This window comes from Lissotriton vulgaris, chromosome 10 (genome assembly GCF_964263255.1).
Source record: "Lissotriton vulgaris chromosome 10, aLisVul1.2, whole genome shotgun sequence".
Lineage (NCBI taxonomy): Eukaryota > Metazoa > Chordata > Amphibia > Caudata > Salamandridae > Lissotriton > Lissotriton vulgaris.
In genome coordinates, this window is record NC_141698.1 from 5,053,923 (window position 1) to 5,198,101 (window position 144,179).

The following is a 144,179-nucleotide window of genomic DNA, read 5'->3' on the forward strand; positions in this document are numbered from 1 at the left end:
GCAGCAGTGCAGTCCTCTGAAGAACAAGGCAGGCCTTAAGCAGCAGGGCAGTCCCCTGAAGAACAAGGCAGGCCTCAGCAGCAGGGCAGTCCTCTGGAGCACCAGGGCAGGCCTCAGCAGCAGGGCAGTCCTCTGAAGAACAAGGCAGGCCTCAAGCAGCAGGGCAGTACTATGAATAACAAGGCAGGCCTCAGCAGCAGGGCAGTCCTCTGGAGCACCAGGGCAGGCCTCAGTAGCAGGGCAGTCCTCTGAAGAACAAGGCAGGCCTCAAGCAGCAGGGCAGTCCTCTGAGAAACAAGGCAGGCCTCAGCAACAGGGCAGTCTTCTGAAGAACAAGGCAGGCTTCAGCAGCAGGGCAGTCCTCTGAAGAACAAGGCAGGCTTCAGCAGCAGGGCAGTCCTCTGAAGAACAAGGCAGGCCTCAGCAGCAGGGCAGTCCTCTGGAGTACAAGGCAGGCCTCAGCAGCAGGGCAGTCCTCTGGAGTACAAGGAAGCCCCAGCAGCAGGGCAGTCCTCTAAAGGACCAGGCAGGCCTCAAGCAGCAGGGCAGCCCTCTGAAGAACAAGGCAGGCCTCAAGCAGCAGGGCAGTCCTATGAAGAACAAGGCAGGCCTCAGCAGCAGGGCAGTCCTCTGGAGTACAAGGCAGGCCTCAAGCAGTAGGGCAGTCCTCTGAAGAACAAGGCAGGCCTCAAGCAGCAGGGCAGCCCTCTGAAGAACAAGGCAGGCCTCAAGCAGCAGGCAGTCCTCTAAAACAAGGCGGGCCTCAAGCAGCAGGGCAGTCCTCTGGAGAACAAGGCAGGCCTCACGCAGCAGGGCAGTCCACTGGAGAACAAGGCAGACCTCAAGCAGCAGGGCAGTCCTCTGAAGAACAAGGCAGGCCTCAAGCAGCAGGGCAGTCCTATGAAGAACAAGGCCGGCCTCAAACAGCAGGGCCGTCCTCTGAAGAACAATGCAGGCCTCAAGCAGCAGGCAGTCCTTTGAGAAACAAGGCAGGCCTCAAGCAGCAGGGCAGTACTATGAATAACAAGGCAGGCCTCAGCAGCAGGGCAGTCCTCTGGAGCACCAGGGCAGGCCTCAAGCAGCAGGGCAGTCCTCTGAAGAACAAGGCAGGCCTCAAGCAGCAGGGCAGTCCTATGAAGAACAAGGCCGGCCTCAAGCAGCAGGGCCGTCCTCTGAAGAACAATGCAGACCTCAGCAGCAGGGCAGTCCTTTGAGAAACAAGGCAAGCCTCAAGCAGCAGGGCAGTCCTCTGCAGAACAAGGCAGGCCTCAAGCAGCAGGGCAGTGCTCTGGAGAACAAGGCAGGCCTCAAGCAGCAGGGCAGTGCTCTGGAGAACAAGGCAGGCCTCAGCACCAGGGCAGTCCTCTGGAGAACAAGGCAGGCCTCAAGGAGCAGGGCAGTCCCCTGACGAACACGGCAGGCCTCAGCAGCAGGGCAGTCCTCTGGAGCACCAGGGCAGGCCTCAGCAGCAGGGCAGTCCTCTGAAGAACAAGGCAGGCCTCAAGCAGCATGGCAGTCCTCTGAAGAACACGGCAGGCCTCAAGCAGCAGGGCAGTCCTCTGAAGAACAAGGCAGGCCTCAAGCAGCAGGGCAGCCCTCTGAAGAACAAGGCAGGCCTCAAGCAGCAGGCAGTCCTCTAAAACAAGGCAGGCCTCAAGCAGCAGGGCAGTCCTCTGGAGAACAAGGCAGGCCTCACGCAGCAGGGCAGTCCACTGGAGAACAATGCAGACCTCAAGCAGCAGGGCAGTCCTCTGAAGAACAAGGCAGGCCTCAAGCAGCAGGGCAGTCCTATGAAGAACAAGGCCGGCCTCAAGCAGCAGGACCGTCCTCTGAAGAACAATGCAGGCCTCAAGCAGCAGGCAGTCCTTTGAGAAACAAGGCAGGCCTCAAGCAGCAGGGCAGTACTATGAATAACAAGGCAGGCCTCAGCAGCAGGGCAGTCCTCTGGAGCACCAGGGCAGGCCTCAAGCAGCAGGGCAGTCCTCTGAAGAACAAGGCAGGCCTCAAGCAGCAGGGCAGTCCTATGAAGAACTAGGCCGGCCTCAAGCAGCAGGGCCGTCCTCTGAAGAACAATGCAGACCTCAGCAGCAGGGCAGTCCTTTGAGAAACAAGGCAAGCCTCAAGCAGCAGGGCAGTCCTCTGCAGAACAAGGCAGGCCTCAAGCAGCAGGGCAGTGCTCTGGAGAACAAGGCAGGCCTCAAGCAGCAGGGCAGTGCTCTGGAGAACAAGGCAGGCCTCAGCACCAGGGCAGTCCTCTGGAGAACAAGGCAGGCCTCAAGCAGCAGGGCAGTCCTATGAAGAACAAGGCCGGCCTCAAGCAGCAGGGCCGTCCTCTGGAGAACAAGGCAGGCCTCAAGGAGCAGGGCAGTCCCCTGACGAACACGGCAGGCCTCAGCAGCAGGGCAGTCCTCTGGAGCACCAGGGCAGGCCTCAGCAGCAGGGCAGTCCTCTGAAGAACAAGGCAGGCCTCAAGCAGCATGGCAGTCCTCTGAAGAACACGGCAGGCCTCAAGCAGCAGGGCACTCCTCTGGAGAACAAGGCAGGCCTCAAGCAGCAGGGCAGTCCTCTGGAGAACAAGGCAGGCCTCAAGCAGCAGGGCAGTCCTCTGGAGAACAAGGCAGGCCTCAAGCAGCAGGGCAGTCCTTTGAGAAACAAGGCAGGCCTCAAGCAGCAGGGCAGTCCTCTAGAGAACAAGGCAGGCCTCAGCAGCAGGGCAGTCCTCTGGAGAACAAGGCAGGCCTCAGCACCAGGGCAGTCCTATGAAGAACAAGGCAGGCCTCAAGCAGCAGGGCAGTCCTCTGAAGAACAAGGCAGGCCTCAGCACCAGGGCAGTCCTATGAAGAACTAGGCAGGCCTCAAGCAGCAGGGCAGTGCTCTGGAGAACAAGGCAGGCCTCGAGCAGCAGGGCAGTCCTCTGGAGAACAAGGCAGGCCTCAAGCAGCAGGGCAGTCCTCTGGAGTACAAGGCAGGCCTCAGCAGCAGGGCAGTCCTATGAAGAACAAGGCAGGCCTCAAGCAGCAGGGCAGTCCTCTGGAGAACAAGGCAGGCCTCACGCAGCAGGGCAGTCCTCTGGAGAACAAGGCAGGCCTCGAGCAGCAGGGCAGTCCTCTGGAGAACAAGGCAGGCCTCAAGCAGCAGGGCAGCCCTCTGAAGAACAAGGCAGGCCTCAAGCAGCAGGGCAGTCCTCTGGAGTACAAGGCAGGCCTCAGCAGCAGGGCAGTCCTATGAAGAACAAGGCAGGCCTCAGCAGCAGGGCAGTCCTATGAAGAACAAGGCAGGCCTCAAGCAGCAGGGCAGTCCTCTGGAGAACAAGGCAGGCCTCACGCAGCAGGGCAGTCCTCTGGAGAACAAGGCAGGCCTCGAGCAGCAGGGCAGTCCTCTGGAGAACAAGGCAGGCCTCACGCAGCAGGGCAGTCCTCTGGAGAACAAGGCAGGCCTCGAGCAGCAGGGCAGTCCTCTGGAGAACAAGGCAGGCCTCAAGGAGCAGGGCAGTCCTCTGAAGAACAAGACAGGCCTCAAGCAGCAGGGCAGTCCTCTGAAGAACAAGGCAGGCCTCAAGCAGCAGGGCAGTCCTCTGGAGAACAAGGCAGGCCTCAAGCAGCAGGGCAGTCCTCTGGAGTACAAGGCAGGCCTCAAGCAGCAGGGCAGTCCTCTGAAGAACAAGACAGGCCTCAGCAGCAGGGCAGTCCTCTGAAGAACAAGGCAGGCCTCAAGCAGCAGGGCAGTCCTCTGGAGTACAAGGCAGGCCTCAGCAGCAGGGCAGTCCTCTGAAGAACAAGACAGGCCTCAGCAGCAGGGCAGTCCTCTGGAGAACAAGGCAGGCCTCGAGCAGCAGGGCAGTCCTCTGGAGAACAAGGCAGGCCTCAGCAGCAGGGGCAGTCCTCTGGAGTACAAGGCAGGCCTCAAGCAGCAGGGCAGTCCTCTGAAGAACAAGGCAGGCCTCAGCAGCAGGGCAGTCCTCTGGAGCACCAGGGCAGGCCTCAGCAGCAGGGCAGTCCTCTGAAGAACAAGGCAGGCCTCAGCAGCAGGGCAGTCCTCTGAAGAACAAGGCAGGCCTCAGCAGCAGGGCAGTCCTCTGAAGAACAAGGCAGGCCTCAGCAGCAGGGCAGTCCTCTGAAGAACAAGGCAGGCCTCAGCAGCAGGGCAGTCCTCTGAAGAACAAGGCAGGCCTCAGCAGCAGGGCAGTCCTGTGAAGAACAAGGCAGGCCTCAGCAGCAGGGCAGTCTTAATGATAAACCATGCAGGCCTCAAGCATCAGGAAAGTTCTCTGGAGTAAAAGGCAGTCCTGTAGTCTTCGCAGGTCCAGCGCCCTCTTTGAAATGTAAGTGGTGCAGGGAACAGCTCTGTCTTTCTCCCGGGTACACCTTGGTCTAGTGTTCACTCTCTGGGCTCAATACTCATTCCTGCCGAAAACACCAAGTTGGCCTCAAAGTTTAGGGGAGTGAAATGCCAACTTTCTAAAAACCGATCATAAAGAAAGCAGGGGTTGCGCCCATGACAGTCAGTAAGGCTGCCCCCCCCCCCCCCAAATTATATTAAAGAAGGGGATGCCACTGCTGACGATCATTTGTTCTACCAATGAGTTTTGATTTTGTGACCGCACAATTTAATTACTTCGGCCACCGTTTAATTCCTATTAAATTTTTTAAGAAATCAATGAATTATTTATGTATACCGAAAACATACAAGGAAGTCAGACAATCATTTGAAGATAATCAATAGATATTTTTGGGAAAAATCAAAAACCCCAACACATTTCACAATACATCACATGTAACAAAAACATAATACAATGTCAATTTGCGTATGTGTAAACATATAACCGTGTTTGTATCCTGGTTCTGAATTGATCTAACCTACAGGAGCTGTAATAATTGCAACCATTTCATAGACAAGTACAGGTCACGCTCTGCTGATGCGAAGGGTTGGAAGGAAGCGATGGGATGGGATGAATGTGGCCCCCACTGCTAGTTTATGCTGCGGTGCCTGGATCAGTTTTCCCCCGGGGTGGCTTCATTGAGTACTTACCCGGATGTCCGCTGTGCAGTCGAGGTCTTTTGTGCTGTCCGGGGTAATGTCCAGGGTGTGACGTCTGCTGTTAAGGAGGGATCCGGCGTTGATGGGTGATCCAGTGCTGGTCTTGGAGGGATCCCTGTGGAGTGAGCGGTGGGCCCGATGAGCAGAAAGAGTGACAGTCTGTATCTGGAGGTCACCAACAGGAAAACAAGTACCCCCACACCCCGGGAGTAAAGACCTGGGGACCTATTTATGAAAAAGTCACACAGTACAACGCACCAAGCCGCCTCGCTGCGTTGCGTGACAGGTAAAGGACAGGAATGTGCAGCATTTAAGGCAATACAGCACATTCCTGTCATTTCCTGTGCGCTGGCGTCCCAATGGTGGCCCAGCGCCAGCACAGACACCCTCGCACCATGACGCAAGGATGCCTGCGGGATTGTTTTTGTGCAGGAAGGGACACCTTAACAGGAAGCAACAGTGACGGCTCCACCACTACGGAGCATTTAAAAACAGAAAAATGAAATGATAACTTAACGTTATCATTTCATTTAAACGTACTGGCACAGTCCCTGGGGAGCGGCCGTTTAGAGGTTGGGGAGGAGTGATCGGCTCTTATCAGTGCAATGACATTTTGACTGGCCGTCTCATGCTGGCCAAAGTGTCATGCGCACTTTGAATGTTCTCCACCCAGGCTGCATTACAGCCTGGCTGGATACCATTCCCAGGGTCCCATTCCCTGTTTGAGACCAATCACAATGCTGCATTGCAATGTTGTGATTGGCTCAGGGGAGACTGGGTGCTTCCTGCTTCCACAGAAGCCAGGAAGAGAACGGCGCGCACAGAGGAAAGGCGGTGGCCAGATGCACCCAGGTGTTTTCTTAAATGTATTTTTAATTCCTTCCACTTCCCCCGCGACCCGGCTGTGAGAAGTTGGCCTGGCATATGACGTCCACTATTCTAGTGGGCCCCTTGCACCAGTCCAAACGACCCTTATTGATGGTAGGTTTAAAGTCAACCTTATAGAAAGCTATTCTAGTGGTAGCTGTGGAGAGCAGCCTTCAGGCTAAGTCTTGAAGGAATGTAAAGCAGCTTGTTTTACTAGTCTATAACCTCATGAATGATCAAATGAAAGGAGCACCACACCAGGTATATATATAAAATATTTGTATTTATTCTAAACACATCCCTCTAGTCTCTTTATGAGGCTAGAGGCAAAAGTACAATACAGGAACTTAAATAGCACACAGTAAAGTAGCACAGTATACGTTTTGACCTAGGGGCCTCACAAACCATATACTAAGAAAGTGGTATAAGTACCGCTGTGAACATAGAGACAAGGCCTAGGGCCTGTAGAACTGCTGGGGCAACCAGGAACCACCCAAGGTAGGGACGCAGGAGACCCACGGGGGACGTGTGCAGTATCTAAACACAGCCGCGAATCACAATAGACTTCTATGGAGAAAGTTACAGTTAGTATTTTAAAGAATAAGGACACTTAGTAGTGGACGGCGAACAAACCCCTTCAGTACTGGACACTCCAAGAGTCAAGACCCACGGGAGCACCGAAGTACTCGTATTACTTCACCCAGGGAGGCCGGGTGCATAGGTGTCTTTTCGTGTCGGGTTTAGTTGTCGTTTCCTATGAAGAGCTGCAAAGAAGTGCTGCAAGCGACCAGGTGAAAGGTGTCTGGGTGGATCGAAGATCTGAAGAACCTGAAAGCAGAGGGGACAGAGTCTGGTTCAATTGTCAGTGACCAGGATGACGGCAGGAAGATGCCAGCCGATGTTGGGTGATTTCAGGTGATGTAGGTGAAGCTTGACTCTTCAGACACGAGGACCAGGAGGTGTTGACGACAACCAGGAGCTGGATTCGAGCTGTCCCACGAAGGATGTCGAGTGCTGCAGCATCGGTATCCGGATTGTACCCAACAAGCCTTGGCAACCGCAACCCACGCAGAATGCACAGATTGGCTTCGGTGCAGACCAGCAAGGTCTGAGGGACTCACCCTTTGGAGGGGAGTCAGTGCACGTCTGGAGCAACCAGGAAAGCCCAAGAAACAAAGGATTTACCTTCATGGGGACCCACCAGTCAACGGAACAGGGATCGCGAAGGAGCCTCGAGCAGGAATGCCTAAAGCGGGCCCACAGAACACTCGTGGAGTGTAGGCCCACAATCTTCGATGCCAAAGGTGCACAGGGCTTGGACTACAAGTAGCCCACTGCACAACCTCGGGAAAGCTTGGGAAGTTGATGCACTAGCAAATGTGCTGGATGCCCAGGAGTTCCGGTCTTACGTCTCTCGTGATGGCTACAGGTCTCAGCTTTGCTGGGGACTCCTGTCCGCCTCGGAGATGTCTGGAAGTCTGTGTCCTGTGTCGCAGATTCTTCGGGATCTGCGGGAGCCTCACAAATGCAGACCGGCAAGATGCTTCTTTGGTGCCTGTTTGAACAGGGAGTCACTCCTTGAACCCAAGGGAGATTTCTTCCATCTTTCAGTCTAAATGGAATGTCGAAGGTCAAAGATATATGTTGCAGAGTTTAGTCCAGGGTAATCTAAAGTCCTAAGGCCTGGGTTCCTATACTTATACTAAGTTTTGGAGTAGGATTAACTCTAGGGTTCCACCTAAGGGAGGACCTGGGGCTGGGGAGGGGGTGGTTACACTCCTTCCCCTTTGTCCGCAAGAGCTGGGGCTGAGCGCCTCAGCAATCGGTTTGAACTGGGAAATGAACAAGGATACCTTGTGTGCGCCAGGCACTGTCTGAAAAGCATTCCCTGAATGCACCCACCCAGCCCCAATACACTAAAGCCTGTCTGGGAGGTGGTTACACCTCCCTGTGACAGTAAACATATTGTCCAGACCTCCCCTGCCAGAATTTCGTCCACCAGCAGGAGGCCAGACTCGTGCCTGTGGCTGCAGCATCCATTTTGTGATGCTGGGGCTCATTTAAACTATTACCGGGTAAGTAAAGGTGTACATGTCTCTCCCTCTGGAAGGGTGGAATTCTACCCCCGCTGCCAGGACTGGCGGGGGGGGGGGTTGGATTCAAAGTGTTTGACACCAAACACTACATGTTTTGATGCAGCCATTCCAAAGTTAGCATTTACTGCGAGGTTATAATGCACTTGAGAGTATATGGTATGGCTGTATCACAAAACAGCTATAAGGACGTGTTTCCGAAAGCTGCAGAGGGGCTCAGCTCATGCTAGGGTATCCTCTCACACAAAACCAAGCACTCTACCTTCAGGATTGTCAAGATCTGCCATAGGAGTGACTTACAGGTTAATATGCGCCTGCTTTAAAAGGTAGATATAGGTATACTAAGTAAGGGGTACTTACACCACCTTACCCAGGCTGAAGTAGCAGACCTGTGGTGTTATTTGGGGAGGCTTCCCACGGGTGGCATAATACATGCTTCAGCCCCTGGTAGGCCTCTGGGGTACCTATGCCCTTGGTACCTAAGGTACCATATACAGGGACTCACAAGGGTACCCCAGTAACCAATCTGGAGTGTACCTAATGTAAAGGTAATCAATTTAGAGAGGAAGCAGCTAGGCTGGGGTCCTGATTACCAGGGCCCCAGCCAGACTAAAGTCGAAAAACATTGAAACATCAGCACACAGTGGGGGTAACCATAGTAAGCAGATCCTACTCTCTTATAAGCCCCACCTTGGCTCTCGGGTCCAGTCCCGCCCTTGGATGCCCCCCGGAACACCCACTTCTCCCTCTAGTTTCCAGAGGCAGTGGGAGCTTCGCTGGACCTCTCCTGCCCCCCTCGAGGCTCCCTCAGGCGGCTCAGCCCTGTCGTGGCTTCCAGACCTCCCTTTTAATGTTAGTTATAAAGACATCGCACAGAAAACATTTGTCCTTATCTGTGCTTAATTAGAACACTGAGAATAACAGGAAGCAAGGCTTCTGATTAGCTGCTTCTGCTGTCAGTAATGCTTCCGGGCCAATGATTGGGCAGATTGATAACAGGAAGCTGTCCTCGCACGTGGCCCGGCTCTGGCGTCATACCAGTCATCTTTGGGTCTGGCTGACAACTCCTTGAACCCTGAGACACAAGACATGCATGATGGGGGGTGGGGGGGGCGTTAAAAGAGTCGACTCAGGGCCAGGGTTTGACCCAATTGTAAATGAGAAAAGGACTGCCTTGAGACGAGGATAGTTTGGGCCCCGTAATAGAGTCCCAGGAGTATCTATCGTTTGATAGATACTCCTGGGACTCTATTTCAGGGCCCAAACCATCCTTGTCTCAAGGCAGTCCTTTTCTCGTTTGTTTTGTGGTAATTCCCCTGTGGTAACTGCCTTGCATCAGAATTCAGGGCTCCCCCTTTTGATTGGTCGTTTGACCCAATTGTGGCAGCTTGCAATCCTATAGAGGTGGCCTATACATACATTTGATTGGGCGTACCAGCTCTACCCAGGATGACTAACAACATTCTCACCCCCATCAATGAGTCTAGTGGGCGGGCCGAGGAGCTGGAACCACTGCAGGTGGGCAGGGAGGTCTTCACCCCCATGAGTCAGTGCGGTGAGTACCGGGGTCAGTCTGAGGAGCGGGCCTGCTGCAGGGGTCAGGCGTCTTCAGTCATGAGTCAGTGCGGTGAGTACCGGGGTCAGTCCGAGGAGCGGGCCTGCTGCAGGGGTCAGGCGTCTTCAGTCATGAGTCAGTGCGGTGAGTACCGGGGTCAGTCTGAGGAGCGGGCACTGCTGCAGGGGTCAGGCGTCTTCAGTCATGAGTCAGTGCGGTGAGTACCGGGGTCAGTCTGAGGAGCGGGCGCTGCTGCAGGGGTCTGGCGTCTTCAGTCATGAGTCAGTGCGGTGAGTACCGGGGTCAGTCTGAGGAGCGGGCGCTGCTGCAGGGGTCTGGCGTCTTCAGTCATGAGTCAGTGCGGTGAGTACCGGGGTCAGTCTGAGGAGCGGGCGCTGCTGCAGGGGTCCGGCGTCTTCAGTCATGAGTCAGTGCGGTGAGTACCGGGGTCAGTCTGAGGAGCGGGCGCTGCTGCAGGGGTCTGGCGTCTTCAGTCATGAGTCAGTGCGGTGAGTACCGGGGTCAGTCTGAGGAGCGGGCGCTGCTGCAGGGGTCAGGCGTCTTCAGTCATGAGTGAGTGCGGTGAGTACCGGGGTCAGTCTGAGGAGCGGGCGCTGCTGCAGGAGTCAGGCGTCTTCAGTCATGAGTCAGTGCGGTGAGTACCGGGGTCAGTCTGAGGAGCGGGCGCTGCTGCAGGGGTCCGGCGTCTTCAGTCATGAGTCAGTGCGGTGAGTACCGGGGTCAGTCCGAGGAGCGGGCGCTGCTGCAGGGGTCAGGCGTCTTCAGTCATGAGTCAGTGCGGTGAGTACCGGGGTCAGTCCGAGGAGCGGGCGCTGCTGCAGGGGTCAGGCGTCTTCAGTCATGAGTGAGTGCGGTGAGTACCGGGGTCAGTCTGAGGAGCGGGCACTGCTGCAGGGGTCAGGCGTCTTCAGTCATGAGTGAGTGCGGTGAGTACCGGGGTCAGTCTGAGGAGCGGGCGCTGCTGCAGGGGTCAGGCGTCTTCAGTCATGAGTGAGTGCGGTGAGTACCGGGGTCAGTCTGAGGAGCGGGCACTGCTGCAGGGGTTAGGCGTCTTCAGTCATGAGTCAGTGCGGTGAGTACCGGGGTCAGTCCGAGGAGCGGGCGCTGCTGCAGGGGTCAGGCGTCTTCAGTCATGAGTCAGTGCGGTGAGTACCGGGGTCAGTCCGAGGAGCTGTGTGCCATGCAGACACTCGTGCCACGCGCACAGATAACGTCAGCTCGGGGCCCGGGTGTCACATGGAAGCACCCCTTTTCCCGAGGGGGCTGGTGGGCCACACTCCTCTGCACCAGAAGGGGGCCTGTTCAAGAGTTATCCCAAACTAGGTGCCCTGCCCCCCTGCTTCATGTCAGCACCCCAGGTCACACCCTACCCCCTGTGGACCAGAGAGCACGCGTGGGGCCCCCATGAGGGCCGCAGAGCAGGGTTGGCCCCCGCTCTCAGCTCACACAATGCATCTGCTGGTCAGTTGAGTCAGAAAAGACAGGATTATAATTTCACATGCACTCACGGCGGGGTACACCCCTGAATACCATGCAGGGGGCATTCCTGTCCCAACACTGGACAGTGGCAAGCGCATTTTTATTGGGACTAAATTGTCATATACAGGCCGCGGTCGGAGATGAATGATTGCACCAGGTAACAGGAGACTCTACCTTGAGGAGGGTGGGTAACTGGTATATCCGAATGTGTTTTGCTGTGCAGGCTTATGACAGTGCTTGTAGCATCTGTGCTTTCAGGGACGGTTCACACAGCAGCCATCTTACTTTGCCTGACCTGTCCCAAACAAGGCCAGGCATTTGCTGATCGAAGGGGCAGCCATCTTACTTTGCCTGACCTGTCCCAAACAAGGCCAGGCATTTGCTGATCGAAGGGGCAGCCATCTTGCATTGCCTGACGTGTCCTAAACAAGGTCAGGCAGTTGCTGATCGAAGTAGCGGCCATCTTGCATTGCCTGACTGTAGGAAACTGAGTTTTTGTTGCAGTAGTCCCCATACGTTTTGCCTGATATTTGATGCAATTTCGATTGAAGTACACTGGGTTCCTGCTAACCAGGTTGGTCCGCATTGGAGTAGAAGGTTGGTGAGGGTTATGTGATGTAGGAGGCAGAATGTTCAGGGGTGACAGTTGCTTGAGGGAGCCGTTGGATACGGGCTGGCATCGCTCTCTGCATAGCAGTACTCTTTTTTTTTCTCAAAACATGAATAAACCTGTACATGAGCCTAATTACCTGCGTGATGATTGCATCTTCTTTTTCAACAATGGCGATGGGATGGGCGAGAGCGATGTCAAGGTAACTGCACTGCTGGAAGTCTTCGCTGGTCGGAAGTACGTATGGTTGGTAGGGAGACCTTGGAGGTAGATATCGATTTTATGGAGGATGTTTTTTCTAGAGAAAGTGTACTAGATATGTTGATAAAGGTGAACAATTCAACATCTGACACATGCAATTGTTCCTTGAAAAGTGTGGAATCAAGCATGTGAGAGCTTCATTTTAGCATCCCGAAATGGTCAAGTTGAGCAGTTCAATAAGCACTTAAGTCTGGGTTGTCATGGAGGAAAGCTCTTCAAAGTATGTTATCATACAGGAATACGCCACACTCTGTAACGGGTAGAACGCCATTAGAAGTATGAAGAGGAAGGAAACGTCTTCAAAACTTGTACCATGGTGGTTGAGACTTATGAAGAGAGAGGAAAATAAATCTGAGGTTAATCTTTGGATGAAATGTAAAGTGGAAAAGTATCAAACTCATGTTAAGGACAAGGTCAACGTAGGCAAGAAAATACCAAGGGGCTTATTTACAAGGCCCTTGCGCCACTTTTGCGTCATTTTTAACATCGGAAAAGTAACGCAAAAGTGGCGCAAGGTGCTTGTAAATCTGCCCCCAATGTTTCTATTGGTCAGTACGTGCGAGTAAGGAAATCAGGCCATGAGGAGAAGGGAACATCTCGTTGGTTGGATCCATTAAAGATTTGTGTTGGAAGGTGATGTAAGACTTAAGGAGGGAAGGGTGCAACATTTTCGTCATATGAGTTTATGTAAGGGGCTAGCGTGCATGGGGGTCAGGAAGGGAACTTTCAGGCGGATGCGAGTGGATATTTGATGGGTGATGGGACAGGGAATGAACCCAATTTGAGGGTGAAAAAGAGGTGTAAAAGTGGCAGAGTTGTGGTAAAAGGTGATGGAGCTCAAAGTGTTCCCGAAGTGTGGGTACTTCTTAGTGTGAGGGAAAAGAAATTGCCAGGACATTTTAAAGAGTTCATGGCGGAGTAGAGAAGTTTAAGTGGTCTAGCGATTTTATAGAACTGTGTTAGTGACGTACATGCCTTGTGCATCAACTGTTGTAAACACTTGTGTATATATTCAATAATCTTTCTGTTTTCCTTTTTGTTGTTCTAATGTGTTGGGGGAAAGGTGTGTGGAACATTGGGGTAGAAGGTAGGTGAGGGTCATGTGATGTGGGAGGCAGAATGTTCGGGGGTGACCGTTGCTTGAGGGGGACGATGGATATGGGCTGGCATTGCTCTCTGTATGGGAGTACTCGTTTTTCTCCGAATATTAATAAACCCGTACATGAACATAATTCCCTGCGTGATGATTGGATCTTCTTTCGCAACCCAGGTCCCCGGTGCCAGTGTTCTTTCCCCCTGCACAAGACAACGGGTCACTTGACCCCAAAGCGACCAGGCTTGTAGCACCTCTGTAAGTCCCTAGCAAGTGGTACCTCAGGACCTAGGTACTAAAGAGGGTCCCTGATCGTTGTAGCATATCATGTGCCACTCTAAGGAGCCCATCACCAAACTCGTACAGTCCGCCACTGCAGGCTGCACGACGAGGGGCTCTAAAAGCGAAAACACGGCATAGCACACACGTGTGTGCCATGTCCCCCTCACACTGCATGCACTATGTCACCCCTACAGCAGGCCTTACAACCCTAAGGCAGGGTGCCTTATATTACATGTGAGGGCATGTCTGCATGAGCAGGCGTGGCCCTGTGCTGATCAGTCCTATTGCTGCCAGAACACGTGACCGGGGAAACCATTTTAAAGCATGTGCCGGACACTGGTGAAAACAAGTTCCCCAGGTATATGAAACCAGGGATGCTTGGTATCAAACATCTCTTATTAATAAACCTCCACTGATTCCAGTGATGGGTTTATTAATACATGCATCCAGAGGGCACCTTAGAGGTGCCCCATAAAACCTACCAACTACTGGTGTGCTGGCTGGTCTTAACCAGCCTGCGACCAGAGACGTGTTTCTGATCGCGAGGGCCTTTGCTCTCGAGAGATCAGGGACAAAGCCTGCTCCAGCGGAGGGTGGTTATATCCCCTCCCATGGGATGACCAGCAGGTTAGCATTCCAAGGCAGGGGAGCTTCAAAGTGCCTACCTCCTTTGGTATGCGAATCTGGCTTCCCTCACATGAGAGAATGTTGCCCCCCCCCCGCCCCCCTTTGTCCAGAGCCCCTTGGCACTTGGGAAAATAAGTAGTCAGAGAGGCATGTAAGCTAACCTAAAGTGGATATGACTTTTCAGTCTCTGCCATCTTTGCAATGGCAAACTTAGGATCTCTCGGACAGGGTTCTGCCACTTCCCACAGAAAGTGGTCATATAAGGGGCGGAATGTCCCTAAGGGTCAAAAGCCCATTAGCTACTACCCTACATGCCCCTAACACCCCTAAATTTAGTATTTAGGGGAGCCCCAGGAAATCGGATCCTGCTGACCTGAAAGAAGAAGACTGGCACGAAGAGTCACAAATATCAAGAATAGAAGATCAGCAACTGACATGCCACAAGCCCTGCTGGCCTGTCTGCTGTCCTTGACAATAGTGCCAAAGATGACTTGTCCTGCAGCTGCTGTGCCTCCAAAAGGCTGGGAGAACTGCCAGCACCTCGCCCAAGAACCAGGATCTCCCGTGGGTTGGCGGAGCTTCTCCTCGGCGTCCTGCAGCACCCAAAAGGACCTAAGAGTGCTCCAGACCAAAAAACCCGACACCGAAAGCACAATGCACCTGTGCCATCTAGCCCGAGCTGAAGTGGGCCAATGGTGCCAGCGCGGTCCCCTGGCCCTCCAGAGACAAAGCCCACCTGGACTTTCCATCACTGCCTGCAGCCTCTGTGTGCAGGCCCCCTCTGCTGCAAGTGTACAGGCGACGAAAACCCCACGCATCAAAGCACCTCTGCACCCGTCACCCCTGGCCTCTGTAGAAGCGGACCAAAGGCGTCACCAAGCACTGTGAGAGCTGAGACCACTTGTTTGTTCAGAGTGACTGGTTTCCCAGTCTAAGCCTGCAGCCTCTTAACGTCTGGACTGAACCCCTTTGACTAACATTGGTCACACAACGCTGAAGAGCACCTCTGCACTCAGCCGCCCCAGTGCCGCCCGAGGTGACCTGTCGGTGCTGCCTTGGCCCTTGCCCCATATTACCTTAAATCCATGGGATTGGTCCCGTGACTTGCTGTGAAGTACCTGTATGTCTTTCCTCCTCAGGATAACCTAACTGAAAAATCAACACTGCAATTTCTGAAGCAAAGTTGTAAAAATTCATAACTCAAAACGTACTTACCTGATTTTGATGCCCAAAAATATATAAAGGTAAGAGTTATTTTAATAAATTGGTGTGGATCTCTTTATTGAGTCGTACGCATCATTTATCAACCATTGTGTGTATTTGTAGATGTCTAACACTCATTTCTGATAAAACTAAGGCCGCTCGACCAAACTACCCCCTAGCGGAGCACCTTGGGCTTGCTAGAGCGAGTTCCGTCCACTCGTAAGGGAACCCCTGGATTCTTTGCACAGTAAAACTCTTTTTGGTATTCTATATAAAGTGCCAGCTTCTTAGACTAACATGTCCCAAACAAGGTCAGGCAAATTTTTCTTTTCATCCGTGCCAACTGTAGCCGCCATTTTGAGTGAAAACCAAGTTGAAGTTCATACGGCGGCCATCTTACGCTAACTGATACATGTTTTACAGCCATTTTAATTTGTCTGACGTGTCCCCAACCAGGTCAGGCAAATAATTGTTATTCTTGACAATTTAATGTGCAACCAACCATCAACACAGCAAAGCACTATTTTACAGTCAACGTGTTTTGACCTGTGAACCTCATCAAAGTTGGATTGTTCTTTGGCGACCACTGTTCATATTTCTTTTTCCTCTTGAAGGAACTAGCAGCTTTTCCTGTACGTTGTGACACTCGTGGAACATGCGAGCTTCCACCCTCCGCCGTTCTTCCAGTCGAGCCAGCCACTGCGTGGAAGGGACGGGTTGGAGCCTTCACTGCATCTCTTGGGGCCATTGAGGCTTCAAATGTGAGCCGGATTGAACCAAGTGGCTACTTGAACACTCTCTGGGCCTTGAGGGACAGGAAATGTTTGCTCGTCTTCCCGTCTTACACCGGAGAAAGATAATGAACTGGACGACTATGAGGAAGTGGTAAAAAGATTAGAAAAGCATTGTTCAACGCCCCCAGACTTGGTCGTGAGGAGACACACATTTCCCCCAAGGAAAGCTTTCTGCATCAGAGTTAATCGACCTGTATATAGCGTCATGGGGGGTTTTGCAACCAAATGTCAATTTGGAAACTTTACAGATCAGTTGATTAGAGACCAATTAGTAACTCAGTGTCACAATAAAAAATACAAGAAAGGCCACTTACCTGCAAAAACCATCCATTTGATGAAGCTACAGAAATAGCAAACAACATTCAGGCTTCAAAAGAGTCTGCCAAAGAACTTAAGGATGACGCAGTTTTACTTGTTAAAGGAAACAAACTCTTTGTGAGCAAACCGGAAAATAAGAGAACCTTCAGCTCTGGCAATATTTGCCATCAATGTGGATCGAAGTGTCACATGGCTTCTTCCAGTGTCCTGCAGTTACTAAGGAATGGGGGGGAGGAGTTTGCCTAACGACTAGGGCGCTCGACCGCAGACCTGGGTTCGAGTCTCGGTAACGACGCTAAACATCCTGTGATTCTGGGCAAATCACTTAATCTCCCTATGCTTGACAAAAAATTAATGTGTCCTTGTGTAACGCAACTGGTGCTATGTAAGTAATCTGATACCCGATTCGGGTCAAGTTTGCGCTATATAAAACTCTGCAAAAAATAAGTGTGGGGGTCACTGGTCACTTTGCTAGGGTGTGTCAAATGAATGCCAAAAGAGGTAGTGTGAACCTGGTGAGTGAAGTAAGTGACCTGACCGGGGTCTCCAACCTCCGAGTAGCTCACCTGTGCGCATCCCAGCTCATCGAATTAGAAAGCTTTTGCTTGGTTGAATTAATATACATATAATAAAAATTGAACTTCTATAACACTAATAATAGTAGCTCTCAATGTGTTTCATTCAACATAAGTAGCTCTCAGTACAGAAAAGGTTGGAGACCCCTGGACCGGGAGTTGACCACCGCCATGCTTCACCGTGGTTTTGACTCCTGACTCCCCGGCTGTGGGCGGGCCGACGTTTGGGCATCCGTTGTGTACAGTAAGAGCTCTGGTTTAGCAGCCCTGATTGTGTAAACTGGCCCTTCACAGGGCACCTTTGCGGCTTTCTTTTATCCAATTCACTTTGGTCACCATCTCCCCAGACAAGAACGCTGCTCCTTTACAGTTTTACATCCTGTGCTTGCATGTTACCTCAAAAAGCCCCTCCCACTAGATCCACAAACCACTGCTTGAAACATTTAACACAGTTCAAAGGGTTGGTTGTCCCCTCTCCTGCATTCCTCCTCTGAGTGAAGCCTAGTTTGAGCAGGATGCCTGTCCTGTCTCTCTCACTTATATTGGATGTCTGCAGACTGCCCACTCCACAGATCACAGCCTCACCTTCCTTCTTGCATACACCGTCACAACTGACCTCCTGGAGCCGGTCCGCTCCTCCCAACCACGGCCACTGGTGAGCCATCAAACGCAGGTCCTATTAATAGAATCTACCACAAAGAACAAGAGTGAATGCGAGGATGGCTTCCTCGAGACCAACCCAAAACCAGCACTGACCACTGGATTAACCACTAACCCTGGGTTCAGGGGCAGCATGCTGCTCGCCATAAAGCTCCTCGTCGCCTTCTCAGGGGTAGTAAGCACTATACAAATGCTATTTCTAAGAAACACAATAGCAGAATTATGAACTGTGTGTGAATCTATGATAGATTCACACTGCAAAATCTGCTCTCTGGTCTCCATGTCTTGATGAACCTTGCCCCACAGCCAGTATTCCTTCTGCCCCAAAGACTGGTTCCCTCCATGTCCAGCTCCACCCACTTACAAATATTGAGGGTAGACACGTTTTGTTTAATACAGTATTTTAATAACAACCACAAGGAGTTTCCAACAGGATATAAAATGTGACTTGTAAAAACAATTCCCTACCCAGCAGCCATTAGCTCTCCAGTGAGCACCCAGGCGCTCGCTAGACAGGTAATGAAAGGAGGGGTTAAGGCCACGCCCACGTCTTGTGGGAGACACACATGTACCCAACCCTACTAGCACCCATGATTATATTGAGACATCTAGGTTCTCTGTCACACATCCAGACACTCATCACACACACTCGGACCTTTCCAGTCACACCTCGCACTGCTGTCGCTCTCAGCACTCCCAAGCCACGCTTTCCTGTCACCGCCGTCACTCTAAGGCACTCCCATGCCACGCTTTCCTGTCACGCCTGGCACTGCTGTCACTCTCAGGCACTCCCAAGCCACGCTTTTCTGTCACGCCTGGCACTGCCGTCACTCTCAAGCACTCCCAAGCCACGCTTTCCTGTCACCGCCGTCACTCTAAGGCACTCCCATGCCACGCTTTCCTGTCACGCCTGGCACTGCAGTCACTCTCAGGCACTCCCACGCCACGCTTTCCTGTCACGCCTGTCACTGCAGTCACTCTCAGGCACTCCCACGCCATGCTTTCCTGTCACGCCTGGCACTGCCGTCACTCTCAGGCACTCCCATCTCATGCTTTCCTGACACACTTCAGCACTTTGTGGCTGACTTGGATGCTCTCTGTCACACTCGGGCACTCTCTGATACACTGGATCGCTGTTTGTCACACGCAGGCACTGCCCGGTCCAAAGTGGCACTCTCCGTCACACATCCTATCACACATTTGCACGATGAGTCACTAAAACTCACTGGCACTCCTGGTCATGCATAGCCCCCTCTGATAGTACTTTGGCACTCCCTGGCACACTCGCATGCGCTCTCAACCATCTGGGCACTCCCTGGCACACACTCATGCTCTTTCAACCACCCAGGCCCTCCCTGGCACACTCAGATGCTCTCTTAACGATCTGGGCCCTCCCTCGCATACTCAAGTGATCCGTGACACGATCTGGTACTCTGTAATTCAGACACATACACGGATACACTTGATCACTCCCAACACACCCTGGAACTACAGGTCACACTCGGGTACTCCGAATTTCCTTGACACACCCTCCGTCTTCATCACACAAGCAGGCACTAACTGCTACACACTCCACCTGTCAGACTTGGGCATTGCCCGTCACTCTCAGATACTCATGCCCCACTCTCCTGACAAGTATGCACTTTCTGACAGACCCTCGTGTTCACTCTGAGGAATTCTTGAAGTCTCTGAGAGCTCCATGACACCCCTGGCAACTCCCTCGTGATCGGGCCCTCTCTGAAACATGCACTCACTCCCAGGCACTCCGCCACTGCCGGTCACACTCTGGCACTTTTCGGGTACAATGAGCTCCCTTTTACGAGACACAAGTAAATAAGGCACCAAGTAGGCCCTGGACTCATGGCACGGAGGAGACCCTGAGACCGCTTTAGCACACCATGGAGCTCCAGGTACCCGGGGCAGGAACAAACACACTGGCGGGAACTCCATGCCACCTGACCACTGGTGCAAGTCCAACGTAAACTTATGCCAGGCCACCCGCTGGTTGTTTGTGGATAATCGCACCTGAGTCTGTGGTTGTGCTCCACTTTGGGTATTAGCGTGGCCTATGACGCGTCCCTGCATGTGGCCGGAGCGCTGGCTGGGCGCACAGTTCATGGCTGCTCTTCACCAGACTGGGCTTTGCCAGTGATTGGTGGTCACACTCATGTGGGTTCTGGCTGATCCTTGGTGCATGCCGTTGGGTGGTGGTTTGGCCCTGGTGTGTGGTTTGCTCTGCCATGGTTGTTGTCTGGGTCCATTGACTCTAGCTGCACTCCACTGGGCTGTTTGCATAGTTTTGGCGCCTTGCTATGCTTTGCCAGGATGTAGACTTGACCAGAGTCCTTGGCTGTTTTCTGCTGGGTGTTGGCTGTCCCAGCAACAGGTGGTTGCTCTCTGCCTGGTTTCGTCTGGCCCTCAGTCCACGGCTGCACGCTGTCGCGTGATGGCTTGACCAGTGCAGTGGTCGGAGGTGTGCTGTGCCTGGATGTTGGCAGAACCACGTCCTTGGCTGCTTTCCTGGTGTGGTTTGCCTCAGTGACTGTGCTTTACTGTGGTTTTTGGCTGGTCCGCAGCCCATGGCTTCAGTCCATTACGTGTTGGCTTGACCTGTGGTCTGTGATATGTTCTGCCTTGTGTGTTGGCTTGACCTGTGGTCTGTGATATGTTCTGCCTTGTGTGTTGGCTTGACCTGTGGTCTGTGATATGTTCTGCCTTGTGTGTTGGCTTGTCCAGTCCTTGGATGTACTCCATAGGGTTGTTGCTTGACCAGCGGTCAGTAGTATGTTGTGCTATAGTTGTGGCCCCAATGTCCATGGCTGCACTCTGCCAGACTGTTGGCTCCCCAGTGATTGGTGGTTTTGCTCTGCCATGGATTTTAGCTGTGCCCGTAGTCTACGGCTACACTCCATTGGGTGCTGGCTTGACCAACGATGTGGTATGCTTTGCCGTGGTTATTGTCTGGGGCCGTAGTCTATCGCTGCACTCTGTCAGAATGTTAGCTGCCCAGTGATTGGTGGTTTTGCTCTGCCATGGATTTTGGCTGTGCCCGGAGTCTACGCCTACACTCCATCGGGTGCTGGCTTGACCAACGATGTGGTATGCTTTGTTAGCTGTCCAGTTATTGGTGGTCTTGCTCAAGTATGGTTTTTGAGTGTGTCCTGAGTCTATAGCTGCACTCCGTCGGGTGCTGGTTTGGCCTGTGATGTGTGGTAGGCTCTACCGTGGTTTTTGTCTAGGCCCTTGGCTGAACTCAACGATTCGTTGACTATCCCAACAATGGATCGTCTCAGTCTGCTGTGGTTTTGGCTGGTTCTCGATCCACAGCTGCTCTCTGGTTGGGTTCTGGTTGAGTTCACGATCACACTTCACTTTTCGTTGGTGGTTGGCTGGAGATCGTACCTGTGCTCTGAACATTGAGCTGGCTAAGACCACAGACGGGGACGGATTAGAGGAATGTGAGGGGACGGCGTGATTGTGGGGAGGACTCCTGTTGAGGGAAAGGGTGGTGGGTCAAAGCGGAGGCGTCCTTATATCCAGTGGATTCGCAGCTCTATTTACAATTTACAGAGGTTACAAAATGGCGGCACTGGTGGTGCAGTCACGTGCTCAGGTCTCTTGATCTCGCCCTCTGGTCCCTGTTCACTCCTTTTTAGGCGTCCGGAGAGTCTGAAAGAAAGAGCAGAAGCTGTGTGAGCTCAGGTGGCAAGGAAGGGTGCTTGGGGTGAGCGCGCTGCATGGCGATGTGGTGCTTGTGGTGTCTGGGTGATGCCTGCACAGTGACAGGTGCAGCAGTGTGGGGGCAGCTGTAGGCATGAGTTCGAGGTCTCTATCCTTGCCTACATGACCCCTTGCTTTAGTCCTGTTTTCACATCATGCCACTACTCGCCCCTAGAATGTGACGAGCAAAGTCCACCTTCCTGAACCTTGCCTCACGCCCATGTACCTGCCAGATGACCCTCTACTCCCTGTACATTTATTCCCACTGCCCCAATGACCGCCCACCCCTTTCTTGTCCTTTCTCTCCACTCAGGCCTTCACTTCACCTATCTCCCATCTGCGTATCCGCCGTATTTGATGAAACCTACAGATTTAAATATAGTTCAAACAAGGTAGAAAGAAAGAGGACTTCTTGATCCTGTGTGTGCACATTCATGTGCTCACACGGGCCCTGTCTGTGGGGAGAAGGTCTTTGTGGCGGAGTCTGATCCTTTAGAAGAGCCGCAAACAGTTAGCTTCTCTTTTTAAGGCCTGGTGTGCATGACACCACTAGGCCTGGTGTTTGTTGGGACCTCTCTCCAGGAGGCCAGAGAGCGGTTTCGTAGAACAGGCTACACATGTGCCCGGGAATGCATCGAAGTGGCAGCTTTGCTAGAGCTGCACACAGCGACAAGCAGCAATAATTTCAACTTGAGATACAAGTCTGGCAGAATGTAACCAGTTGTTTGATACCTTGGATGACCCACTTGAATCGTGCCGTTCAGACGTTAGCACAGCTGAGGGGTCAGAGTGTAACCCTGCACTCGCCAATTGGGTGACCAAGTCTTTCCGCAGTAAAATGGTAGTTATGTATGTTTTACTGCGAGTTCATGTAAAGTACATGTCCTTTCTGTGTCATATGTGGCACACTGCCTTTAAGACTCGGAGGCCTGCCAGAGGGGGGATTACCCAGATGTACAGGGGGAGCGGTGGCTTTGCCATCGCTTGCAAGGGCAAAGTCAGGCTCGCAGTGCATGGGTGCTCTGCCAGTCTGCAGTGGCGGACTGCGGAACGTGCTTTATTTGGGGGGCCTCCAGGGTGGCACAATCAGTGCTGCAAGCCATGGGGTACCCCTCTGTCTACCCTACATGGCCTGGGTACCAGGGTATCATTTGCTAGGGACTTACAAGTAAGTTAGCCATTTCCAATTGGGTGCAGTGAATTTCACATACACTTTAGGGCCAGGGCACTGGCACAGATCTGGCTAGCAAGCCTCAGTGCAATCGGAGTCGAAAAACCAGCAGCAGCAGTCGAAAATTAGGGGGCGACCCTACAAAAAGAGGCGTTTCCTTACAGGTCTTCTTCATGTTCTCCTGATAAGTGCAAAGGGCTCCAAGTTTCTCTTGGGGGGGCTTGCATGTAGCTGATGTAACCATCTTTCGTCACTAGTTTGTGGGGCCAAGTTAAGGAGATCACCATGTATGCTATGTCACATTGGACAACCCGTAAGACGAGTTGCCCTTCCAAATAGGAACTAACCTGGGTATTCTGCCACACTGTATCTTACTTCTTATAACCAACCAGCCCCTATAAGATCCACCTCTACAGTATTGAACTATTCGAGGGGCGCTGAGAGGTTGCGGACACATGATTAGGCCAGGGTGTAGTTCGCGGAGTTCTGCTCTGGAGAACTCCACAAAGTGACCAAAAAAACTCTGCCACGCACAGTTCTGCAAGCCCCAGAGGGCATTAGGTTGTGCCGTCCGTGCTGATTTTTAGTGCTGGGTTTTTGCCCCGCACTGTAAAATCAGTGCAAATGGCACCATGCCCAGCGCAAGAGGGGGCTGCTTCTTTCTGCCGCTAAAGTAGATTTTCTACTCTAGCTGCAGCTTTCTCAACGTAAGCAGTCACAATCAGCAGTAACCGCCCACGTTGAGAAATCTCACTGGGAGGTGGTCTAGCGTTGGATTTTCCTCGCTTTCACTCACCAACTTAACGTTGGCGAGCGGGGAAAAAACTCCACTTCACAGAGCAGATTTTTTCGGAAGCACGAAAAACTCCACAAACGGAGTTCACCGCCCAGGCCTACACATGACAAAGCAGGCACCCACTTCTGCTAATCCTTTCCTTCCGCATAAGCTAGAGTCAGCTTGAGAAAGCCTTTCACATGTCATGCTTCATACGCTGAAGAGCAGATAGGTGAGGTGCTCTCCCACAGCAGACAGAGACCTACAGCATAGCATTAAAACACTCCAAGAACCCATTCGACGTGGGATGGTACTTGGCGCTGATGCAGCAGTTACCCCTTAATGTGCCACTACTCAAGAACTGTTTTACCCAATCAGATTGTTAGAAAGCCTGCTTAAAAGCCATGGTTACTGACGTAGCACAATTGGACCTTGAACCCACCACCTCTGGATACCTGGTAGCATAGTCCACAATCACTCAAAGGCATTGTTTATCGCTGCTGGCTAGACTTTCCCTGACTTGCTCGTTAGTTGATGACTGAAGTATGATTCACTTCTTGGTCTCTGGAGATTGTAATGCAAAGGATGCTCTTGACAGGGCTGATTGCCTTCAAGATGTATCCTGCATTCTGTTCAGGGATGCCCTCGCAAAACGCTGGGAATCAGCAGGGTTTTCAGTTAAAACCGATTCTAACTGGTAAAACACCAGTGAAGGAGATATTTGCTTTTCAGTAGAAACCAAAAACATCAACATTTGCTGTATTTTTACTGCTATGGTGTCCACAGGTCTCAAAGCAAGATACGTCCTCTACCTCTCAGTGATGGATGCTCCAGTTAAGACCCACTCATGGTGAGACACTTAATATATCCATATGCAAGTTCCCTGGACCTATTTCCACTCCTGTGTAGGGTTCATGGCTCACCTCATATGACTTCAGCTCACTGTCCACTGCACGTTGCCGTGTGGTGGCCAGCAAGTTTGCAACTGAACTATGAGCAAGCTTGCTCTGCTGGGTAAAATGCACCACTATGCCATCATCCTCTTTCAGTGACAGTGCAACTGAGCTTTGCTTTCTGAAAGCTAAGCTATCAAGATCACGGTGCGCACTGGTGCCTCTAGAATCTATGTCCTCCCATAACGCACTGCACCCATCACTCCTGCACTTCGGTTTATACTGAGATCAGAGAAGCATGCTTGCGAGAGCGGAGTCTCCTCATACAGAAGGTCAAGACCATATCACAAAGATCTTGAGTTACTATGCGCATCCCCGAAAGAGGTTGGTGTGCCAGCGTTGATGAAACGGCGCGCCCTACAGCACATCCATGAACCTAGTCTGTTTGTTAGTGCATGAGCTGTAGATAGCGCAGCTCGGAAACACAACGAGGCAGCGAGCAGCCCGTTTCCTCACATGTGCTGCAGACCACAGTTTTATCAGAAACAGCACGATAACGCTATGAGGTTGCATCCTAAAGTAGAACAAGTTCATGAGGCAGCCCCAGGACCACAGATCTCAACTTCCATTCCTACAGCTTCCAAGTCCAGATGAAGCTCGGAGCGTGAGAAGGTCAGAGGACTGCCAAGTCACCTGTCCAGGTCACGATGACCGCGTATAATGGAAACCTCTTGAGATGGGCCTTCTTTCCCCCAAGATGGAAAATGCACTTGAACAGCGAACATCTGCCGAGCACAAAGTTGGAGTGCCTTTGGAAACCCTCACACTCGCCCGGCAGGAGCACAGGTCCTGTGCAGCTTTCACATAAACAAAGGTCTAAATGCAAGGTTAAAATCAATGCTTAGAAGTCCGATAACTTTTAAATAAATAGAAAATCCCCTGGGCATGGCCCAGAAATGTAAACTAAGCGCCACTCACTGCGTGAGCTGCACAGGCAGATGGAGCCTGGCATCCCCAGGTCCTACCTCAGCTGCCTCATTGTACAGGGGCGGAGTGTGCTGCCCCCAAGGACCCAGGACTGACAATAGGAATATTAATTCCTTCAGCAGACTTCTCAGCCAGGACCTGGTGCAGCAGGTCAGATTCTAGTTCCAAATGTATGGGGGTACAGCTCGGTTGTTTCTCGGTACCTCGAGTCAGTGCGACACTGACAGAACACCGAGCACCACACAATACAGATCTGATGTTGTGAGGAAAATCTTCATTCAGTCGCTCTTTGTTATGTGTTTGAATAATTGAGCGGGTGGGAGGTGTGTTAAACGCCCCCATCCATGGCTGCCATGGAATCTGAATGAGGTCCAAACTGTCACTATATGTACATCCCGGACATGCGGCGAGACTGGGGCTCCGGAAAGGGGAGTTTGAGAGCTGGGAAAGGAGACGGGCAGCAGGAATAAAGAAATAAGTTATTTATTAGAGCAAATTCCAAAAAAGGGGCATATAGGGAATTAGCAGCAGGAAAGAAGGAAGGAAGAATTGACTGTGGGAGTCAACGAGGGAAGGGACGAAATACGCCGTATTGGTTTTAGACCCCCAAAAACACCACCTGATGATTTTTTATAGAGCAAAGAATAGTAAGCACCGATGTTTACAGTTATTGAAAACACTGGAAAAACACCACTGGAATTCACAACAAATAGAAAAGTCTACTCTACAGGGAGTGGGCAGTAGGCAAGTGTCCCGGCCTATCCAACAGCCACCCAGCCCCACTGGTAACCATGTTTAGAGCAGGGCTTTCTGCCCCTCTGGGTTTGAAGCAGATTGTCAGAAGGCGGAGCATGTGCTGATGAAGTGGTGATGCTGAGGTCTCAAGAGGGCCCATGATGGTGGAACATGCTACCCGTGTCAGCTGTGCACTTATCCAACAGGAGGATGCTGAGGGAGGTGGTGTTGTGGTCAGTGGTGGACCCAGAGTGTAGGAGGATGCTGAGGGAGGTGGTGTTGTGGTCAGTGGTGGACCCAGAGTGTAGGAGGATGCTGAGGGAGGTGGTGTTGTGGTCAGTGGTGGACCCAGAGTGCAGGAGGATGCTGACGGAGGTGGTGTTGTGGTCAGTGGTGGACCCAGAGTGTAGGAGGATGCTGACGGAGGTGGTGTTGTGGTCAGTGGTGGACCCAGAGTGTAGGAGGATGCTGACGGAGGTGGTGTTGTGGTCAGTGGTGGACCCAGAGTGTAGGAGGATGCTGACGGAGGTGGTGTTGTGGTCAGTGGTGGACCCAGAGTGTGGGAGCATGCTGGCGGAGGTGGTGTTGTGGTCAGTGGTGGACCCAGAGTGTGGGAGCATGCTGGCGGAGGTGGTGTTGTGGTCAGTGGTGGACCCAGAGTGTGGGAGGATGCTGACGGAGGTGGTGTTGTGGTCAGTGGTGGACCCAGAGTGTGGGAGGATGCTGACGGAGGTGGTGTTGTGGTCAGTGGTGGACCCAGAGTGTGGGAGGATGCTGACGGAGGTGGTGTTGTGGTCAGTGGTGGACCCAGAGTGTAGGAGGAGGCTGGCGGAGGTGGTGTTGTGGTCAGTGGTGGACCCAGAGTGCAGGAGGATGCTGACGGAGGTGGTGTTGTGGTCAGTGGTGGACCCAGAGTGCAGGAGGATGCTGACTGAGGTGGTGTTGTGGTCAGTGGTGGATCCAGAGTGTAGGAGGATGCTGACGGAGGTGGTGTTGTGGTCAGTGGTGGACCCAGAGTGTAGGAGGATGCTGACAGAGGTGGTGTTGAGGTCAGTGGTGGACCCAGAGTGTAGGAGGATGCTGACGGAGGTGGTGTTGAGGTCAGTGGTGGACCCAGAGTGTAGGAGGATGCTGGCGGAGGTGGTGTTGTGGTCAGTGGTGGACCCAGAGTGTCGGAGGATGCTGGCGGAGGTGGTGTTGTGGTCAGTGGTGTACCCAGAGTGTAGGAGGATGCTGATGGAGGTGGTGTTGTTGTCAGTGGTGGACCCAGAGTGTAGGAGGATGCTGACGGAGGTGGTGTTGTGGTCAGTGGTGGACCCAGAGTGTAGGAGGATGCTGACGGAGGTGGTGTTGTGGTCAGTGGTGGACCCAGAGTGTAGGAGGATGCTGACGGAGGTGGTGTTGTGGTCTGTTGGACAGGCCACATGAAGGGCCCGCTCCCCCTCTGCCCGACCAGGCCCGAGCCCGGTCCCTCAAGTGTTACACACCACCACTTCACGTTTTCCGTCCCCTCCGGGACCCCTGCCTCTGAACATCTCGACCTCTTGGGCCCGATCCACTACTGGCCCGCGCGGCCGACCTGGGCGCCATCTTGGACAATGCACCACGAGGCCGCGTGGCCTCCGATCGACCCTAACCCTGGGCCTGGCCAGGCCTCAGACATCCCGGCACCACCATCCACCCAGGAGGTGAGCGGACTACTTGGCAGGTCAATGGGAGAAAGAGGTGTCGATGGCTCTCCCCCGCCAGGTACCGCTCGCCCCCAGCCTCCCCGGGCGCCGGCTCCACCCCCCTGCTGGGTGTCTGAACTCCCTCATCCTGGACCCCCCGACCTCCGAGTGCGAGGGTCCGGACATCAAAGGGCAACGGCCCTATAACTGAGGCAGCTCCAGAGCAGGAAGGCAGTTGTATCCTGGAGTCGAGAGACGCAGAGAAGAACTCATCCTTGACGGACTACTGGCGCTGCCGTAGCCCTACTTTGTGAACTATCGTCCTACCTGCTGGCGCTGCCGCAACCTTCGTAAACCTTCATCGTCGTCGGGACCTGCTGGCGTGGCCGCGGACCGTTTGTACCTCCATCTCCATCGGGACCTGCTGGCTCCGCCGCGGACCGTCGCTACCTCCAACCATCTCGGGACCTGCTGGCTCCGCCGCGGCCCGACCATCTAGAACGCCGAGCTCGAGGATTGAGAGCTATCCATCCACCCATTTGGTAACAAGACTGTCCCGCTACCCCCTCCCCAAACCAGAGACTAGAACCGAGGGGACCCCTGAGTCCAGACCTCCTTGTATCATTTGGCCGTACTCAAAGAATTGCTGATAAAGTATCGTTTAACCTTATCCTTGTGTGGTGTCCGTCTGTGGGGGGGAAGTTACTTGTCTGTACGATCGCTGGAGACGGCTCTCCCTGGAGACCTCTCCCCTTATACTCGGCCGACCCTCCCGGTCCGTCTAACATTGGTGGCCAGCGGCGCGATCCGAATCACCGCATAATCGTACAGAGAGTAGCTCACCCCACGACGAAATCACGATGACAACCAAAGAAAGCGGATCCACCGAGAAATTTCAGATGGAGAAATTGGAAGAATACAGCCATCGTGAATTAAAACAATTCTGCATCGAACTAGGTATCGCTACCACCGGTCTAAGTACCAAAGATGATTTCAAACAGGCCCTGGAGTCCTGGGCAGAAACCGGGGCCGTCAGACCCCCGGACCAAAATATCGCAGCAGTAGACACCGCGGCTCCCGAGGAGCGAAGAACGGGTCTCTCGCAAGACGAGATCCAGGAACGAGAAAAAACCAGACTACATGAACTAGAAATGACCCGGCTCAAAATGGATGGGGAACTCAAGTTGGCCGAACAGAAACTGAACTTAGAACATCTGAGGCTCCGAGAAGAAAGAGAGGAAAAACAGAGACAAAGAGAGCTCGAGAAAAAAAGACTGGCATATGAACATGAGCGCAAATTAGCTGAGATAGACTTACGCAAGCAGAACAAGGAATCCGGGGTGACCGAGCAACCCCGCACCCCAGGAGCAACAGATAAGAAGGTACACATCCCCAAGGATGTCGTTCGAGAATACTTCCGAGAGGACGACATCCAACAATGGTTCAAGGCCTAGGAGTTCGCGCTATATAAAACTTTCAAATAATAATAATAATAATAGGAAATAGCTATGACCTCCCACCGGATCGATCGAAGCGACTGGGGAGCCGGTCTATGGGGGAGATTCCTCAATGAGGGCCGCGATGCCCTGCTACAGCTCCCGGACCATCTGATGACCTCCTATGACCATATGAAAGCGGCCCTCCTCACCCGCTATGGGCTCACACCCGAGATGTACCGCCAGAGGTTCAGAGACTGCACCCGCATCCCGGGTACAACTTGGGTGGAGTACGTTAACTATTTCAGCAGAGCCTTCGAGGGTTGGATCAAAGGAAGCAATGTCACAACTTACGAACAGCTCTTCAATCTCATGGTGTGGGAGCATCTGTCAAACAATTGCTTCATCGAACTCCGGCAGCACCTCCTCGACAGCAAATTGTCTGATCCACGGCAGCTCGCAGCCGAAGCTGACCGGTGGGAAATCACCAGAGTGGGCCGAAATGGGTCCTATGAACAGAACCGAAACCACCACGGTCAGCACCGTCCCCGAGGAGGAGGAGGGGGGGGCCAAGGAAGAGGAAAAGACAGCACTCCGGCCGCCCCCGCTGCCAGCACCCCTCCCCCGGCCAACCGGGGCAGCACCCCGGCACGACCAGGATATAGGGCCAATGTCACGTGTCACCGATGCCAGCGAGTCGGCCACTACGCAAGCGACCCAAATTGCCCACAGAACCAGAGCCCGAGACCCCGCCAGGTGGCTGCCGCTGCCCTGGGGGAAGAACAGATCTCCGAGGAACAAGAAGAATATGAGCAAGAACATCAAGAATGGCAGCCAGCCGCCATGGCTCTAGCTTGCTTAGGGGGGAAAGACATGGTCCCGCGGGTCCCCCTACCCGCTAACACCCGGAAGTACAGCCAATGGGTGAGCATCAATGGACGCCGGGCCGAAGCCCTCCGTGACACCGGGGCCAGTGTGACAGCCGTCCGCTGTCACCTGGTGACCCCAGAACAGTTCCTACCAAATATTCTCTGCCCTGTCCGTTCAGCCGATAACTCGGAGAGTCTGTGTCGGATGGCCTGCGTCCCTTTCGAATGGGGAGGGGTCTCCGGCATGTTGAAGGTGACGGTCCGAGATGATGCCCCCGTAGACTGCCTCCTGGGGAATGACCTTGAAAGCTCTCCGTGGGCAGCCGTAGAACGAAGGGAACACCTGGGGATGTTAGGCATCCCGGACTGGGCGTGCGTCACCACCCGGTCCATGGCCGCCCGTGCCAATCTCCGACCCGAGGAACCTGAATGGCCGGCGCCTCCTCCCCCGGTCGCTCCAGTCGAAGACGCCGACCGTGCCGTCCCCCCAGAACCAGCTCAACCTCCGGGCCTCTCGGGCCTCGACCAGTGGCATCAAGAGGGGGGGCCCACACAGGAGCAGTTTCGCCAAGAGCAGAAGACCTGTCCCTCCCTCGAGGGACTCCGCCAACAAGCCCTCACCCAGAACGCAGGGGATACCTCCGGAACACACTGGGTCTATTGGGACAATGATCTGCTATACAGTGAACAAAGGATCGCGGAGTTGGGGGCCAGTCGAGTGCTAGTAGTGCCCCTCCGTTTTAGAGACTTCTTGTTAAATCTGGCCCACGATGTCCCCCTGGCTGGACACCTGGGTCAGGATAAAACTTACAGCCGCCTAGTGACCCACTTCTTCTGGCCTAAAATGAGGAATGATGTACTCCAGCATTGCCGATCTTGCCCCACGTGCCAAGCCGGTGGGAAGAGCGGCCGCAAACTAAAAGCCCCCCTGCAACCATTTCCAGTGGTCACCACCCCGTTCGAGAGGGTCGGGATAGACATTGTGGGGCCCCTGGACCCCCGCACCGCACAAGGACATCGGTTCATCCTGGTACTGGTGGACCACGCCACCCGCTACCCCGAGGCTGTTCCCCTGCGAACTGTGACAGCCCCGGTAGTCGGCCGGGCCCTGATGGGGATCTTCTCCCGTGTGGGCTTCCCCCGAGAAGTCGTCAGCGACAGAGGCACGAACTTTATTTCAAAATATATGAAGTCCCTCTGGCAACAGTGTGGAGTCACCTACCGATTCACGACCCCCTATCACCCTCAAGGAAACGGACTCGTTGAGCGGTTCAACCGCACGCTCAAAGGGATGATTGGGGGGTTGGAAGAGCCCCTCCGTCGCCAGTGGGATGTGCTACTGCCGTGCCTCCTCTTCGCATATCGAGAAGTCCCCCAGAAGTCCCTCGGCTTCAGCCCGTTTGAACTGTTGTATGGACACCCCGTACGGGGGCCGCTCAGCCTAGTCAAGGAAGGCTGGGAAATGCCCCCTCTAAAGAACCCTCCAGATGTCTTCAAATACCTCCTAACCCTCCGCAACCAGACCCGACGGTTCAGAGAGCTGGCAAAAGCAAACTTGGAGGCCAGTCAAGAGGACATGAAAAAGTGGTATGACCAAAATGCCTCCTCCATCGAATTTGAACCCGGCCAACAAGTATGGGTGATGTCCCCCACCGAACCGTGCGCCCTGCAAGACAAGTGGACGGGGCCCTTCAAAGTAGTTGAGCGCAAGGGCCCTGTCACCTATCTCATCGACATGGAATCTTCACGGAACCCCCTCCGGGTCCTCCACGCTAATAGACTGAAACCCCATTTCGTGCGTTCAGAACTCAGCCTCCTGATGGCCACAGACAATGGAGCCGAAGAAGACTCCGAACCCCTCCCTGACCTCCTACGGACTCGGGAGAAAGACGGCTCCGTGGACGGGGTCCGACTCTCGGAGGCCCTCACCCTGGGACAACGCCAAGAATGTCGAGACCTCCTGCTGCAGTTCGCCAGCCTGTTCTCCCTCACCCCAGGTGTCACCTCCTGGTGTGTGCACGACGTGGACACGGGGGACAGCCCCCCTATCCGCCACCGGGCCTACCGCGTACCAGATCGGGTACGGGCCTGCATTCAAGAAGAAGTAACCAAGATGCTCACGCTCGGGGTCATTGAGCCCTCAGACAGCCCCTGGGCCAGCCCAGTAGTACTGGTCCCCAAAGCAGCCACCCCCGGCACCACACCGGAACTCCGGTTCTGCGTCGACTACCGGGGCTTGAATGCGGTCACCAGAACAGACGCACATCCCATCCCCCGGGCAGATGAGCTAATCGACCGCATGGGGCTGCCCGCTACCTCAGCATTTTCGACCTGACGGCGGGCTACTGGCAGATCGGCCTCACACCCCGGGCCCAAGAACGATCTGCGTTTTCCACTCCTGACGGCCATTATCATTTCAAAGTCATGCCCTTCGGCATGAAGAATGCCCCAGCAACGTTTCAGCGACTCGTTAATCAGGTCTTGGCCGGACTCGAAGGATTCAGTGCCGCCTACCTAGACGACATCGCTGTATACAGCCACCACTGGTCCGACCACCTCCACCACCTCCGAGAGGTGCTACAGGCCCTTCAGCGAGCTGGCCTCACGATCAAGGCCAGCAAATGCCAGATTGGTCAGGGGTCCGTGACCTACCTCGGACACCAGGTGGGAAGTGGCCTGGTGGCCCCTCTACAGCTCAAGATCGCCGCCATCCAGTCCTGGCAGCCCCCCATCACCCAGACCGAGGTACGCGCCTTTCTGGGACTCACGGGCTATTACCGACGGTTCGTGAAGGACTATGGTAGCATAGTGGGGCCCCTCACAGAACTCACGTCCAAAAATCAACCACAGAAGGTCAACTGGACCCCAGATTGTCAAACAGCCTTCGAACAACTGAAGGCCGCCATGTGCTCCGCCCCTGTGCTCCAGGCCCCTGACTACAGCCGGGAATTCGTCGTCCAGACGGATGCCTCCGACCACGGCATTGGGGCGGTCCTGTCTCAATTGAACCCCGAAGGCCTTGATCAGCCAGTGGCCTTCATCAGCCGGCGACTCCTGCCTCGAGAACAACGCTGGAGCACCATCGAGAGGGAGGCCTTCGCCGTGGTATGGGCCCTCAAAAAGCTCCGGCCCTATCTTTTTGGCACACACTTTCGGGTACAGTCCGACCATCGACCCCTGCAGTGGCTGATGCAGATGCGGGGGGAGAACCCAAAACTACTACGTTGGTCCATCTCCCTACAGGGGATGGACTTCACTGTGGAACATCGACCTGGACAAGACCACGCCAACGCGGATGGCCTGTCACGCTTTTTCCGCCTCGACGAGGAGAGTCCCCAAGAGGATGGGTGACTCTCCCCGCCTTCAGCTGGGGGGGACGCATGTTGGACAGGCCACATGAAGGGCCCGCTCCCCCTCTGCCCGACCAGGCCCGAGCCCGGTCCCTCAAGTGTTACACACCACCACTTCACGTTTTCCGTCCCCTCCGGGACCCCTGCCTCTGAACATCTCGACCTCTTGGGCCCGATCCACTACTGGCCCGCGCGGCCGACCTGGGCGCCATCTTGGACAATGCACCACGAGGCCGCGTGGCCTCCGATCGACCCTAACCCTGGGCCTGGCCAGGCCTCAGACATCCCGGCACCACCATCCACCCAGGAGGTGAGCGGACTACTTGGCAGGTCAATGGGAGAAAGAGGTGTCGATGGCTCTCCCCCGCCAGGTACCGCTCGCCCCCAGCCTCCCCGGGCGCCGGCTCCACCCCCCTGCTGGGTGTCTGAACTCCCTCATCCTGGACCCCCCGACCTCCGAGTGCGAGGGTCCGGACATCAAAGGGCAACGGCCCTATAACTGAGGCAGCTCCAGAGCAGGAAGGCAGTTGTATCCTGGAGTCGAGAGACGCAGAGAAGAACTCATCCTTGACGGACTACTGGCGCTGCCGTAGCCCTACTTTGTGAACTATCGTCCTACCTGCTGGCGCTGCCGCAACCTTCGTAAACCTTCATCGTCGTCGGGACCTGCTGGCTCCGCCGCGGACCGTCGCTACCTCCAACCATCTCGGGACCTGCTGGCTCCGCCGCGGCCCGACCATCTAGAACGCCGAGCTCGAGGATTGAGAGCTATCCATCCACCCATTTGGTAACAAGACTGTCCCGCTACCCCCTCCCCAAACCAGAGACTAGAACCGAGGGGACCCCTGAGTCCAGACCTCCTTGTATCATTTGGCCGTACTCAAAGAATTGCTGATAAAGTATCGTTTAACCTTATCCTTGTGTGGTGTCCGTCTGTGGGGGGGAAGTTACTTGTCTGTACGATCGCTGGAGACGGCTCTCCCTGGAGACCTCTCCCCTTATACTCGGCCGACCCTCCCGGTCCGTCTAACATGGTCAGTGGTGTACCCAGAGTGTAGGAGGATGCTGATGGAGGTGGTGTTGTGGTCAGTGGTGGACCCAGAGTATAGGAGGATGCTGGCGGAGGTGGTGTTGAGGTCAGTGGTGGACCCAGAGTGTAGGAGCATGCTGACAGAAGCAGTGCAGTGTTCACCAGTGGACCCATGGGGTGGAACAATCTGAATAGGTGGACCATTGTCACTAGTGTACCCAGAATGTGTGAGGGTGGTGACAGCGGTGGTGCAGTGGTCACCTATAGGAGGGCTGCACGTGCTGACAGAGGTCATGTACCCAGAGTATCGGATGCTGACAGAGGTGGTACAGGGGTCACTGGTGGTGGACCATGCTGGACAGGTGAACCTCGGTCACTGGTGATGTACTTAGAATGTGTGATGATGCGGACAGACTGCGTGGAGTGGTCCCCTATGGATCTATCCGAGGGCCGCACGTGCTGACCGAGGTGGTGCTGTTGCCATCAGTGTACAGACTGCGGAGAGGCATGTGCTGGTGGTGAAATGAAGCACTTGTGGTTGTCAGCGGTGATCCTGTGTGTACGTGTAGAAGGGGCGTGTGGTGGCCACCTGTGGACACACAGCGGGGTGCTGGTCGATGTCAGCCGTGAGCACTGGTCACCTGAACGGCTTCCGCGACGCGCTGATGGGTACCCCTTACGCAGAAGGGTCAGTTCACCTACCTGAGGCCGACGTGGCCGCCGGCTGGTGCGCCCTCCTGAGGGTTTGGAAGATGGTGAAGGCGTCGTACCCGAATAGTATTCCCGCCAAGAGTCCGAAGACCTGCAAAGAGAAAGACAGGTGAGCAAGGAGAGGGAAGGAGGGGTGTAAGGTATCTGCCGGAGGTCAGCACCCCCTAACTCTGTCCTCGTAGGGGGTCTCAGCACGGATCCACAGTACAGCCATGTCACCGGGGCGGGGGCTTGCAGAATCACCAGGGTACAGGCCTCTCAAGGTCCCTCATCAGACCAGTCAGGACTGGTCTCGGGTCATTGCTCTATGACCCTGCACATCATCTGAGGAGTCTGGGCAGGGGGGCATCTGTACTAGACTGCTGAACGGGGTGGAGCACCCTCGCCAACCAGGGAGCCCTGGGTCACTTTTGCACCGCGGTCACTTTTGCACCGCGTAAAGTGGTACAAGCGTGACCCAGGGCTCTGAGGCTAGCTGCGAGAGCCCTGGGTCACTTTTGCACCGCGTAAAGTGGTACAAGCGTGACCCAGGGCTCTGAGGCTAGCTGCGAGAGCCCTGGGTCACTTTTGCACCGCGTAAAGTGGTACAAGCGCGACCCAGGGCTCTGAGGCTAGCTGTGAGAGCCCTGGGTCACTTTTGCACCGCGTAAAGTGGTACAAGCGCGACCCAGGGCTCTGAGGCTAGCTGCGAGAGCCCTGGGTCACTTTGCACCGCGTAAAGTGGTACAAGCGCGACCCAGGGCTCTGAGGCTAGCTGCGAGAGCCCTGGGTCACTTTTGCACCGCGTAAAGTGGTACAAGCGTGACCCAGGGCTCAGAGGCTAGCTGCGAGAGCCCTGGGTCACTTTTGCACCGCGTAAAGTGGTACAAGCGTGACCCAGGGCTCTGAGGCTAGCTGCGAGAGCCCTGGGTCACTTTTGCACCGCGTAAAGTGGTAGAAGCGTGACCCAGGGCTCTGAGGCTAGCTGCGAGAGCCCTGGGTCACTTTTGCACCGCGTAAAGCGGTACAAGCGTGACCCAGGGCTCTGAGGCTAGCTGCGAGAGCCCTGGGTCACTTTTGCACCGCGTAAAGCGGTACAAGCGTGACCCAGGGCTCTGAGGCTAGCTGCGAGAGCCCTGGGTCACTTTTGCACCGCGTAAAGCGGTAGAAGCGTGACCCAGGGCTCTGAGGCTAGCTGCGAGAGCCCTGGGTCACTTTTGCACCGCGTAAAGCGGTAGAAGCGTGACCCAGGGCTCTGAGGCTAGCTGCGAGAGCCCTGGGTCACTTTTGCACCGCGTAAAGCGGTAGAAGCGTGACCCAGGGCTCTGAGGCTAGCTGCGAGAGCCCTGGGTCACTTTTGCACCGCGTAAAGCGGTAGAAGCGTGACCCAGGGCTCTGAGGCTAGCTGCGAGAGCCCTGGGTCACTTTTGCACCGCGTAAAGCGGTAGAAGCGTGACCCAGGGCTCTGAGGCTAGCTGCGAGAGCCCTGGGTCACTTTTGCACCGCGTAAAGCGGTACAAGCGTGACCCAGGGCTCAGAGGCTAGCTGCGAGAGCCCTGGGTCACTTTTGCACCGCGTAAAGCGGTACAAGCGTGACCCAGGGCTCTGAGGCTAGCTGCGAGAGCCCTGGGTCACTTTTGCACCGCGTAAAGCGGTACAAGCGTGACCCAGGGCTCTGAGGCTAGCTGCGAGAGCCCTGGGTCACTTTTGCACCGCGTAAAGTGGTACAAGCATGACCCAGGGCTCTGAATCAGATTTATTAAGAAACGCAAAGCCCGCCTGCGTGGCTCCGGGTATCCTCATTAATCATGAGTACGGCGACGCAGCACAAATCGCTGCCTGGCCGTACTCTGCGCCCGGGAGGCGTTCCAACCACACCCATGGAACTCGATGCCACCCCAGACTTACAAAATCATGTCAACTTAGGAATGCTCCAAACTCTTAGGCCTCCCGGAGTGAGGAGTAGCAACCAGAACTCTGTGTATTTCTCCTCATTTTTTCCTCTTTCTATGTCTGCTGCACACTTTGAAAGAGGGAAACACCTCTTCGGATTGTTTCCGAGCAGGAAGGGGCCCCTTCCGGCACAAAACCAACCCTGCCTACACCAGAGGCGCCCATGCACCAGGGCGCAACGGGGCAGCGATGGCGCGAGTCTCCGAAACGCCGCCAGCGCAATAAGAAAGGACAGGAATGCACCGTATTGCGCCCCTGTCCCTGGCTCCTGGTCTAGGGGAGGACACACATGGGGGGCATGCTCCTGACTCCTGGTGAGAAGGGGGGGGGGGGGGGGGAGTACAGACATGAGGGGGGGCATGCTCCTGTCTCCTGGTGAGAGGGGGGAGTACACACAAGGGGGGGCATGCTCCTGTCTCCTGGTGAGAGGGGGGAGTACACACAAGGGTGCATGCTCCTGTCTCCTGGTGAGAGGGGGGGTACACACAAGGGGGGCATGCTCCTGTCTCATGGTGAGAGGGGGGGGTACAGACATGGGGGGCATGCTCCTGGCTCCTGGTGAGAGGGGGGGGGGGTACAGACATGGGGGGCATGCTCCTGGCTCCTGGTGAGAGGGGGGGTACAGACATGGGGGGGCATGCTCCTGGCTCCTGGTGAGAGGGGGGGTACAGACATGGGGGGGCATGCTCCTGGCTCCTGGTGAGAAATGGGGGGAGCACAGAAATGGGGGGCCCTGTTCCTGTCTCCTGGTGAGGGGGGGGGGGGTAGTACAGACATGGGGGGGCATGTTCCTGTCTCCTGGTGAGGGAGGATTACAGATATGGGGGGTCCTGTTCTTGTCTCCTCGTGGTGGTGGTTGGGGGGGGGGGGGGGAGTACAGGCATGGGGGCCCTGTTCTTGTCTCCTGGTGAGGGGGGGGTAGTACAGACATGAGGGGGGCATGTTCCTGTCTCCTGGTGAGAAGGGGGGGGGGAGTACAGACATGGGGGGCCCTGTTCTTGTCTTCTGTTGGGGGGGGGGGGGAGTACAGACATGGGGGGCCCTGTTCTTGTCTTCTGTTGGGGAGGGGGGGGGGGGGGAGTACAGACATGGGGGGCCCTGTTCTTGTCTTCTGTTGGGGGGGGCTGTTCCTGTCTCCTGGTGAGGGAGAGTACACACATGGGGGGTGGGGTTGTTCCTGTCTCCTGATGGGGGGAAGCACACACAGGGTAATGGAGGGGAACAGCGGTGTCGCCTGCCCCTGTCTCCTGGTGACTGTCCTCTGTGGGGGTAACAGATACTCACCCCCCCTGCGATGGCTGCGCCGTCTCCATGGCTGCCGATCATGGCTATCAGCGCGGTGATGAGGAAGCACAGCGCACCAATCACAGCTCGGAAGAGATCCTGTGGGAAGAAGAGGAGGCGGGGTCACTGGGAGGGTGGGGGTAGGCAGATACTCACAGCACAGTGAGGCAGGACCTCTCATACTCACAGTGAGAAACAAAGCCTGCCCCAGGTACTCACAGTGCAACCCTGGCTTGTCCCAACCAATGAGCAGTGAAGAATTGGGCAGGTCCCCAGATACTCCCAGTGAGGCCCGGGCAGGTCCCCAGATACTCACAGTGAGGCCCGGGCAGGGCCCCAGACACTCACTGTGAGGCCCGGGCAGGTCCCTTTAGACACTCCTAGCACCAGCCCAGGCAGGTCCCCAGATACTCACAGTGAGGCCCGGGCAGGGCCCCAGATACTCCCGGTGAGGCCCGGGCAGGTCCCCAGATACTCACCGTGCACCACCAGGCCAGTGCCACGCATGTGTCCCACTCAGCCAGGTCCACTGAGAGCTGTATTAAAAATAACGGGGCGACCCGGTGTCCCTCCGAACCGGGGTATTGGTATTACACAAAACAATTGGATCTGTCGGGATGTTTACAACTGCTTAGAGTACGGTTTCTAAATACAGAGAGCAATTACTTATTTACAATGTATAGAACAATAATTCATGAAAGAAAAGGAAAACCCCCACCAAAATAAAATTCAGTGGTATATTCGAAATGCGTACCAGATACTAAGGGCGTCACAATTACAAATGCAATAGCAGCAAGGAACAATAAGTGACTGGTGAAAAAAGTGACATGTAGGGATTAAGTGCTATAGACAGTACACTTTATACAAGACGAATATATGCGAGATAAAAAAAGGGGGGGGATTTTTCGAAAAAGTTTTTTGTCCTGTTTATTTTTGCACATGCGTTGCTAGATCCAATAACGAGTTAAATCGTGATCATGAGGGCTGCGCGGACATATATGGCATGTCGACGTTTCGACCCTGAGAGTAGCGCAAATGTAAAGTGCATCCGAGCGGGTCTTCTTCAGGACGATGGAAGGATGAGTGGAGCCAATGCGCAGAAGTCTCAGTAGATGAAATCAGACTGCGGTGATTGAACTGCACCGATCAGTGATCCTGGTCAGTTTATCAGGAATAGCAACAAGGTCTCCTCCAGCCGGTCGGAGTCTTGTGATTCAGCCTTTCGATTCAGGCTGCTTCGTGTTTCGACAGCGCGTGCGCCTGGCAGCTGCTGTTCCTTGCTTTGCTGCTATTGCATTTGTAATTGTGACGCCATTAGTATCTGATACTCATTTCGAATATACCACTGAATCTTATTTTGGTGTTTGTTTTCCTTTTCTTTCATGAATTATTGTTCTTTATATTGTAAATAAGTAATTGCTCTCTGTATTTAGACACAGTATTCTAAGCAATTGTAAACACCCCAATAGGTCCACTGAGAGCAGCAGGCAGTACCTTCATGGATTAGCTGTAGACCCATCGCCGGTCCCCTCACAACCCTAGGCCAGTCCCTCACACCCTCAGGCCTTCCCCTTACCACCCAAGGCCAGTCCCTCACACCCTCAGGCCTTCCCCTTACCACCCAAGGCCAGTCCTTTCACACCCTCAGGCCTTCCCCTTACCACCCAAGGTCAGTCCCTTCACACCCTCAGGCCTTCCCTTCACCACCCAAGGCCTTCCCCTGCGATACTCACAGTTCATGTCCCCTCACACGCTCAGCCTGTCCCCTCACACCTGTCCCTTCACACCCTCAGGCTTTCCTCTGAGATTCTCATAGTTCATGTCCCCTCACACGCTCAGCCTGTCCCCTCACACCTGTCCCTTAACACCCTCAGGCTTTCCTCTGAGATTCTCATAGTTCATGTCCCCTCACACCCTCAGGCCTGTCCCCTCACACGCTCGGCCTGTCCTCTCACACGCTCAGGCCTGTCCCTTCACAACCTCAGGCTTTCCTCTGAGATTCTCACAGTTCATGTCCCATCACGCCTGTCCCTTCACACCCTCAGGCCTGTCCCCTCTCACTTTCACGCCTGTCCCTTCACACCCTCAGGCCTTCCCCTGTGATACTCACAGTTCATGTCCCCTCAAGCCTGTCCACTCACACGCTCGGCCTGTCCCCTCACACCTGTCCCTTCACACCCTCAGGCTTTCCTCTGAGATTCTCACAGTTCATGTCCCCTTACACCCTCAGTCCTGTCCCCTCATACGCTCGGCCTGTACCCTCACACCTGTTGCTTCACACCCTCAGGCTTTCCTCGGAGATACTCACAGTTCATGTCCCCTCACGCCTGTCTCTTCACACCCTCAGGTCTTCCTCTGAAATACTCACAGTTCATTTCCCCACACGCCTGTCCCTTCACACCCTCAGGCCTGTCCCCTCACACGCTCGGCCTGTCCCCTCACACGCTCAGACCTGTCGCTTCACACCCTCAGGCTTTCCTCTGAGATTCTCACAGTTCATGTCCCCTCAGGCCTGTCCCTTCACACCCTCAGGCCTGTCCCTTCACACCCTCAGGCCTGTCCACTCACACCCTCAGGCCTGTCCACTCACACACTCGGCCTGTCCCCTCACACGCTCAGGCCTGTCGCTTCACACCCTCAGGCTTTCCTCTGAGATTCTCACAGTTCATGTCCTCTCAAGCCTGTCCCCTCACACGCTCAGGCTTTCCTCTGAGATTCTCATAGTTCATGCCCCCTCACACCCCCAGGCCTGTCCCCTCACATGCTCGGCCTGTCCCCTCACACCCTCACGCTTGTCCCTTCACACCCTCAGGCCTTCCCCTGTGATACTCACAGTTCATGTCCCCACATGCCTGTCCCTTCACACCCTCAGGCCTGTCCCCTCAAACGCTCGGCCTGTCCCCTCACACGCTCAGACCTGTTGCTTCACACCCTCAGGCTTTCCTCTGAGATTCTCACAGTTCATGTCCCCTCACGCCTGTCCCTTCACACCTGTCCCTTCACACTCTCAGGCTTTCCTCTGAGATTCTCATAGTTCATGTCCCCTCACACCCTCAGGCCTGTCCCCTCACACCCTCACGCCTGTTGCTTCACACCCTCAGGCTTTCCTCTGAGATTCTCACAGTTCATGTCCCATCACGCCTGTCCCTTCACACCCTCAAGCCTGTCCCCTCACACCCTCACGCCTGTCCCTTCACACCCTCAGGCCTGTCCCCTCACACGCTCACGCCTGTCCCTTCACACCCTCAGGTCTTCCTCTGAGATACTCACAGTTCATGTGCCCTCACGCCTGTCCCTTTACACCCTCAGCCATGTCCCCTCACACGTTCGGCCTGTCTCTCACACGCTCAGGCCTGTCCCTTCACACCCTCAGGCTTTCCTCTGAGATTCTCACAGTTCATGTCCCATCACGCCTGTCCCTTCACACCCTCAAGCCTGTCCCCTCACGCCTGTCCCTTCACACCCTCAGGCCTGTCCCCTCTCACTTTCACGCCTGTCCCTTCACACTCTCAGGCCTTCCCCTGTGATACTCACAGTTCATGTCCCCTCACACGCTCGGCCTGTCCCCTCACACCTGTCCCTTCACACCCTCAGGCCTGTCCCCTCACACGCTCGGCCTGTACCCTCACACCTGTTGCTTCACACCCTCAGGCTTTCCTCATAGATACTCACAGTTCATGTCCCCTCACGCCTGTCTCTTCACACCCTCAGGTCTTCCTCTGAGATACTCACAGTTCATATCCCCACACGCCTGTCCCTTCACGCCCTCAGGCCTGTCTCTTCACGCCCTCAGGCCTGTCCCCTCACACGCTCGGCCTGTCCCCTCACACGCTCAGACCTGTCACTTCACACCCTCAGGCTTTCCTCTGAGATTCTCACAGTTCATGTCCTCTCAGGCCTGTCCCCTCACACACTCAGGTCTTCCTCTGAGATACTCACAGCTCATGGCCCTCAGGCCCTCTGGCCCCGCCCACAGATACTCACAGCTCATGGCCCTCAGGCCCTCTAGCCCCGCCCACAGATACTCACAGCTCATGGCCCTCTAGCCCCGCCCCCAGATACTCACAGTGAAGGGCCAATGGATGAATGAGATGGTGCGGTCCAGGCGCAGCATGAAGATGATGAAGAAGACGATGCAGAAGATCATCTCGACCACGGGCACGGTGGTGTACCCCGCGTACCTGGAGGCGCCGTAGCAGATGAGCACCACGATGCAAAGCAGCTGAGGAGCACACAAGCAGAGGGTCAGGCGCCGGGAGTGGAGGGTGACTGAGGAGCAGGGGGGGCGAATGAGTATCGGAAAGGGTGAGTGAGGAGTGGAGGGGGTGAGGGAGTGAAGGGGGTGACCGAGGAGCAGGGGGGGGGGGGTGTGACTGAGGAACAGGGGGGGGGGTGACTGAGGAGCACACAAGCAGAGGGTCAGGCGCCGGGAGTGGAGGGTGACTGAGGAGCAGGGGGGGCGAATGAGTATCGGAAAGGGTGAGTGAGGAGTGGAGGGGGTGAGGGAGTGAAGGGGGTGACCGAGGAGCAGGGGGGGGGGGTGTGACTGAGGAACAGGGGGGGGGGTGACTGAGGAGAACACAAGCAGAGGGTCAGGCGCCGGGAGTGGAGGGTGACTGAGGAGCAGGGGGGGGCGAATGAGTATCGGAAAGGGTGAGTGAGGAGTGGAGGGGGTGAATGAAGAGCAAACAGAGGGAGGGTTGCACCAGTGAAGGGGCGGCTCAAATCATCAGAAAGACAGTGGCCCAGTGTCAGTCTTAGTCAACAGTCAGAAGCTGTGCACCTTTGTATGTTCATGTTTACACAGCACATGCCTGGCCGGGAGCAACATGGCACTGTAGAGGGTGAGGGAAGGGGTAAGATCGGGGTAGGGGCGTGAGGGAAGGGGTGAGATCAGGGTGGGGCGGGTGTAGGAAGCTGGGTACTTGTTTCAGACCCACCCCCCACACACGTTTTGCCTGGTATTCACGCACCCTTGACTGAAGTGAACGGGATTCCTGCTAACCTGGTCCCCAGTCCCTGTGTTCTTTCCCTAAAACTGTTCAACGATTGACACAACTTTGCCCCCCTGTCAGTCCGTAGTAAATGGCCCCCCTGGTACCCAGGGCATTGGGGCTGCAGCACAAACTGTGCCACCCAGGGACCCCTCACCAAGACCATGCACACTGCCATTACAGGCTGCGTACCTTGGTGCAGAGAACACAGAAGTGTCAGTATGGCCACAGCCCTGTGTGCAACGCCCACACACACTGCATGAGGTACAGGCAAGTCGCCCCTACTGCAGGCCTTCAGCCACTAAGGCAGGCTTCACTATATCCCATGTGTGGACATATCTGCCTAAGATATGACCTGCAATGTCTAAATCCATGCTGAGACATTGTAAGTGCGCTGGGAAGCCATGGCAAGTCCATGAGCTGGACACCTGTCACGACGAGTCCCCAGCTCTGTGACGGCTTCTCTGTACCCCAAGATGTTTGGTACCAAGCGTCTCCTCTTAAACCCACACTGATGCCAGTGCTGGATGTATTAATCAATGCACACAGAGGGCACCGCAGAGGTGCCCCTGATAACCCAGTGACTACTAGTGTGCTTACCGACTGGTCTCAGCCGGCCGGCCTGCCAAATGAGAGAAACAAGGCCCCCTGGGTAGTAGTGTGAACAGACTCCTAGGGCAGGGTGAATAAATTATGTGAAAAAATTCCTAGGCCGTCTAACTGGTAGGCAAACAATTGATCCGACCCAATAGCAAAAGGAACATTCAAGATTGATTTTATAAAACAAACATACTTTTAATTAACATAGTAAAAATCATATAAGGACCTGAACAAAAATCAGACTATTTGATGAGATTTTACAAATATCATGACATTTACATATAATAATCAACACATATGCATTGAATACATAAAAATTTAAAAGAAGGAAAAATGTCAACAGTTTAAAAAGCCACCCTAAATCATAAATGGTGCCTCAGGTACAAGGGCAAAAAAGAACCCGACGCGCGTTTCGGCGAAAAACGCCTTCCTCAGGAGTCGCACTTGATTATATTAGGAAACTGGTGGCAAGCAGGCGAAATCTCCAATCAAGGATGCGAAACAACAACAGGTAAATGATATTCCTGCAGAGCATAGATCTGATGAGGCTAAGATGTGTTCTATCGCTGGTCATCAAGGGTAATCCGGACATAAAGGATCATCGGCTGCGAATCAGGACGCCGCGTTATACACGCATTGCGAGTGTATCCTACCGCGGGACTTTTTATCATCAGACCTATACAAGTCTTCGTATGTCAACCGTCGCTCTGAGGCGATCAAACGTACCGCAGACGATTATCATTTATTTCCGGATTTTCTTGATATCTTGAAAGAAATACCAAGCCTCAAACGCAACTTTATATGCGAAGGTTGTCGTCCTGGGACACATATCCTGGTACAAACATTTATACTGCACGCTGCTATTTTCGACATCTTGAAAATACGTTTTGAATCATTCAGATATATTGTATGTCGGTCTAAGGAACTGATCCATTACCCTTGATGACCAGCGATGGAATACACCTTAGCAGCATCATCATCATCTATGTAGAGCGCCAGCATCCTAGCGGGGTTTCTACAGGGCACTGTAGAGGGTGGGGGCTGGGGTGAGATCGGGGAAGGGGCCGAAGACCCCCCCCCCCCCCCCCCGGTCGGGGTAGGGGCCAGGGACTGCCCCTCCCCTCCCCCACCCTCTTTGCATTACACCCACCAGGAGCCATGCCCGAATATGGAACAAGTTCCAGTCCCTGGCCACCAGGGGGTGATGCTCAACTCCGTTCCCCTGCCCTATGGTTACCCATAGCAAGCATGTGGAAGGGACAACAAAAAATGAAACAAGCACTGGCAATGCCACGCGGCCTCGCTTCCCTTGACCTCCAAGCAGCGCCGCGTGGCATTGCCAGAGTTAGTTTATAGAAGTCTTGGATGTCTGAAGACTTGTGTCGTCCACATTTCTACTGCAGTTCTCCTGATGACCACCAAGTGGCACTGAAGTGCCACAAACGGGTGCTCTGGCGCCAGAGGGGCAGGCAAGGGACAGATCTACAGCAGCCGAACCAACAAGCTCCTGCGAGTGAGTCCAACGCTGAAAGACTGGGAAACAGCAGATAAGAGCAAAGAAACTGCGACCCTCGACAGCCGTCCAATCATGACTAAGGATTGGCTCTGTGAAGTATTGTAAATACAGCGGCCTGCAGCAGACAGCGGGTGCAAGACCGCAAACATGAAGAGATGCAGCGAGGGCACTGGGTGACTTATATGTATTTTAAACCTTCTGTTGGCTCTTTAGGCGCATCAATACCAATATAAGCTACACGAATGGAGATAGGATCCTCTAACTGGCTGACATCTGTCCATCCTCACCCCACACCTCATGGTAACATCTCAGCAGGGCCACCTCTGGCTGACATCTGTCCATCCTCACCCCACACCTCATGATAACATCTCAGCAGGGCCACCTCTGGGTGACATCTGTCCATCCGTGCCTCACGGCTCATGATAACATCTCAGCAGGTCCACCTCTGGCTGACATCTGTCCATCCTCACCCCACACCTCATGATAACAACTCAGCAGGGCCACCTCTGCCTGACATCTGTTCATCCTCACCCCACACCCCATGATAACATCTCAGCAGGGCCACCTCTGGCTGACATCTGTCCATCCTCACCCCACACCTCATGATAACATCTCAGCAGGGCCACCTCTGGCTGACATCTGTCCATCCGTGCCTCACGGCTCATGGTAACAGCTCAGCAGGGCCACCTCTGGCTGACATCTGTCCATCCTCACCTCACACCTCATGGTAACATCTCAGCAGGGCCACTTCTGGCTGACATCTGTCCATCCTCACCCCACACTTCATGATAACATCTCAGCAGGGCCACCTCTGGCTGACATCTGTCCATCCGTGCCTCACGGCTCATGATAACATCTCAGCAGGGCCACCTCTGCCTGACATCTGTTCATCCTCACCTCATGGTAACATCTCAGCAGGGCCACCTCTGCCTGACATCTGTTCATCCGTGCCTCACAGCTCATGGTAACAGCTCAACAGGGCCACCTCTGGCTGACATCTGTCCATCCTTACCCCACACCTCATGATAACAACTCAGCAGGGCCACCTCTGCCTGACATCTGTTCATCCTCACCTCACACCTCATGGTAACATCTCAGCAGGGCCACTTCTGGCTGACATCTGTCCATCCTTACCCCACACCTCATGATAACATCTCAGCAGGGCCACCTCTGGCTGACATCTGTCCATCCTCACCTCACACCTCATGGTAACATCTCAGCAGGGCCACTTCTGGCTGACATCTGTCCATCCTCACCCCACACTTCATGATAACATCTCAGCAGGGCCACTTCTGGCTGACATCTGTCCATCCTCACCCCACACTTCATGATAACATCTCAGCAGGGCCACCTCTGCCTGACATCTGTTCATCCTCACCTCATGGTAACATCTCAGCAGGGCCACCTCTGCCTGACATCTGTTCATCCGTGCCTCACAGCTCATGGTAACAGCTCAACAGGGCCACCTCTGGCTGACATCTGTCCATCCTTACCCCACACCTCATGATAACAACTCAGCAGGGCCACCTCTGCCTGACATCTGTTCATCCTCACCCCATGATAACATCTCAGCAGGGCCACCTCTGGCTGGCATCTGTCCATCCGTGCCTCACGGCTCATGGTAACAGCTCAACAGGGCCACCTCTGGCTGACATCTGTCCATCCTTACCCCACACCTCATGATAACATCTCAGCAGGGCCACCTCTGGCTGACATCTGTCCATCCGTGCCTCACAGCTCATGGTAACAGCTCAACAGGGCCACCTCTGGCTGACATCTGTCCATCCTTACCCCACACCTCATGATAACATCTCAGCAGGGCCACCTCTGGCTGACATCTGTCCATCCGTGCCTCACGGCTCATGGTAACAGCTCAGCAGGGCCACCTCTGGCTGACATCTGTTCATCCTCACCTCATGGTAACATCTCAGCATGGCCACCTCTGCCTGACATCTGTCCATCCGTGCCTCACGGCTCATGGTAACAGCTCAACAGGGCCACCTCTGCCTGACTTCTGTTCATCCTCACCCCATGATAACATCTCAGCAGGGCCACCTTGGAAATGGCCCTTCTTGCAGTGTTATCCCCAAACCTTTTGCTTCTTCCTCCTATTTTTTTCCTGACCTGCGGTTGTTGGTTTTAGGACTCTGTTTCTAAAGACAATTGTCCCTAGACAGTCAGATAAAGTGCAAATTAATGTAGACTCAATCAGTGCTGTATTCTCTGTCCAGCTGGACAGGTTTTAATACAAAGTAAGAGAAAAGATTCCAAGTGGGACACAGCCTGCGTTCTACTGACATAGAGAAACAAACAACATTAAGTGAAGGTTTCAGCAAAGAAAACGTGTCTGCACTTAAGTGTGATATAGATACAACAGACAGAACATTGTGGATACACCATTACATATTCAACATTGCACTATAGTGACTGTATATGGTGTACATTTTGTCTACGACGTTTCGATCCCTTAAATAAATAGTGGGATCATCTTCAGGACATTAAGGTGGCATGCCTGTATACATAAAGTTCAGAACTGGCGAACTAGAGGGTCCAAATCGGTTTGCGTGAGTGATTAGGGTAGCGCCCGGCGAGCCCGATGCATTAAGTGATTTGCCCAGAATCACAGGAAGCCGAGGCTCGAACCTGGTTTCCCAGCTCCAAAGTCAGGAGCTCTGGCCGTTAGGCCACAACCTCTCCCCGCTCACCAGCACAGATCCAACCCTGCTAGGATTGTGCTGGACACAAGCCCAGGGGTCTTCAAACTAGGGGGGAGGACCCCCTAGCAGGGCCTCAAGTGACCCCAGAGGATTGGGGAAGGGGGGAGCCAAAGGGATCATTATGCTGATAGCAGTGCTTGGTTTTAAGAGGCAAAAACATGATTATTGGGCGGGGGGCACGGAAATAACTACAATATTCTCGGAAGAATCAACAACTAACCTTTTTCTGGTTGCAGATTTTAGCTGCATCAAGTGGGACCCCAAAAAAAGAACCATGATCTGGAGGAACAGGTCAGGGCTTGGAAGATTCCCTGCCAGGAGCAGGGAAAAAAGATGAACCAGTCAGCTCTTACCAGGAGCTTCGTACAGGACATGGAGCACCTGAGCCTCGTGGCGCTAAATGCTCGCTCTCTGGGAGAGCAACCGCCCGCGGCAACCACCACAAAGCTGTGGCAACCTACCACAAAGCTGTGGCAACCTACCACAAAGCTGCAGCAACCTACCACAAAGCTGCAGCAACCTACCACAAAGCTGCAGCAACCTACCACAAAGCTGCAGCAACCTACCACAAAGCTGAAGCAACCTACCACAAAGCTGAAGCAACCTACCACAAAGCTGAAGCAACCTACCACAAAGCTACAGCAACCTACCACAAAGCTACGGCAACCTACCACAAAGCTACGGCAACCTACCACAAAGCTGCGGCAACCTACCTCAAAGCTGCAGCAACCTACCACAAAGCTACGGCAACCTACCACAAAGCTACGGCAACCTACCACAAAGCTACAGCAACCTACCACAAAGCTACGGCAACCTACCACAAAGCTGCGGCAACCTACCACAAAGGTGCGGCAACCTACCACAAAGGTGCGGCAACCTACCACAAAGGTGCGGCAACATACCACAAAGCTACGGCAACCTACCACAAAGCTGCGGCAACCTACCACAAAGCTGCGGCAACCTACCACAAAGCTGCGGCAACCTACCACAAAGCTACGGCAACCTACCACAAAGCTGCGGCAACCTCCTACAAAGCTGCGGGAACCTACCACAAAGCTACGGCAACCTACCACAAAGCTGCGGCAACCTACCATAAAACTGCGCAACCTACCACAAAGCTGCGGCAACCTACCACAAAGGTACGGCAACCTACCACAAAGGTGCGGCAACATACCACAAAGGTGCGGCAACATACCACAAAGGTGCGGCAACATACCACAAAGGTACGGCAACCTACCACAAAGGTGCGGCAACATACCACAAAGGTGCGGCAACATACCGCAAAGGTGCGGCAACATACCACAAAGGTGCGGCAACATACCACAAAGGTGCGGCAACATACCACAAAGGTGCGGCAACATACCACAAAGCTGCGGGAACCTACCACAAAGCTACGGGAACCTACCACAAAGCTACAGCAACCTACCACAAAGCTACAGCAACCTACCACAAAGCTGTGGCAACCTACCACAAAGCTACAGCAACCTACCACAAAGCTACAGCAACCTACCACAAAGCTACAGCAACCTACCACAAAGCTACAGCAACCTACCACAAAGCCTCGGCAACCTCCTACAAAGCTGCGGCAACCTACCACAAAACTGCGCAACCTACCACAAGCTGCGGCAACCTACCATAAAGATGCGGCAACCTACCACAAAGCTGCGGCAACCTACCACAAAGCTGCGGCAACCTACCACAAAGCTACAGCAACCTACCACAAAGCTACAGCAACCTACCACAAAGCTACAGCAACCTACCACAAAGCTGCGGCAACCTACTACAAAGGTGTGGCAACCTACCACAAAGCTGCGGCAACCTACCACAAAGGTGCAGCAACCTACCACAAAGGTGCGGCAACCTACCACAAAGGTGCGGCAACATACCACAAAGCTGCGGGAACCTACCACAAAGCTACAGCAACCTACCACAAAGCTACAGCAACCTACCACAAAGCTGCGGCAAGCTCTACAATCGATTACACGTTTGTTACTCTACAACTTTTTAGCAGGAACGAATAGTTTCAGAATCGGAACAAAAGAGCACAGCAGCCCTCTGCCCCAGGAGATTTTGATGAGGATAAAAGGGCGGCCCCTGGATCTCCCAGTGGAGGATCCAGCGACTATTTATACCGTGAACTTAAAAAGGTTAACTTGTAAAACCAGCCAACCGGACAAACTGCAAGCCCTAGCCAAGTCAATCCGGGAAATCAAGCAGAGGCTCCTCGTAAGGTGAGAGTCCGCCGGGAGACTCGGACCAAAGAATGAGGGGGGGGATCAGTACACTAAAAGATCAGGAGGACCCTCTTTCTGTAGGGGAACCACAAAAACCCATCTTGCAAGCTCGGTCAGGGAATCAACTCAGCCACCTCCCTATTTCCAAAATACCGTATTTGAGGGCCCTCAACAAAGATCTCAATAAAACTCTACAAAGGCTCAGACACGGGGGAAAAGAAACTATACGACAGAAAACCCTCGCGCAGCCGAAAGAAACAAGAAAAAAGTTATCTGGGAAGCAGAAGACACATTGTGGGCCAAGCTCTTGTATGACGCAAAGACAGATCAAAGCGCAAGATTTTGGCAAACAATAAACAACCAAGGTAATGCCAACGTGCAGGGTATCAACTCTCACCCAATGGAGGAAACTTGGGCAGGCCACCTCTGGAAGACTCCAACTCAACGGAGGAAAGACTTGCTACAGCAAAGCCGGGGTCGGGTCGGCCCGACAAGTGGGGTCCCACTGGAAACACCATCAGAACACGGTAAGCGTTCCTCACTTCACGACTTTGCAGATTAAAAACCGAATAGCCAAAGGCAAGCGGGAGGGGCACCGGGCCCCTATCGGGATCCCCCCATCGGATTCAAAACTGACCGGACTACTGGGCGGCCGCGCTACTACTGGTGTTTCAACACATTGGAGGCGGAGGCATTACACCAGACTCCTGGAAAGGCTCCATAATATCTCCAATTTATAAGATGGGAGATAAGAATAAAGCAACCAGCTATCGATTCGTAACCTTAATAGACGTCGAGGCAAAATACTATGCCGGTCTCCTCCTGGATGAAGTAACCGCACGGGCGCATGAAGAATCGCTCATCCCCATCAACCAGACAGGCTTCTGGAAAGGCACAGGGGCCACCACAAGTCTACTCGCCCTAGCGCTACTGATGGACGGCGTCAAAGCAGCAAAACTCACCTCTTTCTTTGTTTCATTGAATATTCCACCGCATTTGACAAGAACATATTATGGGCCGAACTACAGAAGATGAAAATCCAGCCGCTCTATTAAAGCAGATCATCCTCCTACACACCAAGACATGGGTTCAAGTAAAGCGAGGAACCGGCGAATGCCTGTCAAGGAAAATACCAGCAACGAGGGGACTGAAACAGGGGTGCGTGCTGCCCCTATGCTTTTTAACTTGTTTATGGCAGACCTTTCTTCGGAATTAAATATCAGTACCTCACACGTGCCCAGGTTAGGGGGGTGCCACCTTCTAACCTACTGTACGCCGACGACGTCGTGTTGATCAGCCGAACTCCAATTGGGCTTCAGCACCTGCTAAACACAACTACCAGTCGCAGCATCGAACGGTCTAACTATCAACGTAGAGAAGTCGAAGGTCATGCGTATCAACCAGAAAAAAAACACAACCGCGTTTCACTGGAACCTGGCAGGCGCACACATGGAAGTTGTGGCCGAATACACGTATCTAGGGTGACAATTGACAACAAGGGTGCCTTTAAACTACAAAAAGAAGCATAAAACGGAGAGGCAACCCAATAGAGGTAGCTTTAAAATCTCTCAAACATAAAACCGCCGGACCAAGCTTCAACCCACTGCTACAGGTTTCACAAGCAAAGCTAATCCCAGCCGTCACCGACGGGAGCGAGTGCCTCAGGGGGAGAGATGGGGACACTCTCGACCGTACCCTCTCGAGATCATTAAGAATAATCTTCAGCCTCCCAAATTACGACTCTCCCGCCCAAATCAGGCTGGAGTTTGGTCTACAATCTCAAAAAATATCTCGAAATGGCGCCTACGTGAAATGTTGGCTTAGGATCAGAAGGCCCGAACAAAGCTCTTTGAATTTTCACCTATGGAAAAAGATAAACACAAGCAAGGCCTGCATAGCAAGGGACTACCTGGCAGCATCTATGAACCGCCGAGGCCTGAAGGAGCCCGGGGCAACTTCGGGAGCGCAAAACAGCTTTAAGCCTTTGAGACAGTGGAAAGCCTGTCAGTGGTAGAGGACAGAGAACCGCTCAGAGGAAGGGCCATGGATGGTGCGCGCTGCAGAGCTACACATGACCCGTCTTGCAAACTTATTTAGGCGCTGGCTTCAACAGTAAAACAAAAGAAATATCTTCGATCCCTAGTGGGTACCCTTCCTGTCCTGCCGCACCTTCCACCGTGGAAGCGAACTTCGGAAATAACTAAGTGCTGTCCATGTGGGGAAACAGAAGAGAGCATCACGCATCTACTATGCGCCTGACAAGAACTGGACCCTGCACGACGACTGCTTCTGAAAACAATCTTCAACACCAGGCGGATAAGATCCTGCAGACAAGCAGCGAAGGCTCGCTTTGGAGGAGGAGATCCGCAGCTGGCGTGCCGGTTCGTACAATTCATGGGGACGGTAGAGGAAAAATTTAAGGGCAATATGGATAAAAAAAAAAGTTTTGCGATTCTCAAATTGAGATTTTTAGCGAATCGCAAGTAGAGAATCGCAAAATCCAATTTATGTAGGATTTGCAAAAAAATGTGCGAATCCTACATATTCCTTATTTGCGAATCGCAAATTGAGATTCGGAAATAAGGAATACCTTCCCATTCATTCCTTTGGGCTAGGAGGCCCATAGGAATGAATGGGAAGACATTCTCAATTTGCGATTACAAATTAGAGAATCGCAAATTGAGAATGCAATTTCAAGGTTGCAAGAGTGCCAAAAGGACATCCTGTTTCACCCCTGAAATATGCATGTGTGCACATACATGCCCTAAGGGCATGTATGTGCGACATATGGCTTTTATATGTGCTTTTTTTTTTAAAGAAAATCGCAAATTATCACCAACTTGAAGTTGGTGGTAATTTGCAATTCCTTATGGCCAAATAGAACATTTCTGGTGCTTCCAGATTTGCATTTAAGGAATCGCAATTTGCAATTCCTTAATTGCATTTGCAAAATAGAGAATCGCTAATTTTGCAATTCTCTATTTTGTAATGGCCTTTTGGGATGATACATCCCAAAAGGCTTTTTCCAAATCGCAAATGGGCTGATTCTGAGAATCTGCCCGTTTGCAAATGGGAAAAGGCTTGATACATATGGCCTTATGAGACCTGGTGCACAATAAGCAGTTTTTGAACGCGGGCTCACCATTTCCCGGAACTGGCACTCCTTGTCAGGATACCCACGATGCAAAAAGCCTTCCCTTTAATACATCAAAATAACCTCTTGTTAAATATTGGGCACCTGACACTTTATGGATCTGCAGCACCCTGATCATAAAATCTAACGACGGGCTGCTATAGGATGTCAATATCCTTTGAAAAAATAGTTTATTTTAAAACATAAGCAACCCAAAGGCACCCTTCACTCAGGTACATTAGTCACAGGGTCCTTACGAGACTGTCGTAAGAGGAAATTAAGGACCGCTCGAAGCATATCGGACGAACTGTTGCTCCGTAGAAGCCCGGCATAAGCCACCTGAACGGAATACGCTGCGAAGTCAACATAAAACGTACCACGGCTCGTTTTTCAATTGTTGGACTCTATAAATGACGTAACGGCGGTTTTTATTTGGATGATCTTTCGCCGTGGAGCGATTTTGTAAAGGTTTTAATTAACATATACAATAACATGACTTACTTACTAGAGAGGAGTAGCGTAGAGTGGAGCGGCTCAGAGGAGAGTGCAGTGTTGTGGCGCAGAGTGGGGTGGGGTAGTATGCATGGTCTGTTAGCGCACTCCATTACTGACGACGCATCTTCAATTGAAAGGACCATTACATTTGCACTCACTACAGTTTTTCTGCTACAAGTATACAGCGCACAAACGATAAAGTGTGCAAATGTCATCACCCAATGTGTTGATTTGATTGTCAGAACAGTTCACTTTAAAGACATTTAAGTGCAAGAAATGAAAAATAACACAGTTCAGCCTTCTCCAGCACATCCCGGTAGCCAGCATGATTGTCGCATAAATCCTCTCACTTTGAAGTCCGAGAAAGAAAAGTAAACACCAAGCTCCCTCACAATATGACATTTGACGTCTGTCTTTCAACACACAGCAAATGTGACAAGACAGGGGCAGGATTTAAAGGCCTGTTCACAGAAAGTGAGCATTCGGAAGGAGACCGTAAAAGGGATTCGGGCAACGGGAGGGACAAACTCGAGCTGGACAGCCTAAAGCAAATAAAGCCAGCAAATGGAAAGCCGGAAAATGTGAGTTACAAACACACAGCCAATGATAAGCAACGGGCGGGATGAGCTCCCAGGTCAACTTTCTGAAAGTCCCCAAGATGTCTTTAGCAAACGAGACAGACGCGCTGTCGTAGGCTTCGACCTACAAATGACACTCCTGGCTGCACCCAGCAACAGCTGCCTCATCTGGCGAGTGAAATCTGGGAGTTCGCAAGGCAGAAATGCCCCGAGACAGATGGCTAGAAAGAGAGAGTAATGGCAAAGGAGGGAACGGGAGAAGGGCGAGAGACAGGGAGATGAAGAGAGCTCAGCATGTCAGGGAGAAGGTGAGAGTGTGAAGGAATGAGACAGAGGGAACTGCGCCATTGGGGCCCTGCCGCTTCTATGCTGCTCTCTCACACCTCAGCAGGTTGTCTCTTTACACAGGTGAGCGCATCTCAGTAAGACCCCTGTCTGTCTCTTTACACAGGCGAGCCCATCTCAATGAGACCCCTGTCTGTCTCTTTACACAGGCAAGCCCATCTCAGTGAGACCCCTGTCTGTCTCTTTACACAGGCGAGCCCATCTCAGTAAGACCCCTGTCTGTCTCTTTACACTGCCTGAACCCATCTCAGTGAGACCCCAGTCTGTCTCTTTACACTACCTGAGCCCATCTCAGTGAGACCCCTGTCTGTCTCTTTACACTGCCTGAACCCATCTCAGTGAGACCCCTGTCTGTCTCTTTACACTGCCTGAGACCATCTCAGTGACACCCCTGTCTGTCTCTTTACTTTGCAACGAGACAACCTCAGTGAGTCCCCAGTCTGTCTCTTTACACTGCCTGAGACCATCTCAGTGACATCCCTGTCTGTCTCTTTACACTGCAACGAGACAACCTCAGTGAGACCCCAGTCTGTCTCTTTACTGCCTGGGCCCTGCTCAGTGACACCCCAGTCTGTCTCTTTACACTGCCTGGGCCGTGGTCAGTGAGACCCTAGTCTGTCCCTTTACACTGCCTGAACCGATCTCAGTGAGACCCCTGTCTGTCCCTTTACACTGCCTGAACCGATCTCAGCGAGACCCCTGTCGGTCTCTTTACACTGCCTGGGCCCTGGTCAGTGAGACCCTAGTCTGTCCCTTTACACTGCCTGAACCGATCTCAGTGAGACCCCTGTCTGTCTCTTTACACTGCCTGGGCCCTGGTCAGTGAGACCCCTGTCTGTCTCTTTACACTGCCTGAACCCATCTCAGTGAGACCCCTGTCTGTCTCTTTACACTGCCTGAGACCATCTCAGTGACACCCCTGCCTGTCTCTTTACTCTGCAACGAGACAACCCCAGTGAGACCCCAGTCTGTCTCTTTACACTGCCTGAGACCATCTCAGTGGCATCCCTGTCTGTCTCTTTACACTGCAACGAGACAACCTCAGTGAGACCCCAGTCTGTCTCTTTACTGCTTGGGCCCTGCTCAGTGACACCCCAGTCTGTCTCTTTACACTGCCTGGGCCCTGGTCAGTGAGACCCTAGTCTGTCCCTTTACACTGCCTGAACCGATCTCAGTGAGACCCCTGTCTGTCTCTTTACACTGCCGGGGCCCATCTCAGTCAGACCCTAGGCTGTCTCTTTTACACTGCCTGAACCCATCTCAGTGAGACCACTGTCTGTCTCTTTACACTGCAACGAGACAACCTCATTGAGACCCCAGTCTGTCTCCTTACTGCCTGGGCCCTGGTCAGTGAGACCCCAGTCTGTCTCTTTACTGCCTGGGCCCTGGTTAGTGAGACCCCAGTCTGTCTCTTTAGAGTGCCGGAGACCAAGTTGACAGGAGGGGTCAGTGTCTTGCAAACTGTTGCTTGACGTCCCATCTCGAGACCCCCTGGGATCCTGCGGTGCTCTCTCTTTGGGACAGGCCGTCTCTCCCTGGGGGTGCGCTCATAGACAGGGCAGTACCCCCCTCCCCGTCTGGACACCTCATCTGAGGGCCTGGTCTCAGGGCCTCTCTCCGAGGCAGCTCAGACTCCACATGTTTGAGTGACGCCGCCGAGGAGCAGAGAGGCCCCCTCCGTCTCACCGGGCCTCTCTGCGGGCGCATTCATGTTCACTCAAAGAGCCGCTGTGTCGGCCGGGCGGGCTCAGACACACCCGGAAACATTCCATCTCCATGAAAGGCCTGAAGTCTGGGCTCTGCTGCTCCCGGGGCACGCACAGCTGCACACATCTGTACAGTACACGGTGTCTGCCTGCTCCTGGGCACGCACTGCACACATATGTACAGTACACTGTGCACAGCACACACCTGTACAGTACACTGTGCACAGCACACATCTGTACAGTACACTGCACAGCACACATCTGCACAGCACACTGTGCACAGCACACATCTGTACAGTACACGGTGCACAGCAGACATCTGTACAGCACACATCTGTACACACCTCTGTACAGCACGCTGTGCACAGCACACATCTGTACAGTACACGGTGCACAGCACACATCTGTACAGTACACGGTGCACAGCACACATCTGTACAGTACACGGTGCACAGCACACATCTGTACAGCACACTGTGCACAGCACACATCTGTACAGCACATCTGTACAGTACACTGTAAAACGCCGCCGCAGGCAGAATAAAAGAGGCGCACCTTTATTATCACATGTGTGCAGACCAAGGTCTGTTCTCTGCCGAGGGTCACACGGCGTGTGCTTTGCTCTAGGTCTCGCATTCACGCGAGTTTGAGCTATTGGCATTGTAAAGGACACTGCCGTTTATTTATGTCTTGGGTTTTAAAACATAAATAAAAGGCATTCTCATTTACAATGCTGATCGCTTAAACTCTCGCAAATGCGAGACCTCTTGCATTGCAATAAAAGACCTACTCGACCACTTGTTAGATTGTAAATATCAGAGGAAGAGACCGGCTGCGACGTCTTCAAAGTAGAGATAAATAGTGCAGTGAATTTGATGTGCATGTGTTGTAAATTTCACAGACAAAGTGTGAAGTGAGAGTTACATATGATCTTCGCTATAACCACTAACAGAGCGCTCCAACACCTTTCGCTCTGTGATTACACTGTCGCGGGAGGAAGAGCGGGGGGCGGGGCTAGTTCCTGCCCTCTCCGTGATTGGAGGGTGCAGCGTGGCTTTGCGTCGCCATTGCTATCTTTGGCCCAATAAGAGACACTCCAGCTGTAGTAGGGCGCTGGCTTCACCGCCAGTGCAGGGCGTCGGTGCTCTATGGCGGCATGGAGGGAGGGAGGGTGGTCTCAGCTGCAGCTCTGGCCTCGTACAGTGTCCCTGCTATTACTAGTGAGCGAGAGGCGCGGAGGTGGTGGAGGTGGTGGTGGTGGTGGTATTGGAAGCGCTGGTGGTTGTACGGGTGTTGATGGTGGTAGTATTGGTGGTATTCATTGTGTTGGTACCCTCCTGTATGACCAAATGAAAGGAGAAACCACACAAGGAATTTATAAAATATATGTATTTATTATTAAACACACTCTACTAACCTTTTTATGAGATTAGAGCACAAAGTACGCAATATTAAATCACTACAACGACAGTAAATAGCACGATACACAGCGGGCTCCAGGGGGAGACCGAACCATACACTAAGAAAGTGCTATAACAACCACGACTTGATTAGACACAGTGCCTAGAGCACGTAGAATCGCTGGGACCCCAAGGAACCACCCACAGGAGTGACACAGGGGACCCACGGGGGACACGTACAGTGTGAGAACACAGGCGCGAGCTCCGTACAACTCTGGGAGAGTCACGGTTGGAATTTTAAAGATAAGGACACTTCGGAGAGGACTTTAAGCAAACCCCTTGGTGCATAGATGGTTCTAAGGCCAGCACTCTTGAGAGTACTGAGATACCTGTGTTACCTATCCCAGAGGAGCCAGGTGCATAGGGGTCAAGTGGTGTCGGAAACCCTCAGAAATTCTGCTACCGGGAAGATGAAAAGTGTCCGGTCTTTGTGGAGAAAGTTCAAAAAATCTATGCAACTTTTTCGCAGAACTCTCCGCTCTCTGAGGAAGGTAAGAACCCAGCCTCCACCCACGCCCCCCTTACCCAAATCCCTGCCATCACAACGACAGAGCTGATTAAGCTTTGTAAGAAGGTGAAATCTGGTTCCCCGGGGGACCCTATGAGCCCCTCTCACTTTCTGGACTCAATTGACTTCTTTCTTCCCCCCATGATGGACATTCTCAATCTCTCCTTCGCCTCCGCTTCTGTACCCATAGCTTGGAAACCAGCGTGGGTATCCCCCATAATCAAAAAGCCCACTCTGGACCCATCAAAGCCAGAAAACTTTTAGCCAATATCCCTCCTCCCCTGGATATCTAAGATAGCAGAAGCCCATGTCAATGGCATTCTCTCTAAACATGTAGACCTAAACGGAATCCTGGACCCATCCCAAAATGGCTTTAGAGCAGGTCATAGCACCGAATCCGCCCTATTGGCCACGACTGAACATCTCCGGACGATTTTGGACTCCGGCCAAAGTGATGCGCTGGTCCTTTTAGATCTCAGCGCAGCCTTTGACACGGTATCTCATGACATCCTTCTGAAACGTCTGGAGATGGCCGGCGTGTCTGGCCTCGCGCTCGCCTGGTTCCACTCCTTTCTTAAGGACAGATCCTTTAAAGTATCAGCTCCCCCATTCCTTTCAAAGTCCCATCCTATAGCACAAGGAGTCCCCCAGGGTTCAGCATTGAGCCCCTCCCTTTTCAACCTGTATGTCCAGCCGCTTGCGGATGTGGCCAAAGAGTGGGGGCTCACGCTGGTGTCATACGCCGACGACACCCAGCTGGTCGTCACCCTCACAGAAAGCCCGTCCACCGCGGCATCCAAGTTCAGAGAGGGTATGGCAGCAGTGGCACAATGGATGACGGATAACTGCCTCCAACTCAACGCCGGAAAAACCGAGGTGCTCCTCCTTGGCAGAAACACCAGCCTATGGAACGAGCACTGGTGGCCGTCATCCCTTGGCAACACCCCACTCCCCAAAAACTGTGTAAAAAACCTGGGAGTCTGGATGGATGCCAGCCTCAGCTTTCAATCACACACTAAAAAGGTGGCTGCCACCTGCATAGGTCTCCTAAGAAACCTTTCATCCTAAGGCTCGACAGCTAATTGTCCAGGCAACCATCCTGTCACGCCTTGACTATGCGAATGTCCTCCTCCTGGGAGCAAAGGAGGCAGAAACGGCTAGGTTCCAACGAATCCAGAATGCGGCAGCTAGAATACTGGTCGGTCTTCCACGCAGATGTTCAGCCAGAGCCACCATCCGCAAACTCCACTGGCTGCCTGTGGAACACCGAGTCAAATTTAAAGCTCTCATTACGATCTTTAAAATTGCAAAACAGGGAACCCCCCCTTTGCTACGAAATCTGGCCTGCCCCCAGGGCCAGCTCTAGGCTCATGGTGGCCCTGGGCAGGGAGCGTAGGTAGGGGCCCGGATGAGGGGGTCCGGGCGGGGCGGAGTGCGCAGGCCAGTAAAGAGGGGAGGGGGTCAGGGAGTTTAGAAGTGGAACAGAGCCAGAGGCCACTTCGCTCCTCCAACCAACTTCTCCTGAAAGTACCCAGAACAAAGCGCTGCCGTACTGGAGGCCGTTCCTTCGGCGTCCTCGGTCCCAAACTTTGGAACGATCTCCCTCTCAGCATACGCTCCATAGATTTTCTCTCTGTCTTCCGTAAGGCAATCAAGACCTTCCTCTTCCCTGCCCCATAGACTACCTCTCAGCCTGCTCTGGAAGTAGTGTTTTTTGTCTCTCAGCGCCGGGACGCCCCTTTGCTGGGGTAGCTGTTGCGCTTCACCAAACTTAGAATAAGCCTGGATCTGAGGTGAGAAGAACCAGAAAGCGGAGGGGACAGAGTCTGGGTCACTTGCCAATGACCAGGGGCTCGGTAGACGAATGCCCACTGATGGTGGGTGCTTCAGGTGAGAAGATAGCATGCTTGACTCTGCAGCCACGGGGACCAGGAGATGTCGACGATGACCAAAGTCTGGAGGTGAACTGTTCCACAAGGAATGTCGAGTGCTGGGGGGGGGGGGGGTCAGTGTCCAGATGGAACACCAACAAGCCTTGGCAACTGCAACCCCTGCGAGCAGAGGATATCCGCTTCGGTGAGGACCAGCAAGGTCCTGGGAACTCTCCAAGCAATGGTGAGTCAGGGCACGTCTGGAGCAACCAGGAAAGCCCAAGCAAAGTCAAAGTTACCTCCACAGGGACCCACAGGCCGACGGACCAGGGATCGCGAAGGGACCTCGAGCTGAATCACGAAATACCAGCCCACGGAGCACTCGTGGAGTGTAGGCCGGGAATCTTCGGTGTACTTACTGCTCGGGGTTGGGACTACATGTAGCCCAAACCACAGCCTCAGGGATTGCAGAAAAGCATATGCTGCTGCAAAAGTTTAGGGTGCACAGGGGTTCAGGTTGCACGCCCCCCCCCCGAGAGATACTGGTCTCTGAGTTGCTGAGAGGTCAGATCAACCTCAAGGATGCTCGGGAATCCGCCTCCTGTGTTGCAGAAATCTTTGGAGTCCTCAGGAGCTTGGGAGATGCAAACCGGTCAGATGCGTTTAGGTGCCGGCTGCTGCAGGGGAGTAACTCCTTTACTCCAAGGGAGATTCTTCAGTCGTCCAGCGAAGTGTAGACCGTCAAAGTACTTGGTTTCTGTAGCAGAGTTTATTCCAGGTAAAATCCAAAGTCCTGTAGCCAGGGGTTCCTACTTTATACCCAAGGAAGGGGTGGGACAAACTCTGGGGACCCACCTATGGGGGGGGGTCAGAACAGAGGGGTAGCTACACCCATGTCCTTTGTCCAGTTTACGGCAGAGCAGGAGCAAATGGCTCCAGCAACTGGTTTGAGATGGACTATGCACAGGGACACCAAATGTGCCCCAGTGCAGACTTCAAAGCACTTTCGGTGCCCCCACCCAGCCCCAATACACTAAAGCCTGTCTGGGAGGTGGTTACACCTCCCTGTGACAGGAAACCTATTGTCCATGCCTTCCTCTGCTCGAGCTTGGCTCAGCAGCAGGGCAGACTCATGTCTGTGGCTGACAGCATCCATTTTGTGATGCCCAGGTCGAGAAGGCTGGTACTGGGTTGCCCGGTGTGTCACATATGTCCTTCTAGAAGGGTGGAATCATACCTCCTCCGCAAGTTATTTATGGGGAGGTATGATTCCAAGGTGTTTGACAACAAACACAACGTGTTTCTAAGCAGCCGTTTTAAAGTTAGCATTTACCGCAAGCTTATAATGCTCTTAAATATATATGGTTGGCTGCATCACAAAGAAACCCGGAAAATAGGCTCCGAAGGCTGCAGAGAAGCTCTGCTCATGCATGGGTACCCTCTCACATAAAACCCAGCACCCTGTCTTCGGGATTGATAAGGCCTGCCATAGGAGTGACTTATAGGTTTATATGCGTCAGTGATATACAGTAGATATAGAGAACCTATATCTCAGTAAGGGGTGCATGCACCACCTTACACAGGCTTCAGTAGCAGACCAGTGGTGCCATTTTGGAAGGCTTCCCAGGGGTGGCATAATACATACTTCAGCCCCTGGTAGACCTTTGGGGTACCTATGCCCTTAGTATCTAAGGTGCCATATACTAGGGACTCACAAGGGTAACCCAGTAACCAATCTGGAGAGTACCTAAGGTACTGGGAATCAATTTAGAGGAGACAGCAGATAGATTGACTTGGGCCCTGCTAACCAGGACACCAGTCTAAGTCGAAAACAGTTATACATCAGCAAAAAGTGGGGGTAACCATAACAAGCCGTTCCTACCACTGGCGTAACAAAAATTGAGGGGGCCTCTCTTTCACGGGAGAAGAGGGGCCCCCTCCAGGTTTAATCAGGAGCTCTCTGGCCAGAGTGCAGTGCTGAGGGGGCCCCTGCTGAGGGGCCCCCTGGAGCTTGGGCCCCCCTGCACCGCTGGGGCTGCAGGGGCCTGTGTTATGCCCCTGGTTCCTACTCTTCTACAGACTCCGTGACCCAGAACCCTAAGATGGACACCGTAACCCTCAGGTGGACCCCGGGACCCCATGACCCTCAGATGCACCTTGTGACCCCAGGTCTCTCAGCTGGTCCACGTGACCCCAACACCCTCAGCTAGGCCTCGTGACCCTCAGCTGGGGCCCGTGACCCACAGCTGGGCCTCGTGACCCTCAGCTGGGCCTCGTGACCCTCAGCTGGGCCTCGTGACCCTCAGCTGGGCCCCGTGACCCTCAGCTGGGCCCCGTGACCCACAGCTGGGCCTCGTGACCCTCAGCTGGGCCTCGTGACCCTCAGCTGGGCCTCGTGACCCTCAGCTGGGCCCCGTGACCCTCAGCTGGGCCCCGTGACCCACAGCTGGGCCCCGTGACCCACAGCTGGGCCCTGTGACCCTCAGCTGGGCTCTGTGACCCTCAGCTGGGCCCCGTGACCCTCAGCTGGGCCCCGTGACCCTCAGCTGGGCCCCGTGACTCATCACACCCTCCGAGTAACCCCCTTACCTCGTGCCTCCCACACACCCTCCCTCATACTGTCGCTTCAGGGCAGACACGGGGCCCTGTGGAGCCTACTGTTTTGTCATTAGGGTGAGTGACGGTTCCTGCCCTGACTGCCTCCGCAGCCTGCTGCCCTTTCCTTACTAGCAACCTGCGCTGGCCAATCAGAAGCCTCCCTGCGCTGTGGCTTTCAGGCTCCGGTGCTGCTTTCTAGGCGGGATCTCACTTCCTGCTGACGACATTCAACCCCATGAAGCCACGCCCCCGGCTGCCAGGATGTGGTAACAACCACGACCCCCTCTACGTCTCACTCATCACTTCCCTTCTTCAAGAGATGTGATGACACGCCTCCAATGCTAGCGCCAAGACACCATTGGTAATCGTGTGCTGCATAAATTTATAACATAACAATGTCCAACAGCACCCAGCTCTACTCGCTACATCTCTCTCATTCGCCCCACGTTCAAAACTCTGAAGACACCCTTCTTCTGACAAACATGGAGTAGTGACCAACAAAACCCAACCCTTCCCCTCACTGCTTCTAAGTCTCATCAGTTCCCAGGTTCAAGACTCCTCCGAAGACACGCCCCCTCCTATGAGGGTTAGCAATGACCAACAACACGCAACCCTTCCTCTCACTACATTGCAATTTCATCGCATGCCACATGCAAAACCCCTCTGAAGATAGACCTTCTCGTACGAGGACGTAGTAATGCCAACGACTCCTTACTAGGTCTCAAACCCATCCTTTTTATATTCAAGACCCCTCTGAAGACGGGGCTCCTCATACGAGGACGTAGTAATGCCAACGACTCCTTACTAGGTCTCAAACCCATCCTTTTTATATTCAAGACCCCTCTGAAGACGGGGCTCCTCATACGAGGACGTAGTAATGCCAACGACTCCTCACTACGTCTTAAACCCATCCTTCTTACATTCAAGACCCCTCTGAAGACGGGGCTCCTCATACGAGGACGTAGTAATGCCAACGACTCCTCACTACGTCTTAAACCCATCCTTCTTACATTCAAGACCCCTCTGAAGACGGGGCTCCTCATACGAGGACCTAGTAATGCCAACAACTCCTCACTACGTCTTAAACCATCCTTCTTACATTCAAGACCCCTCTGAAGACAGGGCTCCTCATACGAGGACGTAGTAATGCCAACAACTCCTCACTACGTCTTAAACCCATCTTTCCTCGCATTCAAGACCCCTCTGAAGACGGCTTCTATGAGGATGTAGTAATGACCAATGATATCTACTCATTTTCCTGGTTCAGTCTCAGTCTCATTGCTTGCCACATGCAAGAGTGCTGCGAAGATGTGCCTTCTCCTACAAGGACATTGTAATGCCGTCTCCTCATTATCACAAACCCACCCATCTCACATTCAAGACAACTCTGAAGATGGACCTTCTATGATGATGTAGTAATGACCAAGGAATCCTTACTAGGGCTTTAACCCATCCGTCTTGAATTCAGAACACTGCAAAAGATGTGCCTTCTTGTACGAGGATGAAGTAATGCCAATAACTCCTTACTATGCCTCAAACCCATCCTTCTTACATTCAAGACCCCGCTGAAGATGAGCCTCTTCATACAAGGACGTAGTAATGCCAACAACTCCTCACTACGTCTCAAAATCATCCTTCTCGCATTCAAGACCGCTCTGAAGATAGGTCTTCTCCTACAAGGATGTAGTAATGTGAATGAATCCTCACTATGTGTCAAGAAATTACACTGGACCTACAAGAACTTCAGGTAGACTTACAACGCCTTATAAGCAGAACCTTCGAGCTGACGAACAATCGATGGTCCGACAAGACTCCTCGGAAAAACAGTCACAACCATGCGCAATCCACTTCCTACCACACTAGACTTGCGTCTAACCCCCAAACCAACTTGATCTCTACAATCCCGACGTGTCCTCACGTGAGATGGAGAACCATACTCTGCCTCGATGACCCCACTCGGCCCTTTAAGTGCAAAGTTCCTCTTTCTGACAGAGGCATTCACTCCCTCCTCCTCTCATAGAATTCCACACCCTCTGGCAACACAGAAATTCTGGAACAAATCCAAACCATTCCTGCGAATCCACACAGAAAACCTCGGCTCAGCTCCAAAGCTGTTAATAACTCCAACCACATGCGAGTTACCGTCACCCAGACTACCTCAGCGGACACCATATCTCACCTGAAATGCACGCTACTCGATTGCAGATGAGCAGCATGGCACGCAGCGGATATCACTGACCTTATCCTTACCCAGGAACTTGACCACTTAATTCTGACTGAAACTTGGGATAAATGATTCCTCCGCCCCTATCCTTGGCTTACAGTTCCTCTCAATCATGACATCATAAGATCCCATAGATCCCATAGGCCAGGGGGAGGTATCGCCTGCATACACCGCAGCTGTCTCTCAGTGAAACCGGCACAAGCCGCTGCTCTGTCCTCATGCAAATACCTATGCTTTGATAAGGCTAGCGACATACAAGGTGTAGGATTATGCAAACTGCATGCGCTCTACCATCCTCCAGGAGAGAACGTCGCGCTCCACCATCCTCCAGGAGAGAACATCGCGCTCCACCATCCTCCAGGAGAGAACGTCGCGCTCCACCATCCTCCAGGAGAGAACGTCGCGCTCTACCATCCTCCAGGAGAGAACGTCGTGCTCCACCATCCTCCAGGAGAGAACGTCACATTCTTCGAACAAACTATGGAAATCATCTCAACCAACGCTGGACAACATGGCAGCCACATCGTCCTTGGAGATTTTACCCTCCACTGGAACGACAGAATGACTCTGCAGTGAGCAGCCTTAAAACCGCCTTAGAGGACCTCAAACTGGTCCAGATTTGCGACAGTCCTACACACAATAAGGGTGCGAGCTTAGATCTAGTCATAGCCAAGGCCAATGACATTCTGCTCTAATCTCTAGTCCACTGTGATCGGACCGACCACCACTAAATCACTTCATCATCACTGACCTGGTGATAACCAACAAGGCTCGACTCAAGAAACCTAAACACTGGAAAAGGAGCTTAAGAAATATCAACTCGACAAATCCGACAGCCATCAGCACCAACCTCTTGCCCCCGCCGGTTGAGACGTGGGACGTCCATGAGCTCACTGACCTTACAACAATACCCTGACGCACATCCTAGACTCAATTGCTCCCCTACAGTTAAAAAGAGTGTCCGCCCGAGACTCTAAGCACAACGGGAGCATAAATACAGAAGGACGCAATCGGAGACTGGCTGAATGTAAGAGGAGACTCGCGCCGTCCCTCGATCACTTGAACCTTTTGAGATCACGTAGGCACACATATAACAAACACATCAGAAGTAAACGTCATCAGAAATCAGCAGGATAATGCCAGAAAACGACCCAAAAATCTATATGAGCTGGTCAAAACAGCAGTTGAATAGTCAATCCTACCCTTCCCTGACAGTTGAAACCAAACCTTCTTCCTGGAAAGGACAAAAAAACAAGCATTTGCAATGCTAAAGGTCTCACCTTTGTGAGAGTTTGAGCTATTGGCATTGTAAATGACAAGGCCTTATATTTATATGATGGTTTTTCAAAACAAATAAATAAAAAAGGCATTGTCATTTACAATGCGGATAGCTTAAACTCTCACAAATGTAAGACCTATTGCATTGCGAATGCTTGTTTGTAAGAGCGTCCCCTGCCTCGCTTTCACTTTAATGGCGGCCTTGCCCTTTCTTAAGCCAAGCCGCGTCTAAAGAAACTGGCGCGGCTGCCACTAAAGGGAAAGCGCGGCATGGGACACTTTTACAATAAAAAACGCATTGGTTTCTCAAGTTGACAAACAAATGTTTTTTTTATGTAAGAGCGCCCCATCCAGCGCTTTCACTTTAATAGCGGCCGCGCACCTTTCTTTGGACGAGCCATGTCTTAATAAAGGGGCACGGCGCCCATTAAAGTGAAAGCATGGAATGGGCCCCTTGTAAAAAAATATATATATATTTGTTTATGAAGGTGAATTTGTCGAGCCGCGTTAAAGAAAGGGGCACCGCTGCCATTAAAGTGAAAGTGCAGCACGGTGCGCGGTAACACAAAAAAGTAAATAAATATAAGAGAAAAAACGCGCGGCTACTTGTGGCGCCGCAAGTAACATACCAAAGACCGACAGCCATTATATCTACTGAGGCGTGCCGAGCCATGAAAGAAAAAAAAAAATCAGTGCGAGAGAGCGTGTCCTGCCTGCAACAGCAGACAGGAGAAAATAATTTAAGAAAATAGTGCTCGTAGGCTGTAATTAAAGCCTACTGAGTAATAACATATGTAACAGGGGGTGTCCTCATAGGAGGTTACAAGATGAGAAAAGGCTATACTAAGGAGGGACTACTAAGCCTATTGACGGATGAATTACTAAGGACAGGGACAGGAGCCAATCAAAAATATGGGCGGAAAGTGGGTGGGGCTTCAAGTCCATACCTGAATAAAGCAGGTCTCGACGAGACAGCGCAAACGGTGCCTAAGCGAGACCTAAAAATTGAACTGAGGACAGCAATCTCGCACCTTCCGGACTCCCCACATCTCAACCTCCCCACCCCTCTTATCGCTGAGCTCGCACCCCTTTCTGGGCATTACCCCAAAAATAACACCTTGTGGTAAAGTCTGGACAGGTTACTTCTATTTTGAAGAAGCCCATGGCAGACCAGGCAGACCCCAAAAACTTCAGACCAACAACTAACATTCCGACCGTGGAGAAGCTCTTGGAGGTGTGTGCACGCTCAACTAGCCAACCACATAGAACAATTTCAACTATCAGACCAGTTCCAATCTGGCTTCCGACAGGGACATGGCACTGAATCGGCTCGCCCGCACATTGGAGACGAGGGCTAAAAGCGCTGGATCTAAAAGAACCCCACCTGCTAGTCCACCTTGACCCATCGTCCGCCTTGACACGGTTAAACAGGGCAGTCTCCTAGAATGACTGGAAAGTTGGATGGGCCTCTCTGGGTCCGTCCTGAATTGGTTCACTGTTGTACTCTAGCCCTGCTGCCTCTAGGTGCTTGTTGTAATGAGGCTCAAGGAAACCAAGTAGAAGTTAGGAGATTTATTCCACAGACAGCTTGTACAACCACCTCCAGCAGGAGCCCAGCATAGAGTGGCTCAAGGTGCATAGAATGTTGCAGAGCAAGTGTACAATAACAATTCCAACTGAGAATGCTGAACGTGAATTACATGGATACTACACACCTTCCCCCTTTGAAAGAAAAAAAAAATAAATAAAAAAAAGGAAGGGCTGGAGGGGAAAGGCAAGGAAAGAGAGGGGAAATAATATTCAACAACAATAGTCAAGCAACTTTACAGGAATTTGTTTAACACGAGAACTTTTCCTGGGACCAGGTTCAGGAAGAACATTCCCATGGGCAGTAGGACCTTGAGGTGCAGGTACATCCGCTTGAACACCGGAATTGTCAACATTGCTAACAATGGGAGAGGGAGCTACATAGCTCTCATTGACGGGTGTGACAGGAACAGATGTGGGAGGAACACACTGAGAGGAAAAGTCGCTCACAGGCACAGGCACACTAGTATTCTGACTCACAGGCACAGACACACTAGTATTCTGACCCACCGGTATGAAAGTGTCAAACATAGGAGAATAAGATGCAGGATCCTCCAAAATGGGATCAATAGGTGGAGGAGAAGACAAGAGATTCGGGTTCTTGCACAGAGAGATTCTCCTGAAATTCCATACTTTCCCCCCTTCAACGCGAACAGCTTTGGAGAAAATTTCAATAACTTTGCAGGGATCAGACCATTTGTTCCACCTGTTCCCAATAGATCTGCCAAACTTGACACGAACAAAATCACCTACACTGATTTTCTTACTGCAATTGCCAGAAGATAAGGCACAACCTTTCATTTTCTGTTGATATCTCAGCACTCTATCCTTAACTACATCACGGTCAAAGGGAGAGCCAATAGGAAGTTTAACTTTCATCCACCAGGGAAGAAGTTTCGAACCAGGTTTCCTACCTCTAAGCATTTCAAAAGGCGAAAGACCTGTAACAGAGTTAGGCGAGGTGCGGTAAGATAAGAGGGTAGCACCTAAGGTCTTCTTCCAGTCAAGGTTACTCTTGACCGCCAACTGGATAGACTCCTTGATAACCCTGTTAAAGCGTTCTGTCTGGCCATTGGCCTGGGGATTATAATTGGACACTCTTTTGTGGACAATGCCACATCTCTGAAGAAAAGACACAAACTCCTTACTGACGAACTGAGGACCATTATCAGACACGATCTCGGCTGGAATACCTTCTCTACAAAAGACTTCGTCTAGAAATTGGACCACCTGTGTAGAGCCAATCTTATCAACAATCTTAAGCTCGGGCCATTTGGAAAAATAATCGATTAGGACTAAAGCAAAAACTTCTTTGTTCGGAGACAAAGAAAGGGGTCCAACGATATCAATGCCCAACTTCTTCCAGGGATAGTCAACAAACTCAATAGGAGAAATATCAGTAGACAAAGGTTTTACAGTTTTGTCACTATTGGCACAAGGAGAGCAGGAGTTTACCCACCTATCAACCATCCGGTCAATGCCCGGCCACCAGTAGAATTCGCGGATACGCCTTTTGGTACTGGACATGCCCATGTGACCCTCATGTGCCATTGAGACAATTTTTTCTCTTAGGGAGGAAGGAGGAACAATTTTGTCACTGCGAGACACAAAACCCTGGTTAAACATGAGTTCGTCTTTAACTTTAAAGAAAGACAGAATGTCACCAGATAAGTACCTTTCTTGAGGCCAACCATACTGTAAATAATCTACAACACCAGATAAACAGGTGTCATTGCACATTGCCTCTCGCCAAGCAAGCTCAGAAATACCAGTAGATAAGCTAGTATTGTTGCATTCATTGACATCACCAATGTTAAAAACCACATCAGAGTCAGAGTCAGAGGAAAGAGGCCAAACAGAATTGACAAGAGGTAACCTAGACATGCAGTCGGCATGTACATTTAAGCGACCAGGGATATATTCTACAATGCACTGGAACTCTTGAAGTTTGGCAGCCAAGCGGGCCAAACGCGCAGTCAAAGTTCTGCCACCACCGGCTGCCAACATATGTATTAAAGGCTTGTGGTCGGTTCTTAATCGAAAACTGGTACCCCAAATGAACTGTCTAAAGTGCTCGCACGCCCAGGTACAAGCCAGAAGTTCCTTTTCTATGGTGGAATAATTGTATTCAGCACCACGCAGTGTCCTGGAGGCATAAGAAACTACACTTTCTGCACCATCATCTTTCTGGATTAGAACAGCACCCAAACCAGTATTGCTAGCATCCACACATACTATGCATTCTTTACCCAGGTTAAAAGGTTTGAGGAAAGGGGCATTAGCTACTTCTTGTTTCATAGTGTCAAAAGCAAACTGCTGGTCCTTGCACCAGTTGAATTTTACATCTTTCTTTAGTAAAGACCTTAAAGAGTGTACTTTTGAAGCATAGTTCTGAACAAACTTGCTATAGAATTCAGTTAAGCCTAAAAATGAGACTAGTTGTTCCTTATTAGACGGTGCAGGAGCTTTTAGAATACTCTGTATATGGTTGAACTTGGGTTTAATGCCTTCCGAAGAAATCTCATGGCCAAGATACTCTACTTTGCACTGTCTGAACTTGCATTTAGATAATTTCAGTGTTAAACCTTTTTCTTGAACAGACTTGAGGACTCTCTCTAGATTAACATCATGCTCCTCGTGATTCTTACCATAAATGAGGATATCATCCTGAAATGCAATTGCACCCAAACAACCCTCTAGCACAGTTTTCATCAGCCTTTGGAACACCGAGGCTGCGCTAGCTAAGCCGAAAGGCATGCGGCAATACTGGAACATGCCTTCCGGCGTGATAAAGGTTGTTAGAAATTTTGATTCTTCGTGTAGCAATACTTGATGGTATGCACTAGTTAAATCCAGAGTGGAGAATACTGATGCTCCAGATAGAGTGGAAATAAGTTCATGGATGTGGGGTAGGGGATGTCTGTCAATCCAAATTTCCTTATTTAAACTCCGTAGGTCGACACACAGGCGGAGTTCGCCATTGCTTTTAAGTGACAAAACCACTGGCGAAACCCATGGAGAGGACTCAACAGGTTCAATAATCTTTTTATCAACTAAGTCAGAAAGAATATCTTTCAGCTTTTCACGATAAGCCAGGGGAACGTTCCTTACTCTATGGCGAACGGGTATAGCTGAGTCCTTAAGAATGATGCGGTGTTTGAAATTCACAAAGGTCCCCAAATTATCTGAAAAAATGGATGAAAACTTGTTTTTTAATTGTGTGGTGAAATCATTTTCAGGGGAGACTACATATACCGGAGGTGAAGCATTGGGGTCAAGTTTTATACCTAGGTCGAACTGATGGGGCCAACATAAGATGGAAGCTCCTTTGGAAGATACATAAACTTTCCCTTTAATGGATCTATCTTTGAATTTGATTTCAGCCCACATGTAACCCTCAATATTAATCTTCTTACCGGTGTACCCACCAGGATTTATGTCTGATGGTAATAACTTGGTAGCATGCCAATGTCGATCAAAAATATTTTTCCCAATGATGGTGTACCAGGCACACGAGTCGATTAACATTGAGATTTCTCTACCATCAATGGTGATGATATCAGTGGGAAAACCTTTACATTCAGAGTCACCTACGCATAACAGAGTGTTAATTTCAGAAGGTTGTTCAGTATCATCGAATTCATCATTGGACAAGAAATTTACCTTTTGAGGGGATCTGCACATTTTGCTAAAGTGGCCGGACTTTTTGCACTTTATGCACACCTTATTCCAAGCTGGACAACCTCTGTAATTACCAACGTGATCATTGGCACCACACCTATAACAAATGATCTGGGATTTTCTAACAGGAAATCTACTTTCTCTGGTAGAGAAATCTTTTCTGGGAGGAAAAGAACTTTTCTTAAAATTGTTAAAATTTTTAACTAAAGAAACTTCAGGGATGACAACTTTAGTTTTGGTGTCCTGGCCTCTGATCTCGTTCACAAAGAGTTCGGACTGTTCAATGCCTTTGGCAATGTTCAGTACAGCACTAAGAGAGGAATCAGTACCCATCCAGAGGCGTTCTTGGATTTTTTTACTTTTGGTACGCATCATGATTTGGTCTCTCAAAACCTGTTCAAAATTGATGGTGTCAAAAGCACAAGAGCCAGCCAGGGTGCGTAAAGCAGCTACGTAATTTTCAATTGACTCATCTTCTTTTTGTATTCTTGAATAAAACTTAAACCTTTCCATTACAATGTTAATTTTTCTGCCAAACCTAGAGCTTAATTGTTTAATAACAATATCAAAAACATTTAGATCCCCAGCACCAGTACTCTCTATGGGAGGTAAACTTTGTAACTCTTTTAGACCAGCACCACCCAGACAATTTTTTAACAGTGCTAGCTTCCTTTTAGGAGAACAACCATCCTCTTCAACGACGTCTACATAAGCCAAAAATGTAGGGAACCAAAGATCCCATTCCACTTTGGGATCACCTGCTGTAGGTAAGAAATGTGGAGGGGAAAGAATGTTGTTAGACATTGTGAATAATTCCAATACTAATTCCACAAAACAAGAAAAAGTCCAAAAGGGATAAAAGGACCAATGACTAAAGACTAATGACTAATTATTGAAAATAAAAAAAGTAGTCACCGTTGTCAGAGAATGTCAGTTGCAGTCTGAATCTTGTTGTCAGAAGTCTTTCTTCAAAATGTCTTTCCTTTTCTTGATAAAATGAAGAAAAGTGTGAAGGAAGCGCTGTAAATGGCTTTAAATGAACTGTAAACGAAGCGAATTATGCAGAAAACGATCGTAAAAGTTGCAAGTAAACGATCGTAGTTGTTACCATGGTTACGCTGGAAACAAAATGGTAGCTGAAACGCAAGCGCATACACGTGATGCGTGCGTGATGACGACGAGGAAGTGACGTGTGAAGAGTCACCGACAGGAACACAGCTTTGCGGAGATCAAAACAATGGAAGGGAGACGCTCGCGTAGGAGCAGCGCTCGTGTAGGTCGATGCCGGTGTAACCAAGAGTGCTCGAGGAAACAGAGAGCGCTCGTTAGGTGAGTTTCGAAAAATGCAGAAGTAAACAGTTGTTTTGAAGTACAAATAAAGTCACAAAACTGTAACGCGTTGGAATATGAAGATCGCGTTAAGGTGAAAAACGAGGTAAATGAATGTCAATAAATTTTTTAAATATATACGTCCGGTTAAACAAGGAGAAAGTCCATAAATATATGAATTAAACCCCCGCTGGTGCAATCAAAACACTTAAGGAAGAAAACAGCCGCTGGTGCAATCTTTTTACACTAAAGTTTCAGAAATACCTTAATCTTCTTTGAACTGCATAGGTGAACGCTGTCAGGAATGTCTTGGCTACTTCTTTAGGAGGAATCCTTGAATGTGGGTTCTTTTCTTTTCTTGAGGAAAAAAAAATAAAAAGAACTGAAATTTTGACAGTTCTTGAGTGTAGAAGAAGATCCCGGTCGTCGCCAAATTTATGTTGTAATGAGGCTCAAGGAAACCAAGTAGAAGTTAGGAGATTTATTCCACAGACAGCTTGTACAACCACCTCCAGCAGGAGCCCAGCATAGAGTGGCTCAAGGTGCATAGAATGTTGCAGAGCAAGTGTACAATAACAATTCCAACTGAGAATGCTGAACGTGAATTACATGGATACTACAGTGCTCAGCCAGAGTATGTCTTAGTGTTAGAATGTTGGTGTGCCTGTGATGCGTGGAATGTTGGTGTGCCTGTGATGCGTGGAATGTTGGTGTGCCTGTGATGCGTGGAATGCACCTCTTTCCTCCAGAACAGAACAAAATAATTCAAGGTTAATCCGTCCCTTTCCAATTCCTCCCCTGTCCCGCTAGGGGTCCCTCGGGGTTCAATGCGCTCTCCCACACTTCACATGTTTGCAAGCGACACCAAACCCTGCTTGAAAATCTCTTCCTCTGAAGATATCCGGCTTCTAACCCCAAGTCTTCAAAACCTTAAAACTGGTTGACACAATACCACTTCAAAGTAAACGCTCAAAAAAAGGAACTCCTCCTACTGGCCCCACCCAATCAGCCCTCGGATATCGGGGAATGGATGAAGCAGCCAACAAGGACCTGGTAATGGCCGACAGCACACTGGTATAAATATACCTTCGAGGTGTTCCCCTTTGCAAGCTGCATCTGTTAATCATTCACCTCTGAATGGCAAATATAGAGCGCATGTTTGTTTAATGCCCCTCCCCTTGCACCGGGATAGCCGAGCCTATATGAACATATATACAGTATTTAGTCTTCGCTCCATTTGGTCTAAAATAATGATTGCCGAGTTGTGGACAAGGTTTCATTACAAGCATCATTGATTTAATTTCTCATTCATTATTATTGACCAAAGAGCACAGATTCACAGAATGAAAATAAGTGAGAGAGCGTCAGGCCACGTTCTGCTAATGGTTTATTGTAAAATATTCAGCAAGGGCCCGATAACGTTATACAAGTTTGGGAGAGTGTGTGACGGCCAGAGGGGGGGGAGGGAGGGGGGCTGAGACGAGGCGGGGCTCGCAGAGTCGCTTCACCCTACCTTCGTTGAGGGCTAAGGGGGGCTCTTTCAGCCTTCACTTGCCGGGGGGTCTTTCACTTGCCGGGGGGTCTTTCACTTGCCGGGGGGTCTTTCACTTGCGGGGGGGTCTTTTTCAGCCTTCACTTGCCGGGAGGGGGGGGGGGCTCTTTCAGCCTTCACTTGCCGGGGGGGGGGCTCTTTCAGCCTTCACTTGCCGGGGGGGGGGGGGGGGGGGGGGGCTCTTTCAGCCTTCACTTGCCGGGGGGGGGGGGGGCTCTTTCAGCCTTCACTTGCCGGGGCCTTTCAGCCTTTCAGCCTTCCTGCCAGCCTGCATGAGAATCGCAGATAATGCGGTTTTATTGAACAGTAGCTTCCTCGTTGGAGGCAGGTACGAGAGTGAACCATCTTTGCGTCTCGAGTGAGGCTGGTCACTGGTGGCAGAGTTAGCTCAGTGAGCCAAAGATACAGGGGTGGAGTTATGACAGCGCTAGAAAGCCAGAAGGATGGGATGCTGACTTATGTTCACACTTCTCGTCATCATGGCAGCTACAAGTCTATTTGATTTTATTATAGTTAATACTCCCATTGTGTGCACTAGGATAGGATTTAAAATAAAGCTTTAAACTAGGTCTATTGTTTCCTAGTGTTCTTGAGTGTGCATCTTTATCTCTGCTCGGTGGGTTGCGCGGTTGTTGCAACCCGATGGGATTTCGGTCTTCTGTTGGCACATCGACAAAGTGCTTACTGCCAGGGGGTCTAGAAGTCTTGCCCTCCCAGGCCGTGCTCCAGAAGATCAAGGTTTTCACATCCTGTTGCGGGCACTTTCCTCTAGACCTTTGAGTAAATTCAGAGGACGCGCTCAAGAAACCAACTCTTACGGCTGGCAGCGACGTGATGTAATAGCGGATGCCTACTTCAGCCTAGGCGGGTGCTTTCTTTCTGCTGTGGTTTTGTCGGGTGGTTATTCCCCATTTTGATTCCAGTTTTAAGTTTCATGTTTTCTGTCGGTTTATTGATAATGCCCTCAGACACTGGAATTACGCTGTTCTGCAGCGCATTTTGCATATTTATAGATTTTCCTCATTTGTCACATAAACCATCATTTGTAGATTTTAACAAAAAAATTATTTCTAGCTCAAAAGGATCAAAAGTTACAAAAAATGTGTCAACGCGTTGCTGTGCAGCGGAAGGCGCTTCTCACACGAGGACTGTTCACTCTTCAGTTGCATATCGCTGTATTTGGGAGTTTAAACTGTGCTAATGAAGTGAAATCTTTATCCAGACAGTGTTAACCTGCAAAAATGACAAAATGACGAACTAATACTGTCACAAATGGTGCTGCGTTATGCCTCATTTGCATTTCCTTGCATTACAAATGAGTCAGCCCAGCCACACAATGTGGCCCTCCCTTGACCACACAGACCCAGTAACCCGGATAACGGCACAAGCGGCACTTTAGACACAGGAACATTTCAGGGGACCAGTCACATCATACGCACCCCCCCCTTTCCTCTCACCACGTCTCAATCTCACCTCTTTCCATCTGCCAGACCCCTCTGGAGATACCCCTCCTCCTACGAAGACATAGTAATGACCCTGGGCGTAGTTCGTGTAGTTGTGCTACACTACGTGCACTTTTAACTACGTCGCGCTACGCGAACTGCGTAGTGGGGTAGGGAAATGCTGTTCTCAATGATTGCACAGTGCGGACAAGCATCCGGCACAGTGCAATCACTGCGACGGCACCATGCACAGTGCAAGCGCTCGTTTTCTGCTGCTCGAGTAGATTTGTACTCGAGCGACAGCTTTCTCAGCGCGGACTGGTAGTTTCTCATTTCGAGCGGTCGCGAGCATACGCGACCACTTGCAATGAGAAACCTGACCTCCCCGCATTGAGAATCTCAACGCGAGGATGTTTATTTTCCACACTCGCGATTGGCAACTTGATGTTACCGATATCGAACGAGGAAAAGTCACACCGGGATGTTGATTTTGCTCGCGCGCGGTCGCCAACTTGCTGTTGAAGACCGCGAGCTAGCAAAAAAATGCCAGCTGTGCTACGCGTTTTTGCACTGTGCTACATTTACAAACGTATATGATTATTGTATATGTAATATGTACGTGTGGTGTAAAGCACTCTGAAACCCTGCATTGGGATGAGTTGCGCTATACAAGAAAGAATAGTGGTACTAAAATCATTTCAACGCTTCCTCAGGTGTAGTAAGCTCTATATAAATACTATTTGTTTTGTTGTAAATTCTGGGAAAGACCAACACACTCTCTCCTCCCCCGGTTCAATCCTGGATGGATCCGATGAAGCTACTTAACAATAAACCCATCATTGTCGACAGCGCAAAATCCCTTGGTGTCATACTCGACACAAAACTCATTCTACTCTCCCACATCAACTCCATTGCAAAGTCTGCTCGATACCAACTGCGCCTTCTTTGGGGGATGTGTCGCTTCTTCCCGGAGCATGACCTTAAAACCCTAGTCCAATCGCTGGTCCTCTCCAGACTGGACTACTGCAACTCTCTTCTTACTGGCCTCCCCAAATCCCATCTGTCCCCCCTTAAATCTGTTTTCCATTCAGCCGTTCATTTCATTTGTGGGGCCAAAAGAAGCGACCAAATCACACCCATGTTATCCACCCTCCGCTGGCTTCCCTTCAAGGCTAGAGCTATCTACAAGACCGCTTGTATCACCCACAAAGCCTTGCACTCCTCCTCTCCGCGCTACCTGTCGAATAAACTTAAACTTTCTGGAGGCTCTAGACCTTCAGGCAATGCGGAGCACCTACTGCTTGAACCCACCACTTTCAAGAAGGAAAGAACGATGGCCCAATCCTTTTCAGGCAGCGCGTTGAGAATCTGGAACTCACTTCCGCCTCAGCTCCGGACCACTGCCTCCTCCCGGGCCTTCAAAACTGACCTCAAAGCTCTCCTTCTCCAAAGACACCTCCAAATTTAATTCATGCCCTCTCTATTCCCTCAAGGAAGATATTTCCCTATAGGAAATTCTATTCTCCATGACTATGGAAGTGCCTTCCATTACTATGGAAGTGTTCTTGTGTTTGCCGTTTATTGCAGTATTACCCTTCTACCTGTGTTTGGTTCTCTTTTGTAACTTGCACACGTCACTTTTCTCTTATAACACACTGTTTGCTCCTCTTACATTTTGTTTGCTTTCGATACTTGCACAAGTGCCACCATTGCCTACATATCGTTTGTTCTTGTGCTGGAGAGTCTGCCATTAATTGCAGTATTTTACCTCTACTTGTACTTTGTTCGCTTTTGTAGCCTGCACACATGTCACTTTCTCCTCCTGTAATGCACCGTTTGCTCCTCGTGTATTTTGTTTGCTCAAAATTGACTTTTACCTCATGTAATTTAATGTTTGTTTCTGTAATTTTCTGACTTGTAATTTTCTCCTCATGTTTCATTACTGTTTCTATTGTGAAGCGCTCTGACGCCTTCGGGTAAAGTCTGCGCTATAGAAAAACGCATAAATGCATAAATAAATAAATAAACAAACATGCCTATCTCCTAAACAGGGACAGAACAAAGTGCACAGCTGCGTCTCTTGAGTGTGTGTGAAGTGCTGACCTTTGGTCCCCCTCGGCTGCATCTGCATCAGGCGTGAGGCTCCTGACTGCCCCCCGCCCAGAGACTCCACCAGGAGGAGGCCCGAGGACGGGGCCTTGTAAAGAAGGTGTTCATGGCGGCAGCTGCAGGCCCGAGGAGCTCTGGCAGGGGGGGGGGGGGGGGGGGGGAGGGTCGCAGTGCAGCCTGAGGGAGAACCGAGGTGCTTTGACAGAGCTGGGGGGGGGGGGCTCTCAGAGGCGCCATCCACATTCATCCAGGGAGCTGTGAAACTCCACAGACAAAACACACACTGCTCCCTCCAGCAGCAGCATGGAAAAATATATTCACATGGATGTATATATAGAAGGAGGGAGGTGGGGGTAGACATGAATCACCAGTGGGGAGGGGGGGGGGGGGGGAGGACGACTTCAGGCTGAGGGGAAGAGGCTGAGTCTAGGCCTGTCACAGGGAGAGGCCAGAGAGGCCAGGCTCTGCAGCCAGTGTCAGGGGAGAGGCCAGAGAGGCCAGGCTCTGCAGCCAGTGTCAGGTGAGAGGCCAGGCTCTGCAGCCAGTGTCAGGTGAGAGGCCAGGCTCTGCAGCCAGTGTCAGGAGAGAGGCCAGAGAGGCCAGGCTCTGCAGCCAGTGTCAGGTGAGAGGCCAGAGAGGCCAGGCTCTACAGCCAGTGTCAGGGGAGAGGCCAGAGAGGCCAGGCTCTGCAGCCAGTGTCAGAGGAGAGGCTCAGAGAGGCCAGGCTCTGCAGCCAGTGTCAGAGGAGAGGCTCAGAGAGGCCAGGCTCTGCAGCCAGTGTCAGGAGAGAGGCCAGAGAGGAGAGGTCAGAGAGGCCAGGCTCTGCAGCCAGTGTCAGGAGAGAGGTCAGAGAGGCCAGGCTCTGCAGCCAGTGTCAGGAGAGAGGCCAGAGAGGCCAGGCTCTGCAGCCAGTGTCAGGAGAGAGGCCAGAGAGGCCAGGCTCTGCAGCCAGTGTCAGGAGAGAGGTCAGAGAGGCCAGGCTCTGCAGCCAGTGTCATGAGAGAGGCCAGGCTCTGCAGCCAGTGTCAGAGGAGAGGCCAGAGAGGCCAGGCTCTGCAGCCAGTGTCAGAAGAGAGGCCAGGCTCTGCAGCCAGTGTCAGGGGAGAGGCCAGAGAGGCCAGGCTCTGCAGCCAGTGTCAGGTGAGAGGCCAGGCTCTGCAGCCAGTGTCAGGTGAGAGGCCAGGCTCTGCAGCCAGTGTCAGGTGAGAGGCCAGGCTCTGCAGCCAGTGTCAGGAGAGAGGCCAGAGAGGCCAGGCTCTGCAGCCAGTGTCAGGTGAGAGGCCAGAGAGGCCAGGCTCTACAGCCAGTGTCAGGGGAGAGGCCAGAGAGGCCAGGCTCTGCAGCCAGTGTCAGGAGAGAGGCCAGGCTCTGCAGCCAGTGTCAGGAGAGAGGCCAGGCTCTGCAGCCAGTGTCAGAGGAGAGAGGCCAGAGAGGCCAGGCTCTGCAGCCAGTGTCAGGTGAGAGGCCAGAGAGGCCAGGCTCTGCAGCCAGTGTCAGAGGAGAGGCTCAGAGAGGCCAGGCTCTGCAGCCAGTGTCAGGAGAGAGGCTAGGCTCTGCAGCCAGTGTCAGGTGAGAGGCCAGGCTCTGCAGCCAGTGTCAGAGAAGAGGCTCAGAGAGGCCAGGCTCTGCAGCCAGTGTCAGAGGAGAGAGGCCAGAGAGGCCAGGCTCTGCAGCCAGTGTCAGAGGAGAGGCCAGAGAGGCCAGGCTCTGCAGCCAGTGTCAGAGGAGAGAGGCCAGGCTCTGCAGCCAGTGTCAGAGGAGAGAGGCCAGGCTCTGCAGCCAGTGTCAGAGGAGAGAGGCCAGGCTCTGCAGCCAGTGTCAGAAGAGAGGCCAGGCTCTGCAGCCAGTGTCAGGAGAGAGGCCAGGCTCTGCAGCCAGTGTCAGAGGAGAGGCTCAGAGAGGCCAGGCTCTGCAGCCAGTGTCAGAGGAGAGAGGCCAAAGAGGCCAGGCTCTGCAGCCAGTGTCAGGAGAGAGGCCAGAGAGGCCAGGCACACTTAGGGCCACCACAGGCACAGAGAGTGGCTCCTGTAAGACATGGAGAGGTGTCAAGACACACGAATGGCACCGCTGCCACAGTGAAAGACCCCGGGAAACACTGAGCAACGCTATTGAGGCACTGAGGGGCACTGCTGGCACAGAGAGAGGCACCCTCTATGAGCTGTCCCCTTGGGGCATGAAGCAACACCTAGGGGTCACTGAAAGAACCTGCTTGAATTGTTCTGCGTCCCTGGTACCCTACGGTACCTCCTGGCCACAAGACCACAAGACCACCTCTGCCCCCCACCGCCACAACCAGCGCTTTCTTTGCCGCTTCTGGCACACCGAGAGGCGAGTCTGGCACATACTGCAGTGCAAGGGAGGGCGGTGAGCTCCGCTCCGCTGGCGGAGTTCACAGAGTTTTCTCCATTCCGCGCTCCGCTTGGAGTGCGGAGTTCAGCAAAACTCCGGCCACCACAGCGGAGAGAGGTTTACCGTTTACAGCAGCGCACAGGCATGACAGGGGAGAGATGTGTGGCGGTCGCAATGGAGGCGCTGGGGCTTCCTTCGCCCTTTGCCTCGCTCACTTCCTGCTCCTCCTCACAGGCGCAGACTGGACGAGGGAGGACAGGAGGAGGAACAATCCCGGCTGGCCGTCACCCATGCCCTGTGTTGCTTTGCCCGGCTCTGGCTGCTGGGCATCGCCTATATACTCGAGGTGGGTCGCAGGGCAACAACAACAACAACGTAAGAGGGCTGGAATGGATATGCATGACCCCGTTTTCTTTTCTGTGTTTCTGTTTTCTTTTCTGAGGCAGGAGGATTTCTCAGTTAATTAGTTGTATTAGGGTTTTGTAAACAGGTTCGCCTGGAACAAGCCTGGATCGGATTTTTTATGATTTGGATGAATATATGGTTCACTGCCCTCCCTCCCTCACGTACCTTCACACTCGCACATTGCGGCACCTTTGCCCTTCCTACCCTCTGGGGCACCTTTTTAGGTCGAGCTATAAGATTCCGCAGGAATCTAATTGTTAGGTCGAGCTATAAGATTCCGCAGGAATCTAATTGCGAGTCTAATGCCGCTGAACCACTGCTTTCACAAGTGGCGGATTCGGCGAATTTTGGACAGTGCACGAGAGTCACGTGACTCCTCGTGGACGAGCATGCCCGGGCCTTCCCACTGCCAGCAGCATTTCTCCACGGCCGACAGGCCACATCAAAGGTTTCCCCAGCACTGCCCCGCCCATCAATCACCCTCCCACGACAGCAGCTCTTTCCGCTCCGCCCCCTGCTCTCCGCCCCCTTCTGCATCAAAGGCTCATACAAGATTCAATGCATCTTTTATCCATGTGTGTTTTTACCAGTTTAGCATGCATACGCTTTCTTCTGTGGTTTTTTACACATCGCGGTTGCTCCCGCTGCCTTTCAAATGACAAATTCTCACTAACAAGACCCTTTGAAGACCCAAACTAATTCTAGCTGTGTCCCAGGGAACGACGGGCAAAGGCTTCTGGAGAAGCTTTGACTTGAAATCCATGTCATGAAATACATGCGCCCCTCACCGCTACTTAGAAATCTACTTTAAAGAGTCGCTGGAGGTTGTTAACACAGTGAGATGTTGCGTGCATTCTTGCGCTGTCCTCAAATATTTCCTGATCCATCGACCGCCAAGCCAACCCCTCTGTGACCAGAGGGTGCCCAGGAACTAAAGAAACTAATTAAATAGCCCCTCAGTGACTCCCTGGATACCACAGGTACCCCTCTTAAGACCGATTGCTTTGCTACCAGACACGTCCGCATCCCCATTAGAGTTACAGCAAAACCCAAGAAACGTAGTTCACAGTCCCACGTTGCAGTTTGAACTTACTGTTAAAATGAGCACACTTTTATTAACACAAGAATTGTTTACCATTCATTCTGCTTCTAGACCATGTGTCTTCTCACTGCCACTCATGAGACCGGCCTGTAAATGCTTGTGTGTTGAACCCGTCTTTCATCACAGAGTCCGACTGGGACCTTCGGGTTAATTACAGACCAAATCCTTTTCCTTAAAGTCATCCCGCAGACTCTGCATACCAGGTTCGTTATTTAGAGAGGCATAAAATATGGTCATTTTCGAAAGGTAATAGAAAGTTCCTCTCAAATCTCTGTGTCAACATAAATTGTGAATGTCCTTGGGGAACGCTTACCAAACCTCAACATTTACAGCCCTTTAGTCCAGGCGTTGTCACCGCTGTGTAGTAAAATTAATCTGTGCTGTTACCAACAAACGGAAAGCGTGTCTGAAGGCCTGCTAGCTAGCTACCTCTGTGAGAGCATTTTATTCTAACAGCTTTTGAAAATAGAATCTGGTTAACACATTTTTGACTTAAGAACATTCAGAATTACCATCCACGTTTCAAAACTCTCAAAAATGTGTTGCACGATGTTTACCATGTGAGAATGGCAGACACTTAAGTTGCAGAATGGGCTAGACCAGTACTTCCCAAACCTTCGATGTTAGTACCCTACCTTTTGTCATGGATAGGACCTCCCCCCCCCCACGCCCTCCCCGCGCGAGAACCCTAGCTCGCCCATGCTTAAACTCATCTTTAGAAGTCCTCTTCAGGCAATAATTATGCAGGCCCAGTTTCCCTGCTGTTGATCTTCAACGCTCTGTGAGAGACAGCATTTCTGGCCTACATGTCCAGCCCCTTGCTTTCACCTCATGCTGTAAACAGGCGGATGTCGGCATCTAGCATGGTCGGCAGTGAAAAGCGAGAGTCACAAGAGCACACGTCTCGAGGATCCTTGTGACATGCGCTGATCGATATTCTATTCATTGCTTGGATGTTTCTGTACCACAGTTCTGTAAATATGTTAGCCTCTAGGCGCTTTAGGGATTGGTTTTCTATCACTCATATATGCCCACCCCGAGCCTTTCATAGAAGGTAATACGTTATACAGTTTTCCAAGAAAAATCTTCAAAAGAACGGATATACATGAAAGACAAACAGCAAATGAATTGAGGTATCCAAAGTGGTATACACCTGTTACAACGCAACTTTTACAACTACCTACCATTACAACGCAACTTTTACAACGCATACAATTACAACGCATTGCGCTGGGGGGCGCTCTAGGATAGGGAATAAGTTTAATTTACTATCCAACACCTTCCCTAGTGTCCACGGGGACTGGAGTTGGAATAGTAAATTATACTTACCACTATCCAGCACCTCTAAGCGCTATGCGTTGTAATGGTATGCGTTGTAATGGTCGCGTTGTAATGGTAGGTAGTTGTAATGGTATGCGTTGTAACGTCATACATCCATCCAAAGTGTACTCAGGTGTAGAATAAGGCTTCTGAAAAAAATCTGACGGGGCAAGTGTGCTTAAAAAAAACAGAGATCAGTAACATGAGTTTACCTTACTAGAAGTTGGCCAAGGTAATCATTATTTAAAATAGTAGTCATGCCTTCACTAACCACGTTGCTTGTTTGAAGGCATGTGTTGTGCCCTGGACTCTGCCTCCCAACAAATCGACTCCCAGCCTCACTATCTCTCTCTTCTCCATCTCCCCTCGCCCTGGTGGAGTCTTAATAAAATCTAGCACATCTTTGAAGAGTTGAGTACAGAAGGCTGTCCCCTTTATCGCATCGCTGGGCCTCCTGACCTGAAACCACGCTAACACGGAACGTCACCGCCCCAGGCACAGAGTAGCTTAGGCAGAGCCAAATGGACTGCGAGGCTTTCCCCCCTCTCCACTCACGATGAACGTGCCTATTTACAGCCTCCGCCGCGTAGCTGGGTTTTTCATAAACTAACCCCGCCAGTGTCAGCCACACTGCTTGCGTTGTATTGCTATTGCAGCAGTTCTGTATATCGCAAACAAACCTGGTCGAAAGGCAGCTGCTGATGCCACAGCTGTTTCTTCACGAGGCAAGCCTCCACGTTCACTTCTCTAAAACGTGCATGCACTGAAACTAAAATCCCAGCTATTTTTGGGCAAAACAATGAACCAACCCGTCTGAATTGAAGAGGTTTCAATGCTTTGCTGCTGCCCGTTTGACTTGCGTGCTTTCTCTTTCCACAAACTCCATGTCTGTGTTCCTTTATTTTGAGATGCCTGTAGTATTACTATCACACACACAACCTCAACCTCCGCACAATCACACACACAACCAACCACACACAACCAACCTCAACCTCACACACACAACACACACACACAACCACACGCCCACACACAACCACACACGCCCACATATGCCCACACACACACAACCACACACATACGACCACACGCCAATACACATGCCCACACACACAACCACAACTTCAGTGCACGCTTTCACCAGGCACAGACACCATCAGTCATCAGTGCACGCTTTCACCAGGCGCACACACCACCAGCCATCAATGCACGCTTTCACCAGGCACACACACACCACCATCTTCAGTGCACGCTTCCAGCAGGCACACACACCACCAGCCGTCAGTGCACGCTTTCACCGGGCACACACACCACCATCTTCAGTGTACGCTTTCACCGGGCACACACACCACCAGCCATCAGTGCACGCTTCCAGCAGGCACACACACCACCAGCCGTCAGTGCACGCTTTCACCGGGCACACACCACCATCTTCAGTGCACGCTTTCACCAGGCACGCACACCACCAGCCATCAGTGCACAATTTCTACAGACACACACACCACCAGCCGTCAGTGCACGCTTTCACCGGGCACACACCATCATCTTCAGTGCACGCTTTCACCAGGCACGCACACCACCAGCCATCAGTGCACAATTTCTACAGACACACACACCACCAGCCATCAGTGCACGCTTTCACCAGGCACACACACACCACCATCTTCAGTGCACGCTTACAGCAGGCACACACACCACCAGCCGTCAGTGCACGCTTTCACCGGGCACACACACCACCATCTTCAGTGCATGCTTTCACCGGGCACACACACCACCAGCCATCAGTGCACGCTTCCAGCAGGCACACACACCACCAGCCGTCAGTGCACGCTTTCACCGGGCACACACCACCATCTTCAGTGCACGCTTTCACCAGGCACGCACACCACCAGCCATCAGTGCACAATTTCTACAGACACACACACCACCAGCCATCAGTGCACACATCAATTGTTAACGCATCCACAATTAACTATTGTATCAATCGCAGTATGGCGCACTTTACTTTTACAATTGGATGAGGTCCGCTGCACGCCAAAGAAATTAAGGTAGACTTGGTGGTAATCGATGGAGTTCAATCATTCAGGGTGCTCAGGGTGAACCCCTTCTGTTCGGGAGGGGCAGAGAATTAATGTGGCAAGGAGGACCGTACGCCTGTAAGGTCCTCCTTGGCACTTTACTGTTCAACATTCACCTAAAGCGCAGCGTGCCACCATTGCTATAAAAATAAACACACATTTTTTTGGGCTACAATTTATAGACTTTTGTTGCAATTAGTGTTGTACTATTTAGCAATGCCAATAGCACAAACTTAATTAATGTGGGACCTATTGCATTGCAAATGCTTGTTCATAATTGTATTCAACAAATGTGATGTTTGAACATGACAATCTAATGTTCAAATATGAAATAAAATGTTTATAATCTGCACATTATCGTTTATAATTGACAACAGATGTTGATGTCTACATTTCATTTTGAGTTTGCGTCCACTGGGACCATTTTTTCATGTACCGGACTTCCCCCAGGTCCTAGTGACGTGTCTGGGATTACCCTTTGTTTTGTAACTCGACACGCAGTGCAGCTCCTGTATCAAATTCAGCAGCACATTGGTTCGATCTGCAGCGCCTCTAGTTTATTCAACAGTGTCCTGGCACACTCTGCAGAGAGCGCCCCGGCACGCTCTGCAGAGAGCGTGAGAGCGCCCCGGCACGCTCTGCAGAGAGAGCCCCGGCACGCTCTGCAGAGAGAGCCCCGGCACGCTCTGCAGAGAGCGCCCCGGCACGCTCTGCAGAGAGCGCCCCGGCACGCTCTGCAGAGAGAGCCCCGGCACGCTCTGCAGAGAGAGCCCCGGCACGCTCTGCAGAGAGAGCCCCGGCACGCTCTGCAGAGAGAGCCCCGGCACGCTCTGCAGAGAGAGCCCCGGCACGCTCTGCAGAGAGAGCCCCGGCACGCTCTGCAGAGAGAGCCCCGGCACACTCTGCAGAGAGCCCCGGCACGCTCTGCAGAGAGAGCCCCGGCACGCTCTGCAGAGAGAGCCCCGGCACACTCTGCAGAGAGCCCCGGCACACTCTGCAGAGAGCCCCGGCACACTCTGCAGAGAGCCCCGGCACAGAGAGCCCCGGCACACTCTGCAGAGAGCCCCGGCACACTCTGCAGAGAGCCCCGGCACACTCTGCAGAGAGCCCCGGCACACTCTGCAGAGAGCCCCGGCACACTCTGCGGAGTCACGGCGAACACTGCGGAGCACCGTGGGCACCTCCCCCACCTCACTATGTGGTGAGCTCTCGCTCCATAAGTCATTTACCCATTCTAAGCCCTCCCTCTGCCCTCCCATGGTTGGGGGTAGGAGGTGGTCCTCCCGGTTTGTCCTCTGCTTCCACTCCCATGCTGGGGGTCCCACTCTGCTCAGTCTAGTGGGTCAATTAACTCAATAATAGTGGAGCTTATAAAGCGCCTAGATACTTGACATGAAGCGTCCAAGCGCTAAGTTCCAGACTCCTGCAGTAGCTATCTCAGAATCAGCCAGATCTAAATAGACATGTTTCACGTTTTTTCCAAAAACCAGATTCCGAAGGGAAAGGGGGCGAGGGTTCCAAAAGCCGCCCCCAGTACCAGCTCGTTTCACTATGGGAGTGCCAGCCAGCATGGCACCCGCGGGTCTGGGGTTCCCAGATGCTGCACAGGGTTTGATAAGGGACTGGAGAGCCCCAGACCTGTGGTGAAGGCCTTATACCAGCGGTCGGGGGCTTTAAAAGAGGGTCCCGACTTCAGGGGAGCCCTGCCGGATAGAGGCGGGCTGTGGGACATTTACAGGGGGCGCCGCCCCCTCCTGCACACCCTGAGGTAGAGAGCATTACAACCGTCCAACCTGACCATAGTCGGGGCCTGGACTGGACTCCAGAAGGAAGCTAAAGGTGTCAGGCTGGACATAGGACCTGGACTGGACTCCAGCAGGGAGCGAAAGGTGTCCGCCTGGACATAGGGCCTGGACTGGACTCCAACAGGAAGCCAAAGGTGTCAGGCTGGACATAGGGCCTGGACTGGACTCCAGCAGGGAGCGAAAGGTGTCAGCCTGGACATAGGGCCTGGACTGGACTCCAGAAGGAAGCGAAAGGTGTCCGCCTGGACATAGGGCCTGGACTGGACTCCAGCAGGAAGCCAAAGGTGTCAGGCTGGACATAGGGCCTGGACTGGACTCCAGCAGGGAGCGAAAGGTGTCAGGCTGGACATAGGGCCTGGACTGGACTCCAGAAGGAAGCTAAAGGTGTCAGCCTGGACATAGGGCCTGGACTGGACTCCAGCAGGAAGCGAAAGGTGTCAGCCTGGACTGGACTCCGGCAGGAAGCGAAGGGTGTCAGCCTGGATATAGGGCCTGGACTGGACTCAAGCAAGGAGCGAAAGGTGTCAGCCTGGACATAGGGCCTGGACTGGACTCCAGCAGGAAGCGAAAGGTGTCAGACTGGACATAGGGCCTGGACTGGACTCCAGCAGGAAGCGAAAGGTGTCAGGCTGGACATAGGACCTGGACTGGACTCCAGCAGGTAGCGAAAGGTGTCAGCCTGGACATAGGGCCTGGACTAGACTCCAGCAGGGAGCGAAAGGTGTCAGCCTGGACATAGGGCCTGGACTGGACTCCAGCAGGAAGCGAAAGGTGTCAGCCTGGACTGGACTCCGGCAGGAAGCGAAGGGTGTCAGCCTGGATATAGGGCCTGGACTGGACTCCAGAAGGAAGCGAAAGGTGTCAGCCTGGACTGGACTCCGGCAGGAAGCGAAGGGTGTCAGCCTGGATATAGGGCCTGGACTGGACTCCAGAAGGAAGCGAAAGGTGTCAGCCTGGACATAGGACCTGGACTGGACTCCAGCAGGGAGCGAAAGGTGTCCGCCTGGACATAGGGCATGGACTGGACTCCAGCAGGAAGCGAAAGGTGTCAGGCTGGACATAGGACCTGGACTAGACTCAAGCAAGGAGCGAAAGGTGTCAGCCTGGACATAGGGCCTGGACTGGACTCCAGCAGGAAGCGAAAGGTGTCAGACTGGACATAGGGCCTGGACTGGACTCCAGCAGGAAGCGAAAGGTGTCAGGCTGGACATAGGACCTGGACTGGACTCCAGCAGGTAGCGAAAGGTGTCAGCCTGGACATAGGGCCTGGACTAGACTCCAGCAGGGAGCGAAAGGTGTCAGCCTGGACATAGGGCCTGGACTGGACTCCAGCAGGAAGCGAAAGGTGTCAGCCTGGACATAGGGCCTGGACTAGACTCCAGCAGGAAGCGAAAGGTGTCAGGCTGGACATAGGACCTGGACTGGACTCCGGCCGGAAGCGAAAGGTGTCAGCCTGGACATAGGGCCTGGACTGGACTCCAGAAGGAAGCCAAAGGTGTCAGCCTGGACATAGGACCTGGACTGGACTCCAGCAGGGAGCGAAAGGTGTCAGCCTGGACATAGGGCCTGGATTGGACTCCAGAAGGAAGCCAAAGGTGTCAGCCTGGACATAGGACCTGGACTGGACTCCAGAAGGAAGCGAAAGGTGTCAGGCTGGACATAGGGCCTGGACTGGACTCAAGCAGGAAGCGAAAGGTGTCAGCCTGGACATAGGGCCTGGACTGGACTCAAGCAGGAAGCGAAAGTTGTCAGCCTGGACATAGGGCCTGGACTGGACTCCAGAAGGAAGCCAAAGGTGTCAGGCTGGACATAGGGCCTGGACTGGACTCCAGCAGGGAGCGAAAGGTGTCCGCCTGGACATAGGGCCTGGACTGGACTCCAGCAGGAAGCCAAAGGTGTCAGGCTGGACATAGGGCCTGGACTGGACTCCAGCAGGGAGCGAAAGGTGTCAGGCTGGACATAGGGCCTGGACTGGACTCCAGCAGGGAGCGAAAGGTGTCAGGCTGGACATAGGGCCTGGACTGGACTCCAGCAGGGAGCGAAAGGTGTCCGCCTGGACATAGGGCCTGGACTAGACTCCAGCAGGGAGCGAAAGGTGTCCGCCTGGACATAGGGCCTGGACTGGACTCCAGAAGGAAGCCAAAGGTGTCAGGCTGGACATAGGGCCTGGACTGGACTCCAGCAGGGAGCGAAAGGTGTCCGCCTGGACATAGGGCCTGGACTGGACTCCAGCAGGAAGCCAAAGGTGTCAGGCTGGACATAGGGCCTGGACTGGACTCCAGCAGGGAGCGAAAGGTGTCAGGCTGGACATAGGGCCTGGACTGGACTCCAGAAGGAAGCGAAAGGTGTCCGCCTGGACATAGGGCCTGGACTGGACTCCAGCAGGAAGCCAAAGGTGTCAGGCTGGACATAGGGCCTGGACTGGACTCCAGCAGGGAGCGAAAGGTGTCAGGCTGGACATAGGGCCTGGACTGGACTCCAGAAGGAAGCTAAAGGTGTCAGCCTGGACATAGGGCCTGGACTGGACTCCAGCAGGAAGCGAAAGGTGTCAGCCTGGACTGGACTCCGGCAGGAAGCGAAGGGTGTCAGCCTGGATATAGGGCCTGGACTGGACTCCAGAAGGAAGCGAAAGGTGTCAGCCTGGACATAGGACCTGGACTGGACTCCAGCAGGGAGCGAAAGGTGTCCGCCTGGACATAGGGCATGGACTGGACTCCAGCAGGAAGCGAAAGGTGTCAGGCTGGACATAGGACCTGGACTAGACTCAAGCAAGGAGCGAAAGGTGTCAGCCTGGACATAGGGCCTGGACTGGACTCCAGCAGGAAGCGAAAGGTGTCAGACTGGACATAGGGCCTGGACTGGACTCCAGCAGGAAGCGAAAGGTGTCAGGCTGGACATAGGACCTGGACTGGACTCCAGCAGGTAGCGAAAGGTGTCAGCCTGGACATAGGGCCTGGACTAGACTCCAGCAGGGAGCGAAAGGTGTCAGCCTGGACATAGGGCCTGGACTGGACTCCAGCAGGAAGCGAAAGGTGTCAGCCTGGACATAGGGCCTGGACTAGACTCCAGCAGGAAGCGAAAGGTGTCAGGCTGGACATAGGACCTGGACTGGACTCCGGCCGGAAGCGAAAGGTGTCAGCCTGGACATAGGGCCTGGACTGGACTCAAGAAGGAAGCCAAAGGTGTCAGCCTGGACATAGGACCTGGACTGGACTCCAGCAGGGAGCGAAAGGTGTCAGCCTGGACATAGGGCCTGGATTGGACTCCAGAAGGAAGCCAAAGGTGTCAGCCTGGACATAGGACCTGGACTGGACTCCAGAAGGAAGCGAAAGGTGTCAGGCTGGACATAGGGCCTGGACTGGACTCAAGCAGGAAGCGAAAGGTGTCAGCCTGGACATAGGGCCTGGACTGGACTCAAGCAGGAAGCGAAAGTTGTCAGCCTGGACATAGGGCCTGGACTGGACTCCAGAAGGAAGCCAAAGGTGTCAGCCTGGACATAGGGCCTGGACTGGACTCAAGCAGGAAGCGAAAGGTGTCAGCCTGGACATAGGGCCTGGACTGGACTCAAGCAGGAAGCGAAAGTTGTCAGCCTGGACATAGGGCCTGGACTGGACTCCAGAAGGAAGCCAAAGGTGTCAGCCTGGACATAGGACCTGGACTGGACTCCAGAAGGAAGCGAAAGGTGTCAGGCTGGACATAGGGCCTGGACTGGACTCAAGCAGGAAGCGAAAGTTGTCAGCCTGGACATAGGGCCTGGACTGGACTCCAGAAGGAAGCGAAAGGTGTCAGCCTGGACATAGGATCTGGACTGGACTCCAGAAAGAAGCCAAAGGTGTCAGGCTGGACATAGGGCCTGGACTGGACTCCAGCAGGGAGCGAAAGGTGTCAGCCTGGACTGGACTCCGGCAGGAAGCGAAGGGTGTCAGCCTGGATATAGGGCCTGGACTGGACTCCAGAAGGAAGCGAAAGGGGTCAGCCTGGACATAGGATCAGGACTGGACTCCAGAAGGAAGCCAAAGGTGTCAGGCTGGACATAGGGCCTGGACTGGACTCCAGAAGGAAGCGAAAGGTGTCAGCCTGGACAGGACTCCAGAAGGAAGCCAAAGGTGTCAGGCTGGACATAGGGCCTGGACTGGACTCCAGAAGGAAGTGAAAGGTGTCAGCCTGGACATAGGACCTGGACTGGACTCCAGCAGGGAGCGAAAGGTGTCAGGCTGGACATAGGGCCTGGACTGGACTCCAGCAGGAAGCCAAAGTTGTCAGCCTGGACATAGGGCCTGGACTGGACTCCAGAAGGAAGAGAAAGGTGTCAGGCTGCACATAGGGCCTGGACTGGACTCCAACAGGAAGCCAAAGGTGTCAGGCTGGACATAGGGCCTGGACTGGACTCCAGCAGGAAGCCAAAGGTGTCAGCCTGGACATAGGGCCTGGACTGGACTCCAGAAGGAAGAGAAAGGTGTCAGGCTGGACATAGGACCTGGACTGGACTCCAGAAGGAAGAGAAAGGTGTCAGGCTGGACATAGGGCCTGGACTGGACTCAAGTAGGAAGCGAAAGTTGTCAGCCTGGACATAGGGCCTGGACTGGACTCCAGAAGGAAGCGAAAGGTGTCAGCCTGGACATAGGATCTGGACTGGACTCCAGAAAGAAGCCAAAGGTGTCAGCCTGGACATAGGGCCTGGACTGGACTCCAGAAGGAAGAGAAAGGTGTCAGGCTGGACATAGGGCCTGGACTGGACTCCAGCAGGAAGCAAAGGGTATTATTTTAGAGTCTTCATGAGCCAGAAACATTTTCCTGTAAGTGCAGTGATTTGGTTTTCAAAAGAGTTTCTCATCAAACCAGATGCCCAGCTTCTTGACCTTAGGCTTAGGAAGGGGAGTGGACCCAGGAGGCCGCCGCTGAGCAGTAGAACAGATGTTAGTTGTTTGCCTGGAACCCACATGGGACCTCTACAGGCAAAGGGAGGAGACCTGTGGGCGAGAGGTGGTGAGCCGAGTGTCATCCGCATAGGAGATGATGGTAAACCCAGGGGCCGGGCCGCCGAGCAGTAGAACAGGTGTTACCTTGTTTGCGTAGTATCCACATGGCGACCTCTACAAGCCTAGAGAGGAGGCCGCGGCGAGGAGCTCTGTGGGCGAGAGGTGGAGAGCCGAGTGTCATCCGTGAGGACACATGGTGGTCTCAGCCCGCTTTCTGGCCCCAAGAATGATAAGGAAATGAGATTCTTCCTGTCTGAAAGCCGCACATCAACCGGCTCCAACTAGCCCAAAGCGCCGCAGCCAGATTGCTGTCTCCGTAAAGAGGAGCGGAGGCACCCGCACTGGCTGCCGGTTAAACAAAGAGTGCGATTCAAGGCACTTCGTACCGTCTTCAAGGCCATTAATGGAGCAGGACCTGAGTTCCTTCGGCGTAAATTCCAACGGTATGTCCCTGGAAGAATGTGACACTCCACAGGAGCGAAACAAGTTCAAGTCCCCGCCTTTAAAAGTCAATTGTGGAGGCCGGAGCTCCATCGCTTGCGCTTCCAGGGCACGGAACGAGCTCCCTTTTCATCCCGTGATCGCCCCGTATCTCCTCTCCTTTAGAAAGGGGCTGAAGACATGGCTTTTCTCCCAGTAGTGCACATCCTTTAGCTCCCTAGCAACCAGTGCTTTTGCCACGACTAGGCCTGGGCGGTAAATTTCGTCCCACTCGCAGGATTTGTGAAATGTAGGTAATATCACGTTCCGCAGAGAACACGGAATTGCCAAAAATTCTGCGGCTTTGCAGAATTTTTTGCTTGTTCGCGCTTTCAAAATGTGTGTTTGCGAGATATTTCTCCCCGAGCAGGCAAACAGCGCCTGCGCGAACAGGAAAAAAAGATCACAAACGGGCGGAAAAAGCAATTCCATGTGTTCGCTGCACGTTTGCGTGCTCGCAGAGATTTTTTACCGTTTCGCTGAGCTTTGCGTAGCGCAACTACGCAAATTCCGCCCACCCCTAGCCAGGACACCCTAGGGTAACCGTGCGCTCGATTAGTGCATTTAACATAACATAACATGCGCATAGGAGATGATGGTAAAGCCAGGGGCCGGGCCGTAGAGCGGATGTTAGATTGTTTGCCCAGTATACACATTGGACCTCTACAAGCCTAGAGGAGGCCATGGAGGGATTCTGTGGATGCATGCAAATATTAAAGAGGGCGGGGCTCGAGGAAGAGGCGGGGGCACTCCCTGCTGCATAGGGCGCACCTTTGACTGAAAAAGGGGGGGGGGGGGGGGGGGGGTAGGCTCCTGTTGATGTTTTCAAGTCCCGTCAATCCGAGTCCGAGGGGGGGGGGGGGGCTTGGAAGGACGGAGTGGTGTTTAAAATACCACTTCCAGAATTAGCGGGCTCTTAAACTGGCGGGGCCTTCCTTTCCAGCCCAGGACTCTCACAGCTGCCCCCCCCCCCCCCCGCTCTCAGGCGGGCACCTCTGCCCCCCCCACTCTCAGACTCCAGACGGTGCCCGCCTGGCACCTCACCCACCCTCCAGATTCCACATCTTTTTGTAAAGTTAACTTACTCCCACAGTGGAGGTGGAGGGTATGAACACTCCAGAGCAGCACGGCTGGCAGCTGTGTGGGCATTAATCCGATGCCAAGCACCCCAAGAACCAGGGCACGGCAGGGGGTCTGCCCCTCCCCCCAAACCTGCGAGGCCCGCAGGGGGCACCCCTGGACCGGGCTAGGCGCCCTCAATGCAACTAGGGGTGACTCACACTCCATGTACCCCCCTCAACCCCTGACTGGGGGTGACTCACACTCCATGTACCCCCCTCAACCCCTGACTGGGGGTGACTCACACTCCATGTACCCCCTTCACCACCCCTAACTGGGGGTGACTCACACTCCATGTACCCCCCTCCACCCCTGACTGGGGGTGACTCACACTCCATGTACCCCCCTCAACCCCTGACTGGGGGTGACTCACACTCCATGTACCCCCTTCACCACCCCTAACTGGGGGTGACTCACACTCCATGTACCCCCCTCCACCCCTGACTGGGGGTGACTCACACTCCATGTACCCCCCTCCACCCCTGACTGGGGGTGACTCACACTCCATGTACCCCCCTCAACCCCTGACTGGGGGCGACTTATACTCAGAGTACCCCCCTCCAGCCTCAACTGGGGCACGTGCCTTCCTTGTACCCACGTCCAGTCCTGAATTGGGGGTCTCTTCCCCCCCCCTTATTACCCGCCCACCCTAACTTGCCACGCACTTGCTGTGCGCCTCCTGGGCCCTCTCAAGTCTTTGACTTGACTTGGGAGTGGGGGGGGGGCACTTACCGTCTCCATGGCCAGGATCATGCCCTTGGTGCTCCGCAGGTAGGAGGTGAAGGCCTCCAGGCCTTGGGGCGCGCCCCCGCCGCGCTCTCCCGAGTCCGACATCCTGGGGGGGCACCGGGGGTCCGCGGAGGATCACACGAGGGTCTGCGGAGGATCACACGAGGGTCCGCGGAGGAGCGGGGATCTCACGAGGGTCCGGGGGAACGAGGGTCCGGCAGTGGCGTGGGTCACACGGCGGCACACACAGGGTGGCACACAGAGGGGTACAGAGGGCACCCCGTCTCCAGAGCTGCAGGCTGGCACAGGCGGGAGCTGGATGGACGCGGCGGGAGGGAGTGCAGAGTGAGGGTGCGGAGGGAGGGCGTGCACGCACAGAGGGGGGAGGGGGGGCTGCTGTCTGACAGGAGCAGGTTTGAACCCGGCCCGCCCCGGGCCCTCCTCTGGGCAGGGCAGCTACACCCACAGCAGGCACACCCTCGCCGCAGTGCACCCTGGGAAGGGAGAGTGGCGGGCTGGCACCGGAGCAGACTGCACCCCTCCTCCTCCCCCCTCGGAGGTTGGCACGGGCTCCCCTGCAGAGCAGGATGCACCCACCCCGGGGCTGGCACAGGGTGGGTGGAACACGCTGTCCCTGCAGGCGGCAGGCGCATTAACCCACTCAGCATCATTATGACTGTCTGGAGATCACCCCGTGGGTTATATGAACATCTCTGCAGCAGGCGCACAATCCGTCGAGCTATCTTAGTACCACCCAAACATGTGATCTGTGGATTTTATGTACAGAGGAAGAGAGAGGCCTCGACGGGAGGCACGGATCAGCCCTGCAGGAGGCGCTTGAACCCACCACGCTGGCCTTCAAGGACCTGCACACAGTACTCTGCGGGGTACAGAGAGATCTCCGCAGCAGAGGCATGAACCGCTGAGCTATCTCACTCAAGGGACTGCAGAGCGAGCGATCAGAGCAGCAGGTGCGTGAACACCATGAACTATATTTAGGACTGAAGCCTGTGCATTGAGCTCTGCAGGAGGCGCACGAACCCACCCAGCTAGGGTACTTTCAGGGACCTTGACAAGCTATTGCGCATGCGTGTTACCCAATGAGCTCCCTCGGCCGTAGGTGCATTAACCAACCGAGCCAGCTCAGCTTACTAGGAACTGTGCAAACACAGCTCTGTGCTACAGGTGCAGCAACCGAGTGAGCTGTCCTATTCTGATCTGCAGAGGTGATTGACGCCTCTGCAGACTACACCCACCCGAGACCAAGCGCCTCTTACACACAGATCTGCAGCAGGCGCTACACCCACCGAGGCAGCCTACTCAGATCTCTACCAGAGGCGCTTTGACCCGCTGAGCTGTCTCACTACTGGTGGAGCCTGTGACCAAGCGCCTCTTACACAGGGCTTACACACGGATCTGCAGCAGGCGCTACACCTCCAGGCCCCGGATACCCCCCCCCCCCCAGGGCGGACGCTTCCGGTTTTGAATCTTGGGTGAGATGAGGTTAGTGCATAAAAAAGGAGAACAAATGCAGATTAAAGATCAGGCGCTGGCGAGAGGCCACGTCACTTCAGATCCGGATGTCCGAGGCACCCTCCCTGGGGCACTGAAGTCAGGGAGGGAGGGGGCCCGGGAAGGGCCAGGAGCAGGCAGGGGTATTTTAAACACACCGCAGCAGGGAGGCCTGGGTTCTATTTCTGAACAGTGATTCATCAGGGGTCTCACGCCCCCCCCCCCCTTTTTGAGGCCTCTTCAGTCCAGGGATCACCCTTGCATTCTGGGTCTTGTAGTCCTGGTTTATAATGGGAGAAACAGGACTACAGACCCCAGAATGCAAAGGGAAACCCTGGCCCACAGGCAGGGGCCCCAGAGCCAGCACCACAGGCAGGGGCCCCGGAGCCAGCACCACAGGCAGGGGCCCCAGAGCCAGCACCACAGGCAGGGGCCCCAGAGCCAGCACCACAAGCAGGGGCCCCAGAGCCAGCACCCTGCGAGGCATGAGCAGCACCACAGGCAGGGGCCCCAGAGCCAGCACCACAGGCAGGGGCCCCAGAGCCAGCACCACAGGCAGGGGCCCTGGAGCCAGCACCACAGGCAGGGGCCCCGGAGCCAGCACCACAGGCAGGGGCCCCAGAGCCAGCACCACAGGCAGGGGCCCCGGAGCCAGCACCACAAGCAGGGGCCCCAGAGCCAGCACCACAAGCAGGGGCCCCAGAGCCAGCACCACAAGCAGGGGCCCCAGAGCCAGCACCCTGCGAGGCATGAGCAGCACCACAAGCAGGGGCCCCAGAGCCAGCACCACAGGCAGGGGCCCCAGAGCCAGCACCACAGGCAGGGGCCCCGGAGCAAGCACCACAGGCAGGGGCCCCGGAGCCAGCACCACAGGCAGGGGCCCCGGAGCCAGCACCCTGCGAGGCATGAGCAGCACCACAGGCAGGGGCCCCAGAGCCAGCACCACAGGCAGGGGCCCCAGAGCCAGCACCACAGGCAGGGGCCCCGGAGCAAGCACCACAGGCAGGGGCCCCGGAGCCAGCACCACAGGCAGGGGCCCCGGAGCCAGCACCACAGGCAGGGGCCCCAGAGCCAGCACCACAGGCAGGGGGCCCCAGAGCCAGCACCACAGGCAGGGGCCCCGGAGCCAGCACCACAGGCAGGGGCCCCGGAGCCAGCACCACAGGCAGGGGGCCCCAGAGCCAGCACCACAGGCATGGGCCCCGGAGCCAGCACCACAGGCAGGGGCCCCAGAGCCAGCACCTCAGGCAGGGGCCCCGGAGCCAGCACCACAGGCAGGGGCCCCGGAGCCAGCACCACAGGCAGGGGCCCCAGAGCCAGCACCACAGGCAGGGGCCCCAGAGCCAGCACCACAGGCAGGGGCCCCAGAGCCAGCACCACAGGCAGGGGCCCCAGAGCCAGCACCTCAGGCAGGGGCCCCAGAGCCAGCACCACAGGCAGGGGCCCCAGAGCCAGCACCACAGGCAGGGGCCCCAGAGCCAGCACCACAGGCAGGGGCCCCGGAGCCAGCACCACAGGCAGGGGCCCCAGAGCCAGCACCACAGGCAGGGGGCCCCAGAGCCAGCACCACAGGCAGGGGGCCCCAGAGCCAGCACCACAGGCAGGGGCCCCGGAGCCAGCACCACAGGCAGGGGCCCCGGAGCCAGCACCACAGGCAGGGGCCCCAGAGCCAGCACCACAGGCAGGGGGCCCCGGAGCCAGCACCACAGGCTTGGGCCCCGGAGCCAGCACCACAGGCAGGGGCCCCGGAGCCAGCACCACAGGCAGGGGCCCCGGAGCCAGCACCACAGGCAGGGGCCCCGGAGCCAGCACCACAGGCAGGGGCCCCGGAGCCAGCACCACAGGCAGGGGCCCCGGAGCCAGCACCTCAGGCAGGGGCCCCAGAGCCAGCACCACAGGCAGGGGCCCCAGAGCCAGCACCACAGGCAGGGGCCCCAGAGCCAGCACCTCAGGCAGGGGCCCCAGAGCCAGCACCACAAGCAGGGGCCCCAGAGCCAGCACCACAGGCAGGGGCCCCAGAGCCAGCACCACAGGCAGGGGCCCCAGAGCCAGCACCACAGGCAGGGGGCCCCAGAGCCAGCACCACAGGCATGGGCCCCGGAGCCAGCACCTCAGGCAGGGGCCCCGGAGCCAGCACCACAGGCAGGGGCCCCAGAGCCAGCACCACAGGCAGGGGCCCAGAGCCAGCACCACAGGCAGGGGCCCCAGAGCCAGCACCACAGGCAGGGGCCCCGGAGCCAGCACCACAGGCAGGGGCCCCGGAGCCAGCACCACAGGCAGGGGCCCCAGAGCCAGCACCACAGGCATGGGCCCCGGAGCCAGCACCTCAGGCAGGGGCCCCAGAGCCAGCACCACAGGCAGGGGCCCCAGAGCCAGCACCTCAGGCAGGGGCCCCAGAGCCAGCACCTCAGGCAGGGGCCGAAGAGCCAGCACTACAGGCAGGTGCCCCAGAGCCAGCACACGCTGCCCTGCATACATTCATGCAGGGAAGGGCGCCTTTTCTTGTCAGTTTGAGTTGTATCGACTGTCCCCTGTTGCACTGCGCCCCCCTCCAAGGGCCCCACCAGGGACCTGGCGACGGCCAAGGCGTGTGCTGTGCAGAGAGCTGCAGCGCGCTGCTCGAGAGGCCCCTCTGCGGCCCCCACTCCTGTCTGGGCCCAGTCCCAGGACCCTCTCTTGGAAGGAGGTGGAGGGGGCGCTGAGCTGAGAGGGGAGGGGGGTGGGGGGGACCTGGGGCTTGATGCTGAGCCAGACTCAGAAACAAGAGGCCACGTGCCCGGAACAAACATGCTTTGGTACAAAACGTGTAAGGGACGGGCTGTGTATGTGCTGCTGACCTTTAACCTCTCCTTTGCCAGGCTAATGAGCCCTGAGCCCGGCCAGCCTCAGAGAGCGGGGCACGAAGGACAGACAGACAGCCAGCCTGAGCCATGGGCGGGAACAGAAATCCGATGAAAGCCGCGGCGCCTGCTTCCACAACCAACAACATCTTAGCTTTGGCGTCCGATGTATGTCTGGCCAATGCAGCTTCCAGGGCTTCAAGATCATGAGTCATACTATTGACATGCATGGCGGTATATATATATATATATATAGAAAGTATATTAAGGACATTATATCGGGAAGTGCTGTAGAGAGTTTTGCTGTTTCAGATCCAGCGCCTCGAAGGCTCACTTGTAGACTCCTCTTTCCCCGAAGTTATTCAAACCCAACGGCCTGCTTCAAACTTAGAAACTTGGGCTGAAGCCGAGCTCGTGCACGAGCCGCCCTCGTCCTCAAGCGGTCCCTGGACGAACTCTGCGCAGACACATGCCTCCTATATTAAGATATCTGGGTTCAAGTGCAGCACTGGGCCAGGGACATTTAAGCGCTTTACCTGACAGTCAGAACATTTGTATTAAAGCGGACTTTATTAAGCACCGCTGGTGAAGGGGGTCCAGAATCACAGGATAAAGAGCCGACGCCGGGATTCCACTGTCGGCAGCTCTGGCCACTTCCTCGTTCTCGTTGCGATGCATTGGAACCCAACACTACAGGAGCTCCCGGCCGCAGGAATCCCCTGCCCGCTGCTGCCAGAGCGGCGCATGAACACGCTCCGCACCCGTACTTCAGGGCCTGGGCCTGAGCCCTGCTGCTTCTGGGAGTCCTGGGACTCTCCTTGCCCCAAAACAAGCTCTGGGACTCAGGGGGAGAAAACAGAGAAGTGCCGGTACTCAGTACCGATGAGCACCGGCCCATTTAAAGCTCTGGACACTAATGCTGTCTTTTTCTCATATGTGAGCCCATATCACGCGGGTGCACCATGACACCAGTCTGTCTCACGGAAAGCAGTCTTGTTGGACCAGGAGGGGCACCCAAGAGGCTCCTTATAGTGGTGGAGGTTGCAGCCTTCGCCAGGTGTTAAGCAGCACGAGCGCGGTGGTGGCAGCTGTAGGAAGGTGGAATCTGACTGCATGGTTGCCTGGTGTTTTGATGGTTTTTGACTTAGTTTGGCTGGGATCCTTCTAATCAGGACCCCAGTCTTGCTGCTTTCTCTTCTAAATTGATTGCATGTACTTTAGTTAAACTCCAGATTGTGTACTGGGGTACCCTTATAAGTCCCTAGTATAAGATATACTATGTACCAAGGGCATAGGTACACCAGAGGCCTCCCAGGGGCTGCCGCATGTATTATGCCACCCCTGGGAGACCATTCAAACTGACACCACAGGTCTGCTACTGCAGCCTGGGTAAGGTGGTGCATGCACCCCTTACTCAGATATAGGTTCACTATATCTATCCTATATCACTGCACATATAAATCTATCAGTCACCCCTATGGCAGGCCTTATCAATCCTGAGGGCAGGGTGCTGGCTTTTATGTGAGAGGGTGCCCATGCATGAGCAGGGCCCCTCTGCAGCCTTCGGAATCTACCCTCCAGGGTTGTTAGTGATGCAGCCAGACCATATACTCTCAAGTGCATTATAAACTCGCGGTAAATGCTAACTTTAAAACGGCTCCACAGAAATATGTTGTGTTTGGTGTCAAACACCTTGGAATCATACCTCCCCACCAGTCCTGGCTGCGGAGGTGTGATTCCACCCTTCTAGAGGGAGAAACATGACAACACCGGTACACCCGGTACCAGCTTAAACAGAACCGAACCACCAAATGGATGCTGCCAGCCACAGACACGAGTCTGCCCTCCTGCTGCTGGACGAAACTCCAGCAGGGGAAGGTTTGGAAATAGGTTTCCTGTCACAGAGAGATGTAACCACCTCCCAGACTGGCTTGAGTGTATTGGGGCTGGGTGGTTGCACTCCAAGAGTGCTTTCAAGTCTGCACTGGGGGCACATTTGGTCCCTGTGCATAGTCCAGCTCAAACCGGTTGCAGGGGCACTCAGTCCCTGCTCTGGCATGAAACTGGACTAAGGACATGTGTGTAGCCACCCCTATGTCCTGACCTTCCCATAGGTGAGTCCCCAGAGTTTGTCCCACCCCTACCTTGGGTATAAAGTTTAACCCCTGACTACAGGACTTTAGTTTTACCTAGACGAAATTCTGATACATAATCCCGGAACTTCGACAATCTACAAGGCGCTAAATGACTGAAGAATCTCCCTTAGAGTAAAGTAGTTATTCCCCTGCTTGGCAGGCACCAAAGACGCATCTGACCGGTTGGCATCTCTGAAGCTCCTGAGGCCTGTAGCCCTCGTGGGAACTGAGCAACCAGAACCCCTGGACACGTGACCATTTGCAGCTGCACATGTTTCCTGGTATTCCCCGAGGCTGTGCTTTGGGATACTTATAGTCCAGACCCCGAGCAGTGATTCCACTGAAGATCACCAGCCTAAACTCCCCGAGTGTTCCGTGGGCTGGTTCCAACTGTTTCTTCTCGAGGTCCCTTCGTGATATCTTGACCGCCGAATTAAGAGCACAGACAACTTATACGTCCCATAAATGATTTAAATCGTAAGTCCTAAACCATTTAAGCGTCTTTTATTCTTCGTTCCATAGTACATGAAGGAAGTTTTTATTCTTCGTTTGATAAAGATTAAAACAGCCAACACGTTTCATTCCCTTATTATATTGAAACTTCTTCAGGGCTGTAAACAATTTAAGTGTATAATATTTACATTAATGAATATTAGGAGGGTGTGGCTTGGGCGCCGATGGAGATGGTCGCCTGAGAGCTCGGCTCCGGGACTGAGCCCGGTATTATCCTGTAATTCGGAGGCTGCGGGGCACCCCAGACCCCGCATTCTGCTGAGCGGACCGACGAAGACCTGCCGGGGCCCCTGAAGGGGTTCGGACGAGAATTGCTCCGGAGTTAAACCGAAGTTTGCGGAGTTGCGGAGTGCGACCCAACATGGCGCCCGGACTTCTTTGTCCCCCTGGTCGGACCCACTGACTTGGAGGAGCGTCGCGAGCAGCGACTTGCTCCCAACTTTGCCATCCCCGGCTGCTCTGTGCACTGGCTGTCTACTGGATCGGACTTTTTACAACGAGTTTGCACTCGGTTGGGTGACCGGGCGGATGCCCACGTTATAGGGGACCCCGGGAGCGGACGCTCTGTGATCCAGGCGGTGGCCCGACTCACGACTCCGCACCTAGCTACGTCTTCCCGGCCAGTCCACTTCCATGGGAGGCGCGACACTTCGGCACCACAAATCGTCCGGTGGAGTTGGTGACCCTCACCCCGGGTCTCTAGCGGGTGAGCGGGCCTGCCCGACTCGGCGACGGTTGTCTCCGCCCCCTCATCGGTGCCCTCGGACGCCTTGGCGGTGGCGTGAGCCGAAGCGGAGAAGTCTCCACGGGCCCTGGAGAAGAAGGTCTCCCACACTCGATTTGAGGACCAGTAACCGGGAGGGTCGCGATCGACATCTGCACCCGGAGACACCTACTCCGGGACCTTCACGGAGTGCCCCCGGCGACATGGGGAAACCCAGGGGAGCCAAGGGGACTACCCCGACCGCCTCGGACTCGGAAGCCCAGGACAAAGAGGAGCATGGGGACCCGAAGAGTTCTGATGGCGCGTCGATGCAACAACAGTTCGACCGCGTCCTGGAGGCGATAACGACCACGAGATCGGCCCTCCAACAGGACATTGCCCAGGTGGCGACGAGCCTGGGCCTCCTCAGAGCGGACCACGGCAAACTTTCGGACCGGGTCAAGGAAGTGGAGAGCTCGGTGAAAACCTTAGAGCCGGCGCAGCGAACCTTGGCTGCGACGATGAAGGATGCCCTATCCCGAATTGCGGCCCTGGAGCAAAGGGCGGAGGATGCGGAAGGCCGCAACAGGAGAAACAACATTCGTGTAGTGGGCCTCCCGGAAAAGATCGAGGATGGCGACATGGTGGCGTACTTAGAGACCTGGCTCCGTGACACGGTGGCCCCGGAGGGGTTATCCTCCTTCTACACTCTGGAGCGGGCCCACAGAGTCCCAGCACGGCCACCGCAACAGGGACGCACCCCGAGGCCGGTGGTGGCGCGCTTATTGCACTTTCGGGACAGGGACTTGATCCTCAATGCCGCCAGACACAATGGTCCGTTCAAAGTAGCGAACAGTCAGGTGAACATCTTTCCGGACTACACCTACGAGACTCAACGCAAGCGTTTCTCCTTCCTGGCGGTCAAGCGCGAGCTCAGGAGCGAGGGCATCCAGTACTCGCTCCTCTACCCTGCAAGGCTCCGCATCATAGTCGATGACAAAACTCAGTTCTTTGACACCCCGGAGGATGTCTGTGCCTGGCTTGAACTTTACAGGTCAGGGAAAGATGGCTTCGGCTCCTCGTCCCAACAGGCAGATGAGCCGGAACAGAGACGGCGATCCAGGAGGATCAGGAATCGCCGCACGGGTGGGCCCTCAACTGCAGAGACGTCGTCGGAACGGAGGGGAGTGTTGGAAGTACTGTCGGAGTTGTCGGGTGCACGGGACGAAGCCGTTGAGGAGGAAGGAAACCTGGGTGAAGAGGAGGCACCATCGGACTCTGAGGACTCAGTGACTGATAGTGGCCACACACCGGTGATCACACCGAAATCGGTGGAGGACCTTTTGGATGGACAAGGGTAACGGGGTGTGCTGCCTTATTTTGGGAGGGGGCCCGGCAGGGGGGAGGCGGTTGCCGTCCATTGCTGCTGATAGACAGGGAGGGAGGGGTGGGATGCCCCTGTTTCTGCCCTGAGAGGTTTTGGCACTGTTTAGGGCTTGTTATAGTCCTGGTGGCCTGGGCGTCGAGGGCCCACTGCCTCCGCCCAGCCCGCACCTGGCCCTTAAGGCCTTCCTACGGTGGCGACCGTGGGATTAGTAGGGGTTACTGGGTGGATGGAAGGCGAAGTTTGGATGGGATCTAGATGGTGCAGTTTGGGTCCTGTTCTGGGGTGGGTGGGTGAGGGTTTGGTTCGTTCTTGGGTTGTTTGGTTTTGGTTGGGGAAAATGGCCGCCATCAGTGCTGGGAGGAAGGTTGTCCTTTCTTTGTTGGGACCCGGATGGGGAGACTGTGCAAGGACAATATGGGACAATGGCTGATGTCGCTAACTTGAAATGTGTCACTTGGAACGTACGGGGGCTTCATACTATGTCCAGGCGCCACAAGGTCCACGCTTATTTGGTGCGTAGGGGAGTGCAAATGGCGCTGCTGCAGGAAACTCATTTGAACAAGGCGGAAGGGGCGGCGCTACAGCGTAGATGGCGGGGGCAGGTCTTTTCCACGTCGTACTCCGCTTATGCCAGAGGGGCGCTAATATGGATCAGGGCAGGGGTCCCCTTTCAAGTCACGAGAACAGTGATAGATCCGGAGGGGCATTACGTGGCCATCTCTGGCACTCTAGGAGGGAGGGACTTGAATGTTTGTTGTGTGTATGCTCCTAATATGGACCAGACTGCCTTCCTTTCCAGGCTATCGGGCTCGTTGGCCCACTTTTTCTCCGGGCCCCTTCTGCTTGGAGGAGACTTCAATTCTGTAGTGGATGTGGATATTGACCGCTCGCATCCACCGCTACCAGATTCTCCGGTTCGTCGCACGGCTAAGGGTCGTCAGGATTGGCAGACCCGCTGGGGTTTGACGGACATCTGGAGGGCGCATCACCCCGCATCTAGGGATTATTCATATTTCTCGAGCCTTCATGAGTTGCATGTCAGACTAGATGGCTTTCTTGGGTCGCCCGAACTGGTTTCGGCAGCGGTCCGGTCTGAGTACTTGTCCAGGACCATTTCGGACCATAACCCCCTCCTGCTGGACCTCCGTTGGTTCCCCGGGACGCCGGCGGTGCCCACCTGGAAGCTGCAACCCGAGATCCTTGAGGACAGTGTCTTCAGGGCTGACCTGGGGGACAGGATATTGGAATATTTTTCATCCAACGGCGGCACCGCGAGTACTAGAGCGTTGGAGTGGGACGCTTTTAAGGTAGTGGTGAGGGGTTACTGTATTTCTAAGAAGGTGGGCATAAGGCGCGTTATCTTAGCTGATTTAGATGCAGCGGATCGGAGACTCCGCGAGCTTGAACTTCGCCGCCCGGGACACCCGGAATTGCAATTACGAACGGCGGAGGCGAGGGAGAAGGTGGCGGCTGAGGTCGAACCTCTCCGCTGTTTTGACTATAAGGCCTATACGGTCCGATCCATCGCAGAGGGAGACAGATCGAGCGCATTATTGGCGTGGTTGGCCAACCCTACGCGCCAGTCCCAATCGACGACAAGTATGCGTAAGGCAGACGGAACCGAGGTACACACCCAACCGGAGATTCTTAGCTGCTTCCGGCATTATTACGAATGTTTGTACCGTAGTCGCTCCGCACGAGACCCTGACCGACTTGATGATTATCTACGCCCGCTGGAGCTCCACACAGTGGAGCAGGAAGTGGCGAAAGCCCTGGGATCTGACATTGAATTGGGGGAGATCCGCGGGGCCATTAAACGGATGGCGAGAAACAAGACCCCGGGCCTGGATGGCCTGCCTGTGTAGTTTTATGCAGCTTACACTGACCTCCTAGCCCCTCGATTGTTGGTGGTCTACAGGGAGGCGAAGAGGCTGGGGCGACTCCCAAGCTCGATGTGTGAGGCGTTGGTGGTTCCTCTCCTCAAGCCGGGCCGAGACTCGTCCGACCCGGGGTCTTACCGTCCCCTATCGATGTTGACGGTGGACTATAAAATACTGAGCAGCATCCTGGCCTCGAGGCTGCTGGGTCATATGAGTTCCCTGGTGCATGAAGACCAAGCTGGTTTCATCCCACGGCGGAACACGACTATGAATATTCGCAGGTTATTCCGTTTGTTAGGGGAACCATTCGTGGATGCCCCGTCCCCGGTCGTCCTGTCGGTGGACCTAGAGAAGGCTTTTGATAGCCTGGAGTGGGACTACCTCTGCACGGTGCTGCGGAGATTCGGCCTTGGGGAGGGCTTTGTCAGGTGGACCGCGGTTCTATATGCCTCTGCTTCGGCCAGGGTCCGGGCGGGGCCACTGATTTCCTCGCGATATCCGGTAGAACGAGGCACGCGGCAAGGGTGTTCATTGTCCCCACTTCTCTTTGCGCTGGCGGTGGAACCACTCGCGCTGCACCTCCGGTCAGGAGCCCACTACACGGGCTTGTGGACGCCTGCGGGCCCGCATTATGTGTCGCTGTATGCGGACGACCTGTTGCTCTTCCTGGAGGACCCGCTCGACGCTTTACGTGGGGCGGCGGTGGCGCTCACAGAGTTCGGGGAGGTCTCGGGCCTCCGAGTGAATTGGTCCAAGACCTGTCTTTTTCCGGTGCGCAGGGGTACTCCCGCCCCTGCCCTCAGTGGGGAGATTAGGTGGGAACCCGACTGCTTTAAGTACCTTGGGGTGTTTGTTTACCACGACCAACCCGACCTCCTAGATGGGAACATTGCCCGTGGCATTCGAGCACTCCGAGGCTGCATGGCCTTTTGGGCTACGCTGCCGCTTTCGGTGGCGGGACGGATCGCCCTGCTTAAAATGGTGGCGCTTCCCCGGCTATTATATTACTTCCGGACTCTACCAATCTGGATCCCACCGGCCACGTTTCGACTGTTACGCTCCATGGTGGTCGGATTCCTCTGGGGGACGGGCCGCCGGCGGGTGGCCCTCAAAACCCTGATGAGGCCGAAAGACGAGGGGGGGCTCGCGGTGCCGGACTTTGAAAAGTACTATCTGGCGGCGCAGCTCCAGACCTTCACCCAGGAGATCGCCAGGGAATTCCGGGGCCCGGAAGACGGGAGGGGGACGGGCATGGCTAGGCATGTTCTCTCCTTTATAGCACTGCGACAACGTTTGGCCCTGCGGGACTTGTCGATGGAGGAGCGGACTGTCCGCCTGTGTTGGAATCGGGCCCACGCCCGAGGCCAACTGAGGATACCATACGCGCCTGAAATACCGTTGGGGATGCTGACGGCCCTCCCCCATGGAGGGGATTGGTCACGCCTAGCGGCCTGGGAGGATGCCGGCTTACAGCTGGTTGGGGATCTGTACGAGGACGGAGCGCTCTTGCCCTTCCAGGATCTTATTGACCGCTTCGAGGTCCCCCGTGGTGACTTCCTGCTACACTCGGCCATTGTGCGAGCGATCCAGGCACATTGGAAGAATGGGCAGGAGGAACCCCCCTTATCTCAGGTGTGCCAGTACGTGATGATGTCGGCGGGCACGGTGAAGGCGGTCACTTGCCTCTACGGCAGGTTGATTAACGAAGGGTCGGCTCCTCTCACCACTCTAAGAGACCGCTGGGAGGAGGACATTGGTAGGGAGATCCCGGAGACGACTTGGTCCCAGTTGGTGAGACGAGCCTGGAAGGGCACACGCAACGCCCGTTTTCAGTTGGTCCACTATTACGTTCTCCATAGAGCGTACCTGATCCCGGTGAAAATCAGGCGATATTTTGCCACGAACTCGGCGGCATGCCCTAGGTGCCCAGCTCAGGAAGCGGACCTCCTCCATATGTTATGGGCCTGTCCAGGTCTGTCATCTTACTGGCAGGAAGTAGAAACGACCCTGGAGGAGGTGACGGGGAGATCTTTATCATTTGATGCGGCGGTGGGGCTCCTACACTGGTTCCCCCACACCCCCAGGAATAACATTTCTAGTAAATTTGTCGACCTAGGGCTCCTCCTTGCTAAACGAGAGGTGACCAGGAACTGGAAGGCACGAGTTGGTCCGACAGGCAGCAGATGGCGCAGTGAGCTTTTGAAGTGGGCGGCGGGGGAGAGTACGCTGAGATATCAACTAGCTTGGAGGCAGCGTAATGAGAAGGCGCAGGAGGCAGCGTTGGAGTGGGAAATGTTAGTACAGGCCCTCAGGGATTATTGTGCCCCCAGCGACTCTGAAGATGAAGAAGCGACTCGCCCCGAGTCCCGGTAAACGTTTGTACTGATGGTCCTATTGCTTTCCCCGTGGGTCCCATGGCAGATCCTGTGTCGGTAGCTCCCTGGCGCTGGTGGTGGGGTTGGGTGGGTTTCTTTTGGTTAGTAGTCCTTTGCGGGTGGGGGTTTCCCTTTGGGTTTATAGGCTTGTTTAGAAAAGCAGATGACGGACAGTGAATCATCCGGACCAGCTCAAGCAGCCTGCTGATCCCCCATTGCATTTCGCCGCCCGACCCCAGGGTTGTGGGCCGGATGGCTGTGTACGGAACTTACGGGGGGGGCCAGAGGGTCTTATTCTGTTGATACCGCTTATGATACAATGCTGGTCGATATTGTAACGATTTACTAATTCCTGCAATAAAAATATATTAAAAAAAAAAAAAAAATAATGAATATTACAGATTTCATTAACGATTCATATATATCACTTTACATTAAAAACCAATACATAAAACATACAAGCAGTGCAGACGGATTACTGGTTTCGACTCTGTAAGTAGGAAGCGCCATTCCTATGAATATTTTATGGTGTTAACCCGATTGCCAGCAGAAACAGGCAACCATGTTTGTTTTCTCACAAAGTGTACACATAATGTAAGTCTAATATTGCAATTGATCCCCATAGGGTGATTTACAAGAGATGGCTCAAAATACCAGTTTATATCAAATTGGCATCATGACTACATTTTACACAGAGTTTATTACAATGAATACACAACTGGTACAAAACGTACCGTCCTCTAGGATATACCGAAGTCCATCATGTTTTAGTGCACTGTGACTACTGTGGTCGAGTATCTAAAATAGATACAAAGAGTAATTACAAAAAGAGAAGAGGTTAATGATTAACACAGGTAATTGATGTTATTTGGATTGGTCGCCACTGCTTATATATATATTTCTGTATTGGTTATTCATGTATTGTGATATAATATATAGAAAACATGAATGAAATCTGTCACATCCATTGATGTAAATATTGTACATTACAGCCCTGAAGAAGTTACATGGTAATGAGGGAACGAAACGCGTTGGCTGTTTTTATTTTTATAGAATGAAGAATAAAAGACTCTGTTATCTAATGTGGGATGAAGGACACAAGGCTCTTAAAAGGACTGTAGGATTTTAGATTTCAATTATTTGCAGAAGCTATAAGTTGTGCACACTCCTAGTGAATCCATGTGTGTCCTGCATGGTGAGGCGCGGTACCTGAGGAGCGTGGTGTGTTTGCAGACGCGCCTTTGGCTGTAAAAGGACTGGCTAGGGGAGGGCTCTAGGTTGTGTCCACAGATGCTCATGTGCACTGCTTGCACGAGGTTGGGATAGTGAAGGCGGGGGGAGGGGGCAGGTAGCACTAGTGGTAACAGGTTCCTTGCATCAACCAATACCCACTTTGCAGATATGTTTGCCCACCAGCCCGTTTATGGCTGGAAGGAATGAACCCACAGCTCTGGGCTGGAACTGTTAGCGGGGTGCTGCCCTAGCGCTGTACTGGCCCAAGCGGGCTTCCGTCCGCAGCACGCATGCGCCTCACTGGCTCTCGACAAGGGAAGGTGGGCAAAAGGAAAAAGGCCCTGGAGGGAAAACAACAAAGTCTGTGGCGGGAACAAGGGCAGAGAGAAGACTCAAAACGTTGTCATTTTAAATACCTAGACTTTTTTGTTGGACACAAATAATGTGTTGCCAACAGACCTACAAAACTAAAATAACAACTGAAATGAAAGGAAAAAGTAAAGCTTACATTCAAAAGAACAAAGGAAGAGACAAGTCCGTCAGGCTAAAAAGTCAACTAATCAAACCAACCAACATTAACAGCAGTAAGGCAACTACCTTCCTCCCTGGAAGAAAAAAAGCTGCAGTGACGCGACTGCTGCAGCCGCGTCATTTGTAAGTGTGGTCTGCATGATGACGTATGCGTGTGTCATCACATAAGCGCGCCCCTCGAAAATAACAAGAGTGATACGGATCAGTAAACCAGTAAACTAATGGACAAGGATAGCCATCGAATAAGAAGCAAGCAAATGAGAGTGACAATAAAACCAACCAATAGTAAGCAATGGGCGGGCTTTAAACCCACTCTAAAGTCCAATAGGTCTTTGGAAACTGGATACCTTGTAATGTGTGGTGGGATGGACCTAAAAGGTGAGCATGAGATATCTGAAGGGCGGTCCACGATCTCTTGAAGATCCAGGACCGCCATCTTACGACAGTCACCAGGCGTCAACAAGAAGACGGCGGTTGTTCAGTGAAAGAAGCGCTCTTGGCTACAGAGAGAAGACGGCGCAAAGGCCTAACACAGCAGTGATTTTGTAAGAAGGGGACCGCTACCGAAAACAATATGTCTTGCTAGCTGTAGGGAAAAGAATACAATGGGGTAAAGAAAAATGCTAAATACAAGAACTGTCTTATATCATCACGTCAAAAACAACAACAGCCGGCCTCATTCTGTGCGGGCTTTGCTTGTTAGATAAACATGAACATAGCACTCAATACAATTTGTTCTGATACAAAACTATATTTTATTCTTTAAGGTATTTCTTAGTTTTCTTTTTTTGCTATTTAGATATTTTCATGATTCATTTAGTTCATAATTTCAATTCACAGCCTCATATGTACATGACATATGCACAGAATATAAGCATCACAAACAATACAATACAGCGCTGTACAAAACTCAAATATAAAACTAGGAGAGGAAGTTCCTATATTAACAAATCTTTTCAGTGGCTGGCGGTCGGTTAACACATGACGTGCATTTCGTGTTTTGAGCCTTCTTCAGGAGAACCGTCTCAATGTTTTTTCTACAATAAAGTGCAAAATAAATACAATAAAAACACATGTAACAACACTAAAGGCCTGAAAATGAATTGTCGATACAGCGGTGAACCATCCATGGAGCCCGCCCAGGCCGAGGTCTCAGCAAGTAACCGGCTCGCCTTCAGCAATGCGTAACCAAGCGGAAGTAAAGCCCTGAAGGACTGCGTAAACCTAGTTTCTACTTATTTTAAAGTCTCTTCAAGCTCAGCATAATTTCCAAGATTCCCAGGGTAAATCTTGAAAAACATGAATTCTCTGCGATTGTTCCAGTGCCGGGTGTAAATCTAAGGTTCACCTCCGAATCTCAGGCAGAAGCTGCGTAATCCCGCTCCCCACTCACCCACACAGGTTCCAAGATTCATATTTGACTAACAAATGTAATGGGAGGGATCATATAAACAGAGCAGGTGTAACCAAAGCACCGCTGCCGGCAGGAGGCCTTCCAGGCGCTACAATGGATCCAGCACCCCACCTGTGTCTACCCATGTGGGGTGAACAAGGCACACAAGATCACACATTTCCTTGTCTCTCCCTCTTTAAATGTGTTCTTGTAGAGTTTAAACATATTATAATGGATCATAAAAAATTAAAATACAAAACTGTTTAAGCCTAATGTGTTAATTATCTTTTGTTGTGAAACAAATTCATCAATGGTTTACATTTGTATCGATTACAAAAAAAATCGAAATATGGTCAATTATGGATTCATATTTTTCCTATTTTCGTTGATGTTTTATGCAAGATACTGCTTTTCTGTAAAGTGTACTAAAATAAAGTACACTATGTAGAGAGTGCGGGATATCCCCAGAGAAAGATAGAGGCAGTAAGTAGATAAGACTACCTCTGTTTTTGATGCAGTGTGGGCGAGCAGGTAGGAGTATCAGGCGACCGCCTTTAGCATTTGGTGTACTCAAAGAGGCAATAAATGAGACACACATTCAAGAATAAATATGAGACCAATTTGTATAAAAAAATTACACAAACTTTATGTACGTTGTGAGGTTGAAAGACTTCAAAATAGCGAAAAAATACTTTGTGCAATTTTAATTCTTCATTGAAAGTAGTGTAAACGAAAGAAGCAATTTTTTTAGCATTGTAGCGCGATGCGGTCAATACCAGCAAACTTTTCCCATCGTGGTCAGTGTAGTTACCAATGGATGCAATGGAGTTCGGCATACCGTTAACATGGGAACCGTAGCGGTCAGTGGTCGAAGCAATGAAGTTCAATGGAGTCAGGGCACCGCCAACACAGTGACCATCGCGATCGATGGAAAGAGAGTGCAGAAAGAGATATCTGAGGACCACTGACACAGTTACCAATGTGGTTGATGGAACCAGGACTCTGCCGTAGAACTTCGGGTGACCACGGTCACTCAGGGCTCAAGGGGTGATCTTCCCTGTAAGGAAGAAGGTCTTTGAGGGCCCAGGACTCCAGTACAGTAGGAAGTAGAGGGCAACCTGGTTTGGGGGTACCTGGGGTCATCAGGGCTAGTTTCGGTGTTCACCTGCGGCAGTTGGGTTACGGGTGTGATGCAGGGCAGTCCGACGCGGTCTTGCCCAAGTTGCAACGGTCACATAGACGACTCCACAAGGAATCAGGTGGAAGCTCACAGGAGTGGGGCTGTTTCCAGCATCAGTCACTATACTGAGAGGAGCTTTCTCCCTGGCGGCTGCATTGTGAGAGTTGGTCCCTGGTGTAGAGGCCAACAAGCCTTGGCTGCTGCACCTGAAGAGTTGGTGGTGAGTCGCTTAGACACAGATCGTACTGGTCCTCACCATTTGTCGATTTATACTGGTGGTGTCCTGGGGACTAGTGCTTCTAGTTCAAAGGGGGGTTCTTGGCGATTTGTAGAAGGTCGAGGTCTCCGGGGTTTCTTGGAAGCCTTGCAGTTTTCCAGGAAGGCAGTAGGTTAGCAGGGTTTGGCGCTAATTTCTTCTGCAGGGGGACTGAGTTCTTCAACCGCGGCAGTCTCCCTCCATCATCTTCTTGTGGTCCGTCGAATCTGAAGTCAGGTTCTCGGGGGCCATCTAAATACTGGATTTAGGGGCGATTTTAGGGGAGCGCAGGTAGTAGCCAATGACTGCTTACCTGCAAGGAGTCTTCATCATCTTTTGTGGGCCCACGTGGGGGTTGGAGCATACCCCGACTCCTAATAGGCTACTCTACCCATCCCCAAGGTGGCGGAGAGTGAAAAGTGGGGTTTACCTCGCCTGCCCCACCTGAGGGGTGGTCCAGGGTGAAGGTGGGCCCCCCTCCTATTTTGTCTAATTTTCCGGTCAGTCCTCCTACCAGAGGTGAGCAGGACTTGGGGGGAGGAGGGGGGGGGGGGGCATTTGCTTCTAACAGCAGCGCCTGGGAGCAGGGTTCAAAGGCGGCATGGCCTTTGAACCTTTGAAGTTCCTGCTTCTGCCAAGGCGGATCCTGCACGGGGGAAGGTGTGACCACCTCCGCCCAGAGTCGGCTTTGTCTCTGGATCTGGAGAGCTCTGGCTCTGCTCATGGGTCCAGACACATGTCTGGTGATGGCAGGCTGGATAAAACTAGACAGGAGCCTCACCAGTGATTGGTATGGTTTCGGGCACCCTCTAAAAGGGTCTCCTGTGGGAATGTATTAATAAATCCAACACTGGCATCAGCAAGGATTTATTAGGACAAGAGTTTTGGTACCAAGCATCTTAGAAATCAGTGGAGCCGCCATGGAGCTCGGAAACTCGGGTTGATGAGTATCCAGCCCATGTGCACTTTAGGGCTTCCATGGTCCCTTACAACACCCATAAGGGGCTGAACAGTGTAGGGGCACATCTGTTCATGCTGACATGCCCACACATAGGATATAGTGCACCCAGCCTTAGCCTTACCTGTATCTTATGCACTCTGGGGGTGGCATGGTGCACAGGGCTCTGTGCCATGTCGACTCTTCGGTTTGTCCTGAACCTGGACATGCAGCCTGTGACAGCCGCACCGCTGGGTCTGGGTGAGGGGCCCCAAGGGGACCTTCTTCTGCCCTCAGGCCCTGGGTACCAGGGGTGCTATTTACTGGGGCTTACAGGGGAAACAGACGTTGTGCTGATCATGGTATAGTTTTAGGGAAAGGAGATCTGGCCCTCAGAACCTGGTTAGCAGGAACCCAGTGAACTTACCGTTCGAAATTACAGCAGGCAAAAAGTGGGGACTAACCATGTCAAAAGAGGCGCTTTCCTACATTTTATGAATCATTGGTGAAGTGTGTTAAAGCTATACTCTAAACATTCAAAGGGGCAAGGGAGAAGACTGGCTGGCGTCACAGCACCAGTTCACCCAGATGCATTATGGTAGATGTAGTACATGAACACATCCACTGCTATGTACTCTCAGGTTGAAGCATGTTTGCCTCCTGTTGGCACAGCCAATGCTTGAATCTCTGCACACACGCGTTTCTGGATGTTTGTCCTTCATCAGCAGAGAGTAAAGGACTCACTCCCACCGGGGGATACATGCTGCCCTGTGAAAAATTAGTACAAGCTTGGTGAACATTATCTGCGCCATCTTGCCCCTTTTCGAGCCCATTCGTGCGCGTAAGCGGCAGCCATTTTGAGCACCATGGCCCCCCTGCCCCTCGCTGATAGCCAGCGCGTCTCTCTCTCTCTCTTAACCTCGCAAGCATCACCCCCGCACGCTGACAACCCCCGCTCTCTCATGCTTTGGGTCGTAAACCCCTCTCCAGCGCAGCTTCACCACAGAATCCCATCCTGTTCCCAGCGCGACACCTTCCCTCATTCCTTTCATGGCCTCAGACCCTTTTGATGCAAACCCCCTTTTTCCTGTGTCCCCGTTTGTCTTCCTTGTTCCCAGGCCGACACCTGGCCCTGCGGATACTGTTTATTACCCCGTACAGTAGGAAGCTTCCCCTCCCCATCAAAAGACCCACGAACCGATCAAAGCCCCCACCCTATGAGATCCGATCAACTCCACGCATTCCGTGAATCGGCGGAATGCCCTGCTGCGCGACAACCACCACCTGTTGTGACCGGGGTGGGGAATCCAACTGTAAATGTATGTGGGAACGGGCCTGAAGGGGAGATTCCGAGGATGTTCTTTCAACTATCAATGTGTTGCGAGAATGTGTTATGTGCAATAAAGGTCATAAACCCTAGTATAAGAGGCCAGGCCTCAGAGATGTGGCTAGAGCACCTCGTGACGATACTTGCTGTCTGAATTGATGTGTTCTCCTCCGGAGAGAATAAAATCCTCGTTTCCTGCCTTCCAGTCTCCAGCGCCTGCTTCTTCATTGATTAACATTGGTGGGTCATAGAGGCGATACCGCCGGGCAACATAAAAAGGGTCTTTGGTTACTGGTTGTCTTTGGAACCCTTTTTTTACAATTGGCATCCCAAACGTGGGGCCCATCAGCGACTCGTGGATCCAGTGGGAGAGGTCCTGACGACAGAGTGAACGACTGCAACGATCGGAAGGTACCCTGTCCGATAGACCCTCGTCTGACAGCCGATCACCCGAACTTCACTGGTTCCGAACAGACCTCTCTCGAGTGATCCGCGGTCCTGACTGGGAACCATCAGGAGTGCCACGAGAAGTACGAAGAGAAGAGGACGATCGGGCGCTGGATTCGGAAGACAAGAAACTGTCCATGCGGTCCGGGTAAGGTCGTGTAAACACGACGAATTGCGAAAGTGATAGATAATTGAAAGTGATTGATAATTGTTGAGAAAATACTAGTATTACTTTTTGTTAATTTATTGGAGATTCACTGTCTACAAACGGAGAAACAACAGGCTCTCCCTTTATAAACAGCGAAGGATAGGTACGCACCCGTCGGACCTATCTTTCTCCCCCACTGAACAATTGCCCCTTCCCCCCATTGATTAACTGTTATAGATTGTTTTCTGGAGATTCTCTGTCTGCAAACAGGGAAAAATAGGTCCCCTCTTTACAGATAGTGAAAGAGTAGGTGACGCGAACCTTTGCGAGCCTACTTATTCTCCCCATTGACCATATTGATTTTTTATTTTTGACCTAACATTGATTGATCAAAATTGATTCATGAGGTATTCACTACGTACAAACAACGTAGAATAGAAATATTCTGTCTAGTCTTTGCACGCAGTGATAAGATAGGTAGTGCTGACTATTATCCCATTGTGATCCGTCATGCCTGTCTTCTCCCCACTGGTTAATAGCCTGTTTAGCCCGGACCGCTTATTAGAGATGAACCATCCGGCTCCGCTGGAAGGCACCCCTAATAAGGACATGTTCATGAAGCATGGATTGATCGCTATAGCCTACAGTGAGCTGTGGCATAAATATACGAAAAAGGATCGAGAAAGTCAGTGGCCACTGAGAGGATCCTTTGATCTTGACAAAATAGAAACGGTAGAAATAGCCCTTCGTAGGAATGAAACAACACCTATTATGCTCGATAGTCTCGGTATGTGGCGCAAAGAAGCCACACGACAAAGGGAAGGGCCAACGATGGCACAGTCCCGAGGAGTAGATATGAAAAGAGAACGGTGTAAAGGGGTGTGCCGACAAGTCAACCCCGGAACACAACGACCCGAAGGTAATCCCCCGACACTGCGCACAGGACGAATAGATTTAAAACAGAACCAATGTGCTTTCTGTAAATGCCTCGGGCACTGGAAAGCCCAATGCCCGACTTTGCAGAGCATAGGTAAGAACGGAGGGTCGACAGAAAGGACAGACCGACAGAAAGGGAAAAGGCGCGAAATAAAAACCAATCAGACTAGTGCGGACAGGACAGATAGAACCACCCCGTTTGATTATGCTCGATGGCACAGGTTTCGTCAGACCAATTTTAACGACATGTTAGAGTTCTGGGACTGATTGCTCTCTGTTGCCCCCCCCCCCACTCTGAAAAACAAACACAACTGCAGGCCAGTGTAAACAACCCCCCGTTAGAGAAAGGACTCAAGGAAGCCAAGCGTCTATTATATAACTTAGGATTTAATTACGGAAAAGAAAAACACACAACCAACAGTAAATAGAATAACTAGTAGAACTCTCTAAAAAGCTAACTTGACTAATAGGGAAAATACAAAACATGTTATGCTCACTCCGGAAGTCCTCGAAATGTAACAGTTCGATGGTCCCGCCCATCCGAAACACATAGCACGTGTGGGGCGGGGCCTACCAGCAACCATGGGCCAAAAAGGAGATCGCTGGCGAGAAGGTCCTGGAGGCTCCACCAAGCAGGCAATGAAATGGTCTTCCCATACTACCCTTCCAGGGATGGCGTCCCCCGGGCCGCGAGTAGGGAGGGGGCGGCTGCAAATGACCCCCTCCCTCGTATCTCCTGGTCCGGCCATCACGAATTCCTCCAGCGAACGGATGCAGGGTGGGCAGGGAGGAAGAGGCGACGCGGACGAGCCCCTTCCACCTCCACAGGTAGGAGGCTTCCCTGCCCTGGTCCGGCGCCGATGTCCTCCAGCCGGGCGATGGCCATATACCTGCGCTGCACAGGACACATAATGCCCGACTGGTATATTTCCTTAGCACGGGACATACAAGACCCAACTGGTATACTTCCATAGCACAGGACACACAATGTCCGACGGGCATATTGCGGAGCACCGGATGTACAGTGGTCCCCCAAGAGTCGGAATCAGGGGTGTAGGGTGGTCATCATGTGCGCCCCTGATTCAAAGGGGCGGCGTAGGATGCGCCGGGAGAGGAAGGCGGCACGGACGAGCCTCTCTCACCTCCCCAGACGAAGGCTCCATTGCTGCACCCTGGCGCCCCGAACCAAAATGTCCTGCTCCAGCAGCATGATGCTCTGTCCTTCGCCATCACAAGAAGTTTCTTCCACTCCCGATGGATACGACAAAGGTGGCTGCCACAGGGTCTCAAAATGGCGTCTGGGCCCTCGAAAGGCGGGTCTAGGCCGCTGGAGTAACTTTGTCCGAAATTGCAACTCGGGCACTTGCCCACCTGGGCGCAAGCCCCCACCATCGACAAACATCCCCTCGACTTTGAAGATTCTACCAAAGTCCCAAGAGCCCTCAGCCCCTTCAGGCTTCCGGAGGGGAACAGCTGCATTGATCACTAATGAAATAACCACGGCACAGCAACAAGATGGCGGTGCTCTCGTGTCTGCATCAGCTTCCGTCTGAACCACCCAGGAACATTATGGGCTAACGAACTCGAGTAAGTTCCGGCTGAGCATCAACGTGACCCGGTAAGAAAGACTCTACCCCCTCCCTCTCTTGATTGACGGTCCACACCACCAGCCCCTCTGTTAGCACAGTTTTCTTTTGAACTGCCGAAAGGGACCCTGGTCCAACCGCCAATCGTCGAGGATATTTTTTCCTCTGGTGCTACTTCCGGACTAAACCGGCCTCGCCCAAAATGGCGCCGGTATCAATGGAAACTAACGGACGCCTCGTGGTGTTCCTTAACTAATGAAACTTGATGTACTAAGATATATACGAACCATTGTGCACTCGAGGGGAAAGGGAGGAGGGTTCACTTGGCGAACGTTTGAGAGGGGTTCCGTAAAAATGTTGATTTCAATGAACGATTTATTTTTTGATATTTATTGTAACTGGTACATAACGTCGCTTATGATGCACACCCACGGTTTACATCTAGGAAATACGATTCCTATGAGCTTGACTGTGTTTCCATTTATGAACTAAATTGCCCCTGATTCCCTCGTCACGCAATGAAATATTTTTAGTTACTTGCAAATAATAAATTAGGCCTTTTTTTACATGTTCTTGTGTTATAAAATAACCCCCTACTGTATGTGCCTCCATCGACGACATATCAGGCCAAATTATGATTGTGCTCTCACATTTTACGTACTGAATGATTATACAAATAAAGGTCTTAAAAACTATGAATAGGCATCGCATACTTTTGTAAATGTGGGTATCGGTGGGAGGGTTTTTCTGTACGCAACCGTTCTGCTCTTTTTTTAAGGTTATCCGAGAAATGATTGTCCGGCCCCGGATTGATGATCGGATCCCAGGTATGATACGTTGCCTCCAAAATATGCGACTAAGCTCAGGGACTGACATATGAAGAAGGACCTCGACCTCTGAGAATGGGTAAAGTAAAGCGGGGTGATTGATAAAATGTTATTAAGAGATGGTGGTCGAAGGTACTAAGGTACCGGGCTAAACGAAGAACTGATATGCCTTAGAACCTCACAGCTTTGGGAATGATTTAAGGATCCCGAAGACCGGATACATCTACAAAACCGGGTACCTCACGCTAGGCACCTCTGATTCCTTTTTTAGCGTCCCCCTACACACGATCCTTCATGCCATCCTCGAACCCCCCCCCATGAACCACCTATCACATTGCCCGCCCCCCTTGACTGCAGAGACAAAGACCCTAAGGATTATATCCCGAAGAGATAAGTACGAGTATGCAGTAAGTAAAGGACTTTCGTGCCCGTACATTTGATGTGTTCGAATGTTGTCCCCCCACCTTCCCCTTTCCCTCCTTTTTCCCTCTGCAGGTTACATTAGAACCCCGATTAGAGTATCGTAAGGGATCTGGAACCACGTCACGCCCGATGCATGAAAACGGACTACCGCTGCAAGACGACACAAAAAGGACGCCCTACCCAATGCACGACCTTTTTGTACCAGATCTAATGCTCTTCTGTCCCAAAACTGCATGCTTTCTACATCCTAACACAGACCTGAAACGTCCAACGTTGGGTAACGCACTGAATAGCCCAAACAATACACGGTCATTCTCCATGTCCCATGTGTACCGTTTGGCCTATTGTCTCTCTCTCTCTCTCTCTCTCTCTCTCTCTCTCTCTCTCTCTCTTTCTCTCTCTCTCCCTCTCTCACTCTTTCACCCCTCCACACTTTCCCTCTTCCTAGCGACTGGCACCTAATTGACGAACCTGGTGCACCTCCTGATTGGCCCCAAATACCATAAGTATTTGCACAAATTTGTCCAAAATAAAATTGTATCGGTACCACGTTACTACCTCTCCTTTTCTGCTAAATATGGATGAAATTTAAAATTGGCCAAAAGGAAAGGGACAGGTAAGACGACTGAGGTTCCCTAAATTTGACCCACAGCCAGGGAACCATTTGTCAGTGGCTTCTATGATAAAATATGTCTGTGGTAATGCGACCATCCCCATTCCAAATTGCCTCTACACCCCGAACAGTAAGAAATGATCGAGACACCTCCGTCTTCCCAAAATGCCCCCAGTTTGGTGTCAGCTGCCCTGAACGAGAGCCTGAAAAACGCCCCCTGCTCTAATTCACTGTGTCCCTAATTGTTTTCCATAAGATCCCTCCTTCCCCGAGGATAAGTTCAATAATTACTGCAAACCACCCCCCGAGTTTTTATAGTAACCAGGTTGCGAGGATTTATATAGAAAGTTAGAAAGATGTGTGCAAAGTTGAAATTTAGATCGAAAATCGAAAGAACTTGTTGCAGTAAGCCTTGTTGTAAATAAGATGTTTTTATGTAATGCAGACTTGTTTAGCCTATGTTCACCCCTCAGAAGGATGCCTATCAGACTATGGTGAATAGCACGTTGCACTTTTTTAAAATACAAGGCCCTGAAGGCCAGCCTAGCCTTGCAAGACTCGTACTAGGGAAATGGGTCTCTACCAGAAGAACTGACATCTACTATAATAGACGTATGCAATAAATGAGTACCAGACCTCGTACCTATTACAAATGAACGTAATAACCATCAAAGCGCCAAAGAATTAGCCAGCAAGAGGAAGTTGTAAGGAATCCAGCAAACCCATCATCAATTGTTTATACGTTAGCCGCAAGAATCTCCAATGTAGCGAGTGCTTACCCCAGTTGCTTGGTGTTGGGAGAGAAATAGATTTATGTAATTACCTTCTTCTGCAATATCTCTAAAGACTGTTTTTTTCAAAACTCATTTAAGGGTATCACTGTCGGAGGAGAAAGAGACCGGATGTGGGAGCACGCGGCCTGACTGCGGATTGTGGAACATCAGCGACGGAGGCCGAGGCGAGACCACAGCAGTAAGGAGACGCAGGACGGGGCATGGTTTCAGACAAAGCTAAGGAAAGGGCTGACCTGAAGCCCCTGCTCTATGATCAACGTGTGCCAAAAAGTCCCCGCCCTCTGAACATGGTTACGGACCCGCCTGTCGCAAACTCTCCGTCCCCCTGATCTGTTCCCGACTTGGCCCTGCTCCATCCCCTCCTCCTCCGACCTACCATAAGGACTGTTCACACCCACACCTCTCCACCTGAACTTCCAAGTTCCTCCAAAATCCTACTGAGCTACCCAGAAAGGGGTATTTCCTGCGTCAAAAGGAAGGAAACTCCGACCGAGTAGACCACGAACTATGTTAATCTCAGAACGGTGATCTAGAACTCCACCAAGGGTCACCCCTAAAGAGAAGATGAACGAAGTATGTGGTTCTACCCGCTACTGAACGCCTCGAAGGTGATGGAAGCAACAGGAAATACCCACCACAGAGACTCAAGAAACAAACAGATCTCACAATTCAGGAACAATCGCATTTTTATTGCAAATCTATGCTCTGCGTTACAAAAGAAGATGCACCTGCTCCAAAACCGTAACGCATTTCTCCTATGAGGTCTGACGAAACAAAACAAAATGTACCCCTGCCCGCAGACCTCCAACGACTCAATCCACATGAACATTCCTATTGACAGACCGAATTGTAATCCAGGTGCTTAACAGTGCCAACAGAAGACGACAAAAGACAACGAGAACTCTGATATTTTCTCTATATCTCCTTTCTCTCCCAATCACCATTGGACTAACTATGCTCCCGCCGAATAAAAAAAAGGACTTACTTATATGATAACTTACCAGCTCCTATTTTGAATGACTATAAGTATCTATGATCTGTGCCCAACGCCCTCACTACGTAATTCTAGTCTGATATTGCATTACGATGATTTTTCCTACAACCAACTTAACAATGAACCCGTTTACTAGATGATGAGATTTTTCAATGTGATGTTTATAATATGATGTATATGCACAGTTCCTTTGCCTAAGTCCCCTCTCCCTTACTTATGACCGCTGCAATAGGTATAGATAGGAAATAGGCCAGCAAGATGTCTTGGAAATGTTAAAGGGAGGACTGTGAAAAATTAGTACAAGCTTGGTGAACATTATCTGCGCCATCTTGCCCCTTTTCGAGCCCATTCGTGCGCGTAAGCGGCAGCCATTTTGAGCACCATGGCCCCCCTGCCCCTCGCTGATAGCCAGCGCGTCTCTCTCTCTCTCTTAACCTCGCAAGCATCACCCCCGCACGCTGACAACCCCCGCTCTCTCATGCCTTGGGTCGTAAACCCCTCTCCAGCGCAGCTTCACCACAGAATCCCATCCTGTTCCCAGCGCGACACCTTCCCTCATTCCTTTCATGGCCTCAGACCCTTTTGATGCAAACCCCCTTTTTCCTGTGTCCCCGTTTGTCTTCCTTGTTCCCAGGCCGACACCTGGCCCTGCGGATACTGTTTATTACCCCGTACAGTAGGAAGCTTCCCCTCCCCATCAAAAGACCCACGAACCGATCAAAGCCCCCACCCTATGAGATCCGATCAACTCCACGCATTCCGTGAATCGGCGGAATGCCCTGCTGCGCGACAACCACCACCTGTTGTGACCGGGGTGGGGAATCCAACTGTAAATGTATGTGGGAACGGGCCTGAAGGGGAGATTCCGAGGATGTTCTTTCAACTATCAATGTGTTGCGAGAATGTGTTATGTGCAATAAAGGTCATAAACCCTAGTATAAGAGGCCAGGCCTCAGAGATGTGGCTAGAGCACCTCGTGACGATACTTGCTGTCTGAATTGATGTGTTCTCCTCCGGAGAGAATAAAATCCTCGTTTCCTGCCTTCCAGTCTCCAGCGCCTGCTTCTTCATTGATTAACATTGGTGGGTCATAGAGGCGATACCGCCGGGCAACATAAAAAGGGTCTTTGGTTACTGGTTGTCTTTGGAACCCTTTTTTTACAGCCCCCTGCCGGGCAGTTCTTTGTACATCACCTTGGCTTCCAGTGGACTCTGTGCACAAATACTGAGCCATGCTGTTACCTGGAATTTCCCCTCTTTCGAGTTCCTCTTCTTGCAGACTTCCTGGCTGAAGCGTAGCTCCTGCCACCTGAGGACAAGGGGAGGGAGGTCACACCTGCCTGCACGAGGCGCTAGACTGCACCTATCGCGGTAGCAGGCGTGAAACCAGGAAGTACGTTCCCCTTGACGGTGAGTCAGCATCTGTCAGGGGGGGGGCAACCTGACCCCAGGAAGGAAGGCCTCACTTGGAATGGGTGAACCTCATCCTAGAACCTGTGGATGGCCTCCGGACAAGACAAGCTCACCATCTCTGGTGGTTCTCGGCACCCCTGCTTATCTCGCAGACAAGCTCACCATCTCTGGTGGTTCTCACCACTCCCACTTATCTCGCAGACAAGCTCACCATCTCTGGTGGTTCTCGGCACCCCTGCTTATCTCGCAGACAAGCTCACCATCTCTGGTGGTTCTCGGCACCCCTGCTTATCTCGCAGACAAGCTCACCATCTCTGGTGGATCTCGGCACCCCCACTTATCTCGCAGGCAAGCTCACCATCTCTGGTGCTTCTCCGCACACGCCCAACCATGACACCAACAGACTTCAGTCAAGGAAGTGAAACAAATGAAAAACAAGACAACAGGCCCTTTCAATCAGGGCACCGGGCTCTGGAAGAACCTCTGTGGCGCCTGTGTCCATGAGGACTGCCCACCGCTGAACCAATTGAGGAAATAGATCAAGATTCACACCTTTAAAGAACATTACATCATAATGTATTAACCGTAAGTAGCGTAAGGGGGTGTGCCGAGAACCACCAGAGATGGTGAGCTTGTCTGCGAGATAACCAGGGTGCCGAGAACCACCAGAGATGGTGAACTTGTCTGCGAGATAAGAGGGGGTGCCGAGAACCACCAGAGATGGTGAACTTGTCTGACAGATAAGTGGCGGTGCCGAGAACCACCAGAGATGGTGAACTTGTCTGACAGATAAGCGGGGGTGCCGAGAACCACCAGAGATGGTGAGCTTGTCTGCGAGATAAGAGGGGGTGCCGAGAACCACCAGAGATGGTGAGCTTGTCTGACAGAGAAGCGGGGGTGCCGAGAACCACCAGAGATGGTGAGCTTGTCTGCGAGATAAGAGGGGGTGCCGAGAACCACCAGAGATGGTGAACTTGTCTGACAGATAAGTGGCGGTGCCGAGAACCACCAGAGATGGTGAACTTGTCTGACAGATAAGCGGGGGTGCCGAGAACCACCAGAGATGGTGAGCTTGTCTGCGAGATAAGAGGGGGTGCCGAGAACCACCAGAGATGGTGAGCTTGTCTGTGAGATAAGCGGGGGTGCCGAGAACCACTAGAGATGGTGAGCTTGTCTGCAAGATAAGTGGGGGTGCTGAGAACCACCAGAGATGGCGAGCTTGTCTGCGAGATAAGAGGGGGTGCTGAGAACCACCAGAGACAGTGAGCTTGTCTGTGAGATAAGCAGGGGTGCCGAGAACCACCAGAGATGGCGAGCTTGTCTGTGAGATAAGAGGGGGTGCTGAGAACCATCAGAGAAGGTGAGCTTGTCTGCGAGATAAGAGGGGGTGCTGAGAACCATCAGAGAAGGTGAGCTTGTCTGCGAGATAAGAGGGGGTGCTGAGAACCACCAGAGATGGCGAGCTTGTCTGCGAGATAAGAGGGGGTGCTGAGAACCACCAGAGATGGCGCGCTTGTCTGCGAGATAAGAGGGGGTGCTGAGAACCACCAGAGATGGCGAGCTTGTCTGCGAGATAAGAGGGGGTGCAGGGAACGACCGGAGATGGCGAGCTTGTCTGTGAGATATGCGGGGGTGCTGAGAACCACCAGAGATGGTGAGCTTGTCTGCAAGATAAGAGGGGGTGCAGGGAACGACCGGAGATGGCGAGCTTGTCTGTGAGATATGCGGGGGTGCTGAGAACCACCAGAGATGGTGAGCTTGTCTGCAAGATAAGAGGGGGTGCCGAGAACCACCAGAGATAGTGAGCTTGTCTGCGAGATAATCAGGGGTGCTGAGAACCACCAGAGATGGTGAACTTGTCAGCGAGATAAGCGGGGGTGCCGAGAACCACCAGAGATGGTGAGCTTGTCTGACAGAGAAGCGGGGGTGCCGAGAACCACCAGCGATGGTGAGCTTGTCTGACAGGGAAGCGGGGGTGCCGAGTACCACCAGAGATGGAGAGCTTGTCTGCGAGATAAGCGGGGTGCTGAGAACCACCAGAGATGGAGAGCTTGTCTGCGAGATAAGCGGGGGTGCTTAGAACCACCAGAGAGGGTGAGCTTGTCTGCGAGATAAGTGGGGGTGCCGAGAACCACCAGAGATGGTGAGCTTGTCTGCGAGATAAGCGGGGGTGCTTAGAACCACCAGAGAGGGTGAGCTTGTCTGCGAGATAAGCGGGGGTGCTTAGAACCACCAGCGATGGTGAGCTTGTCTGCGAGATAAGCGGGGTGCTAGAACCACCAGCGATGGTGAGCTTGTCTGCAAGATAAGCGGGGGTGCTTAGAACCACCAGAGAGGGTGAGCTTGTCTGCAAGATAAGCGGGGGTGCTTAGAACCACCAGCGATGGTGAGCTCGTCTGCGAGATAAGCGGGGTGCTGAGAACCACCAGCGATGGTGAGCTTGTCTGCGAGTTAAGCGGGGGTGCTTAGAACCACCAGAGAGGGTGAGCTTGCCTGACAGATAAGCAGGGTGCCGAGAACCACCATAGATGGTCAAGTCAAGTTAAATTTGTATAGCGCACTACTCACCCAGAGGGTCTCAAGGTGCTTGAGGGAGGGGGGGGGAACTTTACTTATCAAATATCCAAGTTTTTTGTTGTTTTCTGAAGGAGAGGTGGTTCTGTGTAAAGCGGAGGTGGGTGGGGAGAGAATTCCAGGTCTTGGCCGCTAAGTAGGAGAATGATCTTCCTCCCATGGTGGCTCTTCGGATGCGTGGAATTGCAGCGAGGGCTTGATTGGACGATCGTAGTTGGCGGGTGGGGGTGTAAAAGAACAGGCGCGTGTTGAGGTATTCGGGTCCTAGGTCGTAGAGGGCTTTGTGTGCGTGGGTGAAGAGACAGAACGTTATTCTCTTGTTGACTGGGAGCCAGTGGAGGTCTTTCAGGTGACCGGAAATGTGAGCTTGGCGGGGGATGTCTAGGATGAGTCTGGCTGAGGCGTTTTGGATGCGTTGGAGTTTTTTCTGTAGTTTGGCTGTGGTTCCGGCGTAAAGGGTGTTTCCGTAGTCCAGTCGGCTTGTGACCAGTGCATGGGTGACCGTCTTTCTTGTTTCGGTGGGGATCCAACTGAAGATTTTTTTGAGCATACGTAGGATGTTGAAGCAAGATGATGAGACGGCGTTGACTTGTCTGGTCATCGAGAGGGAGGAGTCCAGGATGAAGCCCAGGTTACGTGCGTGGTCCGTTGGTATTGGTGCGGATCCCAGGGCCGGTGGCCACCATGAGTCATCCCAGACGGAGGGGGATGATCCTAAGATGAGGACTTCCGTTTTGTCCAAGTTCACAGAGATGGTGAGTTTGTCTGACAGATAAGGGGGGTGCTGTGAACCACCAGAGATAGTGAGCTTGTCTGCGAGATAAGCAGGGTGCCGAGAACCACCAGAGACGGTGAGCTTGTCTGCGAGATAAGCGGGGGTGCTTTGAACCACCACAGATGGTGAGCTTGTCTGCGAGATAACCAGGGGTGCCGAGAGCCACCAGAGATGGTGAACTTGTCTGTGAGATAAGCAGGGGTGCAGAGAACCACCAGAGATGGTGAGCTTGTCTCCGAGATAAGCGGGGTGCCGAGAAGCACCAGAGATGGTGAGCTTGTCTGCGAGATAAGCGAGGGTGCCAAGAACCACCAGAGATGGTGAGCTTGTCTGCAAGATAAGCGAGGGTGCCGAGAACCACCAGAGATGGTGAGCTTGTCTGCGAGATAAGCAGGGTGCCGAGAACCACCAGAGACGGTGAGCTTGTCTGCGAGATAAGCGGGGTGCCAAGAACCACCAGAGATGGTGAGCTTGTCTGTAAGATAAGCGAGGGTGCTTTGAACCACCACAGATGGTGAGCTTGTCTTCGAGATAAGCGGGGGTGCTGAGAACCACTGGAGACGGTGAGCTTGTCTGCGAGATAAGCAGGCTGCCGAGAACCACCAGAGATGGTGAGCTTGTCTGCGAGATAAGCAGGGGTGCTGTGAACCACCAGAGATAGTGAGCTTGTCTACGAGAAAAGCAGGGTGCCGAGAACCACCAGAGATGGTGAGCTTGTCTGTAAGATAATCGAGGGTGCTTTGAACCACCACAGATGGTGAGCTTGGACTGGGAACCAAAACCGGCCCTGGCAAAGTGCCCGGCCGGCCCCCCTCCCCACTCGGGGGGGTTGGGGGTACTGCCGAGTGCTTTGCTAGGGCCGGCTTTCTGCCGATTTTGTTGCAGGGCCGATTTTGCTGCAAAATCAGTCCTGTAACAAAATCGGCCCCCACCCTTGCGGCGCACCGGGGGATTGCCCGGTGCCCGCTATGGCCAGTCCGGGCCTGGAGATAACCAGGGGTGCCGAGAGCCACCAGAGTTGGTGAGCTTGTCTGTGAGATAAGCAGGGGTGCCGAGAGCCACCAGAGATGGTGAGCTTGTCTGACAGATAAGCAGGGGTGCCGAGAACCACCAGAGATGGTGAGCTTGTCTGCGAGATAAGCAGAGGTGCTGAGAACCACCAGAGATGGTGAGCTTGTCTGCGAGATAAGCAGGGGTGCCGAGAGCCACCAGAGATGGTGAGCTTGTCTGTGAGATAAGCAGGGGTGCCGAGAACCACCGGAGATGGTGAGCTTGTCTACGAGATAACCAGGGTGCCGAGAACCACCAAAGATGGTGAGCTTGTCTGCGAGATGAGCGGGGGTGCCGGGAACCACCAGAGATGGTGAGCTTGTCTGCAAGATAAGCAGGGTGCTTAGAACCATCAGAGACGGTGAGCTTGTCTGTGAGATAAGCAGGGGTGCCGAGAACCAACAGAGATGGTGAGCTTGTCTGCAAGATAGGCAGGGGTGCCGAGAACCACCAGAGATGGTGAGATTGTCTGCGAGATAAGAGGGGGTGCCGAGAACCACCAGAGACGGTGAGCTTGTCTGTGAGATAAGCAGGGGTGCCGAGAACCAACAGAGATGGTGAGTTTGTCTGCAAGATAAGCAGGGGTGCCGAGAACCACCAGAGACGGTGAGCTTGTCTGAGAGATAAGCAGGGGTGCCATGAACCAACAGAGATGGTGAGTTTGTCTGCAAGATAAGCAGGGGTGCTCAGAACCACCAGAGACGGTGAGCTTGTCTGTGAGATAAGCAGGGGTGCCGAGTGTGAGAAGGTGGCCTGATATGCAGTGGTCACTATTCTAGTGCCCACTATGTATCAGTCCAGCAACCCTTATTGATGATTGGTTGTAAGTCAACCTTATAGACCAGCTATCCTAGTAGCATGGATACGAGCAGTCTAAGGCTAAAGACTCGAGAGGGCGTGTTAAGCCAGCTGTTTACCACACATATACCCCTTGAATACCCAGTGAAAGGACACCACACAAGTGTTATGAAAATAAACAGTTATTTATTAAAGATCACAACAGCCCTGTACTCTTTATGAGGACAGGGTACTAAGCACAAACCAAAAACTCTTACAAAATACTTAAGTTAGCACAGTATATACAAATGCCCGAGGGGCACGGAAAACCATATACTCTGAAAGTGGAATGTGAAATTCCTAGCAGGTAAGTACAGTACTAATAGCTTTTGGAATCGCTAGGACTTGACTAGGGAATCGTTGGATTACTTCTAGGAGGCCTAGGGGACTCGGGTGCAGTGTGTGCACTCTCACGCGAGATGCGGACAAAAGTCTATGGTAGCTAGGAAATAGAAAGCTAGTGTTCTCGGGCGAACCCGACCTGGTAGGGAGAAAACGAAGATACATTCTGACCCTTGGATAGTGAGGCTATGCTGGGGCACCGAAATGCCGAAGTTACCTAGCCCAGGGGCTGCAGCTGCATAGGTCTGAAAAGACGTCGGGAATCCTCGTAGACGGACCAGGAGCCGGAAGAAAAGATGCTGGCCGGTGACCAGTGAAGAAAGTTCAGTTGGATCCAAGCCTGGATCTCGAAGATAGATGACACCTGAAAGCAGAGGGGACCAAGTTCGAGACTACTAGCCAGTAGTCAGTGGGCACCAGGAGGGCACCGGATGGTAGCCACCTCGACAAGGTGAGTGGGTGACGCTGTAGCTCGAAGATCTCACGGACCAGGAGGCGTTGTCGGCGACCAGGATGGAGGATCGAGCTGTCCCACGAAGATAGAAGCTGTCGGCGTCGCTGGACCCAGGATTGGGCACAAAGCCTTGGCACATTCAAGCCCACGCGGTGGACCTAAAATGGCGTCTGGAGTGGACCAGGAGGGTCCGGGGTGCCTCTCTTGAAAAAGGAAGCAAGGGCCAGCCTGGAGCAACCAGACCAGCAGAAGAGTTGTCGTCGGGCGTCGTTCAGAAGGCCACAAGCCAGCCGGCTAGTAGCCAAACAACGCGGTGCACAGCAAACAGCAGAAGGGCCCCACGCCGATCGTGGAGATGCAGGGAGGCTGACCTTGGGTGCTGGAGCTGCGCTGGGTCGGGGCTTCTCGGACCCCAAAGCACTCACCAGTGGAGGACACGGTGGGCTTGCAGTAAAGATGTCGTGCAGTCTTGGCGATCGTCGGTCCCTCGAGGTCTCGTCGCACTCACGGTTCTCAGCTTGGCTGTAGAGGTGAGTAGAGGTCAGAGGTGCCAGGGAAGCCGGGTCTCGTCGAGCTGGGTCGTCGGATTCGTGATGAAGGACTTGCAGCAGACCGCAGTGTTCTTTAGGATGGTGCCTGCGGATGCAGGGTGACTACTCCTTAGCCACAAGGGAGAATCTTGAAGAAGAAATCGTGAAGTCCTTTCGAAGAAAGTGTTATCTTGATTCCAAAGATGATCTAATTTGAACAGGGGGCCCGCTCCTATCTTTATACTAAAAAAAGGGGGCTGACCCGGTGACTAGGTCCTGCCTATGGGTGGGACCAGGAGGGGGGTGGTTACACCCCTCTCCCCTGCCGGACTTCCCCAGGCCAGGGGCTGGTGTGCCCCTGGAACTGGTTCTGACTGGCCTATGCGTAGTGAGCACCGGGGTGCCACTCAGCAGTCACCTTCCTGAAAAGCCCTGCCTACCCAGGATACACAAAACCATGTCTGGGACGGTGCTAGCACCGCCCCGGACAGGAAACCCTTTGTCCAGGCCTCCCTCGCTGGAAGGACTTCCAGCAGCAGGAGGTCAGACTCGTGTCTGTGGTGGCAGCATCCATTTTGTGGAGCTGAGGCTTCAGTTAACTTTAACCGGGGTTCACAGTTACATACATGTCGTGTCCCTCTAGAAGGGTGGAATGCTAACCCCGTCGCCAGAATTGGCGAGGGGTTAGTATTCCAACTCGTATGACACCTTACTCGACATGTTTTGATAGAGCAATACCAAAGTTAGCATTTAACCGCGAGGATTATAATGCACTTAAGAGTATATGGTATGCGATATCATGGAACAGCTATTAGGACTTGGTTCCGCAAGCTGCAGACAGGCTCAGCTCATGCCAGAGCACCATCTCACACGATTCCAAGCACTCTGCCTTCAGGATTGTCAAGGCCTGCCATAGGAGTGACTGATAGGAATCTGTGTGTCCATTTTAGGGTTAGGTATAGGTATACTACACCTACAGCAAAGGGTGATTACACGACTTTGCCCCAGCTGTCATGCAGCCAGTTGTGTCAAATTTAGGAGGCCAGCCAGGGGTGGCATAATACATGCTGCAGCCCCTGGCAGCCCTGGGTACACCTATGCCCTGAGTTACAGGGTCTGATAAGGTGGCCCAGTACCAATTGGTAATGCACCTAGAGTACATGTTGTAATTTAGAGAGAGAACAGCCAGGTTGTGGGTCTGATTGGCAGGCCCACAGCCAGAGAAAGTCGTAAACCAGTGAAACAAAAGCAAAAAATCTGGGTGATCATAGGATTGCAGACCCTACTCTCCTACATGACCCCCCCCCAAACTTTGGGACAATAAGCTAACCTTGACCAGGTGAGTCTTCTTGTTCTAAGTGGAAATATCTGGAGAGCCCATCGGCATTGCCATGATCAGTACCAGGTCTATGTTCCACTGTAAAGTCCATCCCCTGTAGGGAAATGGACCACCTAAGCAGTTTGGGGTTTTCACCCTTCATCTGATTTAGCCACAAGAGGGGCTTATGGTCGGTCTGAATCTTGAAGTGAGTGCCAAACAAGTATGGCCTCAGCTTCTTCAGGGCCCAAACCACAGCAAAGGCCTCCCTCTCAATAGCTGACCAATTCTTCTCTCTAGGGGTCAGCCTTCTGCTTATAAAAGCAATGGGCTGATCCTGACCATCAAAATTCAGTTGAGAAAGAACAGCTCCCACACCCAACTCAGAAGCATCTGTTTGGACAATGAATGGTTTGGAGTAGTCTGGACTCTTAAGGATAGGTGCTGTGCACATGGCCTGCTTTAGGTCATCGAATGCTTTTTGACAGCCTGCTGTCCACTGAACCTTTTTTGGCATTTTCTTACTTGTCAGTTCATTTAATGGTGTCACAATGGAACCATAGTTCCTGACAAACTTTCTGTAGTATCCAGTCAGGCCCAAGAAAGCTCGAACCTGAGTCTGGGTGGTTGGAGGAGCCCAGTCCCTGATTGACTGTATTTTGCTCTCCAGTGGCTGAACCTGGCCTCCACCTACAAGGTGGCCCAGGTATACAACCTGTGTCTGCCCTATCTGGCACTTGGTGGCCTTGATAGTGAGGCCTGCTGCTTGCAGAGCCTCTAACACTTTCCTCAGGTGGACCAGGTGATCCTCCCAGGTGGAGCTAAAGACAGCAATATCATCTAGATATGCTGCACAGAAGCCATCCAGCCCAGTAAGGACTTGATTCACCAACCTTTGGAAGGTGGCAGGTGCATTTTTCAGACCAAAGGGCATTACCACAAATTGATAATGCCCACCAGGGGTTGAAAATGCTGTCTTGGGCTTGGCATCCTCAGCTAACCTGATTTGCCAATACCCAGCTGTTAAGTCAAATGTACTTAAGTAGTTGGCAGAAGCCAATCTATCTATAAGTTCATCTGCCCTTGGTATTGGGTGGGCATCAGTCTTAGTGACTGCATTGAGACCCCTGTAGTCTACGCAAAACCTCATCTCTCTCTTACCATCTTGGGTGTGAGGCTTTGGCACTAGAACTACTGGACTAGCCCAGGGGCTATCTGAGGGTTCAATGACTCCCAACTCCAACATTTTCTGCACTTCAGTTTTTATGCAGTCTCTAACATGATCAGGCTGCCTGTAGATTTTACTCTTGACAGGTAGGCTGTCACCAGTGTCAACCTCATGGGTGCACCAATTGGTCTGACTGGGTGTCAGAGAGAACATACGTCTGAAAGACTGAAGAACCTGTTTACAGTCTTTCTGCTGATGTTCAGAGAGGCTGCCACAAAAGACAACACCATCTACTGACCCATCATCAGGATTCTGAGTGAGCAGGTCTGGGAGAGGGTCACTCTCCTCCTCCTGTCCCTCATCTATGGCCATGAGCAAGCTCATGTCCTTCCTGTCGACATATGCTTTGAGCCTGTTGACATGGAGTACCCTGTGGGGACTCCTGGGAGTTCCAAGGTCCACCAGGTAGGTGACCTCTCCCTTTTGCTCAAGAATTGTGTGGGGCCCAGACCATTTGTCTTTGAGTGCTGCTGGGGCCACTGGCTCCAACACCCACACCTTCTGTCCAGGCTGGTAAACAGTCAGGACAGCCTTTTGGTCATGCCAAGCTTTTTGAAGTTCTTGACTGGCCTTAAGGTTTTCAGATGCCTTCTCCATATACTCAGCCATCCTGGAGCGGAGACCAAGTACATAGTCCATTATGTTGGTTGCAGGCTTTTTGAGAGGTCTCTCCCATCCTTCCTTCACCAAACACAAGGGCCCTCTCACAGGATGCCCATACAAAAGTTCAAAAGGGCTGTAGCCAACCCCCTTTTGTGGGACCTCTCTGTAAGCAAACAGAAGGCAGGGCATCAGGACATCCCATCTACGCCTGAGTGTTTCAGGTAGTCCATGAATCATCCCTTTTAGGGTCCTGTTGAACCTTTCAACAAGCCCATTGCATTGTGGGTGATAGGGTGTAGTGAATTTGTAATTGACACCACACTCCTTCCACATAGCAGTTAAGTAGCTTGACATGAAGTTTGCACCTCTGTCAGAGACAACCTCCTTAGGGAAGCCCACTCTGGAGAACACTCCAACTAGGGCCCTTGCCACCACAGGTGCTGTGGTGGTCCTAAGTGGAATAGCTTCAGGATACCTGGTGGCATGATCCACTACCACCAGTATAAACTTGTGCCCTGATGCTGTCTGGGGTTCCATTGGACCAACAATGTCAATCCCCACTCTTTCAAAGGGCACCCCCACCACAGGCATTGGTATAAGGGGGGCCTTTGTTGTGCCACCTGACTTACCACTGGCTTGGCAAGTGACACAGGAGCGACAAAACTCCTTGGTATCCTCATTCATGTGAGGCCAGTGAAAGTGTGAGACAAGCCTGTCCCAAGTCTTTGTCTGGCCTAAGTGACCTGCTAAGGGAATCTCATGGGCCAAGGTAAGTAGGAAACCTCTCTGAGACAAGGGTACAACCAGCCTCCTGGTCATGCCAGGCTTGGGGTCTCTTGACTCAGTGTACAGGAGTCCATCTTCCCAGTATACCTTGTGGGTACCTGTGGCGTTCCCAGCAGCCTCAGCAGCAGCCTGCTGTCTGAGGGGTTCAAGAGAAGGGCAGTCTAACTGGTCCTTCCCCAGGTCTTCCCTTGAGGGTCCCCCTGAGCCCAAGAATTCAACTTGATCAAGTTCAAACTCCCTAGGCTCAGTTTCCCTCAATTCCTGTAGGTCAGCCTCCTCTGAGACTTGATCCACAACCTGGGGCAAGGGGGAAGGCACAGCCTTAACCCTACTGCTCTTTTTCTTGGAAGGTGTCTGGTCCATTGTTCCAGGATCCAGCACCTGTTCAGTGGGGCATTTTCTGGCCTGTGACCTGGTCACAGCAAACACATGTGCTGGCAAGCCTAACATTTCCAGATGAGTCCTCTGCTCCACTTCTGACCATTGTGATGACTCCAAATCATTGCCCAACAAACAATCCACTGGGAGGTCTGAACTAACTACAACCTTCTTTTGGCCAGTTACCCCTCCCCAGGAGAAAGCTACAATTGCCATACTGTGATTGGTAGTGACATTGCTTGCATTGGTCACCAGGAATTCTGTACCTGGCATGATCTGTCCAGGGTCCACAAAGCTAGGTGTCACCATTGTGACACTGGCACAAGTGTCCCTATAGGCCTGAGCCATTTTTCCATTAATAAAAGGTGTCTGTCTGTATTTGCCCAAAGTATTGGGACTGATGTCAGGGGACATATCCATATCCCCTGTACTGACAAGGACAGCCTGAGTAAGGGTGCCAACTAAGTTGTCACTCCCCTCAGAACCCAGGGTTAACCCTACTAAACCCTTGGGAGGTGCACTACCACTGCTGGCTGTACTAGGGGGCACAGGTGCCTTAGGGGCTGCAGTGGCAGGAGTCTGCCCTCCTCCTTTCTTGGTGCACTCACTAAACCAGTGAGTTTTACTTTTGCAGTATTGGCACCACCTTTTAGATTGGCCTTCTTTCTTCTTTTGGGGAGCCTGACCCCCACCCTCTTTGGGTTGTTGGGGACCTGTCGAAGACTTCTGGTCATTTTGTTCCCCTTTAGAATCCTTACCCTTCTGGTCTGCTTTCTTCTGACCACCTTGATTCTGGCACTGGTTCTGTTTAACTCTTGTTCTAACCCATCTGTCTGCCTTCTTTCCCAATTCTTGGGGAGAGGTCAGATCTGAGTCAACAAGATGCTGATGCAACAACTGGTTCTGACAATTGTTTAAAATTTGTTCTCTCATCATCAAATTGTACAATCCTTTATAATCAGTAACCTTACTGCCCAGCAACCAGCCCTCAAAAGCCTTAGTGGCACAATCTACAAAGTCAGCCCAATCTTGAGACTGAGTTTTCTGGGTATCCCTGAACAGCACCCTGTACTGCTCAGTGGTTAGGCCAAACCCTTCAACCAGTGCATTCTTCAAGACTTGGTAATCATTAGCATCCTCTACCCTTGTGGTGAGGAGCTTGTCTCTTCCTTTACCCTCAAAGGAGAGCCACAAGATAGCTGCCCACTGACTTGGGGGAACACCTTGCACAGTGCAGGCCCTCTCCAAAGCAGTAATCCATTTGTGGATGTCATCCCCTTGTTTAAAGGGGGGCACTATCTTACCAAGGTGTTTTGTATCAAAACTCCTTTCCCTATTGCTAGGTACAATGCTGCCACCAGTGGGGACTGCCCCACTCAATTGTTGCTCTCTAGCAAAGGCAAGCCTTTCTTTGGCCAGGGCAAGTTCTTCCCTTTCAATCCTCAGATTGGCTGCCTTTTCCTTTGCCTCATACACTCTCCTCTGGGGAGATGTCATTCCCCTTTGAGAGGAACGTTGAGAGCCATTGGTATGAAGGGATCTGTTAGAGCCTCTAGATAGAGACCTAACTCGTCCATTCCCAATGTTAAGCTGACCTGAGAGTGGCCCCAGGGCTCCCCTAGAGTCCCTCTCATGTCTGCTTAAGTTGGTCCGGGTTAGTCTAACGACTTCTACCTGTCCCTTGTCTGCCTCATCCCCAGACACCAAGTCATCATCCTCATCATCAGCATCATCTGCTTCCTGAAGGGGATGGTCCTGGCTATCACAGGGACCTCGTAAGGAGGGCATGTTGCCTTCTGAAGTAGAAGGGTCTGGGTTACCAGCCCTTCTTGCATCATGAGTCTCTAAGAGACCAATCAGAAAAGCAGTTGTGGGGTTAGACCCCTGCTTAATCTTCCTAGAGGTACATACTTGTCGTAACTCCTGGAAGCTAAGCACAGCATATCTTGAAGGTATGACCTGTGGAGGGTCAACTGACACAAGGGGAGACTCAGTGTTTCCTCCTTTGTCTGACATGCTGATTCTAGTGTGGTGTAAGTGATGCACCTACCTACACTATGTGTTACCTACTGATCCCTTGCTAGAGTTGCAGCCAAGGTGTGCTAAGCCTTGAGGAGCTACAACAGCTGGTTCAGTAGAACTCAGAGTATTCTAAGCTTTAGTTATATGTACCTAACAGTACTTATGTGATCTTTCAACAAGATATTCTTAGGATACGTGTGGTAAAACAACAGCAAGCTCAAATCCCAACCGCTGCTCACCAATGTGAGAAGGTGGCCTGATATGCAGTGGTCACTATTCTAGTGCCCACTATGTATCAGTCCAGCAACCCTTATTGATGATTGGTTGTAAGTCAACCTTATAGACCAGCTATCCTAGTAGCATGGATACGAGCAGTCTAAGGCTAAAGACTCGAGAGGGCGTGTTAAGCCAGCTGTTTACCACACATATACCCCTTGAATACCCAGTGAAAGGACACCACACAAGTGTTATGAAAATAAACAGTTATTTATTAAAGATCACAACAGCCCTGTACTCTTTATGAGGACAGGGTACTAAGCACAAACCAAAAACTCTTACAAAATACTTAAGTTAGCACAGTATATACAAATGCCCGAGGGGCACGGAAAACCATATACTCTGAAAGTGGAATGTGAAATTCCTAGCAGGTAAGTACAGTACTAATAGCTTTTGGAATCGCTAGGACTTGACTAGGGAATCGTTGGATTACTTCTAGGAGGCCTAGGGGACTCGGGTGCAGTGTGTGCACTCTCACGCGAGATGCGGACAAAAGTCTATGGTAGCTAGGAAATAGAAAGCTAGTGTTCTCGGGCGAACCCGACCTGGTAGGGAGAAAACGAAGATAGATTCTGACCCTTGGATAGTGAGGCTATGCTGGGGCACCGAAATGCCGAAGTTACCTAGCCCAGGGGCTGCAGCTGCATAGGTCTGAAAAGACGTCGGGAATCCTCGTAGACGGACCAGGAGCCGGAAGAAAAGATGCTGGCCGGTGACCAGTGAAGAAAGTTCAGTTGGATCCAAGCCTGGATCTCGAAGATAGATGACACCTGAAAGCAGAGGGGACCAAGTTCGAGACTACTAGCCAGTAGTCAGTGGGCACCAGGAGGGCACCGGATGGTAGCCACCTCGACAAGGTGAGTGGGTGACGCTGTAGCTCGAAGATCTCACGGACCAGGAGGCGTTGTCGGCGACCAGGATGGAGGATCGAGCTGTCCCACGAAGATAGAAGCTGTCGGCGTCGCTGGACCCAGGATTGGGCACAAAGCCTTGGCACATTCAAGCCCACGCGGTGGACCTAAAATGGCGTCTGGAGTGGACCAGGAGGGTCCGGGGTGCCTCTCTTGAAAAAGGAAGCAAGGGCCAGCCTGGAGCAACCAGACCAGCAGAAGAGTTGTCGTCGGGCGTCGTTCAGAAGGCCACAAGCCAGCCGGCTAGTAGCCAAACAACGCGGTGCACAGCAAACAGCAGAAGGGCCCCACGCCGATCGTGGAGATGCAGGGAGGCTGACCTTGGGTGCTGGAGCTGCGCTGGGTCGGGGCTTCTCGGACCCCAAAGCACTCACCAGTGGAGGACACGGTGGGCTTGCAGTAAAGATGTCGTGCAGTCTTGGCGATCGTCGGTCCCTCGAGGTCTCGTCGCACTCACGGTTCTCAGCTTGGCTGTAGAGGTGAGTAGAGGTCAGAGGTGCCAGGGAAGCCGGGTCTCGTCGAGCTGGGTCGTCGGATTCGTGATGAAGGACTTGCAGCAGACCGCAGTGTTCTTTAGGATGGTGCCTGCGGATGCAGGGTGACTACTCCTTAGCCACAAGGGAGAATCTTGAAGAAGAAATCGTGAAGTCCTTTCGAAGAAAGTGTTATCTTGATTCCAAAGATGATCTAATTTGAACAGGGGGCCCGCTCCTATCTTTATACTAAAAAAAGGGGGCTGACCCGGTGACTAGGTCCTGCCTATGGGTGGGACCAGGAGGGGGGTGGTTACACCCCTCTCCCCTGCCGGACTTCCCCAGGCCAGGGGCTGGTGTGCCCCTGGAACTGGTTCTGACTGGCCTATGCGTAGTGAGCACCGGGGTGCCACTCAGCAGTCACCTTCCTGAAAAGCCCTGCCTACCCAGGATACACAAAACCATGTCTGGGACGGTGCTAGCACCGCCCCGGACAGGAAACCCTTTGTCCAGGCCTCCCTCGCTGGAAGGACTTCCAGCAGCAGGGGGTCAGACTCGTGTCTGTGGTGGCAGCATCCATTTTGTGGAGCTGAGGCTTCAGTTAACTTTAACCGGGGTTCACAGTTACATACATGTCGTGTCCCTCTAGAAGGGTGGAATGCTAACCCCGTCGCCAGAATTGGCGAGGGGTTAGTATTCCAACTCGTATGACACCTTACTCGACATGTTTTGATAAAGCAATACCAAAGTTAGCATTTAACCGCGAGGATTATAATGCACTTAAGAGTATATGGTATGCGATATCATGGAACAGCTATTAGGACTTGGTTCCGCAAGCTGCAGACAGGCTCAGCTCATGCCAGAGCACCATCTCACACGATTCCAAGCACTCTGCCTTCAGGATTGTCAAGGCCTGCCATAGGAGTGACTGATAGGAATCTGTGTGTCCATTTTAGGGTTAGGTATAGGTATACTACACCTACAGCAAAGGGTGATTACACGACTTTGCCCCAGCTGTCATGCAGCCAGTTGTGTCAAATTTAGGAGGCCAGCCAGGGGTGGCATAATACATGCTGCAGCCCCTGGCAGCCCTGGGTACACCTATGCCCTGAGTTACAGGGTCTGATAAGGTGGCCCAGTACCAATTGGTAGATGCACCTAGGGTACATGAGGTAATTTAGAAAGAGAACAGCCAGGCTGTGGGTCTGATTGGCAGGCCCACAGCCAGAGAAAGTCGTAAACCAGTGAAACAAAAGCAAAAAATCTGGGTGATCATAGGATTGCAGACCCTACTCTCCTACACCGAGTACCACCAGAGACGGTGAGCTTGTCTGCAAGATAAGCAGGGGTGCCGAGTGTGAGAAGTTGGCCCGATATGCAGCGTTCGCTATTCTAGCGACCGCTATGTATCGTTCCAACGACCCTTATGGTGATTGGTTGTAAGTCAACCTTAGACCAGCTATCCTAGTAGCGTGGATACGAGCAGTCTTCGGGCTAAACTCTAGAGGGCGTGTTAAGCCAGCTGTTATACCATCACATACCCCTTGAACCCCAAGTGAAAGGACACCACACAAGTGTTATAAAAATAAACAGAATATTTATTAAGAATCACAACAGCCCTGGACTCTTTATGAGGACAGGGTACTAAGCACAAACCAAAACTCTTAGGAGAATACTTCAAGTGCACAATTTAAACAAGTGTACGGGGACACGGGAAGTTTAGTGGTCTCGGGCGGACCCGATAAGGCAAGTCGGAAGCGAGGGACTCGGGACCCTAGAGTAAGGAGGCTATGCAGGCACCGAAATGCCGAAGTTACCTAGCCACGAGGGCTGCGGCTGCACAAGTCTTAGAGGCGTCGGGGTCTTCGCTGACGAGCCAGGAGCCGGAAGAAAAGGAGTTGCTGGCCGGCCACCAGTGCTGAATAGTTCGTAGAGATCCAAGCCTGGATCAGAGATCGTTGATACCTGAAAGCAGAGGGGACCAAGTTCGTACTACTAACCAGTAGTCAGAGGGTACCAGGAAGGCACCGGTTGGCCGTCACCTCGACTAGGTGAGTGGGCGACGCTGGGCTCTGCAGTCTCACGGACCAGGAGGCGTTGTCGGCGACCAGGATGGAGGTGCGAGCTGTCCCACGGAGGTTGATGCTGTCGGCGTCGCTGGGCCCAGGATTGGGGCAACAAGCCTTGGCAGATTTCAGGGCCACGGGGTGGGCCTAAAATGGCGTCTTGAGTGGACCAGGAGGGTCCGGGGGGCTTCTCTCAAAGATGGAAGCAAGAGCCAGTCTGGAGCAACCAGACCAGCAGCGTTGGTTGTCGGATGTCGTCAGGGAAGGGCACAAGCCAGCGGCTAGTGACCAGACAACGTGCTGAGCAGCGAGCAGAAGGGCCCCACGCAGTTCGTGGAGATGCTGGGAGACTGCACTTCGGTGCTGGAGCTACTCAGGGTCGGGGCTTCTCGGACCCCAGAGCACTCACCAGAGAATTGCTTCGATGGTCGTGCTGATTAAGAAAGCGTGCAGGTTTTGTTGATGGCCGGTCCCTCGAGGTCTCGTCGCACCCACAGATCACAGCTGAGCTGATGATGTGGGTAGAGGTCAGAGGTGCCAGGGAAGCCGGTTCTCGTCGAGCTGGGCTGTCGGATTCCTTGAGGAAGGACTTGCAGCAAACCGCAGAGTTCTTAGATGGTGCCCGCTGGTGCAGGGTGACTACTCCTTAGCCACAAGGGAGAAATCTTGAGAAGAGTCTCGAAGTCCTTTCGTAGAAAGTATTCTTGATTCAAAGATGATCTCATTTGGAAGGGTCCCCGCTCCGGCCTTTATCCTAAAGAAAGGGGTGGGTACATGACTAGGTCCTGCCCTAAGGGTGGGACCAGGAAGGGGGGTAGTTACACCCCTCTCCCCTGCCGGACTGTCCCCAGGTCAGGGGCTGGCGCCCCTGGAACTGGTTCTGACCGGCAGATGCGTAGTGAGCACCGGGGTGCCACTCCGCAGTCACCTTCTCGCAAAGCCCTACCTACCCAGAATACACAAACCCTGTCTGGGACGGTGCGAACACCGCCCTTGACAGGAAACCCTTTGTCCAAGCTCTCCTCGCTGGAAGGACTCCCAGCAGCAGGAGGTCAGACTCGTGTCTGTGTTGGCAGCATCCATTTTGTGGAGCTGAAGCTTTAGTTAACTTTAACCGGGGTTCACAGTTACATACATGTGGTGTCCCTCTAGAAGGGCGGAATGCTAACCTCGTCGCCAGAATTGGTGAGGGGGTAGCATCCCGATTCGTATGACACCTTACTTGACATGTCTGGATAACGCAATACCGAAGTTACCGATATGGCACGCGTTATCATGGAACAGACATTGGGTCTTGGTTCCGCCAGCTGCAACCGGGCTCGGCTCGGGCCAGAACTCAATTCACACGATTCCAAGCACTCTGCCTTCAGGATTGTCAAGGCCTGCCATAGGAGTGTCTGATAGGAACTCGGGTGTCCATTGTGTGGTTAGATATAGGGCTACTATACCTAAAGCAACGAGCGGGTACGCTACGTTGCCCCAGCTGTCGTGCAGCCAGTTGTGTCAGATTTAGATGGCCATCCAGGGGTGGCATAATACATGCTTCAGCCCCTGGTAGGCCCTGGGTACACCGATGCCCTGAGTTACAGGGTCTGACAGGGTGGCCCAGTTCCAATTGGGTAATGCACCTAAGGTACATGCATCAATTTAGAGAGAGAACAGCTAGGCTGTGGGTCTGATTAGCAGGCCCGCAGCCCGAGAAAGTCGTAAACCAGTGAAACAAATGCAAAAAGTCCGGGTGATCATAGGATTGCAGACCCTACTCTCCTACACCGAGAACCACCAGAGACGGTGAGCATGTCTGTGAGATAAGCAGGGGTGCCGAGAACCAACAGAGATGGTGAGCTTGTCTGCAAGATAAGCAGGGGTGCCGAGTACCACCAGAGATGGTGAGTTTGTATGTGAGATAAGCAGGGGTGCCGAGACCCAACAGAGTTGGTGAGATTGTCTGCGAGATAAGCAGGGTGCTTTGAACCACCACAGATGGTGAGCTTGTCTTCGAGATAAGCGGGGGTGCTGAGAACCACCAGAGATAGTGAGCATGTCTGCGAGATAAGCAGGGGTGCTGAGAACCACCAGAGATGGTGAGCTTGTCTGCGAGATAAGCAGGGGTGGCGAGAACCACCGGAGATGGTGAGCTTGTCTATGAGATAACCAGGGTGTGGGGAACCACCAGAGATGGTGAGCTTGTCTGCGAGATAAGAGCGGTGCTGAGAACCACCAGAGACGGTGAGCTTGTCAGCGACATAAGCAGGGGTGCCGAGAACCACCAGAGATGGTGAGCTTGTCTGCGAGATAAGCAGGGTGCTGAGAACCAACAGAGATGGTGAGCTTGTCTGCGAAATAACCAGGGTGTGGGGAACCACCAGAGATGGTGAGCTTGTCAGCGACTTAAGCAGGGGTGCCGAGAACTACCAGAGACTGTGAGCTTGTCTGTGAGATAAGCAGGGGTGCCGAGAACCTCCAGAGATGGTGAGCTTGTCTGCCAGATAAGCAGGGGTGCCGAGAACCACCAGAGACGGTGAGCTTGTCTGTGAGATAAGCAGGGGTGCCGAGAACCAACAGAGATGGTGAGCTTGTCTGCAAGATAAGCAGGGGTGCCGAGTACCACCAGAGATGGTGAGTTTGTATGTGAGATAAGCAGGGGTGCCGAGAACCACCAGAGATGGTGAGCTTGTCTTCGAGATAAGCGGGGGTGCTGAGAACCACCAGAGATAGTGAGCATGTCTGCGAGATAAGCAGGGGTGCTGAGAACCACCAGAGATAGTAAGCTTGTCTGCGAGATAAGCGAGGGTGCCAAGAACCACCAGAGATGGTGAGCTTGTCTGTAAGATAAGCGAGGGTGCTTTGAACCACCGCACATGGTGAGCTTGTCTGCGTGATAAGCAGGAGTGCGGCAAACCAACAGAGATGGTGAGCTTGTCTGCAAGATAAGCAGGGGTGCCGAGAACCACTAGCGATGGTGAGCTTGTCTGCGATATAAGCGGAGGTGCTGAGAACCACCAGAGATGGTGAGCTTGTCTGTAAGATAAGCGAGGGTGCTTTGAACCACCACACATGGTGAGCTTGTCTGCGAGATAACCAGGGGTGCCGAGAGCCACCAGAGTTGGTGAACTTGTCTTCGAGATAAGCAGGAGTGCGGCAAACCAACAGAGATGGTGAGCTTGTCTGCAAGATAAGCAGGGGTGCCGAGAACCACTAGCGATGGTGAGCTTGTCTGCGATATAAGCGGAGGTGCTGAGAACCACCAGAGATGGTGAGCATGTCTGCGAGATAAGCAGGGTGCCGAGAACCACCAGAGATGGTGAGCTTGTCTGAGAGATAAGCAGGGGTGCTGAGAACCACCAGAGATGGTGAGCTTGTCAGCAAGATAAGCAGGGGTGGCGAGAACCACCAGAGATGGTGAGCTTGTCTGCGAGATAAGCAGGGGTGCCGAGAACCACCGGAGATGGTGAGCTTGCCTACGAGATAACCAGGGTGTGGGGAACCACCAGAGATGGTGAGCTTGTCTGCGAGATAAGCAGTGGTGCCGAGAACCACCAGAGATGGTGATCTTGTCTGCGAGATAAGCAGGGGTGCCGAGAACCACCAGAGATGGTGAGCTTGTCTGCGAGATAACCAGGGTGTGGGGAGCCACCAGAGACGGTGAGCTTGTCTGCGAGATAAGAGGGGTGCTGAGAACCACCAGAGATGGTGAGCTTGTCTGCGAGATAAGAGGGGTGCCGAGAACCACCAGAGATGGTGAGCTTGTCTGCGAGATAAGCAGTGGTGTGGAGAATCACCAGAGATGGTGAGCATGTCTGCGAGATAAGCAGTGGTGCCGAGAACCACCAGCGATGGTGAGCTTGTCTGCGAGATAAGAGGGGTGCTGAGAACCACCAGAGATGGTGAGCTTGTCTGCGAGATAAGCAGGGTGCTTTGAACCACCACAGATGGTGAGCTTGTCTTCGAGATAAGCGGGGGTGCTGAGAACCACCAGAGATAGTGAGCATGTCTGCGAGATAAGCAGGGGTGCTGAGAACCACCAGAGATGGTGAGCTTGTCTGCGAGATAAGCAGGGGTGGCGAGAACCACCGGAGATGGTGAGCTTGTCTATGAGATAACCAGGGTGTGGGGAACCACCAGAGATGGTGAGCTTGTCTGCGAGATAAGAGCGGTGCTGAGAACCACCAGAGACGGTGAGCTTGTCAGCGACATAAGCAGGGGTGCCGAGAACCACCAGAGATGGTGAGCTTGTCTGCGAGATAAGCAGGGTGCTGAGAACCAACAGAGATGGTGAGCTTGTCTGCGAAATAACCAGGGTGTGGGGAACCACCAGAGATGGTGAGCTTGTCAGCGACTTAAGCAGGGGTGCCGAGAACTACCAGAGACTGTGAGCTTGTCTGTGAGATAAGCAGGGGTGCCGAGAACCTCCAGAGATGGTGAGCTTGTCTGCCAGATAAGCAGGGGTGCCGAGAACCACCAGAGACGGTGAGCTTGTCTGTGAGATAAGCAGGGGTGCCGAGAACCAACAGAGATGGTGAGCTTGTCTGCAAGATAAGCAGGGGTGCCGAGTACCACCAGAGATGGTGAGTTTGTATGTGAGATAAGCAGGGGTGCCGAGAACCACCAGAGATGGTGAGCTTGTCTTCGAGATAAGCGGGGGTGCTGAGAACCACCAGAGATAGTGAGCATGTCTGCGAGATAAGCAGGGGTGCTGAGAACCACCAGAGATAGTGAGCTTGTCTGCGAGATAAGCGAGGGTGCCAAGAACCACCAGAGATGGTGAGCTTGTCTGTAAGATAAGCGAGGGTGCTTTGAACCACCGCACAT

General features: G+C 52.9%; 1 protein-coding gene across 2 annotated transcripts; it reads right to left on the reverse strand.

The window, feature by feature from the left end:
* Positions 1-17,859: 17,859 nt before the first annotated feature.
* PLP2 (proteolipid protein 2) lies at positions 17,860-94,701 on the reverse strand. 2 transcript variants are annotated; one of them, XR_015300631.1, is made up of 6 exons: positions 94,365-94,701; positions 42,105-42,260; positions 38,039-38,137; positions 34,814-34,913; positions 20,127-21,144; positions 17,860-20,085 (listed from the first exon to the last, which is right to left on the reverse strand). XR_015300631.1 is itself a non-coding variant. In XM_086940159.1 (5 exons), the coding sequence occupies exons 1-5, from the start codon at positions 94,464-94,466 to the stop codon at positions 21,128-21,130; spliced, it is 474 nt and encodes a 157-aa protein (XP_086796285.1). In that variant the 5' UTR covers positions 94,467-94,667; the 3' UTR covers positions 18,976-21,127. The 2 variants fall into 2 exon arrangements, 1 of the variants encoding a protein (XP_086796285.1); XM_086940159.1 differs by having other exon boundaries at positions 18,976-21,144; positions 94,365-94,667.
* Between the last annotated feature and the right edge of the window lie 49,478 nt (positions 94,702-144,179).

Coding starts and splice junctions, on each gene's coding strand:
- PLP2 (XM_086940159.1), bottom strand. CDS start 94,466: ATGTCGGACTCGGGAGAGCGCGGCGGGGGCGCGCCCCAAGGCCTGGAG. Junction 38,138..42,104: donor TCATCCATTGGCCCTTCACT/GTGAGTATCTGG, acceptor TTCTTCCCACAG/GATCTCTTCCGAGCTGTGAT. Junction 34,914..38,038: donor GCGCAGCCATCGCAGGGGGG/GTGAGTATCTGT, acceptor TTCTCTTTGCAG/GTCTTCGGACTCTTGGCGGG.